General features: G+C 40.3%; 2 protein-coding genes, 2 long non-coding RNA genes and 1 other non-coding gene across 9 annotated transcripts in view; 1 reads left to right on the plus strand and 4 right to left on the minus strand.

The window, feature by feature from the left end:
- Positions 1-10306: 10306 nt before the first annotated feature.
- LOC148223974 (uncharacterized) lies at positions 10307-29347 on the minus strand. Its single transcript, XR_015803195.1, has 3 exons — positions 28703-29347; positions 11287-11388; positions 10307-10719 (listed from the first exon to the last, which is right to left on the minus strand). It is a non-coding gene; the product is annotated as an uncharacterized LOC148223974 (long non-coding RNA).
- A 28-nt stretch (positions 29348-29375) lies between these two features.
- On the plus strand, positions 29376-62572 carry MAP9 (microtubule associated protein 9). Of its 3 annotated transcripts, none has more exons than XM_088163679.1 (11): positions 29376-29530; positions 30931-31051; positions 32317-32712; positions 34498-34700; positions 35566-35624; positions 36086-36251; positions 37339-37428; positions 45102-45263; positions 45709-45854; positions 46582-46714; positions 49264-62572. In XM_088163679.1, the coding sequence occupies exons 1-11, from the start codon at positions 29495-29497 to the stop codon at positions 49294-49296; spliced, it is 1545 nt and encodes a 514-aa protein (XP_088019805.1). In that variant the 5' UTR covers positions 29376-29494; the 3' UTR covers positions 49297-62572. The 3 variants fall into 3 exon arrangements, with proteins under 3 accessions (XP_088019805.1, XP_088019804.1, XP_014748801.2); XM_088163678.1 differs by having other exon boundaries at positions 45102-45177; positions 45707-45854; positions 60892-62572; XM_014893315.2 differs by having other exon boundaries at positions 29377-29530; positions 60892-62572.
- Positions 62573-99192: 36620 nt separating this feature from the next.
- Positions 99193-131147, minus strand: LOC148223975 (uncharacterized). The gene is made up of 3 exons (XR_015803196.1): positions 130185-131147; positions 124158-124328; positions 99193-100380 (listed from the first exon to the last, which is right to left on the minus strand). It is a non-coding gene; the product is annotated as an uncharacterized LOC148223975 (long non-coding RNA).
- Positions 130867-130988, minus strand: LOC148223976 (U6atac minor spliceosomal RNA). Its single transcript, XR_015803598.1, has one exon. It is a non-coding gene; the product is annotated as a U6atac minor spliceosomal RNA (small nuclear RNA).
- A 13030-nt stretch (positions 131148-144177) lies between the features above and the next one.
- Positions 144178-144179, minus strand: part of NPY2R (neuropeptide Y receptor Y2) — a 5646-nt gene continuing 5644 nt past the window's right edge. For all 3 annotated transcript variants that reach the window (XR_015803197.1, XM_014893317.2, XM_088163680.1), the window contains one exon: positions 144178-144179. This exon is cut by the window's right edge. The gene's annotated coding sequence lies outside the window, so the exon portion shown is untranslated.

Below are 144179 nucleotides of genomic sequence, written 5' to 3' on the forward strand. Positions count from 1 at the left end.
CTACAGAGCAAATTCCAAATGGGAGGCAATATGAGTAATTCTTGGATGCTTTCTTAATGCCATCACTCTCAGCTTTACCATGGAAGCTAAACAACAAAAAAAATCAACCTTTCATCCTGGGCATTTAGAAACACCAAATGTAGGTGCTAAGAGTCAAATCAGTAGAATCCCTCATCCTGATCCCAGTTATAACATATTAATATAGGTTAACTCCATTGCTATGGATTTGCTCCATGGATTGTAAAGTTTTTCTCTATTAGCATAAGTGAGACAGCATCTTCACAAGAACTCTCTTTTTCTTCTCATATATTCATTTCCATTTCCATTCTTGGTCAGATGAAATGATAGCTCTGAAATCAGCCTGTCACTTATATAATTTGAAAACCTACTTACGATAGAGCTTCAAACCATACTCCTCCTACACTCACGTACTCCTAGTCGAATTAACCTTCAAGTCAATGAATATTTAATTTTTACATTATTTTCAGCATCTCATCTCTCCACAGTAAGTGTTTACTGGATAACCACATAGCTATAGGGTGCTAAATTATTTGAGGCACAAGAGATGAAGTAAAAAGGGCTACAGACAAACTAACTACTCCTGAACACAGAAAGCCCAAGTCAAAAGGTAAAAATACTTTGTCAGATGTTGAAATGTAGGCAAAAGGTAAGGACAGAGAAACTCAGGAAAGATATAAAACATTCTTTCCTACCTTGACAGCAGCCATAAAAGTGGGCTATTAAGGAAATGAAAGCACTGGAGGCCACTATGATACATTATAAACAGATCAATAGCCCACAATGCCACATGTATCTTTTTCCCAACATTTTCAGTAGCTAAACACTGTATCAAGAGGTACAGAGATGTGAGAAATAATCTGATTCACTTGGTCTAATGCTATAAACCTAAGAGCAACAAAAACAAAAGTCAAGGAAAGAGATATTACTTCGGTTTTAAATAAGCTAAAGACTTTCTTTAAAAACAGACAAACAAAACAAAGCAAAATCAAACTCAACCCAAACCAAACAAGAGAAAGCAATGAACCTAGAAAAAACTGTGTTAAAATTCCTGTTACGGCAATCTCAAAGCATTTTACAGAAATTAATTGCCCAAATAAAAAATTCACTTGTGCAGTGAAACCACTTCCAGGTTCAAATTTTGACAAGAGCATATTCTAGTCCTTAGACTAAGTTCATGTTCCTATGAACTTCTGTTAAGTTCCAATTATTTATTTGTGTCAGGCAGAGGAGTGGTTTGACGCTGTGTCATTTCTCTGCTAACTGCCCTACTCATCTCTTGGTTACGTGGCTTTCGGGCTCTCCCATCATCCTCCATGGTCTCCAAATGGAGTTGGCCCTAAAAAAAAAAAAAAAAAAAAAAAAAAAAAAAAAAAAAAAATTTCCATTATCAAATTGATATTTTCTAAATGATCCGACTGAAGCTTTAAGTTATAGCCTTGAATACCATGAGCAAACTCCTAGATTAAATATAAACTGGTGTTTCCACTAATTTGATGTAAAAATATTTAAGGGAGAATGAAACCAGCATAACTATAACAGGGAGCAACAGGATGTTCCTGCATTGCTAGGATTAGTTGTCATGTTAATTTCCCTATTGAAAGTATTCATTGTGTTTCTTTAAAAGATTATGAACTGCAGTATGCAAATAAGAAGAAAAAAACAAGTACCTCGGTTTCCATCCGATACCAACAGTTGATTTACAAACTCATGAATCCCTAAGAAATGCAAGTCTTGCAAATTACTGCTGTATTTAACGGATTTCTAAAAGGATTTAGAAAATAGATTTTGTTTGTATTTATTTTTATGTCTGCTTAGGGAGGAGAGTTATTTATATTTTTCTTTTGAATCTATTATTTATGTATTAGCTCTCCGTGACATAAATAGCATCTCAGGGAAGGGCTGATTCTGTGTCTAAAGAAGATATGCAAAGCTAAATATCCATGTGTGCAGAAATCTGATTGTTGGGATTTATAGTCATAGCATTTTCCTTACTAAATGTTTTTGGTGAGGCTGTAATTTCATGTTATTGCACAGGACAGCAATAGAAACCCTTTAAAGTACAGAAATCAACATAGAGCAACAGGGAAAAACAGCAGCAATTACACCAAAAATAGTGGTTGGATAAAGCCAGACTAATCTTCTGTGCCTTCACATGTAACCCAAGACTGAAATTCAGATCAATTATTTCTGGGTTTACAGAAACAAAGCAGAGAGTATGTGTTCTTAAAAAAGACTACAGTTTGATTTCTATTCAGTTATTTTTCTCCAGACATACACTGCCTACCCACAAGGCTATAGTATATGTTGGAGAGGGTATTTCCTGATATTACAGCTTACATAAAAGGAAAATGTTCTAGCCTTCCATTCTCCCTTTAGCTATCCAGGGCAGCCACATTTTGTATGGTACCAAGCATGAATACTGAAAGCATTATAAAAGCAGTTGCTTCTGACTTTCAAGAGAAAATTATTCCAGTCAGGAAAACCACCTCCCAGCACCACTCTAAAAGACTGTAGTAAGAAAGTGAGACTCAGCACGATCTTAAGACACAATATTTCCTTTCAGTAGGAAAATAAAAAGCTACCATTTTACATTTAATTCCCTAAATAACCTTGCTGACGGTATTTTTTCAGGATTTTGTCATTTGTTGGTTTTTTTTAAAGTGGGATTTCAGTTCTACATGCCAAAGGAGATGGGCTGCTGATTAAAGTTGTTTGATCCTACACCAGCAGACTGAAGGCCTCCCCTAATGCCTGCTTAAACTGCTCCCTCACTTTCTCAAATGCATGTCTTCATTATTTTGACTTCATCTGTAGCTTTGTGTAATAAAAAACAAAGTCATTTGTCTGGTATGTACTTATATCACTCTGATACCAGCTCTCTGTTTTCATAAATGGATTTTCAGTGTGTCATTTCCGTGTATGTTACCCTATTGCACATTCCCAAGTTACCCCAAAATAATTATGAGGACATGTTCATCCTAATATAGAGCTGAAACTGCATTCCTATCGTGGAGCTGCTTTTCAATATATTTTCTGCGGAACAAATTTCTTTGAAAACAGTAATACAACAAAGTATTTATCTGGTACTTTATTCATGCCATGTACAATGAAAAATTCATGTCAGAATAATTCACAAGAAAAATTCATGTCAGAATAATTAACAATACATGTCACAACTCATTAGAATCAGCACATGAAACTATTGCTGCTGGCAACACAAGTGACACACACAAGTCAGCTAGTGGCAAAGACATGCCACTTCTTCTAATCACAGGAGAGAGGGACATGATAACTCTTCCGATCAAAAAGTACTTTCTCCGTTTAAATTTAGTACTCATGTTGATTAAACAGTTTTGCACCTTAATCTATTTTAATCAGATAAAAAGACTTTGTGCCATGTACATGATGCCTCATGTACCTATAACTCACGGTAAGCTTAACAGAATACAGAATACAGGAGGAAATTGTGTTTGAAAACCAGAAAGCTTTATAATAAACCACATAATGAAATAGTATCATACATTTATCATAAATAATAAAAGCAGCATGAACATGTGATACTTTTTTATTAAAAGGTCAGTGTTACTGAAGACAGAGAAAAACTACTCCTTTCTTGAAGAGGAAAAGTAAGATAGAAATAAAAAGGTAAATGTAGCTTCCTCCAAAGATATCATACTATTATGAGCAAGAAAGCATGATTATAACTTTTCTAAGTAGATTATAGTTTCTGTACATGCATAGTTCTTGGGATTCTATGAACAGTCAGATCACATCTAACTGGTTATTTAGTCTCATATGCCTGTATGGTTGCAGGAGAGATTTTTGCATGCATAGTTCTCTTGCACAAATATTAGCCTGTGTTTCCTGCTGTAAAGGACTGAGGTCATGTCTACAACAGAAAGTTCGTCTGGCAGAAACTCTGACCTTATTACAACTCGTACACATTGCACTGGAAGGAGAGATGCATACTTGCTGAACTGCCTTTGCCAGTGCTAAATATCCTCTATTTAAAAGTCCATTTTGGCAAAAAATATGAGATATACACACTTTCTATTGACCCTAATCACTCTGCTGTGCTGAGCTCCTCAGGAACATCCTGAAGTGTGTTCTGACATGTCCACAAGGAGATCAGGTTCAAATTCTCGTAATTCCCTTTTTTCTAGCCCATCATGTTTTCCTATTCTTTGACATTCACATTTCTGTTGTAGATTTCCATGATACTCAGTTGCTCAACCAGAAACAGGGCCCCAGACACTGATAAACTGATAGCAGGGCCTGCTCTCATACGAAACCTTCCACAGGCTCTACTCCCAAGGTAGCCAGTGGAGCTGTGCTGGACACAAGGTGCAGGAGCTGACAATGGCCATTCATGAAAAGGGCATGAAAATGTCCTAGACATTTGATGCTCAGCACATGGCTCAAAAGAACAGCAGGAAGCTAGTGTTAAAGAATATGTCATGTTATACTGCCCTACAAACCCAGGAAAATCACCAGTGATCCCAAATTTCATGAAGGTTGAAATGCCCTCTGACACAGAGACACTGGTGACAGCAAACGGAGGTTGTTCATTTTGCAGCCCTCAGCCCAGATATTGATTCACTTGGGGCAAGAAAGGCCAGGAAGTGTACAGTGAATATAATCTTCCCACAGCACTGCTACACGGGCTCAATCTGCTCTGCTATAGCACAGTATCCTCACAGCCATATGGAGGCACAGCCTCCCTCTTTCATTTCTAAATTTTGGCTGTCTGTCCAAGACAGTTACCAAAGGCTGAGATTGGGGTGGATAAACCCAGCATGGGAACAGACTGTCAGGTGTGCCAGAACTATGGTAACAGGTACAAGAGAAACAAATTGAAATAATTTTGGAAGATGCAAAAGTAGCATAATCCAGCCCAGCTCATCACATTGTGCCTCTAAGCACACAGGGACAGAAGAACAGTTATGCTGGTCCAGACAAAAGGTCTAACTAGACTCATACTTTTCTGACGGTAGTCAGCAATAGGTGCTGAGAGAAGAGTACAAAAGGAGAGTGGTGGCACTTATCCTGAACATCCTCCCAGCCCCAGGACTTCCTAAGTCAGAGGCTTTCACATTATATTTCATTGTCTTTGATTAATTGCTTGTCCAGTAATTTGTGCTGTTGTTTTTTGAAACTCTGTAAAATTTTAGTATCCACAACAAGTTGTGATAAGAAGTTCTACAAATTTTTGAGAAGTTTCCAAGGAACTAAATTAATGAGTTTGCTTTGAAGAGTTAAATAATTCAATCTGATGCTCATTGTATTTTATACTGAAGGAAACAGCAAGAAATCGCACAGTATTTCTTGTTTCATGACCACCTGAGACCTCATTGTCTTAGAATCACAGAATCATAGAATAGTTTAGGTTGTAAATGATCTCTAAGATCATCAGGGCCAACCATTAATCCAGGACAATCATATTCACTTGTCCCCAAGTGCCCCATCCACAGGCCTTTTGAACACTTCCACATGATGATTCCACCACTTCCTTGCACAGTTGTTTGCAAAATTGATTTGGCTTTGCATTTTTCATAACTCTCAAACGCCTGTTATGAACAGAGTAGAGCTTGCAAATATGTATAAATAGGAATGTGATACTCATTAGGTCATTCATGATTTGAAAGTGAAGTTAAATTGTGATAAATAATGTGTAAGTAGCAGTACCCTTCAGAGCTCATGAACTTGAATATTAATACTTCAATTTAACACTAATAAGTGCGTGAAGTGTTTTTTGACAGCCTCTATTTTTTCCCACAGGCCAGTGTATGTTTCCTTCTAGTTATTTGTCTTATTCATGAAAGGCCTGTTACACACTTCAGAGACCTCCTACAGTTTTTGCCATTCTTCTAATACTTGTCTTGTAGTTTCTGCTTTTTTTCAGCCATGTTATGCATTAACCCTTTGTGCTTCTTCTTGGACTCAAGCACTCTCAGACATAATTTCATGCACCCCCACCTTCTATTAATTATACTTAAGAAGTACAGGGGCTGTAAGCTACCCTGCTGCTTCTGATTTTCTCATCAAGGTCTAGTAGTAGGGGACTCTGACTTTGAAAAAGGCAAATATGCACATTGAATAAAATATCAAGGGAGGAAAAATAAAATTATCTTTGTGAAAATTTGAAAAGGGTTATATTTGCTTTGGGGCTGTTCCACAATTGAGACATCACAAACATGAAGGCACTCATGAGAGTCTCTGGAAGAGGTGTTTGTGAGAAGGACTGTCAGAGCAACACCAAACTACTGAAAGGAAAGTAGGTGGAGAGGAGCACTGGCTGCTGACTGTTGTTAGCCTGTTCATGACATGAATGTGGATTCTTGCAATGGATTCTATGCACCAGCCCAGATATCTCTGATTTTAAGTCCTCTTGGTTATCTGAAAGGTCCCTTTTCCTCTCCTGCATGAATTCATCATTACTGGGTGCTGCCAGTGTCCTTCTTTCCAATATGAAATAGTGTCCTCTCACTTTTGGCAGTGGCAACCCAAACAAGCTTGGAACTTTTTTGGTAGCTAGAACAGATACGTTTTGGAGAGGAGCACTAGATTATCCTTTGTTTTTCTTAATTTAACATGAAAGTGTTGTTGTTCCTTGTCCTCATTGAATGAACAATTTTGTCATTTGCAGGGGCAGTTTTGCTTTGGAGACTGAAAGCTTGTTTAATCAACAAGAACTTTGGACAAAAACTTTACAGTGCAATCTAAGTTTGAGAAATTAGTATAAAAATTATGGAAAAAAAAATCGAAGTTCAAAAGTAAAAGCAGAAAAAGGAATTTTTACAGTGCTGCAGATGATTCTGACTGATCTTCTAATGCTGTGCTTTATATTGGAAAGACATTTTGTGTTATGAAGACATAACACAAAATAATTCAAGTGTTTATTTTTGAGAAAACTAGAAATAATAGTGTTGGGGTTGAATGCTTCCCTTTTCTTTCTGTGGAATTTCTCCCATTGTTATGCTAAGTAGTTGTGGCTACACCTTAAAACGACAGATAATGTTCTCTCCTAGGGGGGTAGGTGGAGGGGGAGGGGGGGGAACCAGAAAAGGAAAGGTGGGATGGGGGGTCTGGAGCGGGGCTCTCTCTCTCGCTTGGCTCGTGGAGTGGGAGGACAGCCCGGGCTCCGATCTGGCATCTCCCCTGCCATCCCAGCACTGAGATCCACGCTCCCTGCCGTTGGACATCGCCCTGCTGCTCTCCCATCTCACCCTACTATCTCCGGACACTCTGCTGAGCACCACGACCGACACCGTGATGGGGGAGTCACTTTCCCCATCCCTCTCACCCCTGGGCCGCTGCCGCCATCATCCAGCCCTCTTCAACTGCGCGGGACCTGCCCTGCCCCCACAGCACCGGTAACAGCACAGGGAGACGGCCTGCGGCCAGAAGGGACTGGAGCTGAGCTATACTGTTCTGTTCTGTTGTCAATTTTTATAGCTGTTGTTGTTTTCTGCCCTGTTAGATATCAGTAAAGAACTGTTATGCTTATCCCCACATCTCCTGCCTGAAGGCCTCTGATTTGGACCTAAAATAATTAAAAGGGAGGGGGGCCGCATTCTGCAGCTCAGGATGGGGGCTCTTGCCTTTCCTTAGACCATACCTGTCTTTCAAACCAATAGAAAAACAATCACACCTCACTGGTCTTCCATGCTTTAGAAACCATGCTGTAAATACTCAAAACAATTAAGAAAATATACAATTTATTTGTTTTATTTGTTAATGACCAGAACAAAATGTGTCACTTTCGGAATGTAATTCAGAAAGTCACTTGAGGGAGGAATGCTGCCAATGATAGCTGTACCAACAAACAGAAACAATAACACATATACTTGTACATAATTAGGATAATTCGCTTTGTTTCTTAAAACACTGATTAATTGTTACGGATTGACAGGGCAAACATCCATTAAATATAATTATTACTCGACCCTTATTAATCTGAATGTATCTTTGTCTTCACCAAGTATGTAAATGTCTACCACAACCTCATTGAAGGAGCTGCTAAATTGAGCCTTTGATAATTTCAAAATAATTTTATTTTCAGCTTCCCTTCTATATCTCATCCATTCATTTTTCTGGTGTACTCCATCACCATCCTCCCTCTCTGTAAAGCAACTGTCCTCTGCTTGGCCTTTTGCTTCTATTTTGCTTCCTGCTTGCTGCAGTGATTCACCACCCAGTCTAATCTCGGATTTACAACTGTGTTGATAGCTCACAGTCAAGGGGATGAGGCAGTGAAAAGGACTGCTAGGGGAAATTAAATAAATTTGGAATTTATCCATCTTCAGAAAGTGGTGCAAAGTCTCTTAATATCTATCACTCCAAAGAGTTTTTATGCTCATAGTTCCTCCTTCTATGTGCCTTCCTATCTCTCTTTGAAAAAAACTAAAAAAAAAAAAAAAAAAACAACCAACCAAACAACAACAAAAAAAAACCCCAAGCAAAATAATGAAGTCAATAAATTTACAAGATGAAGAAGAATACCCCCTGACATCAAGTAGAAATGGACACTCCAAGAAACAAGAGAAACTCAATAAACCCATTTTAGGACTTTTGCAATTAAGAAGTGATATGTCTTGGGTTGCAATACAGGATGTGACCAAAAGTATGTATTCTATCATCATATGTTGAAACCAAGTGGGGCAGTGATCCTTATCTCCGTGGGAGGTATCTTCTTCTAATGGACCATCTGTTAAAACCAGGTGGTGCAGTGTTCTTTATCTTTTCCACAATCTATCCTTCCTTGCGGAAGATATCTTCTGTTAATGGGCCATTGAGTCCCACTGCATGACTGATAAAATTACATCATTTCATTGGGAGATGCTCCACCGAGGGGAAGGAGCCAAGCACTTCCCATCTAAATAAAATCTGAGATTTGGAACACCAAGGCAGCCTTTTTCCACTAGATTCCAGAGGAAAACCAAATCCTTCCACATCATCACTAAACCATCAGAGGAAAACTGCATCCTTCTCCAGGACATTGCATCAACTGAACCACATCTCTCACTCCAGGGGGACTGCAGCCACCATTTAATCTGACTTCTACTAACACCCTTACTGACGCAGTGTCAGGTTGTATTCTGACTCTGTCAGTGTTTTGAGTTTGGGGTTTTCTGTATTACAGTATTTTTTTTAATTTTTCCTAGCAAAGAACTGTTGTTCCAAATTCCCAGATTTTTGCCTGAGAGCTCCTTAATTTCAAAATTTTATTAATTTGGAGGGAGGGGGTTTACATTGTCCATTTCAAGAGAGGCTTCTGCCTTCCTTAGCTAACACCTGTCTTTCAAACCAAGACATGGTATTACACAGAAGGTGCCCCCACAACATGATATTATGAGGTGCAAAGAAAGGAGTCGTAGAGAGGGAGATGCATATACATGAGCTTTTAACAGACCCAAGGCAACTGTCAGATAGGAGAAAAATTATCAAACCTTTCTGTAAATATTTTGGGCCTGCTAAAGGTATTAGTGCAAATCAGTCATATTCCCTTTAATTTAATGGCATATTACTGACAAAAGCTTAGTGTGAGCCCATCTTCCCCTTTTGCTGTAATTGGAGGGCTAAGAAAATGAGGGGTTGTTTACTCATAAAATTAAACAAGAGCTTTATTTTCTAGGAAAAGTTCTATGGGACAATGCACGTGTCATTTCCCTGTGAGCCCTGTGTCCAATCTTTATTCAGCCAGCAAATGGCATCTCAGTCTTTGCTTCTGCCAGTGCTTGATGAGATTTTACACACGAAAAAGAAAGGTAAATTAGTGTTCTTTTGAAATTTCTGGTATGCACATACATACAAGCCACTTCTGACAAAATGCTGTACAATCTGCTTCAGGAACATCTCTAGGCTTTGCTAATAAGAATATTGGGTCAGCTAATAAGGCTTTGACTTCAAAAATACCTGCACAGAATTTTCTTTCCTACCTATACTTTATTTTCACCTTGTTGTTAAGCTGTGTCAAGAAGGTACAGCATCCAAGAGAACTTTGTTTTGTTCCTTTTGCTTCCAAAATTTATATTTGGAACTTTATTAAGAAGAAGGACTTGGTTTTACTTGTTAGCTTTCTAATTTTGACTGACTGGGGTGACTTAATGTCACCTCAGCACCTGTGTGCATCTCCTATTATGCTTCAGCGCACTTCAGTGATACAAGTGCACATTAAAACTCAGTCATTTGGAGTTCCTGCGTCTTCTCTGAACAGGAAATACTACCTGTATTTATGCTTTACTCCCTCCCACAGAGAGATAAAGAGGCTTAATCTTCTCCTGGGCTCTGCATGATCTTCTTTTATCTCCTTAGCTATGTTCCATATAATGAAAGTGACATCACAGGGTGGCTTTCTGCCTCTTCCCAAATTACTTTCAAATTAATTAATGTCCTAAGTTTAGAATGTTTAGAAGGATTTTAATTTTTGCTTTACAATTTTACATTGCATACACACTTTTTAATCTTTTTCTTAGAATGTCTATTTTTACATCAGTGACCTTTTGGATGTATGATTCATGCTGTTTTAATTTTTTCCAGCTGGTCCATTTTCACTTAAGTTTATACAGATGTTCTGAAATAGATACTTTTGCCATTAAACCGGTGATTACTCACCTGTGCTCCCAATTTTTTCTTGAAAATATATCAATTTTCCTCTCCTCTAGTCTCAATTTTTTCCCCCAAAATGTCTGTAGGAACCTTTCAGGACAAAAACTCAATATAAAAAAAAGTCCAAGCACCTGTACACAAATACCACCTCCTCCATCAGGAGCAATTCCAAATCAGATAATGCTATTTAATTTATCATGTAACTTTTAAGAATCAATCACATAGTCTATTTATTAATGCAAGATTTATTAAGATTTATTTTTTTGTGCATACATCAGACCACAATGAGCTCCGCCAAAAATAATTTTATGTTTCCTTGGATTGTATTCTACACACATGGCTCTTAGATACACTCTCAAAAATACTAGCAAGCATATCCATCAGTAGCTGAGCATTCAAAAAGTAAATATCACAGCACTTGATTTGTCCATTGAGGTGCAGATCTGAGCTTTCCTTAGGTTTCTTTCATATGTAGAGTGTGGGAGCAAAGAGAATTTCCATGCTTTTGCTACTAAGCATGTATCCTTTCCATACTCTTATTTTGTCATGAGAAAAAAGTCCATCTCTAGTCCTGGTCCCCACCCTGAAATTCTCCTCTTCCTCTCCAAAACCTACAAAGGCACATAGATTCACTCACAGTTTGCGAATTTGACTCACCCTTTACCTTTGGAGGAGTGATTCCATGTTTCTTCTGTACCCAAAAAGTCACCTCTTTACTCTTGTATTTTCTCCATTAAAAGGAGAATCAAAATTAATACCCTGGAAAAGAAAAGAAATAAACTTGTAGTAGGGCTCTGAAAATAAAGGTCTTAGGAAAAATCATGTGGTTTCTCAGTTAAAGCACAAAGATAGCATCAAACTTCCCAATCATATTACATGCAAAATGTTAGGAGAAGAGAAAAGCAGCTGAGGAAGTTTTTAACCCTCAGTGCCTTCTTAGTGTAATCTGCAGCATGCAGCAAAATCTCTAAAGAAGATTCAAGTGAAATACCAGACATAAAAAGGCATGGATAATGTTGATATAAACAGATCTTGGAAACTGGCACTTAAATATGCTTTAAACATTTCTGTTTTCAATTCTATTAATAGTATTCTATGTACTAGATATTTTTTCTTTTATGATGTTCGCTCAAGTGAGTGCAATGTTGTTAAAGGTTTTGCTTTTCTCATAAACCGTTCGTGTCTGACATGCTTGTATTTGTCTGTTACTTATTCTATGTGAACCATAAACTCAACAAGAAGATTAAAGTACAGACACCCATTGCAGTCATGACATAAATTGTATATCTTTCTGGAGGACAATGGTATTAAAGACTTTTACTGCAAAGAGCTGCAGATGTTCAGCTTATGGAGCTGAGCCTAAATACACAAAGAAGTGTTGATAATATTTTCTTGAAAGTGCTTTTAAGAATGTCTAAAGAGGTGCTTAAATAGATCAAAAAGTAACCAGTAATCTCAGTATAGAGAAAATGGAGATACTTTCTTCTGGGGAGCAGAATCTGCCCCCTCTTATATGACTGACCACTCACATGCCATAAACCGTGAGCATTCAGTATGAATCTTTTGACCATCTACAATCTGACTTTTTCTGAGAAAAAAAATCAAATACTTTTAAATAATGGCCAGACATGCAGAAAACAGAGTTGGTTTGCACATACTTATCCACAAAGAAAAGAACTACAATTGCAAAAACCTGTCAGGACGCATGACCCTGTCATCCTTGTTCATGTCAGTGTTCATTTCTTCCACAGATCTTTGGCTCACAATCATGAGATAAGCTTCAAAGTGAACAGATCATAAAAATGGCCCTATTTTTTAGCAGAACAAAAGATTTAGTGGAGCAAAAGGTGTCATCTTTTGTTGTAGCAATAATACTTGCTTGTCTTCAACTTTGAGCTCAGACTACTCTTCATCACAAAAAGGCTTAATGCAATTAATGCTATCATATTCATGCAAAATCAAAATGGGTAGTATAAAGCAATAATTAAGATTAGAAGGGACTCCCAGAAGCTATATAGTCCATCAGCTGCTCAAAAAATGATCCAGCATCCAAGTTAGGCCAGGTTGATGTTAGATCAGATTGAAATAGAAAATAGATCATAAACATGATTGTCCTCTGATACTTTAAAATTATATCAATTACTAAACACTCTTCCAAATACTTTTTAAAACACACAAGAGAGTTTACTCGAATAATTCTAAGTTTTTCAGCTATCTTTTATCACCTTTGTTAAGATCAATTAACCATTGTCCCTTCTCATAGAGATCATATTTAATATTAGTCCCCAGTTGTTAGCACTTATAAACCCCCAAAGTCTGACTGCTGAATGTGGGGTTCAGTATGGACAAGGCCAAGCAGCTTAACAAAAACATTGAGTAATACACAACAAGGCTTAAAAGTTTTGTGCAAACACAAGAGCAATGTCTAAGACCCTTAGCACTGAGCTTTCAGGTTCCATGTTCTTGAAAAATCCTAGAGTCTTGGATTTTTGCCAGAATTTCAGGAGTAAAATTAGACTAAAATCTGGGAGTACAATGAAAATAAAAACAAATGGAGAGATTCCCTGTGGAAATTAGCATCATAACAGTAATAGCAGCCTGATACTGGTGTCAATTAGAGCCGTATTTTTTTGTATAGTTTATAAGAAAGATGGAAATTTCTTATTAAGGAATAGAAATTAGGGAATTACAGTGTAAGAGTCAGTCCTGAGTTTCCCTCATATGCCTCACGACTGTCGCAAGGATAGAGGCTATCGCAAGGACCCCCCACCCACTTCAGGACAGGAGTTCTGGCCTGGCCAAGGTGGATGCTGGCCAAATGACTGTTTGTTGCTGCACAGTACAGTGCCTTCGAACAGGTACTGCACCTACAGCTGCTTCTCGGAGCGCCACTGCATGTTCTGTCTTGGAGCACCTCACAATGGCCCATAAATCTCCCCACCTCTTGGCTGGATGCCAGTCACTTTGGAAAAGGCCTATAAGAAAGCGACCCTCTGGAGAAGCCTTTGAGATCTCCCCACAGAAGACACATCTATTGGCTGGGACCACGAGGGCACTGGAGTCTATTGGGCCAGACAACGAGGACATCCATCTCGTCTGTTGGTAGCTATTCCCCATTCCCCCCTTTCTCTCTCTCTCTCTCTCTCTCTCTTTATTTTGTTTCCTTTAACTCTCCCTCTATTGCAAAACGGAGTTATTGGCACTCAATAAAAGTGCATTTCTGCTTTAAGCAAATTGACTTGTCCCCTTGTTGTTGTCTTTCGCACCCATTGAGATCGAAATGAACCATCACGAGTCCCGTCTGTATTAACAGCAGATCGTGACATACAGTAAAAGACATCAGCTAATAAAGAAGTGGTGACAGCATTAGTATAAATGACCCAGGATGATTATTGGTGAAACAGCTAACATGAAAAACTTTCTAATACAACATTTTAAAGATAGTAATGCAGACACCGCTTTATATTTGCAGTGATAATACAGACAACACTTTATATTTGCAGTGATATTCACAGTTTACATGTATTTTATTAACTGAGAGAATTGATGCTTTGTGAATTGTAAGAGATTATTCTGATTTCATCAATCAGAATCTTTGTCATAAAATCTTAGCTGGAGAATGAATTCTGCTTTGCCAGATCACTACCAATTAATTAATCAGTAGCTCTACAATTAATGATTCTAATTAACAGATTAGGCCACAAAAGGATTCCTACCTTATCAGCCATTTATGCAATTGTTTGCTGCACATCGAGGAAAAGGCTCTGCAGGTTTGCTGCAGGCCCCCAGCACAGATGGACAGGAGGAGAAGACACAGTTTGAGACTGAGTGCAACACAGCATTTTCCTCCATGCAGTGCCTCTGAGGTAGAGCGATAACTCCTGGGAGAATTACAGCGCAGCAGGTGGCCTTTCCTGAAGCAGCTGGAAGGCAGGAATAGTCTTCCCTAGCTGCTCTCAGGCTGGAGAGCAGCAACACCTTACTGATTGCTAATTACTTAATTGCAAATTGATGAAAAGCAGTCTGGGTGACTGGTGTTTGTAAGCGATAGTATTTAGCTCTTGCAAGAGGACTTAGGGTAGGAAGACAAGCTTCTCCATCATTTGAAATTTCAAAGGTTGTTTCACCAATGGATGAGACAGCAAAGCTGAGTGATGCATCTTTAACTCCTTACCATTCAGAGCCAACAAACTGTTGGCATGTTTACAATGAGCAAAAATCCCACAAAGAAAAAAAAAAAACACAAAAAAACCAACCAAACCAACAAACAAAAAACCAAACCAAAACAAAAAACCCACAAAAAACCAAACCAACAAAAAAACAAAAACCAAGACAAACCAAAACAAACCGCACAACTAAAACTACAAGTTTCCAGTGGCCAAAAATAAAATATCAACATTTCTCACAAGTGTGGTTTAGTGATTTGCATCTGAGCAGGGATCAGGAATGCTCAGTAAGGATCTCATTGCCATTAGACCTTTGTCTCACTGCATTCCATGTGAGAAGGTTTAGATGCTATAATTCGTGGATTAAAGCAAAATGTGTAAGGACAGATCACAACAGAGGAAGATATATATGGAATTGTCTATATCTGGAGTAAGTAGAGGAATTTCTGTCTGGAAAAAAACTCATTTCTGTTTCTCATGCTCATATGGGTCTTCCATTTCAATTGTTTGTGATCACATTGAAATAAAAACCCTTTATAGGAAAAATTTCAAAAGTATTTGAAAAAGCAAGGTATTGATTTTTTGTCCTGAGTTTTCAGTCCTGTTTGGGATCTTTTCCTTCTGTTTGCAACTACTTTACTAGATAGCTGCTGAAATTCAACTATGTATTTTTAAAATTGAAACAGTAAAATGAACTTCTAGAGGTAGTACAGAATAAATGGGAAATGTGCTTAAATCACAGTGTATTTAATAATACTTTTAAGGGAAAACTTTCCCTAGTTCTCTGTGGGTATCAGCAAGAAATGCTTCTGTTCTTCTAAACTTTCACAATGACTTGCTCCCTTCCCAGTGAAAGTGCATTCGGTGTATACAGCAACATCCAAAAGATCAGTGTGGAGTCGCCCACCAAGAGTCACTCCACACACAGATCATTAGCACAAGAATACTGAGGGCTATTAAATACAAATAAATATAAATAAGCTGTTACTCATAACTCAGGAACTTGAGCAACACACAGCTATAGGATGAGAAAACTGTCTACGGAAATACCACTTACAGGCTTGCCATGTTCTTTTGGTGCTGACATGGGATGTTGAAGTAGACAAACCTCTGATATAGAAATGGATAATCATAAAATTTTATTACCTCAACTGTAGTAAATGACACGGACAGTAGTGAAAAGTGTTCAACTAGTGAAATATTAAAATTCACAGGAGTACCTGGATCACAACTTGTCCGAACTCCCTTGTTACCCACATAGGTCCACAATAAAGATGAAAATGGAAAATCAGACCAAGATCCAATATTAAGTTTTGCAAGTAGAAATAGAATGGAATTAAACAAAACTTTAGTTGTTAAAGAGATAGACTAAGTGGTTCCATTCCACACACTCTAAATCCAGAAATAGTTTTACTCTGAGGATGTTTTTAAAGAATGATGCATTCCTTCCTTCAAGTCTCTGTGTGTATTTCTTAAGAAGGCCATTCTGCAAAGAAATACTACTCATGAATATACTGCACAGCAATCTTGTGTAACAGGTGGAAAGAAAGTCAATTAACAAAAATCCAAAAGATTTGAGAAGTGTTATTGTATATGTGTGTGTGTTTCTTTAATGAAAGAGTTGTAAAGTGTGTTGAGGGACTTGATTTTTAAAACAAAATACAAGTTAAAAACTTGTCATGAATTTGGAAAGGCAGCAGCATATAATCAAATGTATCTGATTAATTCTACAAAGGCATGACTTCTTTAATGTCTCTGAAGTTTAGTTCCTGGAGGAAAAGCCAAGCTTAATAAGAAAAAAAGGAAGGACATTGCTGGGTGAAAGACCTAAAACCCTGCATGAAGGCAACAGTGGAAATGTCTGTCTGTTATGGCAAGGGATCTGTTCTTAGGTTCATAAGATCTCAGTAATACACTCTGACATGCTGTGGTGTAGGGGCAGATACCTAAATTTGCGAAAAGTCAGTAAGACCAGCAAATTTGGACTTTTTAGACTTCGCTGATTAGTAAAAACAGTGTTATTATTTACTACAGGTAAAGTTCTGGTTCATCAGCTGCATCTTGTCATGTGGTGGAAAATCAGTTCTGGTCCATCATTTCAGTTCAGAATAAAAGAAGCTGAAGCAATTATGACTTGCATATACTTGGTTTCTCTGTGGATCACAGCCAATTACCAGTAATGTGATAGTCAGCAGCGAAAATGTACTTGTCAGAATATTACCTTAATTACAGGTTATTTGAGAAATTGATTAAATAATGCCTCCATTTTGTTTTAAGTGCTAACCAGCTCCAAAATTTGCTTTTTTTTTTTAAAGAAAGCCTTTTCTAACTCTCTCAGAAAGTTTACTTAGAGGCTTCCTCTAGTAACTGGGATCTCTGCTTTTTGGAGACAACTTGGGAGACACTCTGTTGTCATGGTTAATGAAGAAATGAATGTTTGCTTAGATGCTGGGTATGTTTTTATAGCAATTGTGTAAACCTGAGTGGTCCCTTTCAGGTGCAAGACCAAGATTTTACAATCTAGTTCCTTTCTTAACCTGGTTACCATCTCTAAGCTAGAGAAATATTATATTTGTTCAAAGACTTCATCACAGATTCTGAAAGAATGTTTACTTAGGCATTTGCTAAAAAATTAAGGACAGCAGGGTCTACATAATTTATATTTGATTATCCTCAGCCTAAGACAGCACTGATACCTGCCAAAACCTGCAGCCTTTGAACTGCATGTATATTTCACCAGTCCTCCTTAATAGGCATCACCTCCATATAACTTTAAAGACTGTGGACATTACCAGAACTGTTAGCACACCATTCTCTCTTTTCTCACTCCATGAAAAGACAGGAGAAAGAATCTGGATATCTGAAACTTGGTTTCTAAGTACACGTATCTACCCTTCAAAAATATATTCTACCTTGGCAAATCTTTCTAAGTAAGTGAGAGATGCTAAGTAATATAGGGTTTAGGAGAAAAATTAAATTAAAAGAGACTTGAGTATTAAATCTGACACACTTGGATGATTCCCCATGGAACATGTTATTTTTTTTTTGTTCTATGTGAAAGGAAGACAAAATTAATTATAGAACATAGCACTGGGCAACCAAATAAATCAAGCTTTGCACTGCTGAATTCTCACATCTGCAAATTAACAGCTGTAGGTCTTTTTGTGTAGATTCTTCTGTTACAACAAAATAATATCAAATGTAAGAATTGTTGATCTTAGGATAAGAAGATGTAAATTTTTTTTAAAGTCCATTTCACAAAAATTCATAGCCATAGGACTAAATCACCACCCAAAGAAGTGTGTATTAGAATGAGAGCATTAGCTCAACACATAATACTGCAAAAGCCCATTCACTTATCTGTGCAAAACCAGTGTATACAGCATGATACAGCAGCATAGCAGTATTGCAAGTATAATTTCTGTTACAGAGGCTGGTGTATGTATTGTATCCTGTATCTTATATGTGTACTATAATGGGCATTTGGTAACCTATAGACACAGGAATCTTACAAAAAATAATATATATACACATGATTATGTATGTGTATATCAGAGAGAGAAACAAAGACAGAGGGAAAAATATGCAAATAATCTTTCAAAGAGAAACTTCTCCTGGAGGTAACACTAAAATTTCCAAGAACAGAAGCTATGACAAAAGCCTATACACCCAATGCACACAAAAGAACCTACAGCATAGAAGTGGTTCAGTCACTTCCATATGTGCAAGCAAGGCTGATTGAAGATTTACACGGAAAGATTAGTTTCAACAATTGCAATGATCACTAGCTTGTAGCATCCACTCGCAAAAATGGGTGTCACACCAGATTTTTTTTCTGTTGGCCAGTAGTAAGCATTTTCATGCAGAAATTAAACACTACAATAAAGAAACATCAGTCAGTGTGGATTGTATTTCTGAGGCTAAGTATTGTACTAGACAGTTTATAAATATTCATCACAGGATTCTGCTGCAAGTTTCATTTACCCTTATTTAAAAGCCAGGTGCTATTTGCTGCTACTTCACTTGGGGGTTTGTAAGAATCACTCATTAATGGCAACACTCTGAACAAGTGAAATTCCCTATAATGACACTAGTACTATTATTATGAGGCACCATCTGAAAATAAAATCAGGACCAACCAGCTTTTCTTTTCCCGCTTTGAAGATTGGGAACTCACATCTAATTGTCTATTTTGTTGTTTATCTTTGTTTCTCTCTATTTGGCTATTATTTCTCTGGAGTAAGTAGGGTGGCATCATAACTTTGAGGGAGGATTCTCATTACAAGGCATTCATTGCAGGATGTGTTGGTTTGAAAAGCAAAACTAGTGAGAGACTCCAAGTCAGTAATACAATTTAATAAGAAAAAAGAGAAAAAAGTAAAATACATGCAATAATACAAAAGAAAAACCACCGACAGAGTCAGAATACAACCTGACACCCTGTCAGTCAGGGTGTTGGTAGCAGTCCGTATAAATGGTGGCTGCAGTCCTCCTGGATGACAGATGTGGTTCAGTTGAAGCAGTGCTCCTGTAGAAGGTGCAGTTTTCCTCCGAAGGTTCAGCGATGATGTGGAAAAGGTCCAACTTCTCTCTGGGATCCAGTGGAAAGGACTGCCTTCACGTCCCAAACCCCAGTTTTTTATCTAGGTAGGAAAGGCTTGGCTCCTGCCCCTGGCTGGGGCATCTCCCAATGGGATGATGTAATCTTATCAGTCACACAATAGGACTTAATGGCCCATTAACAGAATATATCTTCTGGAGGAAGGATGGGTTGTGAAAAGATAAAGATGATCATCCCCCTGATCTTATCAGATGGCACATCAGCAGAGGATATCTCCCACAGAGATAAGGATCACCACCCCTCCCACATTTTAACAGATGGTGATAGAATACACATTTTTGCATTGTACCCCAGGACACAGGATTACCCCAGCTTTATTCAAACTAATGCATTTAGTCTCAGTCCAAAGGAACAAAACACAATCACTCCATTCTCCCACTTGCAATCATACTCAGGTGCTTTACTCCATTGATTTAGAGGTTTAAGTACCTTTCTGGATTTTTTTTCTACATGTTTAATTTGAAGGAAGCACAGAGTAGCTTCCTCTAGACAGCCAGCTACACATTTAGCAGAGGTCAGCAATGCATATACATTGCTATCAACAGGATTCGTACGATACACAGGGAAGTCTCTGAAGCCCAGAATCCATCAGTGTTTTTATCCGTATTAGGTAAGATTAAAGCCAGCTATGATAGCATGCAGAGGAGGAACTGAATTGTGCAAGGGCACCCTTTGACACCTTTATGGAGGCTCACTTAGCACCTTTCTGTGCTCACTTAACAGCTTTGCTGTGCTAAATCCAGACCTGGCTAAAGCCATTTATTACACAGCACTAAGACACAGATAAAAGACAGGAGCTCAATACCTGAAGAGTGTTCTCACTGAGATAATGCAGCAGTAAGGAATTAGAAAAACCATCAGCATTGCTCTTTCAAAGATCATTATAGTTCTGCTGCTAATACGAGTGGTGCAGAATTAGGCCACCACTGAACATCTGGAGTGAATATCACACTGTGAATACCCAGTGAATATCTGGAAAGCATGGATTAGCATATATTAAAGGCACTGCCTGCCATGGTACTGAATCCAGTTTGCTTAAGCATGTATAATGGACACTGTATTGCTGGAGACTTCTCTTTTTTTTTTTTTTTTTTTTTTTTTTTTTCCCTGCTCTTCAGTGACCTGAACATTGACTGGATGAAAAAAAAAAAAAATTAAAGAAAACCAGGACTTTTAAAAGGGCATTCTTCCAGGAGCAGGTCACACAAATTAGAACAAGAAGAATATAAGACTGGTTTTGGCAGATTCCCACTGATTCCCAAGGATCTCTTTGTGACTTTAACGAGAAAATGAGAAACAAAACTAAGTAGGTAATCCTAGAGAAAATCCCACTAGATCTATACCAGGCACTCCTGTGCAGTAAGCCATCAGCATCTGTCAGTGTGAAGTGAATTGTGCTAATTAGCAGTGGACGAGTTGCATGATGTTTCCCTAGATGATCAGGATATACAGTTGACTTATTTTACACAAATTATGAGGTAAATAGCCATGTGTTTGAAAAAAACCCCAACCAAACAGAAGAGAAAAGGAGGCAACAATAATGTCTAAGATAAGCACTGCGCAATCCATTTATCAATTTGCTGTAATGCAAATGGGTCTCACATCATTAGCAAAAAGAATTTTTATTAAACATTTAAACTGTGAAAAACTGTGTTATAGATGAGTAATGCAATGGTTGGCTCTTGCAATTAAGGGATGAATATTATGTGTATGTTAAGAGAAGTTTTCCTGATGTATAGTTATGTTACTGTGATTTGCTCTCCCCACAGTCCTCTTTCCTCTTCCCTTTGTATTGTTGCCACTGGACAGCCTTGGTAGTCAGGGCATTTGGGAGGAGGGTACGTTTGTTACTAGGAGGCAGTGCATGGCAACACCTGACCTCCAATCAAGTTGCAAGAAAGTAGTCTCCACCAATGGATGGTGAAGAAGAAGTTGACTGACAGACTTTGGGAGGGGCCAGGGTTGACTGATGCAATGCCAGGAGTATAAAAGTGCAAGCAGCCATTTTGCAGTTGCGCGTGTGGGTGCCAGTCATAAAAACTCCCAGTGCTGTAATTTTTCCTTATTCATTCTTCTGTTGTATTTTGTTAAGGTTTAATAAACCTTTGAAATTTTAAAAAGTGGGTGTCATTTCTCACAAAAGCATAAAAATATCAGCATGTGATCACTTTCTTATCTGCTTTCCATTATTCATCTACACATAAAAAATGTTTTGATACAAGACAAAATGCAGTTCCCAGCTGTATTTTGTCATGGAATAGCTTTCATAGCTCACAGCTCTATTAACAGGAAAAGATTCTCAGCAGCTGGGTAAATACATTTTGCTTTGTTTATGCTGACTGTTAATTTTGCATTCTAAAGCTTGCCAATGTTACAGGACTATAACTTCTGAAAATGGCATTGATGGAAGTGCAGTTGCTGTGCTATGGGTAATTCATAGGCAATAGATTAACAGGATCATGCTGGTTCCTCTCATGAAGTATTCCTGTTTTCAACACAGACAGTGACTAAGATGACAGGTGAGCACCTAATGTGCTCAAGTAGATTTTGTAGCATAAACATGCATGCACATATGTATGGGCTTCTTGTGAGGTTGTAAGTAACTTTTTAACACCTTGATTTAAATAATATGTTTTAACTTTAACAAAGGGTTGCCCAGAGAACTTGTGGAAACCCCATGTGCCAGAAGTGTTCAAGGCTGGGTTGGATGGGGCATTGAGTTGCCTGGTCTAGTAGGAGATGTCCTTGCCCAGAGACAAGGCATTAGAACGAGATGATCTTTCAGGACCCTTCTAATCCAAACCATTCTGGGATTCTGTGATTCGGCATCAGTCACTGTCCCTTTAAAGTTTCAAGCATTGAAACTAAGAAAAAGATTAAACAGGTGATGAAAGTCCATGCTACAATTGATCGTCCAGAACCGGTTTTTAAATAACATTTTCAAGTATTAATCTTTTTCTACAGTGCTTCAGTGTGTTAGGTTTGTACATAGAAATGTTTGCATGCCTCTAAATGTCTCAGATATTTAGAACATATCTCAATGGCATGAGGTTGATGGGGGTTGGCTTTTTCCCTTTTTCTTTCTGTAGAATTTTCCTCATTGTCATGCTAAGAATTTGTTGGTTACATCCTAGCACGGATGGCTAGTGACAGTTTCTCTTGCACGGGCCAGGGGCAAGGGGTAGGGGGAGAGGGAGAACATCACAAGATCGGGGGCAGAAAAAGAAGAGGTGGGGGCAGCTGCAATCTCTCTCTCTCTCGCTCACTTGTTTGGCTCAGAGAAGAATGGTCGCTGGAAAACCTCGCTCCCACCATCCCAATGCCAGGAGCTGCCTTTCCTCGGTTGTGGGACCCCACATCACCCTGCTCAGACGCTCTCCTGCATCTCCTGCCAACTCTAAGCATCCTGTTGGAGCATCGGGACTGACACTGTCCCAAGATCCGTAAGCAGCATCTCTCCTCCATCCCCTCCCATCTGGGCCCAGTCGCCATCGCTCCCAGCGCCCCTCCAGCCACGTGGGATCACCGCACCTCCTCCCCACTCACTGGGAGCTGGCCGGCGCTGCCTGACAGCTGGGACGGTGATTACACCACAGAGGAAGGGTGTCCACAACAGAAAGAAGTGTTGCTGGGTTCCTGCTCTGTTTGTTGTTACTTTCGTAGTTGTTGTTTTTGTTTGCCTTGTTTTTATATATATAAGTAAAGAACTGTTATTCAGTAATATCTTATTATCTTTGCCTGAGAGCCCCTTAATTTCAAAATTATAATAAATTGGAGAGAGGGGGGTTTCTTAGCAGATACCTGTCTTTCAAACCAAGAGGTATTGGTGGCAAGCGATACCAGCACTATAGCTGAGTTTAGTTCAGGAATGGAAACAGCACAGCTGTTTGCCTGATCCTACAGTCCTGAAGCTGAACAGCTCTCCTTCACACTTCCTTAAACAGCCTGGGAGGACCTATGTAACTGAAAACGCCATTTCACACTATGTGTGTACAAAATATACTTAGAGGAGGCACCATTCCTGGAGTACACAGTCAAAACTACTCTGACACAAAAGTTCAGTTATCCCTTTTCAACCCTCTGCAGTGTCTCCTCCTCACTATGTCCAGCCCAGCTGCTTTCTGCACTAGGATGATGCCTCTTTCTCTCTGACTCCCTCCTGCACTACACCCGCTTGAGAGAGTTTTGATACTCAGACCCTCTCCCACCTTTGACATGTTTTTGGCATGCCCATTAGTTTTTGTTCAGGCTTTTCCTCTGACAAAACAGGTTGAAGAGCCCTGGCACAGAGAACCAGTCATAGGGTAGCTTTAGATAATCCTCTAAACTGGCAACTAATCAATTCGAAAAGAAATAGGAAATGGAAAGAAAGATCACACAAAGCCCAGATTTGGGCTGATGACATTTGATGTTAAACTGAAGCCAAGTCATCTCAGCAGCTGCAAAATTTCAAATCAGTTGCAAGGGCTATAAACTAAGTCACAAGACGGAAGGAAGGAAACATGGAGAACAAGAAAAGATGAACTGTTAAGCTTCCTTTGCAAATACAGGGTCTGATTTAATGTTCCAGATAATAACTTGGATTATTTGTTTCCAAGTGCTGGGATTAATCAACGCTTTCCATTCACAATTCTGAATGAAATGTTCTTTCCATAGCCCTTGCAGAGATGACATAAGAGTACGCAGAGATGACATAAGAGTACACAGAAATACTAATAATGGGAAAGTCAATATAGTCCTTAATCCACAATAAAAATATCCAAATGGTCCCCATAGGAGCTCCACAAAATCTGGAGCTTGTGTTTTGCAGGTTTCTCTGGTGTTACCAGTGTCAAGCTAAACCTGCAGCCCTGGCCCTGAGCAGTGGACCTGTTGGATGGCCTAGAAAGGGGAAAAAGGTATGTAAGTGTGCTCCCTTAACACCATTCTCTTTAAAGGTGCAGCTGAGTACAGTACATCTGAAGCTATGGAAACCAGGGCTCCTATATACAACATAATAGTGACCTACCCATTTATGAGCCAAAGAAAAAATAGAAAATGCCCAGCTAGATGCTACACTTGTCTATATATTTGTTCAAGTGTTGGTCTGATGCTATAGCTTTTTCTGCTATGTTTTCTTAGAATCATGCCTTGTCTCTAGTGTAAGCTGAAAAGGAATTGCTCTCCAACAGTTCTTTTACTAAAAAAAGAGAACCACAAAGGGCAGCTGTTAGTAAATGCTTAAACCTTTTATGAAGCACTGAAGTACCACAGATGTTTTTGAGATTGTTCTGCTTCTTCTGCATCACTGCCTCTAATGGGTACAAGTTATCATGTGATGTCTGAATTTTCTTCACTGGTTAAGGGAATAAGTTAGTGCAAAACAGGCATGATAGAAATCCTCAGTTACACCACCATAGAATTTTTGCATGCTTTTGTGTCACTAGCACAGCTTCTGAGTCTTCTATCTACATATACAAAATGGGAATAGTAATTGTCTCAGCAGTCTGTCAGGGAAAGCTGATAACTTCCTTCAAGACTAGGAAGTGCTCAGATATGGAAGGTTCTTATAGGTGTACCAGATAGACAAATCAATCAAATTCAAAAGATATAAAAAATAGTATCTTATATGGTCAGCTGTAAATCTAAAAAGATGAAGTGATACATTCAGTGTGCTTCCAATGGGCCTTTGTTTTGTCACACTGGAGAAAGGTAATAATTCGTCTTTACTTGCTGCTGAAGCTACTTGCACTGTAAAGCTCTATCTTCATTAGGATAATGGTAGAAAAATCAGACTTGGCAGCTTTATTCTCCTTTAAATCTTCCTGCCATAGTGCAACTAGAATAGCTCCAAAAATTAAAAGGAGACAAGGGAGGAATATAGATGTAAAGAGCAGAAGAAGACATTTTTATTGACAATGAGAATTAGCCAGCCAATCTTTCTAACCACAAAGCAATTTAACTTGGCCTTTTACTGCATCCATTTTCTCTGATTAATTTTTATGATTTCAGACTTCTCATCCCTTGGGGCTGGAAGTTTGCAGGACATTATTCAAGTCTGTGGTCCTGTGTCTGTCTCTCTGGTGATCCTTCAGGTGCCAGCAGCTTGGAGATCTGACACTTCTCAAATGCACAGGTAATATCAGACAAACGTGGTTCCTCTCTGTGGAATGTGCCATAGCACTGAAGTGAGTTAATACTCAGCACTTAACAGCTGTTGGCTTCTTCTGACAGCATTAATACAACATTAGACCTAGAGATATTTCGAGAGTGAGAGATGTTTTTAAGCAATTGCAGGTCTGCGAGGTTTCTCTCAAAGGTGTTTATTTAACCGGAGCTCACAGTTGCAAGACTTACAAAGAATGTATCCATACACAAGCGACAATACTAGCTTGAGTCATTTGCACACAAAATGACTCCACATGAAAAGGTTTGCATTTTCTGACTCCCCTTACAGGAAGTCTAATCTGCTGCCATCAACACAAACAAGCTTTGTCTGTTTGAAAAGTTCATTGCCTTGTTACTATGACCAAGCACAACACTGAGACAGCTGTCTCATTCCTCTGTGTTCCAATGCTGTTCCTTAAAATTACATCAAGTACTATTTACAAAAAAAGACAGCTTACAAAAATAAAGCCTAAAATAACTTTTAAAAGTCAAGGATACTTTTTTTTTTTCTTTTGGGATATCTATGTCCATCTGCTACTTCTAAGTCTAATGCTCAGTAACAAATTAACCAGTCAAGAGCACATGTATTCATTAACTGCCACATAAGTGATGTAATTGTGAAGTTATACATCCTAGTTTCTTCTTTCTTTTGCTCCATTTTTGCAGTCTGTCCCTTCAGCATCTATAATTTTGTATGTATTAATTTTATCCAATTCAACTTTCCTTGGTTGAATGCCTGAGAACAACAGTCTACTAAGTCAAGGTTGAATACCCTCTTACCCTGACAGCATCTTCTCTAACTACTTACAAATCAGGTCAAGATGTAAAAGTGAGAGGCTGAACTTGATGACAATGGAGATTTCTATCTGATGCTCAAAGTTTATTATATTTCTGGTTTTATTTCAAGACAAACATAAGGAGAACAGTATATTGTGGCAGGACAGGTAAAACCCTGGAAAACATGGCACATTGTAATAGACTATTTCATATGAACTGGGAGGAAACTGTGAGAATAACAGTTTTTAATGTTTGTGTTTAAGAATGTCTGTGATGGTGATCTCTAGATAGAAGAGTTCTTTGTTGTCTAGAATTGAAGCTACTTGTTACTCTGCTAAACAAATACACGTGCAAGGTCAAAGAGCCAGATACACTTGTAGATGGAGTCTAATTCCCACTGATGTCAAGAACAGGACTAGTCATTTATGAGCCAAGACCCTGGCAATCAACACAAAAATCACTTTCTACAGGAATGTATACCAACTCAGAGATTTTGTCATGGCATTAAATATCCTTTCAAGTGTAACTTTTAACTTGGGGAAGAAAAAACAGGCAGAATATTTCCCTCCAGTAAGGGATTTTACATATTTTGACTTGAGATGACTTATTATATATGATTTTAGAATTTTTAATCTATGTGTCATGTGTTCAGAAGGAATCCCAAAACCTGTCTTACAAACTCTAGACACATTGATAAAATAAACCACTTATAGAAGTTGTTTATATGCATATAAGCTAGCCATCCAAAAATCTCATCATACTTGACTGCTTTCTGAATATAACATCATTCCTGCAGATGGTAATCACACTGCATCGTGATGCTTGTTTTAAAAAGTGCTTTTTCTAAGGCTCTGAGCATGGCAGACTCACACACATTTGGTCAGCAGATGTTACCTCTAAGTTTATTTTATCCAAATTAATATAATTTCCAGGATCATTTAGAGCTTTGTTCTTAATGCTCCATGTCTACTCAAAAGAAAAAGTTGTACAGTTTACACTTGTAATGTATTAGTCAGTTACTAATTTAAAAGCAGATGTTAATGCTCATTTTTATACCAAAAAATCTTCTGGATGATTGTCTTCAATAAACCTCCATGTTTGGGATTTTGGGGGTTTTTTGGTTGGTTGAGGCTTGTGTTTTGTTTGTTTGTGGGTTTTTATTGTTTTTGTTGTTGTGCATGGGGTTTTTTTAAGTAAGTCTCTTATACCTAGAGCACTAGATTCATGTTTAGCCTTAAGTCCCATCCACCTCAGTGGGTCTCAATGAGACTTTTGCCTCAGGTAAGACTAGAAGATGCAGACCTGATGTTCATGTGTTTTGACAAAAACATCTTCACACATTTTGAGTTCTTCAGTGCTGACAGCATTGATATTTTTTTCCTGCATCCAACCAACTCAATGCATTGAATATTTAATAATACAGGTGATATGAGGACCCGTTGTCTGACTCATGTAAATAACACAATAATTTAAACCAAACCTTCCTTCTCTACAATGTAAGGCTAAATGAATACAGTGTCTCTCAAAAAATCCTGTAAACGTTGGCGGTAATATAAAAGAAGCTAGAATAAAGTGGACATTTGGAAAAAGAATCAATTTTTCAATTTTAGAGTATTTTGCTGCCACCTCTTGGAATTTAATAAAATGTGCATTTCATTGGTTTGTAACAGAGACATAACTTAGCCCTCAACATCAATCACTAACATTATTAAAGAATATATGCATTTCTTCTTTCTTCCTTTTTGAATTCTTAACAAATATGTCAAGCTTCACTTTTCACCTTCACAGAGAGATGGAATAGCACAGATTCGAATTTAAGGCTTCATATGTGAAGAAAATACAGGAAAAAATTTGTTCATCAATCATAATTCTCAACAAATGCCATGATTAGTCAGCAGATCAAGCATTATTTGGCCATAAATAAATATAGGTAAACAAAGAAAGGAGTTGCTTACAGGTGATACCTAAATAACAATTAATTACAAATAATTGTTAGTTTAAATCTCCAAGGTTACTTGTTAGAGCTCAGGGCCTCTTTCTCTCCAGGTGTGTTGTGGCTTTTGCATAATTGCACTGGTTTTAAACTATAACTCTACATAAATAAACAAGAGGAAAACAAGTCCTAAGGCTCTGGGCTCTGTCCCACATATTCTCTCCCCGTTTTTGTTAGAGTGATTTTCTTCTTTGCAACTTACAAAAATGCAATGCATTTTAAGGAACATTAATATATATAAATATAACACAGTATAGAGAACATGTCAGAAGTTCTTGGTTATCACTAAGACAACTGGAGCACTAGTCTTATTTTAGAAAAGGAGCTATCAGAAACATTTAAACTGAGGAAGATTAGAAATGTCTGTACCTGTAAATGGTAGTGGATGGCGCTCCTTTGATGCACAGGATTGGTATTCCCAGAGCACTCTGGGATTCAGGTGCCTTCATCGTGACCCATATAGTAGACAGATGACTTCTAGGACACCAGCTCTGCAGGGACGTGCACTCCTTGGCAAAATGTCTGGCCACTGGGGGGCTGGTGCTTGCCAGGTGTGGATTGCACAACCACTCTTTGGGAAAATAAAAATTGTTGTATTAGGAGGTGCAAGCACCAGGTAATTAGCTTCTGTGCCACTGTAATTTCTCCATGTCTAAAGTCTGATTTAAACTAATACACAGGTGCTAGGAGAGCTGTATTCCAGAAAGCACTAAAATGAATATGTCTCTTACAAAAGTGCTCACATCCCAAGTAGAAAGGTTTTAGACAATTACCTAACTGCAAGAGTGGGGTCGACAAACATGTGTCAGCCCCGGTACGAGTGTCATGGATGTACGGATGCGCTCCTTGTGGGAACGGGTTATTTGCAGGACAGGGACATCGATAATAAATCCTGGCAGCGCGGCTTTGGCCCGGCTGAGGAAGTGGCGCTGCGGCGACACGAGGCCATTCCCGACTAATGAAGGCGATCGCCGGCGCGGTCGTTACCGCGCGACGGGCGGGATCGGGGAGTAGCACGGCCGGGCCCGGCCCGGGGCTCTTTCCCGCGTCTCCTTCCCGGGGCTCTTTTCCGGGGCTCTCCGCCGGGGATTTTTCCCGAGGCTCTTTGCCAGAGCTCTTGGAGGACTCGGCGGCGGCCGCGGGCACCGAGCCACCTCCGCCATGTCGGGGGGAGGCACCGCCGACTGCGGATTGCAGGTGAGCGGCGGCGGCCGGGGCAGGGTCGCTAGGGAACGGGGCCTGCGAGGAGGTTTCTGGCATTGGGAATACAATAATTCGCTGTTACAGGCAGCACACCCACAAAAATCCTCGTTGCTTTCGAAATGGAAGCCGGCAAGCAGGCTGCCTTTGGTGAGGCCACCAGGAGCTGTTCCCCGTCCCTTACAGCCGGGCTGAAGGAGCAGCCCGGCCACCAGCGGGTGCTTCGGGAGGCTCCTAAGGCCCGTGACGAGCCGCTGCTCCTCCTGGTTTGTGGGCCAGGGTCTGGAATCTGGAGATACTGGTGCATCTCTGCATGTGTTTACAATCCACAATTAAGGCCAGTGCCCTTCAGAATCACGTAAATATTATAGGTACATATTATATTAGTGACTTTTCGCAAATATTAAAATGAATGCTATATGTAGAATGTTGGAAAACTTTGCTGAATGAATACAGTTCCTTTTAGTTCTGCTATTAACAAAATTTAGAAATAGTAGTATGATAAATATCTTTTTCTCAGACTATAACATGGTGATGTAAAAAGCTTTTGTTCATGTAACTGACTCAGAGAATGGTAAAAAGATAATCAGAAAATTCTTCACATTCTTGGATTATCCTATGTGGATGAAGACGGGGTGACAAACACCAGAACTCCAGGGAAAGGATTTCTTGATCTCCATTATCAGGAGTGCACCGACAAGAAGGAGCCACAAGGAAAAAAAAAAAAGAAAAAGTAAAAATGTTGATTTACAGGTTGGAGGGGGTGCTTTTGAATTATGCATGAAGATCCACGAATATGCAACAGGTTGATGCATTTAACTAAGTGTTCTCTGAGTTAAGGTGTGCTCTTGGTGGAATGCCAAGCACCTGGCCATTGTAACCTTTTGCTTTATTGTCTCTTATTGTCTTTTATTAAAGTTTTTTAAATCTACCAGGAGATTGGACCTTGTTTTTCACAGAAATGTATTGTGTCCATGATATCCTGCTGGAGTCCAAAATATGTGAAGTTCGTCACTGCCACCTGCGTCAAGCACCTGTCCTGCAGCAGTGAAGAGCTCATTTGTGCTCACCTGCTCTCACATACCCCTCTTGTGCTCTTGCCAATCAAAACATACAAAAGTGTCACATGATGATACATCATAAGTGCCCAAAGAGGGAAAAGGGATTTGCAAGATACTTTTTTTTCTTATGCAGAAGAAATATAAATAAATACATGTAGATTTGGGGAGATTTTTTATGCAGATATGTTAGGGGAATGGAGATAGAATGGATGCCCTATGCTTCAGAATAATTGTCAATTAAATGGGCTTATCTGTGTTCCTCAGTTTTACTTACATATGTGTGGGAGGGGAGAATTTGTGCCGAACTTGAACAAGTGAATCTTCCCTTTTTTGTAGAAGTTATTTGTGAAGCCATTTCAGGATGAGCTGCAGGAAGCAATTTCTGATTATGCAACAAGGAAGGAAAGAGATGAATATTCAGATGATTTTGAAAGTGATGAAGATGGCATGTTAAATGGTAAAACAAAATTTAATAATTTTCCTTGTGTTCTTCCTTTCTTAGCTCATTACTAGATCCTAGACAATCTTTATGTGTTGATATGATTTAGTGTTCCAAGATTTCATATTTTAATGACTTCTAAAGCACTGAGTCCTCCTCTACCGTGTTAGCAGCAGAATTCCCAATGAAATCAGCAGAGGTGCCAGACTGCTAGACCACACACAGTCTATATTGGTTCCTACCACTGTGGTGCCCAGTTCTCCTCCTTAGCCGTCTTGGTTACTTGACACCTGGATGAGACAGTGATGCACAGTACTGTAAATGAAAGTGGTCATGGGCAGAGAGAAAAGCAATCTTTTTTTCTTACTGATTTCCCAGTCTGGACAATCAGTGAATAAGGGCTGCAGGACACACTTCCCTGGCAGAGTATGTAAACCAGAAATAAGTTTCATCTGGCTGTTTTTCTTGGAGCAGGGTGCATTTGATGTTTGCTGATGTTTATGCTTAGTCTAACAAGATTGGCCAAATGACTCTTCTTCCTGCTCGTATGGCACTAAATGTTAAGGAAAGTGGGAATGTTAACTATGATAATGTATTTTTAAAAGGACTTCCTCTGCGGCCTGTTTTTCATTCTCACCTGAAACATCTTTTAACAATTTGTGAGACACTCTGAGTTTCCTTTGCTGACAAGATTTAGGAAAAAAAGCTCTCCAGCAGTAAATGCATTACTCTACTATCATGACATTCTTTTGTCACCTTGCTCAAACATTTGAACTCTGAAATTAGGTCAATTAGCAATATCAGGCTAGAGGAAGAAAAATATTTGTGTTAAACATGTGAACCTTAGCATTGTAGAAGATACTTCCTTTGAAGTATCTTCTAGAATATCTTCTAGTAGACTTTAAATGGGGCAGAAATGAAGGAAGGATGGGTTCTAATACCAAATGTGCCCAGCTTTGTTGTTTGATGACTTGCTTCCACTTCCTATGACATTGAGACACTGTTTTTTAGAAAGGCTTTAAATTGCATGGCAGAAAATAATTAATGAGTGAATATTTTTCTTTGGATTGGGTCCATGAAAATAAATGACAGGAAAGTAAGTAGAATAAGGTTGTAGTTTGGTGGTTTTGCAGAGATCAGAGGCAGAGAAAGAGAAATGCTCAGAAATTAAAGTCAGGAGGGTGTTGCATGAAAAATAGTGTTAAGTTATAGAAGATAGAGATTCTGTGTTGCATTTTTTCCCCACTTGTATCAAATTCACGTTGGTAATGTACTCTTTGCAGATATTAGGAAAAAGCTTACTGAAAGTAATTCGGGTTCTGCAAGCTCTGAGAGATCCGTTGCTGGGAGTCCTCTCTTGAATGATGATGCTTTACAAGAAGCAGTAGATTTGGAAAATGAAGCTGCTGATGACTTGAATTTATCCTTTTATGAAAAGAAGCTTCATCAAATAATGGTTTTAGAAGGTGAAAGCATGCAGAATGACAGAAAAGATGGTGAAGAAGAATGTTTGGAAGGTCAAAATGAGGATAATGACAGAAAAAATAATGAAGAAGTACTGCATTATAGCGAAAGTGATTACTTGCCTATTGATGAACCAAATAAAAAAAGAAATCAAGAGGAAAACCAACAAAAAGGAAAGCCTCAGATGCACAAAAAAGTAAATGCTTCGTCATCAGGTGAAAAGAAAATTGTTGCTGTTTAGCCATGTTAGAGTGTTTAAAAGTGTTTTAATTTGGGTTATTTTCTGTGTTAACCATAATCTGCTTTGGCTTGCAGACAAAGCTTCAGAAGATACACAACCTCTGTATGCCAGGGGGTAAAATGAACTAGTGTGGGCCAAGAGCAGGAGGTTCCTGTTTGCCTTTTCCTTTTGGAAGATGAGAAACAGCTGTTTAGGTCCTTAAAGTCCAGCTCTCCATCGGTGCATGTACATGGAAGGCATGAGGGGGCTGCCAAGATGCCTTCTCAGTGTGTGCATGACACAGAAACCTGTATTCACATAGTGTCCACAGCATCCATGCACCCCTTAATGGAAAGATCGTGAAACTTCTTTTCTATGACCAGGTGAAGCTATAATGTATAACATCAGAAAACGAGCTGTACCAAAACATTTGTGAATGGTAGGCATCTCATTATTTCAAAGTTAAGACTTCAAATGATCTTTTACTTTGAAGATACTGAGACACTTTGGATGTATAGTCAAAGAGATAAACCCCCCCAAACTTGAATGTTTCAGTACAGGAATAGCTAATTTATTTTTAATATACAAAGCAGAGTTTGGAATTCTGCTAATTGACTATATGTGCCAAAAGGCTTCATATTTTTTATCTGATTCCCAATATGGGAGGAATTTGCCCTGTTTGATGTTGAGATAAGTTTATGACTAGTCATTACCTGTGACGGAAGATTACAACTTTGCAATTGGTGGAGCATGATTGAAGGTATCAGTTTCCTTTTTCCTTTCCACATGATGGCACCAAAATGCAGCTTTGAATGTGCAGACACCTCTCTTTCCTTACTGGTGTGTCTGTGTAGTTTGACTGGCAGAAAAGAAGTTGAACTACTTCTTTTCTTCGTGCGAATCAAAGTAGTGCAGTGACACACTGCAATATCAGTTAAAATTCAATAAATTCAAAATTTTTGTCACCTTGAACTTTTCTTTCATCACTGTAAATTCAGGGTAAAATTCTTAGATTATGGGCATTAATGTTCCTTTCTTCAGGTAATTTGTAATCCAAAAATACTATTTTTCTAAAGAATTCCATCGAAAATTTGTGGAAGACCTCTAATTTGGTTTTACTTTTGCATTTTTTGCCCTCTGTCTGAATTGTTTTACAAATTTAGATCTCTGCATTACTGGCAGTTGATACCTGATTTAAATTAATCTTACTAATAATTACTAGTCTTACTAATAATGTGTTTCATAAATAACAATTTCACCACTTAGGCACGCATTCAGATTGAGGTGATGTTTTCTTTAAATCCCCCACTGTGGAAGTTTTTCAGTTATTCACTTGTGTGTCCCACACCCCTGAAGAACACCACACAATGAAAGCGGTATTTGTTATGCATAGTGTTAACTTGCATACTTAATTAAAAGTTTACAAGATGTCAGAAGAGCTCTTGCTGTGACTGCAATGACTCTTGCTTTTGGTTTCTGCACTGGAGCCACTTCAGGCAGATGGAAAATTTTGCCTTTGTCTTGCTCTCACATTCTTTAACATTAGTTCAGCGTCAGTTGCTACTCTAGTCTTACATGGAAATAAAAGTGAATTCTGTTCTTATTAGTATATACTTCTTAGAAGGAGGCATACAGAAAACACATTATACTATATAAGATTTAATAACAACTTTCATAGATGGATGGTTTTTCTAGAAATACATTTTGTTCAGAAAAAACAGTACTCCAAAACAATGAAGTTCTTGTTAATGTGTCCTCTCAATCTTTTTTCTCCCTTTAGATCGAGATCAGAAGATTGTTAGCACCAGTGACTCGAAACTGGAGGGGAATGGGAATGGTAGGAAATCCCTTTCTGTTGACTGTTCAGATGGAATGATGGAAATAACAGAAGGGCAGATAATAACTGAAACAATGCAGGAGGTGGCAGTGAATGATCCATCTGAGCATGGGGAGTCAAAGAACACATCCGAGAACTCTGTCAAGGTATTGCTCATATACAGTTTACCATTGTTTGGAACAATGTCCTAGAAGCACAGTGGAGAGTTTTGTAAAGTTCCTGTTCATATCTTAAGTGTGTGGAACACTGTCTGGAAAGCTGATAATTTATATCTGGTTTCTAGAGCCAAGACTCTTAAAAATTCTGTATAGCTTTATGAAAGATGTAAGGAATACCTTTTCCACAAATTATTTAAGTCAGATAAAGGTATTGAAATGTGTTTTCCAGCCTTAAGAAAGTACCCTTTTCAAAGTGAAAATATCAAATCTCTTTTGTGAGGATACCTGAATAGCAGTGAGCATTGTGTGTTGGCAGAGGGTGGAATGTGTGACCTGAATAATGGAAAAGATACAAAGCACTCTATGCTTTATCCTAAAAAGAAAATGTAGATACAGGTAGTTATTAAAGCTAAGTATTCAAAAGACATAAAAGTGTTTGTAGAATAAACCAGCTGTGTTCTTTTTATTATTTCTAGACTATTGACTGTATTTTTGCATAATACAAATGAATATTCCTAGCTGCCATTCCAAAATGATACAGGCATTCTGAAAGTTGGTTGGTTGGTTGGTTGGTTGGTTGGTTGGTTGGTTGGTTGGTTGGTTGGTTTGGGGGCTTTCTTAGTTTTGGTTTTTTTTCTCCTTACTTTCTTACCTTCTATACCCTCTCTTTATTAAGGTGTCTTTCATGCCTGTTTTTATAACATCATGAGACCATGGAATATCTTAACTTGGAAAGGATTCATAAGGGCTGAGTCCAATTCTCAGTGTTCTTGTTAGCTTGTAAAAACTTGTTTCATCCTGATCTGTTGCTTAAGAGACTCTATGACTTTACTTTTCTCTCTGTGTTTCTTAGAAACTAAGTGAAACAAAGGAGAGAGTTCTACAAAACCCAAAGACTTCTTTATCTGACAGGTAAGAGAAGAATGGCAGGTATTGGTCTGAGCCATTTAAGATGCCTGTAAGTGCCCCATCAATGCTGCTCCCCTCTCATTTTCTGTCAGCATTGTCCTTGCTGATGACAACCTCTGACCGTCTGAGGAAAACAGTTTAGTGCATGTGGCAAGTTGTTACGACTGTTGTTCAGGTTTATGTCAGATCAGACTCCCAGATCTTTTGCCAGTGTCTGTGATGAGTGTATTACTGGAGTCTTTACAGGCTCTAAGCTATTTTTTAGAAGAAAGTGTAAGAGATTTGTAAACTTACAAGAGGTAAGTTCTTTCTCCTTTTCCTTTCCCCAGTCCCCATTCAAGTGTATGTAAAAAACAGAATCACAGTAATTTTTGGTATGCACTGAAATAAGAGGAATGCTATTTGGTATGAACTACAGTAAATTGAAAGATCATTAATTTGGTTTTGTCCTGGCATTTTCCTAGGTCTACATCTTTTGTGCGTTTAAAGAGAAAAGGGAAAGCTGTTCCATCAACTTCACCTGTTTCATCTCAGTATCTGGGATCATTAAAGGTGTTAGAGGATAAATGCATGCAGAAGAAAAGTCCAGAATTCAGCAAAGTAGATAACTTAAGGGCAGCTGTTTTTCAGGTAGATTTTAAAAATGAACAAGCCAACAAACAAAATTGTGCATATAAAGGTCCTGATACAGGGGTCAACACCTCATATTTTCTTGAAATCAGTATTTTTTATCATATTCATTTCATTGTCTTACAGGTATAGTAATCTTTTTAGTCTGTTGGCTGTGCTTTTTCCTCCTATTATGAACAAAAAGCTCAATTAAAGGGATGTAGTATTTTTATGTGGTTCATAATTTATCGTGTCAGACTATTTTCAGGTGCATATTTTCCATTATTTCTACTTCATCCTTAGCCTAAGTGTGTACTTACAGTTTGTTTTTTTCCTGATCTGTTCTATTCAAATGACATTCAGGAAAAGAGATAAAAAATCCTGTACTCTTTCCAGAAGAATAATCTATGTAAGTTCCTTGTAGAATTTCACAACAATTATTTTCACGGTTTCAACAGATTTTTGCTAATCTGTTTGAGAACAACTCTTATTAACAGGCACTATTCATATTGGTATGTGTTTTTAATACTAGTTATAGTCCTAAAACAAATTTTAGACCCTCAAATCCATATTTATATTGTCTCCACAGTTTTTGAAGGTAGAACAGTCTTTCTTCACTTAGGACACTTTTATCTTTGAGCTGCATATCACATATATAGTTAATTCTTGAAAATTTAAGCCTGATTCTGCAGTTGGCTCATAACCTTTTATGTCTGAAGTTTCACTTTTTCCCAGTAGGATTTTATTCTCTTTAATTATGGGTATTTTCAAGAGAGACAACAAATGTAAATAATATTCCTATATGCCAAGTGATAAGAATCTTTATTCCATTCTCCTATTTAATTTATTCTTACATTTTTGTTGGTGTTTCTAGGGAGATGTTTTTTAAAAGATCTTTAAACTTTTCTAGATTTTGTAGCTGTGATTTTAGAACCTTAGGGTTTTTTTTATCACAATGTTCTTGTAATGACAGCTTAGTTTTCCACATGGGATGCTTATTTAACTAGCACATGGAAGAACTAAGAGTCATTTTGGTGGTCATTATATTGGTGCTGCTCTTTACTTATACCTTAAAAAGAATTTTAAAATATTTTAATGATTCTTACAGAACTGGTTGGAAAAGAAAAAGCTCCTTCTACTGGAATTAAAGAGAAATGAAAAGGAGAAAGCTGAAATTCTAAGGAAGAATACTGAACAGGTTTGTTTACATTGTTGTTTAAAAAGAAGTTTACAAACTATGATTCTTTGAAGTGTGCTCTCTGCCTAAGTGCAGCCCCCTGCTGTTGTAAGGTATCTGGTTTTCTCCAAATAGCTCGAGGTGATGTGAAACAATAAATGGCATGTCCTGCTTGTTAAGGTTGTAGTAAACAGTGTCTGTCCAATGCTTCCTACACATTTACATAAAGTGTGTTAAAAATGTACTTCCTAGATTGATATTGTCAGGAAAATTAATCCACAAACACCAGAGGTTTATGTCCAAAAAGGAGACAGAGGAGTCCTTTTTGCTTTATTCGAATAAAGGGAGAGGCCATGGGACATTCCCCTGGGATCTCTCAAATTTTCGGAGGACGCAGCCTCCTTTTTATCCTATTTTCCCGGCCGCATTTCCCTCTCTCTTTCCCCATTGGCTTAGGTACTTGAGAGGCACAGACTTCCCGGAACGCCTGATACCTGAAATTCCCCTCTAATGTATAACCCTCCCTTTTAATTTTTAATTCTTATAGAATTCATAGTTTTCCCCCCGTTGCTTCTTTCATCTTTCGATATCCTATTTCATTTATCAGCAGCCCTACACTTTGTTTGTAAAGGCAAATATCTCTTTCCATTCATCAATCAGTGGAATCCATCCCATTGTTTCTTTTATCTCTCAGTGCTAGCCTTATCTATAGGCTGATCCACAATCATTTGTAAAGACAAATTTAACATTCCTCTCAATCCCTCCTCTTTTATTTGTTTAATAATTGTCTTTACAAACTTTAGCTATCATTGACTTAATTTCTTGTTTCTGAGTTCTTTTTGGTTTTGTAATTATTTGGAGTGACATCAATTTCTTTTGTAACGATCTCTGGATCAGTAGGCGTGGCTATTACCTGCATCCCTTTGATCACATGTTGAATAAGTTGTACTAAGCAAGGGATCATGCATGGTAAAAATATTAGAGTTGCTACAGCACATAAGAGGAAAAAAAGTAGTTGTTTAACCCATAGTCCACCAGGTAGCCAAGAAAACATGTCCCATTCCCATAAAGGTTTTTGCTACTTTTTCTCCTAAGGTCAAAACAATTATTTTCCCATTTTTGGCTCCAACCTAACTGATAATATAAAGGTAACATTATTAAGAGAAACATTCTGATTGTGTAATCTAATTTCCTAACTTAATTTTTACTTTCACGTTGTTTTTCACACCACTTGTGGCGAGTGAAGGCACAGAAACAGCTTAACATAAAGAAAACAATGACAGCAAGGGTTGGTCCCCAGTGACTGGAGATCTGAGAGGAGGGATGCCCACACAAACTATTTCAGCAGGCACTCTGTGGGTGGGCACACGAGGCTTCCCCCGATGTCGACGCACTGGCTGCTGCTCCAGTCCACTCCTGCCGAGTGTCAGTCGCGGCCTCCCGTCCTTCTCCTCCAGTTGAGATGTCTAAATCTCTGGGGCTGCAGAGACCTTGACCCGAGTGTGATGGGTCTACCCATGTTCAGCTGTCTTGACGGCTATTCCTGTGGTCAGTAACACCTGGAAAGGTCCACGCCACTTCGCCACCAGTGGTGCTTCTTCCCACTCCTTAACTAGGACCCAGTCTCCCGGTTGGATGTTGTGAACAGCAAAGTCCAAAGGCAGGGTCTGTGCCAACTGAGCTTCCTGTCAAAGAGATTTCACAAAAGACAGTATCCGAGCCATATATTGTTTTAAATACACATCACTTATCTTTATCCCCCCACTCGGCTGAGAATTACAAGGGTAAGGAATTCCAAAGATCAATTCAAAGGGAGATAATTGAATATCTTCCCTGGGTCTGGCTCTTATCCTTGCTAAAGCCGGGGGCAGGAGCCATACCTACGGCATCTTAGTTTCTATTACCAGCTTCAGGAGATGTTTCTTTATTTCTCCATTCATCCTCTCAACCTGGCCCGAACTTTGTGGGTGCCAGGGGGTATGGAGGTTCCACCGTATTCCTAAAGCAGTCATAACTCCTTGAAGAATTTTTCCTGTAAAATGAGTTTCCTTATCTGAATCTATCACTTCCACCATCTCTTATCTTGGAATTTTTTTGTTCCAAAAATATTTTAACAACTGATCCTGTAGTTGCTGACACAGTTGGAAATGCTTCTGGCTACCCGGTTAATTGACATACTATTACCAGAAGATATTTAAATCTTGCCACTCGAGGCATTTCAGTAAAATCCACCCGGCATCTCTGGAAGGGACGTACTGCCCAACGCCTCCCTCCCCTGGCCAGTTTCTTTGTAACTTTGTTGTTGGTTTTAGCACAAGTCAAACAGCCTTCAGTGGCTCGCTTTGCCAGGCTAAAGAGACCAACAGCAGTGTTCATTTTGAGGAAGGCTTCTGCCAGTCCTCGGGAGCCCCAATGACTCCCTTCATTAAGTTCTTTTAACAATTGTAAGGCTAGAGTTTTTGGTATCCACTGCTTACCATCCCTTGTAAACCAATTATTTTCTCTTTTCTCTGCCCCACTTTTTTTAATTATCTCAAGTTCCTCTGGTGGAAAAGAGAGTTTCTCTGGCAGCGGTGCAGTTACTGGGAGCAAAGGCAGGATCTTAGAGACTTCTGGCAACAATGCAGCTTTGAGAGCTTCTTCATCAGCCAGTCGGTTTCCTATTGCCTCCTCCGACCATCCTGCCTGATGCCCCTTAATGTGGATTATCGCCACCTTTTTTGGTAAATTCACTGCCTCCAATAGGCGAGAGATTAAGTTCTCGTGAGCTAATGTCTTTCCTTTGCAGCTTAATAAACCTCTTTCTTCCCATAGTTTTCTAAATGCATGTATTACCCCATATGCATATTTAGAATCAGTAAATATATTTACTGTCTTGTCCTGGTATAATTCACAGGCTCTCACAAGCGCGTACAGCTCTGCTGTCTGAGCTGATCAGGTGTGTGGTAACCTCCCCCCTTCCCTTAATTGCTTCCCATTCACGATAGAGTATCCTGTAAATCGTTTCCCTTCTACCACCTTGGAGGACCCATCAATGAACACATTCTCTCCCTCAGGCCAGGGAATATCCCGTAGATCTTCCCTAGCCCGTGTCTGGAGGTCTATAACCTGGATACAATCATGGATTTCTTTCTGGCCCCCCTTTTCTCCAGGGCTATTTAAATAAGAGGCTGGATTAAAAATTTCCCCACCTTTAAATTCTAAATCCTCCTGTTCCATTAAACAAGATCCATACTGTAATAATCGAGCACTCGTCATCCACTTAGAGGCTCTCTCAGTTAGCAAAGCTTTAATCTGATGTGGGACTTTAACAATGAGATACCTTCCCCTTGTCAGCTTTCGGGCCTCAGCCACCATCAGAGCTGTGGCTGCAAAGTACTGCAGACAATGGGGCCAGCCTCTGGCACCGGGTCTAACAACTTAGAAAAACAGGCAACAGGCCTCCGTGTTCCCCTATGCTCTTGCACCAAAATTCCTTTAGCATGACCCTGTTTGACATCCACATATAGCTGAAATTCTTTTTCTGCGTCTGAAAGAGCCAAGACTGGGGCCTTAACCAATTTGTCTTTTAATTTCTTAAAGCTTTTTTCTCCTTCTGGTGTCCATACCACAACATTAGGACTGTTTTGAGTTAAAAAGTTATATAAAGGTCTGGCCACCACAGAAAAATCCTAGATCCATGCTCTACAGTATCCCACCAACCCTAAAAACTGCCGTAACTCCTTTTTAGTCTGGGGTAATGGTACCTGTAAAATCCCTTGTATCCTTTCTGGATTAATACACCGTAACCCTTCGGACAGAATGTGTCCCAAATATTTGACCTTCTTTTCTACCAACTGTGCTTTCTTTTTGGATACTCTAAGTCCCTTTTTTGCAAGAAAATTAAGCAGCTTTACAGTAGCCTCTTCAACCACCTTTTCCTGTTCCCCTGATAAGAGCAAATCATCTACATACTGCAACAACTTGACTCCTAAGGGTGGAGTAAACTCTCTTAATATTTTTTGCAAAGCTTGCCCAAACAGAACTGGTGACTCTGTATATCCTTGAGGGAGTACTGTCCATGTTAATTGTTGTTTTATCATTTTCCCTCCTTCCTCCTGTTCCCACTCAAAAGCAAAATACTGTTTACTATCTTCTGTGATTGGACACCCCCAGAAAGCATCCTTCAAATCCAGTACAGAATAATACTGATGTGAAGAAGGGATTTGATTTAGGATTGTGTATGGATCTGGAACTGTGGGATGCCTTGGTTTGACAATCTCATTTATTATTCTTAAATCCTGCACCATTCTGTAAGTTCCATCCGGTTTCTTAACCGGCAGGATAGGGGTGTTATAGGGAGACATACACGGGTTTAAAAGACCTGCTTTTAGCAGGGACTCAATAACAGGCTGTAACCCCTTCTTTCCCTCCCTTGAAAGAGGGTATTGCTTTTTAGACACCACTTGTCCTGGTTGCTTCAAAGTAATTTGGAGAGGCTCTATGTCCAGTTTCCCATATTTCCCTGGAGCTGCTCATACTTCGGATTTATTTTAGCATAAGCCTTTTCAGACATTTTACACAAAGATATCACAGTTTCGGACTCCGTGTCACTTCGTACAATACTAATTTGCATTCCCATTCTAGCCATCAAATCTCTTCCCAGTAAATTACAATCACAATTAGGAACAAACAAGAATTAATGAAGTTCAAATCTGTCCCCCACATCTATTAACAGCGGTTGAATAAAATGCAGTCGCTTATCCTTCCCGCTTACTCCTTGAATAACCAAGGATCTTTTTGACAATTTCCCCCCCTTAGGTATAAAATTTAAGGTGGACCGAGAGGCCCCCGTGTCTACCAAAAAACACACCTCCTCTCGATCCGGACCCACCTTAAAAGTTATTAAGGGCTCTTGAGTGGTGGGTCTTTGGTATAATAGGAGCCCCTGACACCCCTAATAATCCATTTCCATTATCCTCTGGACTTCCTCCTCCTGAGGGTCCAGTTGTTTTTGCGGACACTCGTTTTTCCAATGCCCTTCTGCCCTGCAGACAGCACACTGGTTCTTCCCCAGCCGCTGTTTGGGTCGGCTGTCCCCTGCCGAGGAGGGAATCCTTCTGCCACTTCCTTGTGGCCGACCCCGTCCCCTCTGTCCCTGGGGACCCCTTGGACCCTGCGGTTTATTCCTCTGGGGCTGCAAAAACTCTGCCATCATCTTTGCTTTAGCTTCTGCCTTTTCCTCATCCCTTCTTACACATATCTGCTGCGGTTTTCTAACCAATTCCTTTAGAGGCTTATTTTGCCACTTTTTATCTTTTTGTACCCCTTCCGTATATCAGGCCAGGCTTTAGTAACAAATTGTACTTTAAGCAATGTGTTGAAGGCTGGCCCTTCAGGATCCATCCCCCCGTGCTTCCTCAAGGCATCCCTAATCCTCTCCAACCAATGAGGGCTTTCCTGTTTCTCCTGTTCTAACGACATAGCCTTAGCTATGTTGTTAGTTCTGGGAGCCGCAGACTTGATTGCCCTGATCAAATAAGCACGGCAATCACGGTGAGCCAGACTGGCCTGGTTATTTGGGTCCCACTGGGGGTCTGCCTGGGGGATGGCATCACCCACCGTAGGTGCATTGGGTCCAGCCCCCCCTGCTGCTTGTGGATGTTCATCCTCCCACAGCTGCCGAGCTTTCAGCAAAATCATTCGTTTCTCTGATGACTCAAACAAAATTCCCAAAAGAAAATCCCAATCCTTCCATGTATAATCCGCATTTCCCAAATATTCCTCTATCTTTTCCCCCACCCCTATGGGATCATCCAAATATGGAGGTAATTCTTTTTTTCAACCCTCTTATATCCTGGGTAGTGAGTGGTACAATTACAAACCCAAATCCTCCCCCTTGACCCCCCCAAAGGAACTTGACAGAGTGGCATCTGGTGTACCCCTGTCTCTTGGGGGGCTTCTGATGCCCTAAACTGAGTTCCTCTTCTAGTTCTGGGGGGTGATACAACATGCTGCTCCCCTCCCCCTACACCATTATCCTTTTCAGGTGGGGCTGTAGGAATAACATTTCCCTGATCCCCTTGCTCTGAAAGTTGAGGATACAGACGACCTGCAGCTGGCTCTGGGTCAGCTAGCAACACTGGAGGACAAGACGGGGGAAGGTACTGAAAAACATTCCAATCCTCACCACTTTCCTCTAAATACCTTCACAAAATTCGACACAAATGAATTTTATCTGTTCCATAAGTAGCCATATAAGTCCCCTTGCCAACTTATACTCTGGCCACACAAAATAACAATATTTTACCATAATTTCCATAGTTACTTCTGGGTGAATATACAATCTTTCCCAAGACTTCAGCATTCACCCCAAGGGACTCTCCGGGGGTATTATGGGATCGTCATCCCATTTGCCGGGGCCCCTTCGCGGCTTTACCTTTCCAACCCTCTCTGGGTGCCCCGTTTTACCTGTGCTACCCTCCATGGGTGCCCTCCCAGGTTTACCTGTGCTACCCTCCATGGGTGCCCTCCCAGGTTTGCTCCCCGAAGATCCCATTTTACTCACCGGTGAGATTTTCAGTAGTCCTTCCCTGCGGACTCTTCACGGACCCCCCTGGTCCGCCACTCGTCTGTCTCCTGGACAGTCTCGGGAACCCAATCAATCGCCCGGTGCCGGCCGGCACCAAGGGGAGCTGATCACCGAAACTGGGTGAGGCGCGCCTTCAGCTCCGCTCGCCGCCCGCCGCCCCGGACGGTGGAAAGATCCCGGACGAGCCCCCAAATTGTCAGGAAAATTAATCCACAAACACCAGAGGTTTATGTCCAAAAAGGAGACAGAGGAGTCCTTTTTGCTTTATTCGAATAAAGGGAGAGGCCATGGGACATTCCCCTGGGATCTCTCAAATTTTCGGAGGACGCAGCCTCCTTTTTATCCTATTTTCCCGGCCGCATTTCCCTCTCTCTTTCCCCATTGGCTTAGGTACTTGAGAGGCACAGACTTCCCGGAACGCCTGATACCTGAAATTCCCCTCTAATGTATAACCCTCCCTTTTAATTTTTAATTCTTATAGAATTCATAGTTTTCCCCCCGTTGCTTCTTTCATCTTTTGATATCCAATTTCATTTATCAGCAGCCCTACACTTTGTTTGTAAAGGCAAATATCTCTTTCCATTCATCAATCAGTGGAATCCATCCCATTGTTTCTTTTATCTCTCAGTGCTAGCCTTATCTATAGGCTGATCCACAATCATTTGTAAAGACAAATTTAACATTCCTCTCAATATTCAAGTTAGTTTACAAAGACCTTGGGATGCTTAACTCTTAAGTTGCTAAGTTTTGTTTTGTGCATGGGAACATGAGGCATTCACTCCCTGCTTATCTAGAGGACTCTATCTTGGATAGTATCATGCACATTCTTTGATTTGGCTTTTAAGTATTTAATATATTTCACTTCTAAGCACTTAACATGCATTTCATATCCTTCTACACATATTTTGTGGGAGCAGTTAGTCTCATTCAATTAAATTTAAAATGGGCATAGAAAAAAGCCCCCTATATATGCTTAAAATTTAATTGTAATACCTGCAATGTTGTCAGCAAATCAATGTCTGTTTCTTTATTGCTCTGTTTAGAAATAAGTTTAAAGCATACTATTTCACTTAGAATTTTATACTGAAATTGTTTTAAATGTAGACTTTTATTTCCAATCTAGAAAGAAGCACTTAAAAGAGAAGAATCAATTGCATGTTATGAAGCCTGGAAAAAAAAGAAAGAGAAGGAAGCAAAGAAGTTAAGTGAAAAAAAAAAGCTTGAGGCACTTGAGGAAAACAAGCCAGCAGAACAGAATAAGGAAAAAGCAGAAGCTGCACAAGCGGTGATGTGAAATATGTACATAAATGTGTATTTGAATGTGGTTCTGGAGATGATAAAAAATAATTTTGAGTAATCCAGAAAGAGATGGAAATGAACTAGAATCTTAAATCTAAATATGCTTAGTTTTTGAAGAAAGCTTGTGTTAGGTTTGGTTCTGTCAGAAATATATAATGTTTACACTTGCAGACAAACAGGCGCTTATATTTGGAGTCTATTAACTGAGTATAAAATAAACTTCATACAAATACTTTAGCAATTAACTATTACCTACTGGAAAAATAAGATTCTTTTTAGGTATAGTGATACCCACTTTTGAGCAATTCTACAAGCAAATATGCTAAAATTAGAATGTGTAGAAATTACAAAAAATAATGCAGAATAGACTAGTGGAGTATTGACAGAAAGGTGAGAGGTAAGATTTCTCATGTATCTGTGGTTGTCTTTAGGCATTCAAAAAATGGAAAGAAAGAAAAGTGGAATATTTAAGAGAGCAAAGCAAGAAGGAAAAACAGTCTGAAAGATTGAGGAAGAAGATAGAAGAGGACCTGGTTGCAGAGAAGAGGAGAGTCAGTGTATCAGCAGTTGAAAAATGGTACTTCTCCACTGTGTTTGCTATATCATAGATTCCAAAATCCTTGCTTATAAATGTAATAGGTCTTCTGTGAATGCTTGATGTGCTTGTATTTGGAAGACAATGGAATACTTGCGATAGACTTCATTCCCAATGCAGACTAAGTCTAACAGTGAAAACAAGCTGTGAAGCTCCCTTCAGTTTATTAATTTAGTTGCTTTCCTCCCCAAGAGGATATTAACTGAGCCCAGGCAGAGATACTGCAAATGAGAAAATTCATTAAGTAGTATTGTGTCTTACATAGTTATTTTCATGCTTCATTACTAAGCCATAGGAAGGAAGGTAAATCTTTAAAGTTTTGTGGAATACAATGTAGGAATACAGATGTAGGAAGAAGGAAATGAGATGTATCTGCTGGAGATATTCTATACTAGTTTTACAAGCCAAGAGTTTTCACAGACAATGCACAACTTAGTTACCTACAGAAGTTCAGATTTTATTTTTTGTTTTTATTATACTAAATAAGGGAGAACAAAGTACAGAAAAAGTTATGTCATAATAGATGGAGTAGTAAATTATTTATACCTTGGTGATGTATAAAAATAGGCATGGAAGATTTTAAATACATATTTTCAATCTTTTATTAAAGATATAAAATACATATTTTGACTCAATTTACTTAATTGGTCACAGATGCAGCTTTTAGTCTGTACCTGATGACCTCTTGCTCTTCCGTCTCACTATGCAGGAATGAAAAGAAGGAAGAATATATAAAGAAGAAGAGAATAGACAAATTCATAGAGAAAAGAAAGCGAGAAATGCAACAGGCAAAGAAGGAAGAAAGAAGTGAAAAGGCTATGGAGGAATATGAAAGATGGCTGGTATGTTTGGTTGAGTTTTTTTGGGTTTTTTTGCATTTTATCAAAACCAAAACTTTTGATGTAGTAATGAATGTGAGCACTTAAGTATTGTAACACTTGTGGGGTGAGAGAGAGGCCAGACGGTGGCAACATTACATTACTTGTCCCCCAGAATTTGTGAGCAAAATGCATGGTGCATTTGATATCTGACGTACATGGAAGATATAGTCTCCCTACCTGCATATCGTAATTTTCAATTTCCGTTAGTCTTCATTTTTTGCTGTTCTATATCAGGAGCAACCACCTCTGAAGGGCCAGTTATCCAGAGCACAAAACCTGCAAATCCCAACAGCGTCACCAGCTGCAAGGGTCAGTGCTTGTACATTCAAGGAAGCACTGAAAATGGAGACTTGGATACCTCACAGCTGCTAAAAGGACTTTTAATGAGGTTCAAGATGATTTCCATTTGCAAGAATGGGTGGAACTCTGATGCTCCCAATTACATTCTTCTCACAGCAGTGTCTCAGTTGTAAAGCAGTAAATTAATCCAGTGCTCTAGTCCCAATAATAAAGTAGGGTTTTTTTCCTTGCTGCAGAAAGACAAACTAGAAAAGAGATCACTAATATTCTTAGCATATTGTTTTCTTAAAGGTATGTGACTTGCCAGTTAAAGAAGAACCTGTTTTAATTCCCCAACCTGTGACACAGTCTTTCTTCATGCTGATTGTCAAGGTTATTAGTTAGAAAGTGTTTCTTCTGTTGTGTCTTTCATGTGATTTCTGCCACATCTTGTACATGTGGTCTCTGTTGCCATTTTTAAGAATGGAATATTGCAACCCAGCTGGATTAAGGTCCTTACAGTATTTCCTCTTTACTGTCAATAGCTTATTTATTTTTTACATTTTTTTTTCAGGAGGGAGAGTCAGAGTCAGGCAGCTATACTGGTGTGGGACAGGTTTAGAGAGCAGTTGCACAAAACAGCAGGAGCCTACATGTTTTCCCTTCTCTCTGTTTCCAAACTTCTTTAGTCTTTGGTTTAGATCTTTTAAGATGTTTGACCTGGTCCCTGGTTGAAATAGCTGTCATTTCTGTAATCACTGATAAGAAGTTTTTTTTCTGGTCCCCATTGTCAAGACATTTTCAACTCAGTTTAGCAGATGATTAATGTCTGATCTTAGGTTATTTCTTACTTGGTCAATATTCACAATTGCCATAGTAAGGAGTACTATGCTTTGAGCAGTAACTGATGCATTGCCCTGGTATGCTCTGCTTACTGAGTGTCCTAATTAGCTTAGTTGTACCAAAGCAAGAATGTTACTTCTCATTGTACATTTGACTTCTATGTTGGTTTGAAAGTAAAACCAGTGCGAGACTCCAAGTCAGTAATACAATTTAATAGGAGAAAAGAGAAAAAATAAAATACATGCAATAATATAAAAGAAACAACCACCAACACAGTCAGAAATACAACCTGACACCCTGTCAGTCCGGGTGTTGGTAGCAGTCCGTATAAATGGTGGCTGCAGTCCTCCTGGATGACAGATGTGGTTCAGTTGAAGCAGTGCTCCCGTAGAAGGTGCAGTTTTCCTCCGAAGATCCAGCGATGATGTGGAAAAGGTCCGACTTTCCTCTGGGATCCAGTGGAAAGGTCTGCCTTTGCGTCCCAATCCCCAGTTTTTTATCTAGGTAGGAAAGGCTTGGCTCCTGCCCCTGGCTGGGGTGTTACCTCTCGTGAGGCAAGGCGACCCGGCTCGAGAAGGACACGACGACTCAATTACAGGTCGTTCGGGCCAATCACTCACAAACACCAATATGGTAGATGGTGAAATGGCGTTTATTTCCTCTTCGCGTGCTCTTATATAACTACGGTCTGCTGACATCATCACTAATCTCTTATTGGTTAACCCAACTGGAGGGGCGGGGCCCTATCTTCCCGTACATCGCGATGATCTTCCGACTGAACCTTTCTGTCTAACCACGTTTCCCCCCGCCTCCATGATTAAACAGAACTATAGAATATATCAGAACAATACAAACATTAATTCTTAACCATGTTAATTACAAAAAAATACAAAAACAAAGGTTGTAGCAAATACGTTGCAATATTTCAAACAAGTGGTTAACAGAATTCTTGAAACTACTTAAGATAACTGTTTCTGTTCTAACAGCATAATATCAATTTTACTTAAGCGGGCCTTAACAAATTGTACTAGTTTGTTGAGAATACAAGGGCCAAAAAGCAACACAAGTAAAATCATTATAACTGGTCCTGCTAAAGTGGATATTATAGTGGCAGCCCAAGGAAAATGGTCAAAAAGCGATTCAAACCAGCTTTGTTTAGTGTCTCTGTCTCTCTTTCTTTGCGCTAGCCTTTCCCAGAGTTCTGTCATTGACTCTTTAATTATACCTGAATGATTGGCATAGAAACAACACTGTTCCTTCAGGGCAGCACATAAGCCTCCTTGGTGCATGAGTAAAAGGTCTAGTCCGCGTCTCTTTTGTAATACCACTTCAGAAAGTGAAGAGAGAGACTCTTCTAAGAAGGAAATGGACTTTTCAATTCTTTGTAGGTCCTCATCGATGGTCATTTGGAGCTGTGTTAGGCCTTGTCCTTGGGACACCAGGGCTGAAACGCCTGTTGCGGTGCCTGTTGCCCCTAAGCCAAGGAGTATCGCAAGCGTGACGCCTGTTAGTAGTTCTCTCTTTTGTCGCTGGGCGTATCTTTCCAGGTAACGACCTACCTCATCATCTGTGTGGTATAGGACTTTAGGGAAAATAACAACTTGAACACAAAAGTCATTACTGACATCAAAGTCTTTGACTGATATGCAAGGGCTGACACCTGTGTTATTGCAGGCCCACACTCCTGAGGCCGAGGGAACAACCCAGGAGTATGTTATATTAATGGCAGTAAAAGTTTTGCAAATATGTCTGTTCTGTTGAATTAACCGTTGACTGCCGATACAAATTCCTTGGCCAGTAATTAAAGATAATGTAACCCCTTTCCGGGGGGTATTCCATCGGCATTGAGTCGGGTTGGAATCCTTAGAATAGGTAAACGGGATATCAAGGGCTACACCCTCATAAAATGGAGGGTAGGTGTCATAACAAAGCCAACAAGAGTTAGTAAGATTTGGCTCAGATGCATTCAGTGGCTGAAAGACAGCATCCAACATGCGGTAAAATAAATCATAGGGGGCTGCCTCATGTGTATTGTGGGGGTATGTCAAGTTGGTAAACAAAAGGCTTTGCAAGGTGGGCTTGGGAGTAACATTAGCAGGGCCTATTGTTTGGGGGTTAGCTATAACTTCTTTTTTTAATTTCGTCTGGCCTAAAATTTTGTTGGGTCCAATGGCAGTGTATGATTTCGGGAGGACCCTGATAATTTGGACAACTGTACTCCAGTCTGTGCCCCAGCTATGGATAAATACTGACCACATTCTGCCTAAAGACCAACTCTTATCTTGTGGTCGCAGGACTATTACTTCTAGATGGGTGCAGGTTCCACCTGCCTTTACCATACCATCTAGTTCAAAAGTGGGTGTCTTACAGTTGCCTGGCCAATATTTTACTTCCAAAAATTCATCCTTTTTGACTGGTTTCCATCTATTGCTGGTTACAATGGTCTCGCAACCCCAGTATCCACAAAATCAGTATCCTGGATAGGTGCAATAACTTTTTCCTGGGTTTGAACTGGGGCACTAATAGGTTCCCCAATGTACTTGTTGACCAGTGCCTTGTGGGTGAAATATGTCTTTAAGGTTGACAATGAAATTGGGGGCATTGGCTACAGTCTTTTTTACTATTATTCTACCATCCGTAGGATTGCGGAAAATCCATGTATATGGCCGATAAGGATGGTACTCTGAGTTTGCCTGCCCTGGAGGAAGCAATAACATGAACAGGAAAGTACAAAAACACAGGCATTGTTTAGGGTTTACCATCGCCGGCTTCTTAGGCACCATGGGAGTGCTTCTCATCTTGTTTTCACTTTTCGTCATTGGAACGTAGAGATGGTAGGGAGAGTCACAACTCCAGACCTGTTAAGAGAAACTCAGAATTTTCATTAGTTTTGTTACGCAAGACCGGTTTTATTGATTTTAGTGGACACCATTTGATGTTGTTATCCCTTTTTACTGCTGCGTAACCTTGGCCTGCCAAAACTAATTTCCACCCTGATTCCCACTCTCCCAGTTCATTTTTGATACTAACTGGTGGGCCTTCTTCTAGCACCTGAGTGGACCAGTGCCTTTTAATGGGACAATGTGTTGCATCTCCCCTGGGGAATTGGTTTAATGCCAACAGAGCGGTGGCGAGCAGGCGTGGTTGTTCCTTTGGGGGAATGTTTTTAGTGAGTCCTTCTGCCTGGGCTAGAGTCTCCAATTTAGATTTCAGGGTCTGGTTTGCTCTTTCGACGATGGCTTGCCCTGTGCTGTTGTATGGAATGCCGTGTGTCAGAGAGATGTTCCACTTGGTAGCAAACAATTGAATCGACTTGGAAGTAAAGTTTGGTCCATTGTCTGTCTTAATTTGTTTTGGGATGCCACGCCATGCCATGGCCGTTAACCAATGCTGAACAGTTGCCTTAGAATTTATTTTTGCATGTTGGGTTGCTACAATCATGCCACTTACGTGTCCACTGTTACTGCAAGCCAGGCTCTGGGCTTTAATATTTGACAGAGAGTAAGGTCTGTTTGCCAGATTTCTGAGGCCTTAAGGCCTCTAGGATTAACTCCACCGGACCACAAGGGTGTTTTCTGGCAATGAGGGCAGGTGGCAACTATATGTCTGGCGTCTGTGATTGGAATGCTGCACCTTTTTGCAAGTGCCTTGGCTCCAATGTGGAGTGATTCATGTAACTGTCGTGTATCCTGTAGGGTCCAAAGTCCTTTTGCCGCAGCATCCACTTTGTCATTGCCAATCTGGAAAAATCCTTTGATAGGACTATGACTATTGATATGGATGACCAATGTGGTACCTTGCCGTGAGGAGACTGCTTCTTCGATCATAACGGCTGCAGATGTCAAAACACCTGGTCTGGACATTGCTTGGCACAGCTTCGCAGCGAACATAGAGTCTGTCACAATGTTAAGGTGCTTGGATTGAAACAGTCCACACTCTAATACTATAGCAGATGCTTCCAACAGTTGAACTGATAGTGACTTGTCGGTCATCTTGACGCACTGCCATTGTTCTCCAGTTTGCCACACCACGGCGGCGGTAGAGGTAATTGAGGATGCATCTGTAAAGACAGTTTGTCCCTGCAAAGGTCGGTCCATGACTTTCTGTGGAAGGTCAAGGTCTACCATTGCCAATAGCTGAGTCCACGGTGGTTTTGTGGCGTAGCATAGCTCTCCTGCAAATCCGAAGAGGGCCAGAGCCAGATGCTCTGAGATTGCTACAGATGAGGCTGAAATCTGTTTACGAAAGGGTAAGTATATCTTGGCGGGCTCGAAGCCCAAGTGACTCAAGGCGAGCTTCCTGCCTTTCATGATAAGATTTCCAAGGCATTCAACTCCCGGGGTGGAAGCACGTGATGCTTTCCCAAGGACCACCCATTGTATTGTTTTTGCCATGTCAGGGGGCCCTTGCGCCAATGCCCCTACTCCCCCCTCTTTGGTAAAATGCACGTACAAGTCCAACGGTAAGCTTGGGTTCCATCTAGAGAGGACACCGGTAGACATTTGATGTTCTATAAGGTCAAGTGAATGTGCAGCTTCTTCAGTGAGAATCCTTTGCTCCCATGGGTGTTTCCCTTTGAGGAGCTCATACAATGGGGACATGGTTTCTGGTGGGATTAGGACAACATTGCGCAGCCATTGCAAGGATCCTACTAATTGTTGTGCGTCATGGGGTGTTTCGATATCACAACGGATTTTTGCTACTGGAGGTGACACATAAGAGTTGGGAATTTTTACACCCAAAAATGTGACTGAGGATCCTTTCTTTATTTTTGCATCCGCTATTTCAAAGCCATTGATTTTCAGGATCTTTGATATTGTTGACACAAGATGGTCTACTTGATCTGGTGTTGGTGCAGCAACAAGGATATCGTCCATGTATTGTATTAAGGTGGCATTTGGGTTCGCAGATTGGATTGGCGCTAATGCTTGGGCCACAGTAACTTGGCAAATAGTGGGAGAATTGACCATTCCCTGGGGAAGGACTTTCCATTGAAATTGTAGGCTTGGTTGCTGGCCGTTGGGGAACACCACGGAAAAGGCGAATCGCTCTTTATCTTGTTCGTGCAGAGGTATGGAGAAGAAGCAGTCTTTGATATCAAGCACTGCACATGGTTGATTTTCTGGGATCATGGAATTAGCAGGTAACACTGTCTGCACAGGACCTAACGGTTGAATCTTTTTATTTATGGCACGCAAGTCATGGAGGAGACGAAAGCCTTTGCTGCCACGTTTTGGTATGACAAAGACTGGTGTGTTCCATGGGCTGGTGGATGGTTCAATATGTCCCTTTTTTAGTTCTCGCTCAAGCAACTGAAGAAGAGCTGACATTCGAGGCTCAGGGATGGGCCACTGCTCGACCCACACTGGGTCAGACGACTTCCGGGTCAATTTGATTGGAGATGGTGGGTACGCCACAGTGGCCCTTAGGGTAAATTTGTCACCCTACATCTTAACTGAGATAAAGCATCTCGCCCTAGTAAGGGCGGGACATTTGATAAAACGTAAACATAAAGGTCAACAGTCTTTTCAGGCCCTTTTTCTGAGTACAAGGTTATTGCTATTAATTCTAGACTCTTTTTGGCAACTGACACTCCTCCAACTCCTCCTACAGTTGGAGCTTCCTCTAATTTCCAATTTGGAGGCCAATACGTTTGTGGGATGACAGTTACGTCAGCGCCTGTGTCTATTAAGAAAGGGACGCTGATAGTGATGCCGTCTGGTTGTGGACGGTGCAAGGAGTTTTTCCAGGGGCCTATGGTGGAATTGTAAATATACTGTCGGCAGATTCCCCATACTACTGGGGGTTTGTTGCATTCCACTGCCAGGGCCACCCAAGGGTTTCGTTCCCCACTTTGTCTTGTTGCGTTATGGGCACGGTTGATTCTTGCGGGGGCATTGGCTGGGCCATAAAGTTGGTTACTTCCCGGGGGGGGCAACGGGTTCGGGAGTTGTTCGTCCCATTTGGGGTGCGCATACGTGGGCCGCCGGATATCCCAACTGGGAGGGGGCCGCATGCGGCCCGTCTGCCCCCTCCCTTGCCCGTTTCCCTGCTTCTTTGATCTGCATTCTCGGGCAATGTGTCCTTTTTTACCACAAGCCCAACATGGCCCTCTGGGACGACTTTGAGATGGAAAAGCAGATGGTACTGGGTCATTTATGTTGGGACGCTTTTGCACAGCCATTACATTGGCAATAGCAGTGCAGACTGCAGGTTGGATTGGGGTTAAGTGTTCTTCCCTTGTAACATTTTTAATCATTGCTGCGATGCTGGAACCAGGTGGCAAAGAATGCAGGATTTCTTTGGTGGCGAGATTGCACTGTTGGCGCAAGCACTCGGTAACAACTGGGCCCTTGGCCTCTGCTGGCAAGTTTGAGGAATCTACTGCTGCCTGGAGGTGGTCCACAAACTGGGTGAAACTTTCACTCTCACTTTGCTTTATGGTGGACCATGGGGCTGGTTTAGCGACCACTCTGCATACCATACGAATGGCTTCCCTGGCTGCATGGGTGGTAGCAGCAACTTCGGGGGCTCTTAAATTTTGAGCTTGCGCCTGAGGGGTAATCATTGTCGGGTCTGTGCCCATCAGTCGTTGCAAACTGGATCCCTGTAAAGGGTGGTTTTCTCCCGCACCCTGGGCCAGTGTCTTTACACAATTATCCTACCATTCCTGTTTAAAAACTATCGTCCCTGCGCCATCAAAAATCATCCTGCATGTTTGTTTAATATCAAAGGGGAGCATATCATCATTCCCGAAAACGCTATCAATTAAGGTGGAAACCATGGCGGAGTTAATTCCTTTGTCGGCAATTGCTTTGACAATTGCCTGTACGTCTTTTGGATTTCTGGGAGAGTAACCTTTTTGTCCGTTCACTTCCCGAACTGGGAATGCTAACACTGTGGGTGGAACCCAATCGGCACACTCAATTTGAATCTTTTTCCAGTCCATGAGGGGTATATCCTTTTCTTGACCTTTCTCAGCCGCGCGTGGAGGGGCTCGGCTTTTGATAGTACTAAGACTTGCCCTCACGTCTTCATCCTCCGAATCGGAGTTTGAGTCAGCCACGGCCCAGCCGCATGACGGAACATGCCAGCTGTGATCCGAGTCAGAGGCGGAAGTCGACTGGTGGGACGACTCTGGACTACGGTATCTTTTTGTTGGGCTCTGCCCTCTCCCTCTCCTTTTTCTATAGGCAGGTTTCTCCCTCCCCTTTCTGTCGCCCCACCTTCTGGCTGGGGAGGTTCTTTCCTTATATGGAAATGTTATGGGGTGCGCTCCCTGATTGGGTCTTATGTCTTTGGGCGTGCCCTCCTCCCCTTTTCTTTCCCGCCCGCGTGAATTTGCAGCTGGCCAAGACTCTACATCCCACCCTTCTTCATTCCGACTGGCGCCATTTTGTGGAGCATAGGGTGGGGGTCTGCCCAAGGCCTCCCCAGGGTCTAGCCTGCCAGCAGAGTTCCCAGTCTTACTAATAATCTCGCCATTTAGCCACTGCCCTTGTTTTGCGGATAAATCGCGGGCAGGACTGGGGGACCGCGAAGAGAAAGGGGGCTACTCTTTATCTTCGCATGGTGGATCAGAAGGCTCAACGGAACGACCATCAGACATGGTCTGTGTGGTCGCTCCGACTCCCAACTTAGGAGTGACACGTAGGCAATTCTGAGCCGCCTTCCAGGTTTCTTGTTCTTGCAGTGCCTTTTGCAGTGCCTGCGTCACCCTCCCCCATGATTTGAGGCTTTTGCCAGAGCCTGAACACATAACATCATCCACGAGGGCCTTGGTGCATTTTTCCCAGCACTCTGGGTGGAGAATCTCCACCGGGCAATCAATGGCACCTATCTGTAATAGCCACATAACCGCACACTCAAAGTCTTTAGACTTGCAGTCAATGCCCCACTGCTTATGCAGTTGTAACAGTACCTTGACGAGGGCTTCCATCTCGTCGGTACGGGAGCGTCCTCCCCGCCAAAGTCGGTCTCGCCGTTCCGGCCGTCCTTCACTTGTCCAGCGAGACTCCCGATCTCCCGGCCGCACCTTCCCGTGTGTCGGGGGGTGGTTCCCGGGTTTCAGCACCACTTGTTACCTCTCGTGAGGCAAGGCGACCCAGCTCGAGAAGGACACGACGACTCAATTACAGGTCGTTCGGGCCAATCACTCACAAACACCAATATGGTAGATGGTGAAATGGCGTTTATTTCCTCTTCGCGTGCTCTTATATAACTACGGTCTGCTGACATCATCACTAATCTCTTATTGGTTAACCCAACTGGAGGGGCGGGGCCCTATCTTCCCGTACATCGCGATGATCTTCCGACTGAACCTTTCTGTCTAACCACACTGGGGCATCTCCCAATGGGATGATGTAATCTTATCAGTCACACAATAGGACTTAATGGCCCATTAACGGAATATATCTTCTGGAGGAAGGATGGGTTGTGAAAAGATAAAGATGATCATCCCCTGATCTTATCAGATGGCACATCAGCAGAGGATATCTCCCACAGAGATAAGGATCACCACCCCTCCCACATTTTAACAGATGGTGATAGAATACACATTTTTGCATTGTACCCCAGGACAACTTCCTTGCTGTCCTGGACTCTGTATGAAGGTAAAAAAATTACCCCTTTTCTTCGGGAGTGGAAGATGCTGCCTAGGACAGGCTCCCCCATTCAAATTGTCTGTAAATTCCTGAGGTCATCACTTCAGTGGAATTGCTAGTAAAAATTTTAGTGATTGGAGGAATAACCAGATCTAACTGGATATACATGTGCCTACATGAGAAATAAGCAAGTGTAGGATGGGATAAGTACTGAACTGGTTGGCAGAGTTACCTCTAAAATGATTCCATTTTCAGTGTCTGTGTGCAAGTGTTAACTAACGTATCTCATGCCCAGTCCACATTTTTACTTGCAGAATTTGTGCTTTTTGCAGCTTACACACCTTTATTTGAGAAAGCATATTGGGAAATGGCTCTGTCATAATTTTTGTATTTAACACAGAATATTGTCTCACTTTGTACAGTTACAGAAAAAATACAGAGTATTAGTGAACTGCAGGAGAGAAACACTGTTGTCATTGTATTACCAAGGAAACTAGATGACATCTGCCTGCAGGTAGATAGGCATCAGATCTGAGGGCAGTATTTGGAAGCCTTTTAAGAGTATTCTTTCAACTAAGAGGATTTTTTAAGGGAGATAAAATAGTAGTGATATAGTGGGAAGTATTCTCATATGTTTTCATTAGCATTCAACAGAAATAAATGTGTAAATTCATCCTCAGCTTTCCTAAAACAGGTGTTGACCATAATGCATGGATAAAACAGACACAAAAATCTCATTGTAGTTCTTCTATAATAGAAGAACCATTCTACTTTTATTTTAATGGAAATTCTGTTACTTCTGCTTTTAGAGGTCATTGTGTGAATGTTTGATAGCATAAGTACATAGAGAAGATTACTCTTTAAGCCTGGAAATAAATGCCCTGGAAAAGGCTATTAACGCTTGTAAAATACATAAAAAGGATAATCTTGAGGTGAGATGCTTTACTATTGCTTGGAAATTCAAGCTTCTGATTATTTTATTTCTTTCCTGTCATTTGCTTCTTGCTACTCACCAAGAACTCTTCAAGCCAATCTAGCTTGATAAATGATCATTTTTTACTTGCTGCATAATATCGGTGTCTTGACAGTTGTCATTGACATGCACCTATTCTGAAGAGTAGAATGTGGACAATAATCACATAGAAAGTTTATAATGACAGATCAGTTTAGTTTCCATTATTTCTGAGATACTAATGTAGATACTTCTTTACTGTGGATAGAAGCATCATCTCTAGGTAAGTTATGTTGCCCATTTTCTGTGATAAACATCAAATACCATGAGTTGCTGAAAAGTAAGGCTGATCTCAAGTAGTTCTTGAAGACCAGGATAGTAATGTTGAAAGCCTTAGAAGAAGTCTGACATTTTACCTTGAATTTGAGCATGTGCCATGTCTATTTTTTTTGGCATTGTAAAGCTGTTTAAAAACATCAAGAAAGGATGTACTGGACAAGTCCCATGGATTTGTTGCTTTTCTGGGTTAGAAATAGCTGAAGTGGGTTCTTAATTTCATGTAGGTTGTCTCTGAAAATACTTTCTATATCGCAATTTTCATGGCCTGTCATTGCAATAGGTTAGAAATTGGGCTGCTCTTGTTACTCATCTTAAGTGTTGTCAGTCTTCTGTAATATCTAAAATTAAATTTCTGTGTGGCAGCCATACTGCTGAAGAATGTGCTCTTCCCAGAATTTGATAAGTGAAAAATGTATTCATCTTACTAGGCTGTTAAGTAGGAAACTTCCACAGAAATGAAGCCATACAGTTGAGTTGATCTAGTGTAAGACAAGCTACAGCTACTGGTTTAATCTTTCACGGTTTCTGTTACTCGTCTTCAATTAGTATTGTTTATTACTCTATGGAATATTTATATCAGTTATATTTTGAGAATTTGCCCTGTAGTTACAATAAAAACATAAAAACTTTGTGTATGTTGAAGACAGGGAGGAGGCCAGTAGATCTTCACTTTGAATTTAATCTTTTAATAAACAGTTAAATTAACTCAAGACTCTTTCCTTGCCACTGGGATTAATTAATGAAAATTGGATCTTTGAACCTAAACATTCAAAACTGAAGCACAGTTAAAAAATTCAAAGCAACTTCTGGTCCTTCCAGGATGGGTGTATGCTTTATTTTTGGTTGTGGTTTTTCATACTTGGGTCTGTTGTGCAAAATGTATTCAGGAGAGAGTGCTTGATAAGCATAAAATATGCACATTCCTTTGTAGCATGCAGTTTCTCTAATGCTTGCAATACTGCTGCAATAAGTCTTGTTTTTAATGAGTTTTCACTTACCTGTCTTGGTATACATATCCTTGTACAAGATAATTCTATGATTGTAGATACAGGGGCATGTATCATATATGTATTCCATTAGAATATATTCTGCCCAAGCAGAATATACAGCATCTGTACTGCTTGACATATCTTGGTGTCTCTTTTGAAAAATAACACTGATAATGCAGACTACTTTTCTCTTAGGGTACTAAACAGTTCCCTTCAAGAATTTTAGAGTATCTTGAATTTGTTCTAAAGACCCAAAGCCACTAGTTGTGTTCATCTGACGAAATCTCTATGGAAGGAGAAAGAAGGCAAAAGTGATGGATGAGAAGAGTCAGAATGTAACGGTGCTGCAAGCCTAGTTTGCCTCAATTACTCTACATGATCCAGAAAGATACAGTTTGTACAGAAAGATAATATTTTTATTAGACTGTGATGAACTTTTGTATTGCTTATTTTAGCAAAGGGCATTCCTTTTCCATGCAAACCCTGCCTTGCTTTTAATCAGCCTTACTAGTAATGGCATGAAATTATGTTTAGCCAGACCAGATGTTCCTAACTGAATTGAATCTTCAGATTTATGTTGACAAAGAGCTGAAGGGCACAGATTAAAATCATAATGATAGGGTTGATATTTCAGTGTGTTGCTTTACTTTTTAAATTTTTTGGACACATTAGTAGTTTGACTGCTACGTATGTGTAAAACAGGAGAAAGCTTCACTCAGTCTCCCTTTTTTGCAGTAATGCTTCCACATTCATTTTCTACTCTTCCCTCAGCCAGTTACCTATTTCCCTGCTCACATATGAGTAACAGGCAAACAGTGCCAGCATCTTGGGAATTTGTGGATAGATATATGGTGTCCTTCTGAGGACTAGGATCATGGGTTACATGAGAGTACCGTCTGTCTTACAGCTGTCCTCAAGGAGCAGTACTTTCACTGCAGCACAGTTCATGCATGTGAAAATATGAAACTTCTTTGGGTGCTCCAAAATACTGGCTGATGGGCTGCAAACTATAAAAGAACAAAGGTTGGATGTGGCACAGCTGATGATGTTTTTAAGTGGGCATATCCACATTGCATCTTTACTACTATATGTTTGCCAGTTGTTGATCTTAGGAATGAATGTACTGTTCGTGTGTGAGAATGCCAGCTGCTTAAGGACCTCTTACCCACCCGTCACAGAGGGCACTGTAAATTGTGCTCTGGTCTATATGGTCAACCTTGGTTCCACCAAGAGAAAAACTGCTTTTAAATCAGTAAGAAATATGCACCTGTATGCACCACAAACCTGCAAGGAAAACTTGCACCCATAGAGGGTTCACCAATGTGCTAAACTGCTAATGTAGATACACCTTTAGATGCTGGTCCTCTTGGGGGTGAAAAGGCAGTCATCTTTGCAAAGAAGAATGTTTTATGTGGAATAGAACTGATTAGAAATGCAAAAATAATCATAAATAATTGCAACTTAATTTCTGAATGACAGGTCTCTTGAAAACTCATTAGTTAATGAGACACAAAAAGTGTTGCAAGTATTATGCTTATCCCTCATCATCCTAATTGTCCCATTGCTGTTTGAAACAATGGGAAATAGAATTAGAACCTTATGTGCTTGTAAGTTAGATAGAACTTTGTTTAAAATGAAATTGTTTAATTACCAGTTTGTTCTAGTACATGGAAAATGTGATTTAATAAGTACAGAAAGTTATAATGATGCATTAATGCTCTCATTATATGAGAACAACATATTTTGCATTATGATTTAGGTATCCTCTTAAAGAAGTAATTAGTATGAGACTAATTACATACAAGACCAATACAGTTCATAATCCAGTAGGCCTTCTGTTGGGTTTTTTGTTTAGACAGTGGACAAACCCAGCCCATCCTTGAGACAGTCACTGTAATTGCAAATGGCACCCAATGTGCAGCCTCTTGTGTTGCATTTTGCAGTGTCTGGGACTGAATCTCTAAAAGGGATGTGCCGAGCTCCAAAAGGCAAATTTCCATTGCATGTTTACTTCTCATTTGACACAAGAAAGGCGTAACAATAATTGTAACTTTTCTGTTAGTAGAATTGTGGTTGGGGGGCAGGGGGGTGGTTTTGGTTTGTGCTTTTTTTCACACATATTTTTATTCTCAGGAAAACAAAATTAGGAGAAAACAGCTTGAGAAGAAACAAAAGAAGTTGCAAGCTGTCCATGGGAATGAAATGAGCCCTCCCTGGAGGCCACCTGGCAAAGTCACATATTCTAATAGTTACTGAGTAGTTAATTGCCTTCCAGAAGAACAGATAGTCTAAAAAGTTCTGTCAATAGCCAGTAACTCATATTATCAACTGATTTTCACTGAAGCCATTTTATGTGTTACATTCTTTATAGTTTATTTGATCTCTGCAGTTTTAATAAACTTGTTACTCATTTGCTTTGCTTTAGAAAATGTAATAATTATTCAAATTCCATATTTAAATTAATTTTGCTAATTTTCACGTTATGTCCTGCCTTTCTGGCGAAAATTTATATCCATGATACATAAAGATGGACTCTGGGGTTTTTTTTTCACCCAGTAATTAGCAGAATTGTTATTTTTAAGTTATTAGACCACACTCCTGAGGAGTTAATTCTTGAAGAAATGATATGAGGAGGCTGTAGGGTAAGGATAATGGGCAAGGACATGTTGGCTGTCTTGTGGTGGTAGATGTCAAAACGTAAAGGAGCATGGAAGCAGAATGTCATGTTCATTCATTAATATACAAGATACAGAGAAAATATATATATTGCAGATAGGTGAATACAGGGCTTTCATAAGCCCCGGGTCTGGCTTTGGCTGTTCCTCATGGCAGGCCAGGCATTTTTTCCAGCAGTAGTGGAGAAAAGAGAAAGAATCTACTGCCAGCAGAAACTTTCAAGAAGCTGAAAAGATGCCCAGCCGGAGCAGCTTCAGTGGCCCACCTAAGAGGTAGAGTAAAATTACAGACAGCAGCAGGAGAGATGAGGGACTGCAGTCGTGGTAGAATGCAACAGAATTGCCAATTCAAAAGTGGCCCATCCGGATTTTATGAGAAAATACTAAATTACTTCAGGCCTTCAGATTGGGGTGGTGGTGTGCATCATTGGTGCTCTGGGCTTTTAGCATTTGGAGCCTTAAATTTGGTTTTAGTCTGTTAAGAAACTCCAACTATAGTATCACAGGAGGATGAAATTCGTAGCTGGCACCAGAGTTTATTGTACAACAGACCTGGAGAGTCTGAGACAAGGCAGCCTGTGAGAAAGGTATTGTCTGGATCTTTATTTTAGCGGTGTCCAGCTAGAGGAAGCAAGGAAGGTCCCCATGCTGAGAAGTTGTACTTGAGGGATGGAAATGAAAAGTGTAGTGGAATTAGTGGCAGAAATCCAAAAGAGTTTGTCAGGTGTTTTCCTGAACTGAATGCTGCATCCTTACTGACTAAGCCTTTCTATAGCTGGGTAGAAGGTTTTGACAGAAGACAGGAGAAGATGTTGGTGATATCTTTCAGAGGAATGTGGAGTAGCTCACAAATTCACAACTTCTCAATTAGGAAAAGATGCTGAAGTCTGTAAACAAGGGAAAACAGCTGATATATTTAACTTTTAGAATAAAATCTGGGGAGCTTTATTTAATGTTATATTGTAAAAATTAGGACATGTTACAGCATAACACAAATGTCATAGAAGAATTAGAACAATATAAACATATGTACATTAATGTATAAGAATATACATATATCTCTGTAGATCCTATCTATATGTTTATTGATGACAGAGGGAAAATATTTCGTATTTAATAAAGTATATTTTAGTACAATAGCCTCAATGTTTTCATTGGATTTTGGGATACAAATCTTTATTTAAAACTTTAATACATGGAAATTAACATACTGTAATACATTGAGCACCCATTCCCATACGCTGATTTCTAACCAAACAATGAAGGAAAAACAACAGGAAAAAAATATAGAGAAAGGGAAAATATTTTAGCTGTCCTCTATGTCACTTTCTTGGAGAAGCAGCTGGAGAATCATTGCAAATAAATGATACTTCGGGAAAAAACTTTCTTAGCTACTCTGAATTCCTCTGTGCTTCTTAGCACTTGTAATACTGAAGTATAATGAGATATGCAGAGGTGATTTAGCACTGAGCCTAACTGCTGGACTATATTCTTGGTTGAAATGGGAGCTGGAAAGATTTATATTGAAAAAGATCAGCAAGCAAAACGAATAGCAGTTAGAAAATAAAAGCAAATGGTACTGTCATTATTGTTGAAACATTAGTGGTTATGAATGTGATGCTGGATGCTGCACAAGCAAATTGTAAAGATGACTTGCCACAGAAGGCTCCCCATCCCAGAAAACATGCAAAGAAATTTAGTCAAAAGCACAAGGAGAATGAGGAAGGCAGCATCACTTGCTAAACAGCAGCTATGGTACAAGTGTATCAACAGCTCCTGGCAGTTTGGTTTCACAGTTCACCAGCTACCATCCTTGCTTGGTCTCTTGCCTTCAGCAGGAAAGCCAATGTGCTAATTTTCCCCTTGACTCTTCTGCTGACTATGTGGTTAAGCCTCCTCTCTCTGGCTTTCTTTCTTCTCATGTACCAAATTTTTTGTCTTTCCTGCTTAAGAGACCAAATAATCTGTCCATTCTTGCTGTCATACAGCACCTCCAAAAGAGATCAGTCTGCTCAAAGGATGAATCTGCTGTCCATATTGCTGTACAATTTAAAGAATTATTATGGCATTAAACCCTAACATCAGCTTGATTCTTATTTTCCCTTAAACAGATGGTAGCGCATTGAGCTGTTAAATTTCACTGCAACAAAATTGACATTCTGTTTAAAGTTTCTATTCCTCATGTGAATCAATAAAATACAGAAATGCTGTGCTGGAGGATTATTCTTTGCAAATGGCTATGCATTTGTAACCTATCCAAAGCAAGGGCTCTTGATAATGACCCCTAATTTTCAAGGGTTTGGATCATGAACTATCACTAGACAGAGAGGTTATGTGCAAATAAATCAGGACAATTACAGGAGGAAACAAACAGGATTAATGGCTGAAGACTCAGCATAGTAAGTGCACATTAAGTGTTTCACAAAGACTTTCTACTGATTTGCAACTCAAATATCCTTTACATTCTTCTCTTTGTGATTGACTTTCACAGTTTCTTGTACAGATATTTTTTAAAATAATCCTGTGCACCAGTTAGAGCACTCATAAGAGAAAGAGTGGAGAGAGTTTTTTATCTATATAAAATTCTTGCTCCCAGTCAGAGATAGATGTAGAAGTACAATTAAGAAATAGGAATGGATGCAAAACATAAGTTGCTTATGCAATAAAATTGAACTAGCAAGACTGTAGCACTCAAAAGTACTGCCACGAGGGAAGGAAGTGAAATCCTGCAGTCCAGTCTCAGAGCCTCTGCACTGGATGCCACCAGACTTTGTTCCCAGCTGCCATTTTAGGCACATCTTTGCCATCAGATTTGTGCCAAAAATCCATCAGGTTTGTGGGGCCATGCCTTAGGGCTGCATGACATCCCAAGTTCTTGCACTGTCTTACCACTGATGGGTAAAACAGAGCAAGGACAAGACCGGCCAGTGAGGTTTTGTACAGATTTCAGTCTTTCACAGAGGCTGAATGTCCCTGCTCTGACCTGACAATGTTTGGGAAAATGTCCTGACCAACCTTCTGCCCACACATGCCAGAGCAGGATTTACTATAAGCAGGATGTATTATAGTCATGGCTGGAAATGCTCTGTTTTCATCAGTTTAAATATATAATTCCTTTTAAAAATGAATTAACTGTTGCCACAATAAAATACTCAATGGCCAATAAGTGAATCTTACTCATCTTTAGCAAAATTGGCAGCTAAGAATAAGCACACACATATTTGTGGCTTTTGTATGAGGCTTAGATTGCACTGGAAAACAAAGGATATTCAGGGCTGCTGTTTTGGCCTCACTTAAAATCTTAGTAGCTGAAGGACAGATCTATTTTGCCACATAAATCCTGAACTCTACCTCTTTAAAACAAATTAGATTTTCAGGTGCTAAGCATCTGAACTTCCCAGAGATTTCACTTATGTTCGGGTCCAGCCATACCTGGAATAAATTAGAGCACACAGCTAGTGTGGCAGAGTAATCATTAAAGAGATGCTCCCAGTGTCTCGTGGGAAAAGGTATTACTTGATACTCCGTGTTAGACAAATGTGGCTTCTCAACCCCTACTCACGACCAAATCAGGGGCCAGAAAACACACATTCTTAACTCCCGGATCTGTATTGTCTCCTGCAGATGTTGCTGCTTTTCTTATGAAGTTTTAGCTGTGCAAAGATCCTCATAAAGGCTTCAGCTTCTGCTGCATTAGACTGTGTCACTCCCCCACTCCATCCATCACACATACTCCTTGGTTGTTGAGGATAATGGGAACTTTTATATTAGATAATTATTGTGCAATACATTGAAGAGCTACATATAGGCATTAAACAAAGCTCAGCAACCATCCCAGTGTGCCTTGAAAGATGCTCTAAGCCCCAAATTCCAGTAGTGTTGCCAGTAGCCTCTATCACCCAGGTTTAGGAGAAAATTCAGTGCCTGAACATTAGCACTTACTGTGTTGCAGAATCACCAGGGTAGATGAAGGTGACATAGTGTCATTCTCTACTGTGGTTCACAACACCAGCTCATAGGAGTTTTCATGGAAAAGAAGTTAGAGACAAACTTCAAACAGAGCAAGTACAACAACCCCAAAATTGTTCATTCCAATGGACTGTTGCCAATGTGACTGGCTAGACAGACACACACTGAGACTTGAGGGAAAAGTTGAGAAATAGAAAGTACCTGGACATGAGTAGAGGAGACTGTTGACCCATCTGACTCTGTGTTTGAGTAAAGTATGTATTAAAGTGTTTTAGGGGAAAAGGCAACAAGCTATAGCCATGAAGTCGTAGCCTGAAGTTCCTCCACCTAATCACATGAGAACACATCACCTTTTACAGACAGTGATTCAGCCAACAAGCACAATCCCTTACCACAATTGTAGGATTGACATCAAGGTGCCTCCTGTGATCAGCACATGACCTGTCCCCAGTGCTGCACATGAGAAAAAGCTTTAGCAGAAAATATTACCTTTTCACCTTTTCTATAGCCTTTAAGTTCCAGGTAGAGTAGGAACTTTCATCTGCCTGCTTTTGGAGTTCAAGCTGTTGGATGCCCTGCCACAGCTGTGTTCCAGCTGTGGTCCTGCCTGGCCCTGCTCCCTACATCTCCCTGCTCCTACTCTCTATAGCCATTTGGTCTCTCCCATAACCTACCAGCCACATAAGATCACAGCATGGACTCAGAAATTGCACACCTGCTGGAGACCCTTAAAAGCATTCATTACATATTTATATATATGTATATACCTGCTGCAGCTGCTGGTGTGGCTGTACTTCTGGGATGGATGGGGATAGGGCAAACAATATTGCAGTAGGGAGAGGTGGCACAGGGCTTAGTGGAGCCTGCTGCCAGCAGACAGGCTTTCAGCTGATAAGCATTACTTCTGCTCAGTTACTTTTTTTAATGACTCCCATCAGACATGTTCAAGTATTTCTTGTGGCCCCAGACCCCAACAAACTAGGTTTTTTTGTCTGACTCCAAATTTTTTGAATGCAATTGAAAAAAAAAGCCCCAACAAACTACACTACATGTTATTTCACTTCTGGTATGGAATTCAGGCCTTCAGTCCCTCCTGGGAGCCAAGCCTCTTGTAAATATGATGATGATAAATATTTCAGGTGTATGGCATGCTGTCCATTACACAAAACCTTGCGTGACCAGGGACCAGGGCTGACAGGGCAGATAGGGCCGGCAGCTCTCCCAGGCGACTGCTCAAAGAAGACTAAGTGCTGCTGCCAGCTGGTGCTCAGACAGTGAGGAACAAAGCACTTTGGGCAGCTCAGTAAACCCAAATCCCATATTAAACTCTCAGAATAGCTTAATTTATTTTTCTAAGTGAGAAAGTTTTGTAAATGTGTTATTTTTGCTGCCTTACAACCTGGGATAAATGCTGCTGGGAAGCTGATTTTCAGCCAAGATTCACTTTGCCAGCTAATGAAGGAGGCTGCATTAAATGGCAGTAGTAACAACAGGACACAGATGGTGCATTACCACACCCAAGGGAGAGCAGCCAGGAGGGATCCCACTCAGCTTCATCTGCACCTGGGGAGCAGAGAATTGCTCTTTGCCCTGAGGGTCTCCTTTTACCAGCATGATCCCGCAGGGACACCCTGGTCACTTTTATTCATCTCTCTTTCTTGACAGCAGTAACACACAGAGAAGTTGGCATGAATGTTTTACCAAAGGAGCTTTGCTATGGTTAGACCTTGGAAACCTAATCTCTCGAGTGCAAGTGCACACATATATTTGTCACTGAGTTTGTGTAGAGCATCAGGAACTGCTAATTTTTCTTCATTCATGCTTTATATTGATTTGTTGAAAAAGTAGGTATTGCTGTAGTCTTACAGGAAAGAAACTTGCTGAAAACAGTAGGGAAACTAGAGATAGATCTTTTATTACTGCACTGAAAATATTCTAGATATATGTCCAAAGCGCTGACTCCTGCAAACTGACAGGCTTATGGTGTAGTATCACTCATCTCTTGTATTACTGTGCCCTGTATCCTTGCTAAAATGCTAAAATACTAGCAAGCATCAAGCTGGTTGAAAGTGCTTCTCTAAGTGGAGAGAGGAGTTACCCAAGCCCGTATGTGATTTACAGATCAGCACTTGAGAGGTCTGGAGCTGCCTTCAGTGTGCTGCTGAGAAGGCCTGGTGAGCCAGCTGGCACTGATGCTCAGTATCACCCCAGAAAATCCCTCAGGCCAGGCCCACCTGTGCTCTGCCAGCTGCCTTTCCCATGGAACCCTCACTGCCTGGCAACAGCACAAACAGGGGAGATCACCCAGATGTGCTTTATGGGGTCATGTGCACTCAACTGTAGCTGGAGGATTCACATATGTAAAGGAGAAGCAGGAACTTGGGAAGGAGGGTGTTGCTAGAAAGAAAATTCATAAGATGGGGAACCTGTGGTAGCTTCCTGACCAGTATCCCAGCTGTGAGGAATAATGGGAGCTTTTCAACTGGATTTTCAGGTGCACTCTAACCCTGAGTTCCACTCTTCATGCTTGGAGTTCTGTGGTGCAGATCCTGACCTCTCCTGAGTTGCCTCTGGGATGTTGCCTGATCTGGGAGGAACTGGGAGAGGAGGAAATCTGAATGGACAATGCCCAGGGAAGCATGGGTGATGTTGGTGCTGCACACAGGGAATGAGAATGGAGGCTAACAGGAGAGGCTGCTAAGGAGTGGATAGGCAGCATCAGTGAAGAGTGGAGTGGCGCAAGTCCTTTCTATCCACTCCCATCTGTATTCTTTTCTTCTGGACACTTTTGCCAGCATTAAGGCTGTGTGTTTGGCCATTGTAATTTGCAAGAGCCTTGTATTTCTACATAGATTTCCCTGATGGGAAGTGATTATTTATATATTATTGCAGAAAGGCAATGAGACTCGGATTCCCCCCTGAATAAATATAATCATTATTATTACTGTTGTTGTTGTTATTATTTATTATCTATGCAGTGCAATTTCAGTGTAATTCCTATATTGCAAAAAAAAGGAAGCACACAGATGGGAAAGGGGCAGACAATCCGCTGCAAATACCTGGCAAGTGCTAGAAAAGAAATGTGGTGCAGTAACGCTTGTGGTAAGCCTTGCCAGAGGGAGCACTTGCCATGAAAATACAAAAGTTAAAAACAAATATGTAGAAACAAAGGAAGATTTAATTAAATATAAATACAGAGCAAGTAAGATAAAAGCTGAATTCTGGCACCCAAACAAAAGCATGAAGAAAAGTTTAAGATAAAAACATTACTGTAATTAAAAGGTGACAGAAAAGGGACTAAACACAGCTAAGAAAAGGTTGGTTGGAGTTCTCCACTCAAGAACAAAAAGTCTTGGGGAAAATTTGGCTTGCTTATGCTTGCTGGAGGAGCTGTAGATAGTGGTTCTGAATGTTTATGTCTGCTCTCCAGAAATAGTATTATTATAAGATTATTTTGCTAATGGCATGACATTCCATAATCTGTTTTTGCTAGACATGGTACAGCAACTATGATGATATCAATCATGATTTGATTGTGATGTTTAAATGTTCTCAAAACCATGGCTCTTCAACTGTGCAACAGCAAACTCAGAGCATTTGGTGAAACAGTTTTGTGGAAAATGCAGTTCAAACTGCTAAAAGTATACTTTAAAATTCAAACTAGTTCTTGGCACTGTTAAATTACAACATAGCAGAAACCTACAACCTAGAAACTAGCTCTGCCACTTGAAAATAGATTCTCACTCACTGAAGTATTTTTTTAATGGAAATCTTTAATATCAGAAAGGTTAAAAAATTTTCGCAGTCAGGGGAAGTTATTTGCATCCATGTAAATTATTTTGTAAAACATGGCCCAAGAGACAGTCCTCTTTTGAAGTAATTTTATTTTTACCCCAGTCGGTACCTTACAAAACAGGGATATACTGTGAGGAAATGAGAAGCCTCAAGATCTACACTGGAGATGGTCTTCAGTTCTAAAATGGACCTTCATATTGAGGGGTAAGTTCTGGCTACATCAGGCCTGAGCAGAGCCCTGTAGAAACAAGCATCTTTGCTCTCCTTTTTCCTTCAGCTCTTCAAAGCAATTTGGAAGCTGCACAGTGATCTTAAAAGTGTAATTAAGTCAGTCATAATTGTATGGACATCTTCCGCTGTGTGGCTCCTGCATGTAAATACACTTTGGTGTGGGAACAAGATTAGAAATTATCCTGTGTAGGCATGGGGATCCAAACTGAGAATCTGCACTTTTCGAGGTACCCCTCTCCCTCCTGTCCCATATATTATTGGAGTTACTCAGTGGCAAAAAATTGAGCAGGCTGGTTTTCAGGTGAAATCGCTAAGGCACAATGCACCTTAGCACAGTCCTTTCTGGTGTTTAAGGTATTGATTTAAGTAATGCTTTTAATTTAGAGCAGTTCAAGTAAATTTTCTGACAGTCTCTGCCAGCATCTTCAGTCAGCTATATTAATGTTGTTCTTGACCTTGTTATCTTCTCTGCCCATCACCCTCCCGCTGAGCACAGTTACAGGCTGGTGAGGTCACTGGTCCCATGCTTAGCATGAAATAACATGTACCTTTTTGAATATTGCTGCATAATAACTTCTTGGTGCTTGCATTTTCTATGTTAAAGCAGCAGGAAACTAAATTAATACAAGTCAAAATTCTCAGTGCAGCACAGATGGATGTGGTCACCCTGTTAGAGACGTAGGAAAATTACAGCCAGGAAAATCATTTCCAGGCTGGAGTTTCTCCTGGTTTTGTCACAGATCTGTTCCCAAGCTGATAGCTTTTTCAGTGCCAGTTAGGGAGACTTTCTCCCAGGATGATAATTTGGTCAAAATAGAATGGAATTAATAACATTAGATTAACATCTGGTGCCGACTGTGGGACTCATCCTGAAGTACTGTCCCAGAGGCGTTTTCTCAATTATCCAATGAGCTACTGTCTTGTCTTAGCTCTGCGGAAGACTCTATACGTACGAATCGTGCTCTCAATAAAATTGTCTCTTTCCTATCTTGAGAGGGACCGTGTAGCTGTGTCTTATTTCCGCCTCTCCAAAGGGTTAAATCCCTAACCCATAGCTACAGATGGATGCATGATGTCACCCTCCAAGGGCACCAAGGTATGTTCCTCACACCTTCCTACCTGTTACGCTGCTTGTTTGATATTAAAGGCATTGGGATGTGCAAGTAAAATACTAGAAGTATTTTCAATCTAGGTTTACTGGAGGCAATGCCAAGGAATGCCCCATCCCTGGAAATGTTCAAGATCAGGTTGGATGGGACTCTGAGCAACCTGATCTAGTGGTTGGTGTCCCAGGTAAGGGGGTAGGGGATGGAACTAGATGATCTTATTTAAGGTCCCTTCGAGTTTTCTCATAGAAAATACATTGCCCAAGTATTTGTATACAGTGTGGCCTAATAATTGTATTCCTGGGTCAATTTAATGATTAAATGATCCAGAACAGGAATTTTGTCCAAACATGTCTCTTCCCCTCAGTTCTCTTTTAGGGAGGCTTAGATGACTGGCTATGTGGAAGTTATTTATAAACCAGCAGGTTCATATTTGGGAGTTTGAGAGTAACTTGCCTTCTGTCAGCTGAAGAAGAAAAGTATTTCCTTTGTAGCTCATGCTCTATTTGTTTCTAATCAGTCAAAAAAAAAAAAAAGACACGATTAAAGGCTGGGAGTACAGTCATTACTTTTATGGAAATCTATTCAAACTGCAGTAGTAGAAATTATAAAGAATTTGAGTCTAGAGAAGGAGTAAGAATATGAAAAAATGGGAAAGCCCTTTCTACAAGGCAACTTTAATTTTTTTTACCCTTGAAAATAGTATCTATATTATTAGGGTGATTTGAAGAAGAGACGAATAAATCAGAAACTGAGATGCTAGAATCTAGCTGCTTAAGTGTGTTTCATTCAAATGCAAATGCCATTGTACCACAAAGCTGTCTATTTCTGCAGGGTGTTTAAGGCTACCCAGGATCCTCTGACTGATAGAAGGTTACAGTCAGCTTGTGCTTACTGCAAGGAATATTCCCTAATTCCTCTAGCTTGATGTTTCTTACTAGTGAATGTTTAAAGCTGGAGAGATTCTTGAATCCCCTTTTAAGTCAGCAGGGAATTGGGGTCTTTAAATTTATCTGCTTATTGGAGCCCATTGCTCTTAGGTTCAGGTCATTTACTATCCCTGGCACCTGCAGACAGGCACTCAGCAATACTGATCAGCACTGACAAGCAATCCATAGAGCAGGCTGCTTCTTGGAGCTTTCAAAGGCTTTTCACACGGCACAGAATTATGGAACTATGCAGATATTTAGGCTGCCCTCACAGTTGTTAGTGCTGTAGTTGGGAAGAGCCACAATGGCTTCTGTCCTCGTTTTGGTGCTCTCATTTCAATTTTTATTCATGTTCACTGTCTCTTTTCAAAATACTTTTTTATTGTCAGGAGTTCGTATTTCCCCCCCCCCCCCCCCCTTTTTTTTTTTCAGTTATCAGCCACTGAAATGCCAGGAATCTGAATAGTTAATGCTCACATTCATGTTTAGCTTAGGTTTCAGAATTATTTTTTTTTAACTAAACAAGGAAGATTTTAACCACAGTCCTTTTTCAATCTATTTGTAGGATATATATTTGTAGAGATATACCAAGTTATACCCTATCTATATCTATAATTCTGACTTTGGAAAGGCTTGCATTTTCACTAGTGTGCATTAAGCAGGCCATAAATGTTTCCTGAGAGATGGGTCGATTTAAAATATGTTCCAAGCCAAAGACTCTTTTTCTGTAACAGCATTTTAGAACACCACAGGTCTGAATTTGGCTGCTGAATGGACTGCAATCATTATTATTGCATCTTTTAGTTATAGAGAGACACAGTAAGTGAGTCATGACATTAAGATCAATGCCTACCAGTCATACAAAGGAAGCCTTTGGGGAGACCTTGCCTCTGTAAGGTGTAAGCTGTAGCAGAGTCTAATTTTCTCCCGCAGACCATGTTGGAGCAGCCACAGCTCCTACCTCTCCCCCTCTTCCTTCTCTGTCTGGCAAGGACCTTCGTGTGTCCCCCAAGGCTTTGCAGAATGGTAGCAGAGAAGTGGGAGGAGAAGGAGGAGGTCGTAGAGGGACAGGTTTTCAAGGGTGTTCCTGTGGCTGCAGTGCTGCTCCTCATCTGCCTTTACTGTAGTGACAATGGGCTCCAAGTCATGTAGCTGCTCCCCAGCACACCGTGTAAGAACATGGCTTTCTTTCCTGTGTGGCATACCTGGATGGAGAGGCAAGGCAAAGAGATCTACCTCACTTTTCTCCTTCATAAGGAAACATTTCTATCCCTGTAAATAGAACCATTCTAAATTTTCTGTAGTAAAATGCTGAAAATTAGATTCTCTTTATGTTTAGGGTAATTGTGTGATACTTTATGAGTGTCCAAAATTTAATGTGGCTTATTTTTCTTTCTTGCGTTTAGGGGGAAGCACATTATGTACATTGCAATAAAATGTAGTTATACAAAAACAATCTAATTCTGAGTATCAGGATACGTAAAAAAATATTCACAGTTGTAGGATGATTGCATAAAATGATGCTTGGTACTAAATTAAATATGAAAGAGAATACTAGATCACAAATCCTTTAAATGAGAATTTATTCTTTCTGTGGAGAAAAAAAACATTATCAGAAAAATAATAAAACCTGATGCAAGTCTGAAAATTACTATGTATTCCTTTCCTGTATGTAAAAGTGACAGAGGAGCAATTTCTAAGCCTCTGATGAATGGTCCTTTCTGACTTTCTGTGCTGGTTTCACCTGGGGAGAACAGACTCAGAGAGAAGTTTTCTCTATGAGAACTTTCTCTGTGAGTTGATGGGACCAGTTGAAGGCTGGTTTGGTTATTGACAGCTTGAAGAACCAATTGGAGAAAGTTAGTTAGCTCCGTGAACACACATTTTGAAGGAAATAACCCAGAAAAGAGCTCTCATTCTTTTCCAGCAGCAGTGCAAGTAACTGAGCCCAGGCCTGGCTCCACCGCAGGCCTGTGGGGCTGGCAAGGGAGCAGAGCTGGGCCCCTGTGGGGAGCTGGAATGGCCCAGCAGGGAGGAGGGGTGGCCATGGGCAGGACTGGGCCCCTGTGTGGGGAGCTGGAATGGCCCGGCAGGGAGGAGGGGTGGCCATCCACAGTAAGTACCAGCTGAGCCCATGGAGGCTGATAGAGATCCCAGCTGCTTTTCCAGTGTGGCCTGAGTTCCGAGATTTTGGCACAACACCAGCATTGCAGCCTTACTTTCCCTGTGTAAAATCTTAACTCTTTCAATGCTCACATAAGACTTGCAGACTTTTCAATCCTCCCCAGAGTGAGAAGGAAGAATGAAAGAGCTGAGTTTCTTTAAATAGAAAAAAATTTAAGAGATGCTGTAAAAATGGCTGGAAATTCTTTTGTAAGATTATAAGGATAAACTGATATTACATTGAACATTCCCATAAACCATGAAAAAAAGCCATAGGAGGATGAAGTGTTCCATTTGATAAATCATTTGACCAAAGGCACCTGTGCTAAAAGTTTTTACTCCAAGAAAAGAAGAAAATCTCAGCTTTCTGAGGATGAAGCATGAACAAAGAAAAAAAAAAATTAAAATTTGCTTTGGAACAGTTCATTCTTAAAAGTAATACCCCATAAGTTTAATATTGCCCATAAGCACAGCTTTGGGAAAGCTGTGAAGATAGAAGGAGCTTCACGACTTTGCAAGTTTTTTTCCCGCACGGATACAAACCGTGAAAGTGAAACCACGAGAAAACTGGGTTTTTTTCCCCTCTTTGTGGAGAAGTCCCTATGGCCTGACAAGAAAAAAACTTCTCTCTCAGAAGTAAACTGAATAAGATTATTTAGGAAGAGAACTGACTGAAGTGTCTTTGTATGTTGTTGTTAAGAAGGAATGAGAAAAAGAAAGAGCAAATGGTGTGAAAAATCTTATTCTGAATTTCTTTCTTTCTTTCTTTGTGTAGTTAATAAATTTCTTATTGTACTCCTTTTAAGTTTTAAACCTGCCTTGCTCTTTTGCTCCTGGATCTGTCTCACAACAAAAAATGAGTATATTTAAATTGGCAAATCAAAACTGTAGCACCTTCTGAAATGTTTCTCTTCTGAATAAACATTAGAAACTGTAGATAGTTTATAAGAATTAGGATATGTTACCCAAGGTGCACTCATGAGTGATTAAATGATCTCTAAACTGATTTGCCATGCACCTGACTTGTGTGTGGAAGTAAGTAAATGGCTCAATGCACTGATAGTGGAACTACATTTTTATTACAAATTCTGTTGAATTGAAACAGGCTGCATTCAGCCAGATACCAAGGTACTTTAAACTGTGGACACACACATTTAGAGAGCTAGGGAATTACAGCTTGGAAATTCTTTTCAGGCCTGGATTTCTCCTGACTCTCAGGTCCATTCCCAGGCTGACAAGCTGACTGCAGCTTCAGTTAGAGAGGAAGTCTCCCAGGGTGATAATATGGTGAAAAACCGAGTGGAATTCACAATAAAGATTAACACCTGGTGTCTTTCCCGTGGGATACATCCTGAGGTACTGTCCCAAGGATGTTTTTCCCAATCGTCCAATGAACTACTGTCCTGTCCTAGCTGCACGTAACACACTTTAAATACGGGCTGTCCGTACAATAAAGTTGGCATTTTTCCCTAGAGGTCCGTGTGTGTTGCTGTCCTTTCTCTCTCTTTGCAGCGCAGTGACCACATTAAACAAATTCCAGACAGAAACCAGGTCTTACCCTAGTACGTGTCCTAACTACCAAGCATCAACATTTTTCTATTATGCTGCCTAAAACTTACTTTTTAGTTAATGAGCCTTTTGGTTCCTTTGGGTAGTTAAATTCTAAAGGCAGGCAGTTCCAGAAGGACCTCACAGGTACAAGTGAGGGGGGAAAAAACAGGCACACAGTCATCAATATCGATTACTCTGTTAAAGTGAAGTGCCTCTAAGGAAGAAATAATCTATGCTTGTGGGATGCTGAGCTCAAAACTGGCAGTTGCAACTCCAGGAGTTGATGACAAAGTTGCTGGTTCTGTGGAACCATAGGCAGGGATGTGCCCTCAGAGTATTGGCACTTCAGTGGGAGTAGGCTGAATACTGGCCAGGTTTTCCCTATCAGCATCGCATACTTCAGCTGTGTTTACTTACTGTTAAACAAGCAGACACAACCTTTCAGCACTGTTGTTGAACATTAGGATATGCTAGAGTGGTTGTAAAATCTGTATTTCCTACAACCTGTTGATTTCCTTGTATCCAGATGACAATTTGCTCAGCATGATGTCTGTATAAAATCTCTGAGTGAGACACCAGCTTGCCATTGAGTATCATGTGTTGACCTCATCTTCTAAAACAGCTTGCAAACCCCACTGAATTAATTGTGAGCCTAAACATTATATGTTATAGTGACTAACTCCTAGGTGCCCATATTCTTTCTGGCTATATTTCTTTATATTGGTAACATTTAGTGGTATATGCATGGTCTGTTTTGTTTTCCTCAGTCTTGTATCTTGCAGGGTGGTTTCCAGATGCTTATTGGGATTTTTATTGCGATGGCTGGATGGTTTTATTATGTATTTGGTTAAGGGCTGAAACCCTGACTGTGCACTGAGACTGAACTTTTCCCGTCCAGACAAATTATCTTCTGTACTACCATAGCTGGACATGAGTTACTAAAATTCTGTGTTCACATAAAACTTAATGCTTCGGGGGTATGGATTGGGGTGAAGAAGAAAAGTGATTTTTAAATATATACTCCTGTGCATTTTCTGTAGCAATGAGAACAATTAATTTGTCATATGCTATGTTTTTCATATCTCACAGTTACAAATATAGAAAGATTGAAATATCCATTAATAAAAAAACAATTCTTTGAAGTTTTTAAATAGAAATCTGAAAAGATAACATTTATTCCCAAGAAATTAGGATTGAAAATATATGCATAATTTAAAGCTACAGTCAAGTGATTTCTTGCTTAATTGGCTGCAAAACATTAACTGAGTGTTCTACATTCAGCCTTCAGTAACAAAGCAGAACATGCATTGTTGCGTTCCCTAGATACATTGTAAATGGTACATTCTGTGACCCCTGCTGTACCCTGTATCTTGGTCCCTCTCTCCTCCTGGCCACACAGAGCTGGCTGGGATCCAATTTCTCCCCGCCCCCCCTTTCCAGACCCTAGAAAAGGTCAGGACCCGCTGACCTCGCTCTCTTTTCCTGCATCTCTTTTTTCCCCCCAGATCTCTTATCCCGCTCTTTCTTTTTTCCCCCCCTTTTTCTCTTCCCCCATTCTCTTTTCCCCCCCCACGCTTTTACCCTGTCCTTCCCCCTCTTTTCTCTCTCTTCCCTCGCTCTTTTCCCTTCCCTTTTCACTCACTACCTACGAGAAATAAACCTGTAACTTTATCAGGGGAAAGAGCCTCTTTTGATATCTTATCTACGTCTCTGTGGCTAAGGCCCAGGGGAATCTCACCCTAACACCTGAGCTAGACCGGAGGAGGGTGAAAGACTCTGTTTAGGCCGAGGAAAAAGCCGTTACAGTTGGCGCTCCACGTGTGTGGTTTCTTTAAAGCACCCACGTTTCGCTGTGATTCCTATTTTCGGGATTTGACCAGCATAGGAGCTGATCAACTAGCTAAAATTTCTTTAAGCTGCATTTTGTGCAGTTCGAAGACTTTTCAGCACGAACCGGCAGCCTGTCAGTCCCAGACAGGTCGATTCAGGACGTGGATCCACTACCGTGTACACAGACGTCTCTGCCTGCAAGAGAAAAGGTGAGTTAAGCGTCCCTTTCCGGCGGGGGGTTCCCGGAGCTCCACGGGGGGGTCTCACCGGTGGCGTTTTGCCGGCCCGGTGCTGTTCTCGGGAGGAGAGGCAGCGCGGGCGTGTTTGCAGCGTGCGTGGCTCAGCAGCTCGTGGCCACGTGGTGCGGCGCTGGGGCTGGGGGGAGGGCTGGACGCGGCCACCCCAGGCGCGGCACGGCAGGCAGGCAGCTTTGATCGGTTTCAAAGCTGCGGCACAGGGAGGTTTTTTTTGCGTTTTTGCAGTTTTTACGGGTGTTTGCGGTGCGGGGGTGGTCCCTACAGCGGCGCGGGCGCCACACGTAGGTTTTGCTGACAAAAAACGGCGAAATTAACATCGGTTCCGCATCTAGTAAAGCCTGAAAACCGTGGTGTACGTCTTAACAACTAACTCCTTTCCTGTGTTTTAACTGTAGTGGGGTAGATATAGTGCAAATTGCTAACACTATGGGGATACAGCAATCTGCTTTACAAAAGAGTATAACAAAACAACTCAAAGAAATACTAAGTTCAGGAAATGTTTTAATATCTAATAAAAACCTAGCCCGTTTTGCCAGCTGGCTGTCTGTTGAAAAATCTGACCTTGAATTGCAAAATATCAATTCGATTTCATTTTGGGATGAAATAGGGAATTTATTAACTTTAAAAGTAGAAAATGGAGATAAAACTGCCTCTGTATTCCTTCCGATATTCTTACAAATTCGGAAAGTTTTAATTCAGACAGAAAACAACAGACAGCAGCAGCAAAATGATTCAAGCTCACTTTCCCTTTCCAAAAATCCCTATAACCATAACCTGGAAAGCACCCTAGGGTCTCCCTTGGAAATGCAGCATGCTCAGCACGGCTGTAACTGTGCTAAAACCCCAAATCCTCCCCAGTATCCCGGTTCTGACGATTTTTCTAAAATTATCAGCTCTCCTTCCTTGTTCCCTTCCCCCCCGGGCCACGAACACGTGGCCGTATCTGGACAGGTCAGGATCGGGGTCCCAGATAGCATTGGACATGCGGTCCAGGGAGAGGGGGGGGCCGATATGGTGGCAGCCACGTGTCTCCTCCTTCATCCCGCAACCCCCTTTACCCTCTGGTCCCAGCCCCTAAGCCTGTCCCCTCCCATAACTCCTCCCTGCCCTCGGCTCCACCGCCCCCTCCCCCCTCCAAGACCCTGTCCTGCACTGTACCTGGCGACCCCGCCCACAGGTGTTGCAACCCTGGATTCCACCACCCCTCCCCCTCTCCGGTTTCACATTCCTTCCCTCCAAGCTGCTGCGGGGTGGGGGAGGGCGATGGAGCCCCTGCTGGGTTCAGTGCCGGTGGGGGTGGGGGTGGGGAGGGATCAGCTCACAGCCCCTGGGGGATGGATGGTGCTCCCGTGGTGGGGGGGGGGGGGTGGGCAGCCTCCTGGGCCCGGTGGGGGGGATGCCCAAACCTGAAAGTCAGCACCAGGAGAAAGAGTATGTACCATCAGTTGCTCCTGTAGTTTATCTTGGTAAGAGAAATGGAAAAAGAAGTTATCAACCTTTGTCCTACCAAGATAAAAAAGAAATTTGTAAAGTACAAAGAGAATTTGGTAGGAATAGTGAAATCTTTAAAGGCATAATGAGAGCCACTTTTAATTCAAACGAACTGGTTCCATATGATATCAAAGAGCTTTTCCAGTGTCTGTTAACTCCTTCCGAATATGATCTATGGGAAAACCTATGGAAAAGATCTTTAAAAGTGCTTTTACAAGAGCTTTTAAAAAGCTCAGATAATGCAAAAGATGCTGATAATAATGATATCACATATGAACACCTATGTGGGGAGAAAGATTGGCATTGCCCTGAAAATCAAACCAGAGTACTATCTAAGTCTGTCCTAGATAAGATATGCAATGCTGCAGAAAAAGCCTTTAATCAATTACCAATAGTAGATACTAAAGGCAGTTATATTAACATTAAACAGTTTACTTCTGAGAGTTTCTTACAGTTTGTGGACCGCCTTCGTATGCAAGTAGAAACACAAGTGTCTGATCCAGTATTACAAGCTGAATTAATTAAAGAAATGGCTCAGAGGAATGCTAATGAAACCTGCCGTAGGGTTATCCTTGGCCTTTCCCTGGAGCCAGCACCTAGCTTAGCACAGATGATTGAAGCCTGCGCCAGAAAAGCAGAACTGTTCAGTGGACACGAAAGAAATCCAGGACTGGCACACCCAAGAACCGTGGCAGCTGTGACACCAGAAGCCAAGAAGCAACCAGTGTCACCAGAGCAACTGCAGCACATCATCTGCTTCCAGTGCAAGCAGCCAGGACACTTAGCCAGGGACTGTCCACACAACCAGAAACAGAAGAAAACCAACAAACAAAAAAACTAACCTTACAGCGCGTACCCGCCATTAACATCATAGCACGCTCAGCTATAAATACTGCGGGCTCCACACTCGCAAAAGACTCTCTCTTCATAAACAAAAAGGGGGAGGATGGGATAGAGGGTGTGGGGATGTATGTCAATGAAAATATCAAATGTTCAGTTAACAAGGTTTGGAAGCCACTAGGCCATTTTAGGCTTGTGACTACCAGAGGTTTTCATTTCAGGTCACCTGATTGGACAGTCATAACAGTGGACTTACCTAACAGTACACAGGACGTGACGTTAAACCACATGAAACTGGACAGTGAGTACTTTGTTGTCGGTGACACAGCACACACACCCCTAGAGATTGAGGTGGTTCCCATGACCATCAAGGGAAGCATAACCAGCCTCATTCTCTTAGCACGATGTCCTCTACCACCATATTACCTGGCTGAGGGACAAATCCTTGCCCAGGCCATTCCTGTTCCACAGGAGGTCCCAGTAGATGGAAAATCACCTGAAGTCTACTGGGCAGAAGTGGTGGGTGAGGACAAGCCCTCTCTGGCGTGTAACCTAACCGGTGGATCAGATCACCTCCATGTGGAGGGGGTATTGGACACGGGTGCTGATGTGACTATCATGCCTGAAAGGATGTGGCCGTCACATTGGGAACTTCAGCCTGTGGCAGGCAGAATCCAGGGTGTAGGAGGAGTCAAATTGGCAAAAATATCAAAAAGCATCGTACAAATTGAGGGGCCGGATGGAAAATTGGCTAGCATCCGCCCATTTGTTACAGATTATAAATGCCCTCTATGGGGGAGAGACACCATGTCACAGTGGGGGGTAAAATTAATTATTCCTAAAACTCCTCGGGATTTTTAGAAGCGGCCACTGTGGGGCGCCCTACCCAAAAGCTGAAATGGCTAGATGATACCCCAAAGTGGGTAGCACAGTGGCCGATGAGTAAGGAGAAGCTCAGGGCGCTTGAGGAGCTTGTGGAGGAACAATTGGCTAAAGGCCACATAGAAGAGACCACAAGTGCATGGAATTTCCCGATTTTTGTGGTAAAGAAACCAGGGAAAGACAAGTGGAGGCTGCTCCACGACCTCCGGGAAATAAACAAAGTAATTGAAGACACGGGGTCTCTCCAACCTGGAATGCCTTCTCCAACAATGCTTCCCAGAGATTGGCAATTGGCTGTTCTAGACATCAAGGATTGTTTCTTTCATATCCCCTTACACCCAGAGGATGCCCCAAGGTTTGCCTTCTCGGTTCCTACCATCAATCGAGAGGCCCCAATGAAGCGCTACCACTGGAGAGTACTACCCCAGGGATTAAAATGTAGTCCCTCCATCTGCCAGTGGCATGTGGCCTCATTGCTGTCCCAGGTGCGTGCCCAGAGAGGGGAGGCCATCATCCTTCATTACATGGATGATGTGCTAGTGTGTGCACCCGATAACTCTCTACTCCAGGACACACTTGACCTAGTGGTTAAAGTTTTAACCTCTGCTGGATTTGAATTGCAGGAGGACAAAGTCCAAAGGATGCCACCTTGGAAGTACCTGGGCCTGGAAATTACTGCACAGACCATTGTTCCGCAGAAATTGGAAATTAATTGTAATCCAAAAACCTTAGCAGATCTCCATTCCCTGTGTGGGTCATTGAATTGGGTTAGGCCCTGGCTAGGCCTCACTAATGAGGACCTAGAACCTCTCTTCAATTTATTGAAAGGGGAGAGAGAGCTGCTTTCTCCCAGGGAACTGACCCCAGAGGCAAAGACTGCAATTGAAAAGGTACAAAAGACCTTAGGAGAGAGGCAAGCTCACCGTTACCAGCCCGAGCTGCCCTTCAAATTCATTATCCTAGGAAAACTGCCACACTTACACAGGTTAATATTCCAATGGATCAAGGAGCAGAGAGAGTCACTCTTAATCATAGAGTGGGTCTTCCTCTCCCACCAGAGATCCAAAACTATCATTAAGCCACAAGAGTTAATAGCACAACTGATTCGGAAAGCAAGGATCAGACTGTATGAACTAGCTGGCTGTGACTTCACATGTATTCACCTCCCTGTTAAACTGTCTGAGGAGGGAAAGAACTCTCCTGAAAAATTGACTAAAGAGATGTTTGAGCATTTGCTCCAGAGCAATGCCAGTCTCCAATTAGCCCTGGACAGCTACAGAGGACAAATATCAGTCCATGCCCCGTCTCACAAGCTGTTTAATGAGGAATTCCACCTCATTCCTCGTGAGAAGAGGAGTCGGAGACCACTCAAAGCTCTCACAGTGTTCACAGATGCGTCTGGGGCATCCCACAAGTCGGTGATGACTTGGAGAGATCCTCAGACTCAGCATTGGGAAGCTGATGTTGAGTTTGTGGAAGGGTCACCCCAGGTAGCTGAACTGGCAGCAGTCGTGAGAGCCTTTGAAAAGTTCTCAGAGCCAATAAACTTGGTGACAGACTCAGCCTATGTAGCGGGGATAGTGTCCAGGGCGGAGCAGGCAGTGCTCAGAAACATCGAAAATGAGCAGCTTTTCAGGTTGCTTTCCAAACTAATTTATTTGATTTCTCATAGAGAACACCCGTTCTATGTGATGCATGTGAGATCACACACAGATTTGCCAGGCGAAATTGCAGAAGGGAACCGTCAGGCAGACTCCCTTGCAACCCCAGCAGAACAAGCAACCCCAGCAGAACCAGCACGCCTTCCTGACATCTTCCAACAGGCAAAGCTGAGCCACCAGCAGTATCACCAGAATACACCAGGTCTAATGCGTCAGTTCCAGCTAACACGGAGTCAGGCTCGAGCCATTGTGGCCACCTGTCCCAACTGTCAGCTGCACACCATGCCCTCAATAGGCATGGGGGTTAACCCCCGAGGTCTTGGCAGTTGTGAGGTATGGCAAACAGACATCACACACATTCCTAGTTTTGGTCGCCTCAAATATGTTCATGTAAGCATTGACACATATTCAGGCGCAGTCTATGCCTCTGCCCATGCAGGAGAAAGGGCTATGCATGCCAAACAACACCTAGTGCAAGCCTTTTCAGTGTTGGGGATCCCTAAGGAAATCAAAACTGATCAGGGCGCAGCGTATAAGTCCAAGGAGTTCCTGGAATTCGTCCAGCAGTGGGGAGTGGAACATAAAACTGGCACCTCCCACTCCCCCACAGGCCAAGGTATAGTGGAGCGAGCCAATCAGACACTCAAAGAGGTTTTGGCTAAACAGAGCAGTTCAACTGTGTGGATGTCTCCACAGCAGAAGCTCTGCAAAGCCATGTTTACTATCAATTTCCTAAATTGTTCATTTGAAAACATGAGTCCACCTGTGGTACGTCACTTTAACAGTAGTAAACAATTCAAGTTATCCCAACATCCTTCAGTTTTGATTAGGGACCCAGAAACCTGGGAAATCAAAGGTCCCTATGAACTTGTTACCTATGCATGTGTATCCACTCCCTCAGGCCCTCGGTGGATTCCCCAAAAGTGGGTGAAACCGTTTGTTCCCAGACATCCTGCTCCCACTGAGGAGAACGAGGAGCAGGTAGCAGTGGCTTCAAAAAGAAGACGCCGCAGAAAAAAAGGAAAAGAAATCCTCATAGAAGGTGGCATTCCGGCAAATAGAGACTTTTAATAGGTTTTATAATGTTTGTTTTTCCTTCTAGAGAAAACCTTCTCTTCTCTCAGTCCCGTGATGAACCCCATCCAAGCTGTCTTCCTGCTAACACTGAACAGTCTAGCAGCTGCATGGATCGTCCCTCAGCCACGTCAGAACGTCTGGGTGACCCTGGCACAGACGCTCCAACAAGAAAACATATGTCTGTCCACAGCAGCAACAGCAAACCCTATGTCCACCTGCCTGGTAGGAATCCCATTGACGGCTGGAGAATATTCAGCCAGTTTTGAAACACACTTGCCCAATGAAATTCCTGAGTCACACACCATTTCATCACACAAAAATCATAGGCAGCAAGCTGGAGTAAATAAAAACCCCATAGAAGAGCTGCTGCCAAGTTTGCCCAAAACAGCTCAAGAACCCCAAGAATTAGAACTGCTAGGTTCCTACCCAGCACAATATTGCATTCACTTTAGAATCTTCCCAAAACCTTCTAGCATAAAGGAATTCCACAACATAATGCAACATCGTGGGGAATTCACTGCCAAAAGGTGGTGCAATACTATAAGCCATATTGCAACTGATACCCCAACTTATTCAAGCCCCAAAAGCCTCCCAAAGGGATTGTTCTTAATTTGTGGAGACCGGGCATGGGCAGGAATTCCTTCTCGGCTCTTAGGAGGGCCATGCACCTTCGGGCGCTTGTCCCTGTTGGCACCCAACGAAACCTTAATTAGCGATTGGACTCACAAAAACAAATCAGGTAATAAAATCCAAAAACGAAGTGCAGACAATATGGACCCAAATTGTAATTCTGAAATTTTCCATTGGGCCAAGTCCAAAAGAATTGCTGCATCCCTGTTTCTTCCGTGGGTTGCAGCAGCTAAAGCTCTAGGCGAATTGGGCCACCTAGAGTGTTGGGTTGTCAAACAGGCAAACTTAACATCCACCGCAATCAGCTCCCTCCTAGAAGACGAGAAAATCACCAGGCAGGCCGCACTCCAAAATCGTGCTGCTATAGATTTTCTCTTGCTACTACATGGACATGAGTGCCAGGAATTTGAAGGACTTTGCTGTATGGACCTGACCTCGAGAGCTCCTAACATCCATGCTGCCCTCCGAAACATGAACAACTTAATCGGACAAGTGAAGCAAGAATCTGAAGATTGGTTCAATGGACTGTTCAAAGGCTGGGGACTCACAGGGTGGTGGACATCTATAGTCAAAACAATTGTGTTAATTTTTGTTATTCTTTTCCTTGTAATAATGGCATTCGGGATCCTACGTCACTTGGTTTTCAAGGCTATTCATAGTCTAATTCCCTCTACCTCAGTAGTCAATCACATAGAAATGAAAGACTTGAAACAATCTAACCCTCCCGCCAGCTACAAGTGGTGGGCAAAATCGTAATTTGAATGATACCAATATCCTTCTTTCAACTTTGTTAAACAAAAAACGGGGAGATGTTGTGTTCCCTAGATACATTGTAAATGGTACATTCCGTGACCCCTGCTGTACCCTGTATCTTGGTCTCTCTCTCCTCCTGGCCACACAGAGCTGGCTGGGATCCAATTTCTCCCCGCCCCCCCCTTTCCAGACCCTAGAAAAGGTCAGGACCCGCTGACCTCGCTCTCTTTTCCCGCATCTCTTTTTTTCCCCCAGATCTCTTATCCCGCTCTTTCTTTTTTCCCCCCCTTTTTCTCTTCCCCCATTCTCTTTTCCCCCCCCACTCTTTTACCCTGTCCTTCCCCCTCTTTTCTCTCTCTTCCCTCGCTCTTTTCCCTTCCCTTTTCACTCACTACCTACGAGAAATAAACCTGTAACTTTATCAGGGGAAAGAGCCTCTTTTGATATCTTATCTACGTCTCTGTGGCTAAGGCCCAGGGGAATCTCACCCTAACACCTGAGCTAGACCGGAGGAGGGTGAAAGACTCTGTTTAGGCCGAGGAAAAAGCCGTTACAATGCATATTCTATATTAGGCATGATATGTAATAAATAGTTATGTATGATCTATATTATGCATAACCCATTTTGCATAATATGTATAATCTTTGTTAAGACAATCCTTTATAAATGCATATCCAGATTATAGACACATCTTATTTCATTCAATAGAAAACAGTTTTGTATAGTTAACCTAATTTTCTTATTTCAGCAACAGGGCAACACATTTCCTAGGTTTACAGGAGGATATAAAAATATCAGCATGTCTAAATCTGTGTATATTTCATATCAGTTCTAAGAAATATCTATCCTCATTTATCCAGATATATACAGAGATCTGCAGAGCATTAGGTACTTAGGCAACACTCCCATTCTGGTTAGAACTTTATCTGATTGTACTGGTTTGAAAGCAAAAACAATGAAAAACTCCAAGTCAGTAATACAATTTAATAGGAAAAAAAGAGAAAAAAATAAAATTCATGCAATAATACAAGAGAAAACCACCGACAGAGTCAGAATACAACCTGACACCCTGTCAGTCAGGGTGTTGGTAGCAGTCTGTATAAATGGTGGCTGCAGTCCTCCTGGATGACAGATGTGGTTCAGTTGAAGCAGTGCTCCTGTAGAAGGTGCAGTTTTCCTCTGAAGGTTCAGCGATGATGTGGAAAAGATCCAACTTTCCTCTGGGATCCAGTGGAAAAAGGCTGCCTTGGTGTTCCAAATCTCAGTTTTTATCTAGGTAGGAAAGGCTTGGCTCCTGCCCCTGGCTGGGGCATCTCCCAATGGGGTGATGTAATCTTATCAGTCACACAATAGGACTTAATAGCCCATTAACAGAAGATATCTTCTGGAGGAAGGATGGGTTGTGAAAAGATAAAGATGACCGTCCCTCTGATTTTATCAGATGGCACATCAGCAGAGGATATCTTCCACAGAGATAAGGATCACCACCCCTCCCCATTTCAACAGATGGTGATAGAATACACATTTTTGCATTGTACCCCAGGACACTGATGAATCATAGAATTATGGAATATCCTGAGTCAGAAGGGACCCACAAAGATCATTAAGTCCATCTTTTGTCCTTGTATAGGACAGCCTCAAGAATCACACTGCGTGCAGATTTTTACCAATGACTGCTGTCTTCCAGGTGTTTTTCAATACCTCCCAGAATAATCTTCTCTATGATTTTACAAGACACTGAAGTGAGACTGACAGGCCTGCAGTTACCAGCCCACCTTTCTTGCCCCTCTTGAAGATTGTGACAATATTTGCCAGCTTCCAGTCAACAGGGACCTTTCCATATTCCCAAAACCTTTCGGAAATCATTGAGAGAGGTCTTGGAATGACTCAGACAGGTCTTTGAGTATCCTGGGATGAATCCAGTCAGGCCCTATAAACTCTCAGAGATCCAGCTGGAGCAGCAAATCCCTTAAATTCAGTGTTGACTAGCTGTTTATCATTCTTGCAGTCATGGTCCTGTTGCTTGAGGACCCCCTGAGCCTGTCATCAGTGCTGATGACTGAGGTAAATAAAGAATTTGATATCTCTGCTCTGTGTCCTTGTTTGTGTGATGACCATCCAGTAAAAAGCCAGTGCTTTTTCTGGTCTGCCCTTTGCCATTAATATATTTTAAAAACACTAAGTTAGATATCTGACCTCTTAAACTCTTCTTTTTCCTTGCCTTCTTTTTGTTCACCACCTGGCCTGAAGTTTCATAATTTAACCTCCTGTGATTTTTAACTCTTAACTCCAGAAACAGTGATAAAAAAGGCTTTAGGAAATATTATGCTATTTGACATAAGTAGACATAACCACGTTCTTTCAAGACAGAAAACAGAGCTTGCTTATGCTTTGATACCTAATAGCTAATAAACACGTAATCACCTTAATGTGAAGGAAAATATTCTCCTTCAGATGTTTCAGTTGGCACCCAACCATCAATCCATGTTTTGTTTACACTAATTCTTTATATTTGCCTGACACCTCTGTTTCATTTAAATATGAATCTAGCACCACACTTCCTAAATGCAGGAAGATGATGCAGGGGAGGCATCACTAGCTGTTGATAAGCATATGTTCTGTGACAAGAATGCAGTTGTATTATTTGGTTGCTCAGATCTGTTTTGAGGGATAATCCTAAACAAAGGATCTTTCATGGTACATTGAGTCTAAGAACCTGTATTACATTTGCACTAGTGGCTAGTACCTGATGTGACAGAGAAAGATGAAAGGGGGCAGATTATGGCAGCTAAATGAAGTGTGCCCTACAAATTATTTGCTTGATTTGTAATAGCATTCAGGATTATTGCAGCCTGAATCATGATCTGAAAAAAGATCTAGAGGGGTCTTACTAGAAAGAAATTTTAATATTAAATAGAACACAAATCTACTGTCAGATGTAGCTTTTTCACCTTTTAAAAAAAGCTAATCAGAACTGTTTAGAGAACTACAAATTGCATTTTTGTCATGTGTCCTTTTTTTCTGACCCTATGCGGAGCTGCGCTCTGTGTTGCTTTAATATCCAACATATGTAGCAAGTTGAATCATTAACATTTATCACTGCTGAGTTCTAACATGGTAGAGTGTTTTCATTGCTTGAGAAGTTATTATGGTGGTATCATATCACACAGCTGTGTGATCATAGGAGGTATTAAATTAAATAGGATGTATTCCCTAATTTCTCCAGCAGAGTTTTTAAAGCTTTGATGGAGCAGATGACATAATGTTGTCTTTTGATGCCTGGAATAACATTTAAAATTCTAGTTTTACATTTATTGCTAGAGACATAGAGTGACTGTTGCTCCATCAAACGGAGGTTCAGCATAATTTTCAGATGCTTGGAACAGTCTGGATTTGTTGACACTCAACCACAGTTAGGAAAGTAAGTCAGAGAATATATACATTTCTGCCTCATTCCGTACAACACACTAATAAAAATGCAAATATCATGACAAGATGTCTGCAGTCAAGAAGTAAGATCAAAATTTGTGTGAATTAAGATATTGGTTTTGAGACCAGTTGCTTCAAGCAAGAGAATAACAACAAGATTTTTGTTGCAAATTATAAAGTGAAGACTTTGCAGACTTGGAAAGACTGCAGGGTGTTATGTAATTTGGATTTGGAGTTTTGAAAGACTTGCTAAAGAAATAACAAACTTGGAAGAGTCAGTGAAAGACTTTTGTTACTTGTAAAGTTTGTCTGTGCATCTGTGATAGAATCTTCTGCTGCAGCATCTCTCCAAGCTAAATTCTTACATTTTTCTTCTGCAAGCAAAATGTAGGTAAATCAGTTGTTGAAAACATTAATAAATATGAATGTGGTAAATGTGGCTTCTAGGAAGGCAATAGTAAAATGTGTCTAAGAGGAAGTTTATAGTTACCTTCATACTAATTACTTTTTTACCACAGAAATTTATCTGTCTCAGAGAAAGGTGAAATAGAGAATTGATTATTTTCTTCAGATCTATTCTTTAATCACACCTTAATTGTGGCAATGCTGAATTCTATAAGTCTGAGAACCTTTATGTTGGCTCTCATGAAGGGGGATGAAATATGAACAGTTCTGCTCTCAAGACCAGGACTAGCATCCATCAGGATCACCAGTTCTGTAGGTGAACTTTGTCTGAGCTGTGCTGTGCCTCACTGCATCTAGTCCTTGGCTCCTTTCCCTCACCTCTCCCAAGAGCCTCTCCCCTCTGCCCCATTTTGGAGGCACCATTCGCTCACACACCAACATGCCCTGTGGCCATCATCACTTCCAGCTTGGGCCTGTGGGGACTCAGGGAGTCCAGTGCAGTTGTGGCCAGCACTTCTGTGGTGATACTTGTGCTAAGGCAGCAAAAAATAACAGCCAAAGAATTATGCAGATGTCATTGCAACTTAGAGCCTGAAAAACATACCAAAATATACTCAAAAAAGCAATTTGTAGGTGCCTGGAAAATGATAAGGAGATGAGTAACAATCAGCATGGATGTACCAGGAACAAGTCATGTCAAACTGATTTAATTTTCTTCTCTGACAGAGTGAATAAGGGAGAAACAACAGAAGTAAAATAATTTTATTTTTACAGATTTTTATGCTCCTTCACTGTATCTAAGAACTAGGGAAATATGTGTAGGTGAGACTATCAGGAAATGCAGAATTGGCAAGAAAAATCTACTCTAGAAGAGAAAATTAGTGCTTTAATATCAAATCAAATGGCAAAAAAAGTATATCAAACGTGATTCGAAGACCTTTCTTGAGTCTAGCACAATTTGTTACTTTCATCAGTGATTTCAGTGAAGAAAGGAAATAAATTAAATACCGATGCAGAAGGTATTTATTCAAAAGGCTGTAAACACATTGGAAGACATGATCAGTTTATCAGATTCTTGAGGAATTACCTAACAGTTTATTTGAAATGAACGCCAAATTTAGAGGAGCAAGACTGCCTGGACTGCAGAATTACAGGAAAGGATTTAAGCATTATAGAGGATTGCAAACTAAATATGACTCAATGTATCATGCTGCCGGAGTGACACACAGCAGAGTGGATGTATCATCAAAAACAGAGTCTTGAAATAGGAGTATCCAACCTTTTTTAGCACAGAATTCTGCAGATCAGGAGGGATGTACATCAAATGTCAGGATCCAGAGTGCAAGGGAATAGCAACTTCAAATTTAGTGATGAGAATACTGAGGACATCAAAGTCTTTAGTTACATCAAACAGTGTAATAAACAGAATTACATTCCCTGCCACATGCTGCAGTTAGGGCAAGTAGTAATGGACTTAAATGACAGCTAGCAGACATTAGCAAGTCATTAGAAAAAGTAAGAAAAGTACTCTAACACTGATATTGGATGGGCAATGGTGAGATTAGGGCATTTCAACGTGGAAGTTTGTTTAAAAACAGACTCAAGGAATGCTCACATAGTGTGATTCTTGGGGCTTTCCTGTGCAGGGCCAGGACTTGGACTTTGATGAGCTATGGGTCCCTTCCAACTCAGAATATTCTGTGATTCTATGACTAATTTTAGGGACAACAATTCTCCCTCTGGGCCAGAAGATAGGTTAACTAATATTATGGTGTCCATTTCTGCCATTACAATTTCTATGAGGCTTTTTCCATGGTAAAATATGTAGAAATGTTATCTAATTATGTGGACAAGTTTTGTTCTAGGTCCACTAATTTATTCCCTAGGAACATGGAAACAAACCGGAAGCAATTTGAAAACAATGGACCTAAATATAGGTAAAATAATTTAAGAACCAAGTACAGAAAGGGAGCTAGTGCTGGAAAGGGATATAATTGTGACACCTTATTTCTGACATTGCCTGCTTAAAAGCTTAAATCCCAACTGTTATACATGAATCACTTTGAATATTTAAGCAAACTTCTTCTCCTTTCAAAATATACGTGTATTGTATCAAGATCAAACACTTTGCTTAAGGTGATTGTGTTGCTCAGTCCTCATTAACACTAAATCTGTCTGCTCTACTTTTGCAGAAAAACTGGGTCATTATGAAAAACGAAAGAAATCTCTATAGGTTTCTAAATACATTCTCATCCACAGGTGCCACATTCCTGCATCCTACCCTGTGTCCAATGACTAATGCAGTGAAGTAATAGCTCACTCTTTAAGTAATAAATAGTTTTTCAAAACATAGAGGTCTGCTGTTTTGGATAGAGAGGGTCAGGGAGTTGGTGACTTACTAACATTTTCTGTGCAGTTATCATTGTCTGTATCTAATACTAAGCCTTTCATTCTAAGGGGTGCAAGGAAGGCCTGAATCAGGCAGCCCAAAACGGTAGAAAGATTTCTACTGAGTGAGGAGTAGCACCAGTAATATAATGTCATACAATCAAGTGCTATAGCATATATTCACTCAATAACTGACTTGTGTCAAAGGGTGTTAATAAAGTAACTTGTTCAGTAGAATATTAGGACTATTATCTCTAAATCTAAACTATGTTAATATCACAAGTTGTTTAAATTGCTCTTTCCCTTAACATAATGTGAGGAATAGAAAGAAACATCGCTGCTCTGATTTATCTGATTAAGTATTTTGATGTATATATTTATTAAGTGTACTATTTTTTATCTATTGTTGGGGGTTGAATGCTTCGCTTTTCTTTCTGTGGAATTTCTCCCATTGTTATGCTAAGTAATTGTGGCTACACCTTAAAACGACAGATAATGTTCTCTCGTAGGGGGGTGGCTGGAGGGGGAGGGGGGGGGAACCGGAAAAGGAAAGGTGGGATAGGGGGGTCTGGAGCGGGGGACGCTCTCTCGCTTGGCTCCTGGAGTGGGAAGACAACCTGGGCTCTGCTCTGGCATCTTCCCCTGCCATCCCAGCGCTGAGATCCACGCTCCCTGCCTTTGGACATCGCTCTGCTGCTCTCCCAGCTCACCCTACTACCTCCGGACACTCTGCTGAGCACCACGACCGACACCGTGATGGGGGAGTCACTTTCCCATCCCTCTCTCCCCTGGGCCGCGGCCGCCATCACCCAGCCCTCTTCAACTGCGCGGGGCCTGCCCTGCCCCCACAGCACCGGTAACAGCACAGGGAGACGGCCTGCGGCCAGAAGGGACTGGAGCGGAGCTAGACTGTTTCTGTAGCCAATTTTTATAGCTGTTGTTGTTTTTTTCTGCTTTGTTAGATACCAGTAAAGAACTGTTATTCTTATCCCCATATCTCCTGCCTGAAGGTGTCTGAATTGGACCTAAAATAATTAAAAGGGAGGGGGGTTGCACTCTGCATCGCAGAAAAGGGGCTCCTGCCTTTCCTTAGACCATACCTGTCTTTCAAACCAAGACACCTATGAACACAGAAAATTGTTTTATGTAAATTTGCATTTAAAAAAAGCAGTAGCCATAAAGGCCAAGGCAAAGTGCTAAGTCAGGAAACAAAGCAATCATCCTAGCCTGAGTTTTCCATATGTGAGTGACTAGAACAAAACTGTGAGGAATGTCTTTTCCAGCAGTCTACAGTGTACTTGTTCCCAGGTAGTCAAGGAGTAACCACCAGTTTAAGGGGCATACACAGTAAAGTATGTGCAGCTATTTTAGCCTTTTGATGTGTTGATGACTCTCTTTGTATTTTTACTGTATTTATGTGGGCACTAAGAGTCAGTGGTCTATCTGATCCTGCTCTTTGAATGCTGAGTTTTGGCTACCCAGTGCAGTTCGTCAGCCTTTGCCATGTATTTGTATTGAATTCCTCCCATAAAAGAACAGAAGGCAAACCTTGGTTTTGTCATGAGCAAGTTCAGATAGAAATGAGGCTTCCATACAGAATGTTCATGAAAATATTTTCAGCAATGTACCAAAATAGTAGATAGAATGGGAAAACTATTTCTGAGCAATTTGCTTTCTTGATGAAATCATCAGCAGTGAGGGATAGCAGAACTCCTATTGCAAAGCCAGCACAGGCTCATTGGATTCCTTTCCTTTTTAAGACTAACAAATACCAAATCTTGACCTTTAATGAAGGCCAAATCATTTGATGATTGAAGGCCCAATCATAGCATAAGAATTCTAACTAGAAGTGTAGGTATTGACTAGAGCTAGTTAGATTCCCAGCTGATGTAACTAAGTGCAACACCGTGCTGGACTTCAGCTGAACAGGTTTGAAACCTGAGTACCTTCCTAGAAAATCCAAGCTCCAAATCTTAAGCTCTTGCACATATATAGACACTTCCAGTATCTACCAGTGATTCAAACATTTTTAATAGTACCAAAGCTGGAAAATTTGGCCACAGACTGTTTTTAGTATATGTTATAGAATTACAGAATCAAAATGCATGGGCAGTTGAAATATCGGCAATGTGGCAGGCGAGCAGTTGTTTAAATAACTGTGGGATCACTGTGCTATCTTCCAGAGCCACTAAGTGTGTGAGTAGCTGCTCTGAATTTAAATATCTTCATGGATTGCATTAGAGTTGACAGGCTTATTGATAGTACTTTGTAAATTAACAGAAGAATTTTTTTGCTTCCCAATAGAGGTGTAACTTTTAAAATGCCTAGATATCTGGTCATACTAATGAGTTACCCTATGTCTCCTCTCAGTATTTCTAATATTAGTAAAACAAATAATCACAAACACTATTGCAACCTCTGAAGCTTTCGAAGGGGAAAGTTACATAGCTTTCTCCTGTCCTCTTCTACCAAGTTTAACAAGAGCAATTAGAAGTGCCAAAAGTGAAGCTTTTTTTTCCTAGCAGGGTAATGAATATTTCTAGTTGTTTTTTGGGGAGTTATTAACAATGTTGTTCTTAAATGTTCTCTGGAAAATGTCTTAGAGATTATGAAGCAACTGAGTCAGTGTTCTATCATAATCACATTATTTTTCCATGCTTCATTTCTAAGTTCATGTGGGGTAAAGTATCTTACTCAGACATTTACTCAAGTATTTCAGGTAGTGACTTCTGTGATTTTCATTATTCCTTCTCCAGTCCGGATTTATGTTTGAGAAGAGAAACCAGGGTCACCTACTATTAGGTATTGCAGTAATTAATTACTTGAAACTAATATAAATCCTGTCTCTTTGAAGAGAGTAACTGGTCAAAACTTGGGATTAATGACTCAAGAAAGTGAATTGTGCTTTTTCTCCCTTGAGAGAATATAATGTCTAATGTTGCATGTATGGATATAAATAGGTGAAAAAGATGCATGAATACAACAGAAGCAGATTAGTAAAATAAGTTTCTTAAAATGGATGTGATTTAGGCCTTTTGACTATTGGAACACATTTTCATAAATGAAAAGTAGCATTAGTGAATTCACATATAATAATTTATTTTATTTTTCTTAAAAAACAGACTGAAGGCTGGGAGATTCAAAATGGCAACTTCTTATGGGTCTTATCCTCCATGAGGTCATGTTATAGAAATACCTCTAGTACTTTTTAGATTTTAGTTAAAAACTCAAGAACTTCTTCTCCTTGCCCCTTTTAAAGGTAATTATTTGAATTCTGTATTTTTTCCTTCCTATGGTTCTAAATCTTAATATTTTGATTTAAATGGAAAATATTCAGACCCTTTATTGCAGATAAATCTGCTTAGAGCTACTGATAATTTAACTTGTCAGAGCTGACAGTTAATGGGATTTTTATTAGATGTGGGTTGCTGTGTTACTGAGAAAAAGCTTGTAGTTTCGAACAACAGCTACTTGACTGTCTTTACTCCCACAGGTATTGGGCATCTCTCCTGGTATATCGTCAAGGAACAAAGTGGCACAATACAGATTTCAAGGGAAATTAATATGAAATGGGAACAGTTTTCACGTAAATTATTTGTGAGGTGAATTTAGGCTGGATAGGTGCACCAACAGATCCTTGTTACCAGAAAGCTACTTTTTAAACCCATGAGCTAAGTGTAGCAAATCAAAGTGGGCAAGCAAGGTGGCAGATGTGAGTGGAGCAAGAGGGCTCTGGGTCTGAAGTCAGAGCAGGTTGCTTTGTGGCACTTGTATGCAGAGAGTGGAGCTAGAAATGAAGGCAGTGGCAGAGCACAGAGGGGCTTCTGGCCACCCAAAAGGGAATGAGGCAGCCTGTAAAAAGCCATTGGTCTGACTGGTCACAGCAGGAGAACTCCCAAAGTGAGAGCAATGTGTTCTGCCCAGAGACGTGTGATTTCTGTGTGGTAAGTACTTCTAGAGTAATTTGTGTGACGAGGTGAAGTTGGGCTTTTTTCTTGAGGGTTTTCGGGTTGTCCAAAGGCTCTTACAGGCAAGCTTTTGGCTTGAGGAGCCCTATTCAGCCATGAGTTTAAAGTGGAGTGAAATTGCTTAATGGACATCTAGTGAGTAACAACTGTCATGTTTTAACCTTGCCCATGTAGCAAATTTGCATGAATTCCACCAGTTCAGAGTTCAGGACTAGACAAGTTAATGTGACTATAGACTACTTGGTATCATGTCCTTAAATGGGGTTGGAGGCAAATAAAAAGAGAGCAGGAGATACACACAGAACCTAAGCTGTGTTGGCCGAAACTTTATCATAATGATTGTGCATCTGTACAAGCTCATCTTTTCCAGCATGAAGAATCTTACAGTACAGAAAGTATTGTCAAGTGTACTGAGTAAATAATCTGAAAAAAGAACCACTTTCTGTGATCCCTTTCCCTCTCAGTAATCTTGGATTTCATTTGTAACAATAGCAGATAAAGCTCTTACAGTTTTATATCTTACAGTCTTATATCATGCTTTAAATAATACAAAACCTGCATCAACTCTATTAACAGCACAGACTGGGTCAAACATGTTTGGCACCCTGTTTATAATACTTGAATGAGTATGTATTTATTTCTATCACCAGGGCAAATGTTTAGCAAATGTTTATTATTATGGTAATATTTCAGAAGCACGTAATCTTTACTTAGTTTTTAAATTTTTTGTTCTAATAGGCAAGAGAGCAGGAAACTATTTGTGTCGGAATGGCAGACAACAGAGGGTGACTCTTGATCTTCAGTGAGATGCTTTTAATCTTTCAAAAAAATGTCTTGTATTGAGACTAAAATCAGACACTGTAGCAATGCTGAAGCAGTGTTTTCTGCTCAGCACACGTGCATAGCTGAATTGCTGTGTGCTCTACTTCTGTCTAGATAGACACACAATTTGCACAAAAGTGGGTCCAGTGCTGCTGCTAGAGCTCTATCAGTACAGTCTGCTTTGTACTTTCAGGCAAAGTCAGTGGCACAATGGTCTCAGGCACAAATTTGTAACTAGAATGACAAGGTACTTACTATGAGCTAACCCAACTGGGGCTGTTTGAGAATAAATTTGCTGAGTTATAGTAGCTCGTGTACACCCATGCACATCTTTTGAGGAATGTGAACTTTTACTTAGTGTTAACAGCTGTCTCTGGTATCTTGTTCTGCCCAAGACTACTGACGGGCTGTAGATGGTAATGAATTTTACTTTGGCCTTTATCAAGGCAAGTCAAAGAAATAATCCTAAAAATGTTAAAGTCAGGGAAGGTGAGATCAATCATTGAAGTGAGTCTAGAAAGTAAAAATGAAATGCATTGTTTCAGTTACTCACAGATACTTAATAGTACCAACAGACTCATTGGAGTGCTTACAGATCACATGTTCTGTGGAAGAAATGTGCTACAAATTACTTCCAAGGAAACATGAAGATAAAGGTCTTGCTACATAGCAAGACACCTACAATCTAAATCATTGCACCCAGGTTTCAGTCAGAGCCACAGTTTTCATGCTGCTTCCTCTGATGTAGGTTTCCATTTTAAAAATATAAAGGAAACTAACATTTCAGGGTCTTGACAATAAATTGAAGTGAAAAAAAGCCATATGCCTCCTTTTCAACTGTTTAAAATACAGGTATGGTATGTGATGGCTTATTTCTGCCTATTGATTTGAAAGGGACACAGGAAGAAGTCTGAAATAATCCATAGTCCTATGGATATAAAATTATTCCTCCTGCACACACTGGTGTGGAATTGGCGAGGCTGTTGGCATCCTCAGGGATACATCCTGTGCATCATGGTCACATTGTCAGTGCAAGGCTCCAGTGACAACAGGGAGCAGGGACATGAGAATGTGCCAATGTGTGCATTTATTCCCTGAGCACATATTACTCTGCACACCGGTGATCTGTTTTTCACATCTGAAGATATATTCCTTTATAACTAAAAAATAAATGTTTTCTTCTGCACGGTAAGTACTGAAGATATAATCAATTTAGTGCTTAAAGTCAGTCAGACTGCAAGTATCTTTAAATGGGATTTAACTGCATATTTATACAGGAAGACCATTTTTTTGTTATACAGACATTCTGCTCTCTTCTATGGCTTGACATTTTATTTAGTGAGAAGAAGTTGTTCCAGCTTGTTACCTCCAGATGGTTTTTGGTTTTATAAAATAGTTCTTGTTGTCTGGAAGAGTTTTCCTGCATGTCTCAGCATGTGTGGTAGTTTCAGCTCAACTGGGCGGAAACACCAATTTCATGTAGTGGTTTTGATTCACCAGTTTGAGATTTCCCACCCAACGCACCAATTGATGTGGTGGGTTTAGTGCTGGCTAAATCGTTAGAGCACCCACTAGAATTATTTACTCATTTTCTGCTGTGAGATAGGATTAGGAGGAGGAGCAAAGTAGGCTCAAACTTCGAAGGGTGTAAAGAACTTTATTAACAGAAACTAAAAGAAAAAATAATAAGAATCAGAATAAAGCCTCCAGAACACTTCTCCCCCCACATCCTCTTTTCCTTCACACTGACAATGTACAGAAACAAATCAGTCAATTTACTATCTCTAAAATAGTCATTCTCCAATTTACTTAGGGAAAGGAGCCTCTCTTTTTAGTCTATGGAGACTTCACGAGAAAACAGTTCTCTCATGGCTTCAATGCCACAGTGAATCAGCTGCCCGGGAGAATGATGACTGTGTAAAAATTCCTTTCCTCGACCAACAGTTTTCCCCATAGCTGTTATCGAGGACCATGTCAATTTATGGGGTTTTATTTTAAGGATGAGCAGTTCAGAGTGAAGTTCTCTTCATCTAACTCTGAAATAATTTTTAACTCTGGGAACAGAGATTTCCTCTTCATCCCTGGAGGAAAAGGGCATCACACTCTTCTCTCTCTCTGTTCAAACTTCTCATTGGATCACAGTTACTTCAACATCTGCTTACACAAATGGCTTTGCTCATGTTTACAATGTGAACACTCCACCACCCCATAGGCATTCTACGAGTTACAGGGAAAAAAAGTCTGATTTATCAATTATATCTTCTCCATAACTTACAAGAGAATTTCAGTCCAGGACATATTCTCATCCTGTCTCTCAACTGGGACCTGACTGACCTCGATGGTCATGGTGCTTCTGTGCGTGTCTTCATTTCCGTCCTTTTCTTTCACTCAAGAGAGATGATGCAAGGTGTGCAAGTCTCATCTGTGCAGTGAAAGAGTTAATATCTTGCCTGGGCCTGCAGTTGGTCATGCGATCCCTGTTGGGTCATGGCAAGGAGCTGATTATGGTGGAAAGCTTTTTGGCAGCCGTGCTGGAGGCTGAGCCAGCATAGCCAGGGCCCAGCCAAGAATGGTGATAGTTGCTCTGGCTGCATTCCATTCCAGGGGGGCCTGGCTCAGCCTGTGCCGGACTGCAGGGGCCAAGGCAGGGTGGGCTGCCCGGAGCTGCTCCCAGAGCCCCGTGGTTCCTGGTGTGACTCAGCAGCAGCAGAATTCCAGCGAGCCTTGGGCCCGCCTAGCCACACCGGGGTTGGGGAATAACCTGGATCGACCCCCTTCCTCATGGGCTGCGCGGGCCTGGGCCGGCCCTCCCGCCCGGCCGGCCTTGTTACCCCTACTCGGGTGGAAGAAAGAAAGCGCTCCCCAGAGTTTGTTCATCTTTACATGCGTGTTCACAAGGGCACATTAACTTTTGCATTGGTGTAAGAATGTGTCAATATTAAAAGTCAGACACTGATTAGTTTTGTCAGGTCTAAAGGAAGCTGCCAAGGTCCTTACAGGAAATTAATTCCATAACTAGTTCCTTTCCTTTCTTACCAAAAGAAATAAATTCATACAAACTACCATAGCACGGCTTAAAAAATCTGGCTCATTCTGTTCTTTATTTTCCCAGGAGAAATGTAGCTAAGAAATTTGCAGAGTTTTGGGTGATGAGAAGAGATGTAGGTCACTGAAGTTGAGATGAAAATGAAATTATTCTGATTTTTAAAATAGATCATGAAACTGAAAATCTGCATTCCTCTATAGACACTTCAGAGGTGTCTAAACTTTTACTGAATAGCACTTAATCTATGCTTTTTCAGAGCAGGGAGACACTCCACTGCTGTCAGCATGTCAGCTGACCTAGTGCTAGGGAACACAGTGTCATGGGAGAGAGACAAAGTTTATTAGAGAAGCCCTCCCTCTGAGTCACAAGGTGCAAAAAGGACCCCCTCACTTTCTAAACTCCTCTTCATAGAGGAGCCTAGGAGGGGCTGGATCAAATCTTAAATTCAGAATGTCAACAGTTCAAGTCTAAGAAATTATAGATTGTGATTGAACCTTTGTACAACTTCTGAATTAATGTTGGCAGAATAGATATATTTACATAAAATGAATGATTTATTATGGTAAATGATTATACAAAAAGATCTCAATCGGAACTATTTACTAGACAGTAGAGAAGCTAAAACTATTAGTAAAGTATGACAGGATAGTGGACATTATCAAAGCAATTATATTAAAGCAATTGTAAAACAGCTAGCAAAAAGAAACAATTATTAAAGTACGGATTTATGTAACTCACCCATGCCAATGTCTGGGGCCAGCAAAAGACATCTCTTTTGCTCAGCCTTGAGGAGAAATTCTGAGGGGTATACCCACCCAAAGGAAGAATCTTCATACACACTCCAGGAAGGCATATGTTAGAAGAACATAACCACATGAAAGAGGACTGGACTTCTACAGTGTAATTGACTGCCAGTCATATGTCTCCAGATCAGTTTAGCAGCTTATCTGCCAGATCTTTGCCTCACTATCAGGATGTTGATTTGGGGTTGATGTGTCAGACTGGTTTTAGCATAATTCAACACTGGAACCAGCATGATGCCCCTGTCAGTCCACCTCTGATAACCTTGTAAATAGAACATTGTCCAACTTGCTTGCCCATGATCCAGGGCAGAGCATCCTGCTACACGTAGCTGACAATAAGAGTCCTCTAATAAATTAGGATTATCGCTGAAATGTTCCTAATATTGGCTTTCATCTAAATTCATTTAAATAAAGGAGCTAGTAGCCTCAAAAATGTATAACTTGTTGTCTTGGTTTGAAAGACAGGTATTTGTTAAGGAAAGGCAAGAGCCCCTTTTTTGAGATGCAGAGTGCAACCTCCTCCCTTCTAATTATTATAGTTTTAAATCAGAGGTTTTCAGGCAGAAGATATGGAGATAGGAATAACAGTTCTTAACTGATATCTAACAAGGCAAACAAAAGAAATAACAACAGCTATAAAAACTGACAACAAAACAGAACAGTATAGCTCAGTTCCAGTCCCTTTTTGGCCACTGGCTCCCTCTCCCTGTGCTCAGTTCCCGGTGCTGCGGGCAGGGCAGGTCCCGCGCAGTTGAAGAGGGCTGGGTGATGGTGGCAGCGGCCCAGGGGTGAGAGGGATGGAGGAGCGACTTCCCCCTCACGGTGTCGGTCGTGGTGCTCAGCAGAGTGCCCGGAGGTAGTAGAATGAAGTGGGAGAGCAGCAGAGCATTGTCCGACGGCAGGGAACGTGGCTCCCAGCGCTGGGGTGCGGGGAGAACGCTAGATAAGAGCCTCAGCCGTCTTCCTTCCACTCTACAAGCGAGCGAGAGTGAAAGCCCAAGACCCCAGGCCCCTGTCCCACCTTTCCTTTCCTCCCCTCCCCCTATCCCCCACCGCCCTGCGAGAGAAAACTATTGCTACTAAGGTGTAGCCACAATTACTTAGCATAACAATGGGAAAAATTCCACAGAAAGAAAAGGGAACAATTCAACCCCCAATGCTGCCCGATGCCCCAAACAGAACACAAACTAACAGAGTGTCAGTTTATGCGGTGCTTTATTCAGGGCCCGGGGAACCTGCGGACTAGCGTCCAAAGTCAGGGTCCCACAGTTCCCTTTCTCGTCAAGTTTTTTATACCTTTTTACAAAGTAGTCCACGTGCAGAGGTACACATTCTTCAAGACAATACAGATACATAAATCTTGTAGATATCATTCCTAAAAGTTATAAATTTTGCATGCTTGTCTATTCAAAACTATAGGCTACCCCCCTTTAATTCCCCCTTGCATGTTTTCCCATTACCAGAACCCTTTATTTATTATTATACTTTAGCCTTATCCTGAAAGTTTCTAGATGTTCTTATATGCTCCACTAAATTCTTTAATTATCTTTAATTATTGTTTCCACAGTCCCCAGCTCATTCCCAGGGCTGGTTCCCAGGGCCTGTCCGAGAACTGCAGTTTTCTAAGCCTTAGCATGACTACTACTATATCTACATTAGTCCTTTTTCTCATTATTTCGGTATCAACTCCCCCCTTTTGAGCATTCTTCAGATTTTCTGCAAGGATGCTCAATTCTTCAAGTTATGGTTTCTAAGTAGGATGGTGAGTCTTCTTTTCGAGTTGGCAGGATTACTTCTTTCCGGGTCAGTGCTCTCATAACACGTCGAGTATGAGTTCCTTCTCTGGCAATCATTCCTAAAAGACATCTGTACATAATCATGCATACTACAATAATCAATACAATCATTATTACATATTGTACAATTGATGATATCCAACCAGAGACTTGGATTCCTAGGGAGCTAAACAGTGCTCCTACCCAGTTATGTTCAGCTTCCTCCTGGACTTCATGCACTTTTGTTTCAATTTGTTCTAATTGACTTATGTCTTTTTCTACTTCTTCTGTGACATTTGGGATATGTACGCAGCAATGGTCAACCTTTCCTTGGAGGTACCCACAGACTCCATGTTCTTTTAATAAAAGCAAATCTAATGCCATTCTATTTTGAATTGTCATTCTTGTCGTTGCCTGCAACTGTAAGTTTAGATCCCTAAATCCTTTCTTTGTAACTGCGGCTAGCCTCTCAGTTTGTCCTACTAATTTGTACAGCATCTCCCGGTTTCTATATGTAGAAATTGGTGCAAACAAGGACTCCAATACCCATCTAAATTTAACTTCTGATGAGGGTTCATGCCATTCATCTTCATTTCCCAATCCTAGTTCTCCTGCCGCTTCATTTGTTTCTCTCTTTGTTCGTGACTGCATCTCTTTTTGCGTTAATTTAGACTGTTTCCAAAAAGGGCAAAGTGTAGGAACTCCTAAAGTAATCTGTGTGACCGGGCCATTAATAGGCATATGAGTAGTCCACTGTCCGTGCCCCATTACCCACACTGAATGCCCTGGACTCCTGATGGTAGTCGTCTGACAGTCTTTTCATGCCCCTTTTATTTCACCCGTTATTGTATGATTATACCTTTGACATTCACAGACCCATTTTAATAGTATCCGTACTGGCACTAAACCAATTTGGGATTCAGGGGTATCACAGGTGATGATTTTGCTACAATTCCAGCTAGGTGTGAGGGTCACTCGATCCCGTCTTACTGTTTCAGTTCCTAAAACTCCTAGATGTCCTTGCTTTCTCTGGCCCGACCATTCGCACACCAATGTACTGGTCCTATGTAACTGTAAGGTTCTAACAAACTAGGACCCCAAATCGTTTTCCAATGTTCCCATTCTTCCTTCCCTTCTTGACATACTATCTCATAAGAAAATTCTGTGACTGGTTTTTTGTCTTTTTTGTCTTATGTCATAAGTACACCATCCTACATTCTTGAACCGTCCAATTCTTGTAAAAACTGGATTTAGTAATTTTAGGCACTCACTCTTTTGTCCCGGTGTTGACCATTTCCCTCGAACTGTATAGGTTTCCTCTATCATCTTAGTATGATTCCGTACTTCTTTATTACATCTTTTTGTCCCATTTATAGTTACTGGAGGCATTTCCCCAACGGGAATGATGCCCCATGGTATTGGATCTCCCGCAGCTTTAGGTAAAGGTAAACATGCAGTGATGGACGTAGTATTTTGTACTTGTCCAAAATCCCTAACTAATCCCACTATTAAATTTTCTTGTCCCAATTCTTGTTGTGTTTTTCCAGCTTCTGTCACCTGCCATGTTCTCCCATTCTCTTTTAGAATACCTACATTTATGTTCCCATAATCAAAACTTTCTCTAATCCGCACAATGCATGAGAATTGTCCTACCTGATCAGCTTGCATATGAGATATTGTCAATGTGGTGTTACCTCTTTGCTGTTCCATATCCCAAAGTGTCACAATTCCTTCTGTAAATACCTCGTCTGTGGTGATTTGTCTCCAGGCTGCATGTACTTCTTTTAATCCAGTTCTCTGGTTGTCAGAAAACAAACAGGTTAAATTTACTCCCGCACCCTCAGGCACCATTACATCTGGCTCCGGAACTGTAATTTTAACAAACGTTTCTCCCACCTGCATTATACAGACTAATGTTAAAAGAACTAAGGCCTTGCCCTGAACACCAGCTTTGTTGCTGACAGAGGCTGTACTTCCCATCTTGACGGGACCTTCTTGATTCGAGTGTAGTGAATCCAGTTTTCGATCCCTTGGACTTTCACTGCCGTGTAGGTAGTCATGATCACCTGGTGAGGACCGTCCCATACTCCTTTCAAGGGTTCCGTATTCCAGTTTTTCACATATACTTGATCTCCTGGCTGTATGTCATGGACAGGATTCTCCAAGGGCAGAGGCCGGTTCCACTGCAATGCTCCTCGCAGCGCTGTAAGGACTTTATTTAAAGACAAAATGTAACTCAACAATACTTGATCTCCTACTAAGTGAGGGTCCCCTTTGTAGGTTGTAGCATGATATGGTTTGCCATACAAAATTTCGTATGGACTTACTCCTATCCTTTCTCTGGGTTTAATCCTGATTCTTAGCAAGGCTAGAGGTAGTGCCTGAGGCCACTGTATCTTCGCTTCCTGACAAATTTTCTTAATTTGCCCTTTTAATGTCTGATTCATCCGTTCCACTTGGCCACTAGATTGTGGTCTCCAGGGCGTATGGAGATTCCAAACTATCCCTAACACTCTGGCTACCTCTTGGACTACTCTAGCTACAAAGTGAGGTCCTCTATCTGAGGACATTCCTAATGGGATTCCAAATCTAGGGATGATTTCCCGTAGTAAAGTTTTAATTACTTCCTTTGCTTGGTTAGTCCTGCATGGGAAGGCTTCTGGCCACCCTGAAAAGGTACACACATACACCAGTAAATAACGGTACCCTTGTGCTTTTGGTAGCTCTGAGAAATCTATTTGCCAATAGTCTCCTGGTTGCGGCCCCACTTGTAACTTTCCTAGTTGTATCTGCCTTCGTGTCACTGGGTTATTTTTAATACAGACTGGACACATGGCGTTAATCCGTTTTGCCATTGTTAACATCCGATTGGAAATTATCTCACGTTTTAAAAACTGTACCAATGCGTCTGCTCCCCAATGGCACTTGTTATGTTCGATTTCTAAAATTGTTTTCATTACTTTTGTTGGCAATACAACCTGACCTTCAGCTGTGACATACCATCCTTTTTCATTCTTCTGGGCCTGAACAAATCGAGCAAGCTTCTCATTTTCATGTGTATACCATGGTTTCTGCTCAAGAAAAGAAGTGGCAGGGTTAATTCGCACTGGCAATAAAGCTAATTGTGTCCATACCTCTCGAGCAACCTGTTTGGCAACTCTGTCAGCCAGCTGGTTTCCTTGGAACGCTTTTCCCTCTTCCTTTTGATGTCCTTTTACATGCATCACTGCTACTGCCTGAGGTTTATGCACTGCTTCCAATAGTGCTAATATTTGTTCTTTGTGCTTAATTTCTGATCCTTGAGAATTCAACAGTCCTCTTTCTTTCCACAGTGCTCCATGTACATGTATTACTCCAAAGGCATATTTTGAATCAGTCCAAATGTTTACTCTTTTCCCCTGACTCAATTCTAAGGCTCTACCAGAGCTTGTATCTCGGCTTTCTGGGCTGAAGTTCCCGAGGTTAAAGCTCGAGCTTCTATTATTTGTGTCAAAGTCACTACTGCGTATCCCGCATACCTGATTCCGTTTTCCACAAAGCTGGATCCATCTGTAAACAGTTCCCATTCCGGATTTTCCAAAGGCTCATCTTTCAGGTCCTTCCGGCTGGCGTATACCTGTTCAATGATTTCTACGCAATCATGTGTCAATTCGCCTCCTTCTTCCTGGCTGCTGCTCCTAAGAAATTCTGCTGGATTAAGATGATTGGTTATTTTTAATTCAATGTCATCCTGTTCTCGGAGGAGTGCCTGATATTGTAACATGCGACTCGACGAGAGCCAATGCCCCCCTTTTTGTTCCAAAACTGCAATGACCATATGGGGAACAAATACTTCCATCCTTTTTCCCAAAGTCAATTTTCTGGCTTCTCGAATTAGGAGCACTGTTGCTGCCACAGCCCTAAGACAACTGGGCCATCCGGCACTTACAGAGTCTAGCTGCTTTGAGAAGTACCCCACCGGGCGTTTCCATGAGCCCAATTTTTGGGTGAGAACCCCTATTGCCAGTCTCTGTCTTTCATTTACGTATAGTTGAAAAGGTTTTGTGAGATCTGGCAATCCTAGTGCTGGGGCTTCCTTTAAAGCTTGTTTCAGACTCTGAAATGCCTTTTCTTGCGTTTGTCCCCACTGAAACACAGGGCTTTTGGCTGCTTCATACAAGGGTTTTGCTTTCAGTCCAAATTCCGGAATCCACAAGCGGCACCACCCTATCATGCCCAAAAAGGATCTTAACTCTTGTGGATTTCGTGGTGTGGGTATGGTGCAAATTGCTTGTACTCGATTGATTCCCAACTTTCGCACCCCTTGTGAAATTTCGCAGCCTAAGTAAATCACTTGGGTTCTTACCAGCTGAGCTTTTTCTCTCGATACTCGGTATCCAGCTTGTCCCAGCATATTAAGTAATTCAATGGTGAGTCTAAGGCAAACATCCTTTTCTGCGGAGGCTATAAAGATATCATCAACATATTGTAGGAGAACATATAAAAAAGGTGATTCTTTTACCTGAGTCATCTTCCATTCTTCTAACTCTCGAGCCAATTGATTTCCAAAAATAGTTGGTGAGTTTTTGAATCCTTGTGGTAGACGCGTCCAGGTGAGCTGCTTCTTGCGTCCCGTGTCTGGGTTCTCCCACTCAAAAGCAAAGTATTTCCTACTTTCAAGTGCCAAGGGGATACAGAAAAATGCATCTTTCAAATCAATCACTGTGAACCACTTAAACTTTTCCGACACAGCTGTCAACAATGTATACGGATTAGCTACTACTGGGTGTATATCTTTAGTGATATTATTAATTGCTCTTAAATCTTGAACTAATCTATACTTACCATTTGGCTTTCTAACTGGGAATATCGGAGTATTGAATTCTGACTCACATTCCTGTAAAATTCCTAAGCTAAGAAATTGTTCAATCATAGGTGCTATTCCTATTCGTGCTTCCAATTTCAAAGGATATTGTTTTACCCTTACTGGGGAGGCTCCTTCTTTTAGTTCTATTACAACTGGTTGTGCCGCTTTTGATTTTCCAGGTACTCCTGTTTCCCATACCCATGGTACTACAGCTTGCTCTATTTCTTGTGGTATTTCTACTGCTTCTACTTCTTTCACTACAAACAGCTTAGCAATATTCTCCTCGGGAAATTCCAATCTTACTCTACCTTTTTCAAATATTATCTTTGCTTCTAACATTGACAATAAATCCCTCCCAAATAGTGATTCTGGGCTATTTGGCATATATAAAAATCGATGGTCAAATTCCTTCCCCCCAAATTTTATATCTAATGGCCGCAAAAATGTTCGTTCCTCAACTTGTCCCGTAACTCCCACTACTTGAATAGTAGAATCACTCAAAGGTCCTATCTTAGTGTTGACAGCTGAAAATGATGCCCCAGTATCTACTCTAAATTCTAACGGTTCCCCATCTACTTCCATTATTACCTTTAAATCCTGGTCTAGTCAGCTCTGATTCTGGTAATTCCCCATCATAAAGGCCTGGGCGGCACCTTGTGGATTTCCCGGGAAAGCACCTGTATTATTCATCAGTCCCTGATTTCCATCCCCACTGGTTATAATTCCTCCCCCAAAACCCATTCCTTGGTTGAGAGGACACTCATTTTTCCAATGTCCTCTATTTTTACATAGAGCACATTGATCTATCCCCAGCTGCATTCTTCCTCTTCCCATATTCAATTGTCCCATGAGTCCTCCCACCCCCATTGGCATTTCCCCCTTTGCTATTCCTCTTCCCCTTCCTCGTCCACGTCCACGACTCCCTCCTCTCATATTATTTCCAGCCACTTGCTGTAACACCGCTAACATAGTAGCCTGTTGTTTCCTGGCCGTTTCTTTTTCCCTGTTATTATATACCTTCCACGCAACTTCCAATAGTTTATCTAAATTCCGAGTATCTTCTCCCTCCAATTTTTGTAATTTCTTTCTAATATCTTCCTGGGACTGCCCCATAAAAATTAATGCTAGCTGTAATTTTCCCGATTCTCCCTCAACTTCTAAATTAGTGTATCTACGAGCTGTCTCCTTAAGCCGCTCTAAAAAGGTTGATGGAGACTCATTCTTTTCCTGTCTGACCGAATATAACTTAGACCAATTCAAAGTTTTTGGTATTCCATTCCGTATTCCTTCTGTTAACAAATCCTGATAAGCTTTAAGTCTCCGAGACCCGCCCGTCGAGTTGGGATCCCACTCCGGATCTTCCCTAGGCACTAAGTCATTTACTGTACCATCCGCAAGCCGCAACCTAATCATTTCCCGTGCTTTCTCTGTCATGGCTTTAAACACCATTTCCTTTTCAGTAGAATCCATTATTGTGTCTAACAGAACTTGTAAATCATTCCAATCTGGGTTCTGAGTCTTAATTACCATTTTTACCACCCGCGCAGTTCGTTCAGGATCCTCCCGATACGCCCCCGCTGATTGTTTCCAAATTAGCAAATCATTCGGAGAAAAGGGAACTTTCACTATGACCCGTTCCCCTTGCGGCCCGACTGCTTCACGAAGCAGAACCATTAAATGAGCATTCCTTCTCTTTCTGCCACCCCTTACATCCTTCACAAAGGTTTAATGTTTTCAAAACCATGATCCCACACTCCTTTTGCCACTCTGGTTTATCTTTCAAATAATAAAAGAGGTCTAGGTACGGTATTTCATCCCATTTTTCATTACTTTGCAGGAAATGCATCAAAGGTGTAATAATGTCAGGATTCAGTGTACCGTTCCTAGGCCATTGCATACCATCGGGTTCATATAAAGGCCATACATGATTACAGAAATCAATCAATTTCCTTTTACTTAATTCTTGACCAAAGTTTCCTGCATTCCAGTGTTGTAATAAACAGCCCAATGGTGAATCGTCCGGGATTTCCATCCCGGAACTTGCTAGAGTCTTAAACGTTTTTAAAGGCATCATTACACTTTTTCTTTTTTTTTTTTTTTTTTTTTTTTTTTTTTTTTTTTTTTTTCTTTTTTTCTTTTTTTTTTCTCCCTTTTTTTTTTTTTTTTTTTTTTTTTTTTAACACAATACACACCACACACAACACTCACACCCTTTCCAATACACACCACACACAACACTCACACCCTTTACACTCACACCCTTTCCACAAATCTTGCCTTTCTCGTCTCTGCGAGTGGCAAGTGCTGAACCTGCGCAGTCACTGCTGCGTCTGACGGTCAGCGCCTAGGCTTTTTCCACAACCTTAAAGACGTCTGTGACCCCCGTGCGGAAACGCCGTTCCGACTTAATCGGCAGGCCCCCCTTTCCCTCGATAAAAGGAATAAAGCACCTTCGGGCTTACCTCCTGGTCGTCCGTCAGGCGCGGGGTCGGGCACGGGTTGATGTCCTCCCCAGAAATCACCTGGTGCCGGCGTGGAGTGGATCAGCTCGCGAACCGCCCCTGCCGCCTCCAGAGTCCCATCTGGGTCGCCAGAAAACTGCTGCCCGATGCCCCAAACAGAACACAAACTAACAGAGTGTCAGTTTATGCGGTGCTTTATTCAGGGCCCGGGGAACCTGCGGACTAGCGTCCAAAGTCAGGGTCCCACAGTTCCCTTTCTCGTCAAGTTTTTTATACCTTTTTACAAAGTAGTCCACGTGCAGAGGTACACATTCTTCAAGACAATACAGATACATAAATCTTGTAGATATCATTCCTAAAAGTTATAAATTTTGCATGCTTGTCTATTCAAAACTATAGGCTACCCCCCTTTAATTCCCCCTTGCATGTTTTCCCATTACCAGAACCCTTTATTTATTATTATACTTTAGCCTTATCCTGAAAGTTTCTAGATGTTCTTATATGCTCCACTAAATTCTTTAATTATCTTTAATTATTGTTTCCACAGTCCCCAGCTCATTCCCAGGGCTGGTTCCCAGGGCCTGTCCGAGAACTGCAGTTTTCTAAGCCTTAGCATGACTACTACTATATCTATATTAGTCCTTTTTCTCATTATTTCGGTATCACCAACACTTGTGAATATCAATTGATTGTTCACGTTTGGAAATCCTATCTGTTTGTAGCATTTCCATGGACATGAGCACAGTACTGTGAAAATCTAAATCTGAGTGTCCTTTTTCAGGGTTTTTAATTCAATATAAACCCCTAACAATATGCACCTATTTTTAATAGCCTGTTCTTTGGAAGGACCTTCCAAGTTAAAGATGAGAACTGTGTGTGGAATTTCAAATGTCTTCCTGTGCAATGAAATGCTGTATTTCTGTTTCACATTATTTGTTGTTACTTGGTCAGGCTGTTCTGAAATATTTTCTAACTAGGGAGTGAATAACAATTGACTTCATCTGGTGCAGCAGAATGCTCGGTAAGATTATAACCCCCTATTGTATACAGTCCTAGAGTTTTGGAAGTAGACCTCCTTACCTTCTGATCCTGCCTCAGGAACTGAAAGAATCTTTCTGGACTGTTTCAAGCAAGTTTTGAACTTGAGAGTTTTGAACTTGCAAGTTTCTGGACTGGCTGCAAGGTTTGCTGTAAGCATTTATTATGTGAAACTTAAAACAACAGTTTTGTATTCATGCTAACACCGCTTCTCCAGGAGATATTCTGCATTTCATATAGTAATCCATTTTTCTCAACTGTAAGTTTAATTCAGAAACAGCTTTTAAAGTTTGCAGGTCTCATGGTGATTTGACAGGAAAGAATTTGTTTGGTTCTCCATGCAGGATTTGAAGTAGTGTCCAACACAGAGATCTACTACTTTTTTTCTTTCTATTTTGTGCTGGAAGATGACAACTTTCTAAACACAACAGTTTTGATGAGAGCTCTATTATGAGAGACATTCACCAGATTCACTAGGTTACTTTTCTTTCCAACTGCTCTTAAAACTGTTCAGGAGCAAAGAGAAAATACAAGAACAATGAACAGTTGTAAGTATTTATATTACATTAGTATCTCCCAAAACATACTACAGGTAAATTGCACATTCTTTGTGCAATTTCTTCACTTGAATGTGTTTTTTAAAATTTCTGATCCAGTCTCCGACATAAACTCAGAGCATGAACTTTGAATTTTTCTGACCAAAATTGTCTACTAAGGAAAGTAACTATTTCCTTATTTAAAGCATCTGATGAATATACTTATTTCATATACTTAATTAAGTATATTTCATATACTTAATTTATACTTAATTCATACTTATCAATAGGAGCAACACAAAAAGAAAAATGTAGCAATGGACACCTTGGTAGAAGGGAAAATTCAGTAGGGCTGGGGGGGTTGTTTAGATGAAATCATGCAGCCTATATATCTGACCAGAACTGAGTGTGTGTAGAAGTGCAATTGAGCAGCAGGTAAAGGCAGAAATGGAAACACACAGGTCATCCATTTCAGCTGAGACATGGTAGCAAAGACCAAGTGAAGCGGAGAGAAACTTTGAGGGACTGTTCAAGCAAGTGAGCAAGTCATTTTTTGATCCACTAATCCTCTATAAAAGCTCTCAACATACCATCTGAAATGACATTAACAAAAAATACCCTGTGCTGGCTGTTAATTCTGAGTAAGTACCCAATGTTGACCATTTCTGCTAAAAAATGGTGTCTTTTTCATCAGGAATAAATCTCAGTCACTACTCTTAGACCCCAGATATTCTGCTGAACTATTTTCTTGCTCTGATGTTGCCCATCTCCTCTTTATCTGCTCTGGATAAGTAAACATGCTTACAGGAATGAGTGAATACTGAAACTTCTGTAGCTTCCCATTGAGATCTTACAGAGACAACATTTCTCTAGGTATAGTACAACAAAGATGCTTGCTTCCCTTGGCAGATCTTAACAAAAGTTATTTGTTGATCTGAGATTCATTAAAGGGTTTAGTTCTTGATCAGCACAGCAGTAGTGTTATCTTCACTTAATGCTTCACCGCATTCACAGACAGTTTCACAATATGGCAAGTTTTGGACACATTTAATCTCATTATCACTAGAAAATGTTGGTAAAACTTAGTCTGTGCTTATGTACCACGGTTGTCCTCATTCAAAAAGGAAAAAAGAAATTAAAAGCATGAGATAGTTGCAACTACCTAACTGATAATGGAAGTTAGGATGAATAAATGCTCTACACTTCACTAAGAAGTTGGCTTATAAAAGTCATCCTTATGTCAGCATTTGCAGGTATAGAAGGAATTGCTATTCCTGCAGTTGTTCTAATCTGTTTACAGATAAAATCCACAAATGTCACATGGGAAACTTAACCTCCATTATTAGAAAAGCTGCTGTTTGGAGCCTAGACACTGAAGAAAATCCTTGTAAAAATGAGATAGTCCTAATTTGTGCTTTTCTCTGATGCCTCAGTCAATCTTTGTCATTGGCAGGTAAAACACCTGGTCTGTGTGTATAAGCATATAACAAATCAGGGGAAGGAAGGGAAGAAGCAGCTCATAAAGCTTTTTTCTCACTCTCTAAGGTCTGCTATGCAGTCCTCTTGACAGATGCTATAATTAAACCAGTAACCCAGCCTGGCATCTGGTGATAAGAAGGAAAGAGTTTCATTTTGTATACTGTAGTAATAATTACAATTAATATAACTTTCCCAAAGGTCCTCAGCTGATGTCAGTTCTTCCCACACTGCTGCAAGTGACTGGAAGTTGATATACAATCAAGATGACCAAGACAGCTGAAAGGTCATAGCAGCATTGCAAATATGCTCCTTTTCATGCTGCTGCTGTCAAATGTGGCCAAGCTTAAAGATTCAAAGGTGTGATCTGCATTTTTAATACATGATCAGTCCTTGTTCTTAATGCCCCGCTACATAAATACCTTTTTTTCCTCAAAGATTGAGGGGATGACCTACAGAATTTTTCTTTGATTTTTTTTTATTATTCTGGAAATATCTGTAACATCAAGCTTTGTCTTTAAGGAAGAGCTATCTCAAAGCTGTAGTCCACATTGATGTTTGAATGCTTTTTTTTTGTAAGCTGATGTCTTACTCCTTGGGCACACGTCAGCCTCAGCTGCAATGCTGAATTGGTTCTAACTGCTGTATCTAAAGACAGGACATCTATTGACTGAATTGAGCCCATTTTTACTGTATTAAACTGAATCCTAGCTCTGACTGAGTAATCATTGAATTATGTTGATGATATTCTCAATCTTCTTTAACACCTCATTTCTGCTAGTTCTTTTTCTATCGAATACACTTCTTCCATTTTTAGTGTATTAAGACACATGTGATCCTTTTAATAATTACATTATCTTTAATCTAATATCAGAAGTGCTACAGACACCTGTTTGCAAGGTAGAGTGTACCTTGCCTTGGTGACATAAATTTAGATTCCTTGGGTGCCAGGATCTGAAAATGCTGCAACATTCCAACTCTCAGTATTTTTTCCAGGAAGACTTGCATTTAAAATAATATGCAAATTATCTTCTTAAAGGAAAAATATGCCAATGGCATCTGATGGTCTTTAGTGGTCTTTTATTTAAAAAAAAGTCCAAACATGCACTGGATAATTGGTAAAACGGCTTAAGATTTGAATTGATGGCTAAGATCATTGAAGGAATAATGGTGTCCTGGAGTACAATGCAAAAATGTGTATTCTATCACCATCTGTTGAAATGTGGGAGGGGTGGTGATCCTTATCTCTGTGGGAGATATCCTCTGCTGATGTGCCATCTGATAAGATCAGGGGGATGATCATCTTTATCTTTTCACAACCCATCCTTCCTCCAGAAGATATATTCTGTTAATGGGCCATTAAGTCTTATTGTGTGACTGATAAGATTTCATCATCCCATTGGGAGATACTCCAGCCAGGGGCAGGAGCCAAGCCTTTCCTACCTAGATAAAAAACTGGGGATTGGGATGCGAAGGCAGACCTTTCCACTGGATCCCAGAGGAAAGTCGGACCTTTTCCACATCATCGCTGGACTTTCGGAAGAAAACTGCACCTTCTACAGGAAGACTGCAGCCACCATTTATACGGACTGCTACCAACACCCTGACTGACAGTGTCAGGTTGTATTCTGATTCTGTCGGTGGTTTTCCTTTTATATTATTGCATGTATTTTATTTTTTTCTCTTTTCTCCTATTAAATTGTATTACTGACTCGGAGTCTCTCACTGGTTTTGCTTTCAAACCAACACAAATGGAAACCAATGTGATTCACCCTTAAGTTGGATGTCAGGATTTAGGTCTGAAGTCTTGGAGAATTAACGAACTGTTTTCAGGAGGATCCAGGAATGAATGGGACTTGTCAGTAGCAACCTTCAGGGTGAGAGGAATGTTAAATTTGTCTTTACAAATGAGCTGTGGATCTGCTTGTAGATAAGGCTAGCACTGAGAGATAAAAGAAACAATGGGATGGATTCCATTGATTGTTGAATGGAAAAAGATATTTGCCTTTACAAACAAACTGTAAGGATGCTGATAAATGAAATTGGATATCGAAAGATGAAAGAAGCAACGGGGGGAAAACTATGAATTCGATAAGAATTAAAAATTAAAAGGGAGGGTTATACATTAGAGTGGAATTTCAGGTATCAGGCGTTCCAGGAAGTCTGTGCCTCTCAAGTACTTCAGCCAATGGGGAAAGAGAGAGGGAAATGCGGCCAGGAAAAGAGGATAAAAAGGAGGCTGCGTCCTCCAAAAATTTGAGACATCCCAGTGGAATGTCCCATGGCCTCTCCCTTTATTCGAATAAAGCAAAAAGGACTCCTCTGTCTCCTTTTTGGACATAAACCTCTGGTGTTTGTGGATTAATTTTCCTGACAAGGGAACTATTTTACACCTGATGCTAATCATTCATAGGTGCAGAACTGACTGCAGAACAAGCAGGAGGATAAAAGACAAGATTTATTGATCTATTTTCCCAGTCCTATTGAAGTGAATTATAAAGTCACCCAGTTGTTAATCCCTCTAAATTAACTAGTAGGGAACTTCTTTATAGTTGGACTTTGAGATAGAGGTGAAAGCATTAGAGCAGTTCTTTAGCCTTTGAGGAGACACTTGAATTTGGTTGCCTGGATTCATTTACGGATTAATCTCTTGTTCAGTTTCCTGTTTCAGTGGTGTCTAGGAAGGCAACTCACAGTTCAGCAACACTGACAAGTGTCAGTGATATAGAGCATTGAACTGCAATGCTATGAATTTTTTAGAGTTCTATGGAATGAATACAATAAATGTATCCATATGAAGCAAATCTAGTCTTACATTCTTCAGGAATTGTTGGATGTATGTTATGGGTCCCGTAATTCAAGCATAGTTGGTTTTTCAGTTTGAAGAGACTGATGTGAAGTGTGAATTGTCCCTTCAACAAAAGACAAAAAACCTTGAGACAATGACTTCAGAAGGCATTAAAATCGCATATGAATTACAATGCCAGCAGACTTCAGTTATTTGTGTTAATCAAAGGCAAATTTATTTAACTGCAGTATAAAGGCAGAGTTCAAGCAATGTATTTCCCTTAAGAGTTGGAGACCTGCTAATTTAAGATAAGGTTTTAATGGTCTATGTCAAAACAGTTATAAGGTAAATATTGCCTATCTATAATTTTGAGTCCATATAAATGATACGATTTGAGCAGAGACTAAACATATATGGACAAGCTAAGTCTGCTTTGATCAGTAACTGATTGACATTGATTGACACTGATCTACAATGTCATGAATTCTCCTGATCTTATGCTGTCTAATGCATTAATCAAACACAACAACCCCAGAATACTCCCTTTTTCTGTTCCAGTCACCTTAATGGTGTCTTTTACAGGCACATTTTTATGATATCCCTATAAACTTTCATAGAGCGTGCAATAGGTGCACTTGCACTCTACTTTTTGTTTCTGTTTCTTCTCAGATTTCTCAGAGATCTGAGGGGAAAAAAAAAAGGAAAGCAGATGAGCATGCTACCTAACACTTTGATTTTATTCAAATCATCACTGATGGGCTTATCGAGGTTATCTGTTCCCATACCGTTTGTTGCAAACAACTGACTGAGCAGCACTGTCACTTGGCCACCAGCGATGCCATCTCATACCTGCAGTGGATCAACAGTTCTCCATAAAAATGGCTTATATCTTGGGGAACATATGGAGAGGAAATAGCCATGGCCAAAATGAAAGAAATCAGTATTTATCACTACAGCTTCTGTAAGTGCAGACACTGTCTCTTTATGTAATGGGCACTAATCCCAAGCATTCATTTTTCTGGTGGCTGTGGCATCCAGTGAGGTGAGCTTGAATAGACATGCCATTTAGTACTGCCTCCCACACACCCCAAGGACCAGGTCTGTTTTCCTGCAGGCAGTTCTGGTCTGCTGCCCTTGGCTGGCTGTGTCCCACACAGAGCTGTTGTTGCTGACAGACCCAGGGAAGCTGCTGCCATGATAGCTTGTTCTGGGATGAAATTTCTTCTCCATCCGGAGCCTGCACATTGATGAGCCTGCTGCGGATGTTTCTTACTGCTTATTGTTGTCCTAACATTTCCAGTGGGATTCTCCTCTTTCAGTGACATTTGAGTTTCCTTCTGAAGTGGCTTTGTAGTGTAGAGATACCTAGCTGGGTTGCAGTAGTCCCTCAACTAACCTCTGCCAAAACAAGACAAATGCATGAGGAATGTAAGTAGATTTCTGCCCAGAAAATGAGTCTCATAGCTGGAATCACCTCTGCAGGCTCATGAGAAAAGGCTGCCTTGTAAGCAGTCTTCCACCTTCTCCATGCACACATTTGCCACCTTGCTTTGCTCACATCCTTCACTTACTTTGCCCTCTCAAAAATTGTCTCTGTTTTCAGTAATTACAATTAATGTTGTCTTCCTTCACTCGCCTTCCTTTTTCCTCATGGTCCAAAGGGTTTTTTTTCCTATGCTCTGCAATCTCCTCTAACATTGTTCCCTGAGCAGTGCTGTGTATAGATACAGGGGCAATCTCAATATCTGTTTGTCATGAAAATACTAAATACCAATCTCTTTCTGTGATAGCATTATGTGTTGAGAGAGTAAATTTGTGAACCTTACTTTTCCACCATAGACAGTATATTATTTTTACCTTGCACTCTATTTGCTGAATACCTCACTGCACTGATTTTTCCAAAGCTAATTAGATGCTTGAATGGAAAAGCTTTCATAACTTTTCTGAGAAAATGATTTAGTGGCTCCTTCCTGTTTCTGGCCAGCAAGACACTGAAAGAAGTTTGCAAGGAGAAGATGTAGTAGACCTTCTGTGCTTCACAGCATCGTTTACTAATACATGGGATTTAAGATACACTGTAGCTTTGTTTTGGGTTAGACTATTTTGTTTCTCTGAGGGAAAGAAAATCAATGCATTCCTAGTGCCTAGTTCTAGACATGGGTTTTCCAAAGCTGCGTAGAACTGCTGAGTGTTCTGAGTGTTCTCTCCCATCAGCCACTGAGTTCCTGTCAAAGCTGCCTTAAAAATGCTGTGTGTTCAGCCTGTCTGCACTTAACAAATTAGCCCGAAGTGCCTCCCTTTCCCCTGGAGTTTAGAACAGACCAAAAAGAGTTTCTAAACAAGTTGATCTCACTAATTACTACACTAGTACTCTGGAGCAGATGACAACAAGGTGCTTCTGAGAGAGTTGCTTTTGATTTTGGAAAAATTTTGAGGCAGATAAATTTATCCCAGCTTGAAGTGCCTTTTGACATGCTTGACTTCAGGCATTTGATATATTTACAATGAGTACTAAAACATATTGTGGAGCCATGGTATTCAAAAGAACGCCTTTCCTGAGGAGCAGTGCCTTCCTTATTTGTTTTGTAGAAAAATGAAATGTCCCCTTACTTGTGAGAGATCATTGATTTTTCAGTGAGGAAATTCAAAGTGATTGTAGTTCATCTAAGGTCACTTTGTGAAAAAAATACTGATAATGACTGAGAAGAAAAATCTTTGAACAAGGATTGTTGGCTAATGGTTTCAAATGAAGTCTTGCTTCTGTACCTGCTCACGTGAGGCTTCCCACTCTCAAGTGTGAGACAACTATTCTGCATGACAATCACTTAGTAGCTACTTAAGTACCTGCTCTGTTCTTTCACTTGTAACCTTCCTGTTAGTGAAATAGGCATTGAGAAAGGAAGGGACATACATGAATAAGTAAATAGCAGGCCAAACCAAAGCTTTGTGCACATTTGCTGAGTGTAAATGTAGCTGGGACCATCACAAGTGTCCTGCAAGTACATTATTTATTTGCATTTGAGTTTGCATTCTGGCTTTCTTGCCTCCCAGAATCTGCAGGCTGGTTTGATAAGTGTGCAGAGCTGTGAATGCAGCTGGTTGAAATCCCATTTTTCTTGCACTTCTTATTTAAGTAAGGAAATAACATGATATTTTGTTTTGCCCAGAATTGCAGAATCTCCCTGCCTTGAAGGAGGTTTGCTAGGCTGTTACTTGCATGGAGTGATTAGATAAACATGGAGTGATTAGATAAACAATGGTATCATCCTGCTTTGATACTTCTTTGGTTCCAGAATAAACCTACTCTCTCTTTGGGCAGAATCTACCAGCAAAATTTTGGTAGGTACTGAGCCTCATTTTGTCTTCATTGAAGCGTGCAGTTACACCCATGCATACCTAAGCATGCCCAAGAGTCTACAGTGGTAGGATTCAGGGACCAGTTGTTGGCTTGTAGGATATCCTATTTCTGCAGGATCAAGCAGTATGAAAGTAGAGCAAGAAAACTTAATGGTGCCTCTTTTAAGTAGCTAGGAGAATAATGTAATGCACTTACTTTAGTGACACTAATTTTGCAAAGCCTTTGAGTAACAGTATGAAACAAAATTGTTTTAAAAGAGAGACTGGTTTGAACAGAGCATGGAAGCAGAACGATGGCTGGGAATCTAAGCATATTACCTGAGAATAAATATATTCATCCGAATAAGATTTTATTACTGTTAAAAGGTACTTGCCATTTGAAAAAAAACCAAACCAATCCAATCAAAATTATGTCTTTGTTGAATCAAGGTTGAACTTGGTGTTGTTCTTGTTTCCCTCTGGAAAGGAAAATCTGTGAAATTATTTTCATCAATTTTCTGAAGAGACTAGAGGTACTCTTTAGAATAATCGGATACTATTGAGATAATCTTCATTACAGTAGCTGATGTGGGAAATCATTGGCCTGGATGTTATGGTCACATCTGTCAATGTTTTTGAGACCATTTACGGGTTTCTTCTGTTCAGGAAACTTCAATGATAGCTAAACGCAGCTTCTCACCTTTTCCCTCTGACCTCTGCCACACAACAACCAAACTCTAGTGAGAAGGCCCAATGGAAATTAATATTAAATTGTTTGACTGAATCTTTTGAACTACTTTAATTCAGACGTGGAGTTTGTGTAGTTTTAAAATGAATAGCTTTTTTGTTGAAAACAAATTTTCGCTTGCAACTGTTTCATTCAAGTATAAAAAGAGTTGACTCTAGATTTGATCTTCTGAGTAATAGTACTTGAAAAGCTACTGAAGCCTTTTTTTCCCCCCGTTTTTCTTCTCTGTGCTTAGAGACCAAAGTAAATTGACGTAAATTTCTTTACTGATATTTTTTGTTCAGAGACCATTTGCAACTGAATACTATTCTTTCATTTTTGTAAAATTATAGATGTTTTCAAGTGCTAGAAAAGTCTGTATAACTTTCTTCTTACCCATTATTTATCCCTAAGACCTTGGCATATGTACACATATATATGATCCAAAGACTTCAAAATAATTGTGCTTTCAGATAGTTTTAGTGAAGTGGATATTTTCATAAATGCATTTTAACATTGACCTGGCTCTAATCCAGATGCTAACACATTGTTAACACTAACAAGCCATAAGAAAAATGGTCATTTCAGAATACTTAGGCATTAATGCCATAAAATATATTAATAGGCTTGGAAGCATTTTTATGTTCTATACAGTAAAAGCCAAGCATTCACTATATTCTTAGACCACTGAATTTTAAGTTTTATATTTAAGAGTAATCAATCTCAGCAATTTATGTTAACCACTTAGGGGTTTAGAATTCTATATTTTTCCCCTTTTTAAGAATAACAGCTTTCAATAACTACTGAAACACAGCTTAAGGAGTGAAGAGAATATGGTAATTTCCTTAGATATGTCATACAAGTTGTGATGAGTCCTATTTATTCTTCAAATTTGCTTTAAATTAGTAAGTGATATTCTCAATATATGGTATGAGGCATGTAAGAAAAATAGATTTATTTCTTTAGTGGGTGGCCCACACAGAAGAAGTCTGCTTCTAGTATCATTCTTTACTTACTATGTGAGTTTAAGCATCCTATGGGGATAGTTCCTCTTGCATTAACACCTGACTTACAAATAACCTGGATGCCCATTTCCACAGGGAGCCAGACCTGTGAGCTCCAAGAGCAGGAGACCATTTCTTTCTCAGTCATGGCAGGGCTTGGCTTTCATTTGACTCTGAGAAGATGCATTTTTCAGCAGACTTAGAGTTCACAGTTCTACCTGATAAAAATAGCTCTCAAGCCCAGCATTTCTCAAACATTCAAAATTTAAAGGATGCCTTATCATTGCTGAAACAATCAACAGACTGTATATCAAATACTGCTGCAGCAGCTTCTTTTAGTCAACTCCTGCAATCTTTGGCTACATTCGGGTGCTTTTCTGAATCACGGAATGTGGCAAAACCCCTAATTTTGAAGCCATCAGGATCACAGAAACTGTTCTTTTTGTCATTCCTTCATACATTAGTTTATCTCTATTAATATTTTTGGAAAATCACATTGTTTCTGAACTTCAGGATCCAGCTGTTCCTGGACTCTTTAATAAGCTTTCTAAATAATAATTTGCTATTAGTATTGCTAAGAGCACTGAAAAAATGGTTTGTTTTGCTCCTTCAGCACCACTGTGAACTTTTAATGTGTACTATCTATCTAGACAATGTTGCCTTCAGTAAGAAAAATTAATGGTGAGGTTTTAACTTGGTTGCATTTCCATATTATGAAGTTGAAATGGGAATTAAAGCATATTACAGGAGACTACAGAATAAAAGCACTCCTGGAATAAGGAGCCCCCATTATAAGCACACCAAAGGCTACATGAATTTGAACCCTTACTTAGCACTTCCCTGATGTGAGGATACCCATCACTTGGTTGTCTTGCAACCCTTATGAAGAACAGAGGACTTGCATTAGGAACAGCATTGCCAACGGAACAAGGGAGATGATCCTGCTCCTCAGCCCTACAACCATTACTTTAAGGCATGTTTATAGGAAGCATAAAGCTAGTTATGCTTTGTCTTTTGCATATAAAATAACCCAAGAAGGACAGGTCAAGTAAGGTTTCTATATTATTTCTAATTTTACGGAACAGCTTTTGGCAAGACTAAAAAAGAATCACTTCAGATGAGCATATTTTTCATGATCAAAACAAGACAATAAAGTGACTGGGCTAAATACATGATTGTCTCTCATCAATAAGTAAAATGAAAGTGGTGCGAACATCTGTGACCACAGAAGAATTTAGATAATAGAAAATTTAACACATTTTATTTTTGAAGGCCTGTACTGCATCTAAAGAGATGGATCTTACTCTTCCAGTTGTCCTTTCCGTACTCATTTTAATATGAAAAATATATTGGATACTGCTTTTCTGTAGACAAGATGGTTATTATTGTGCTGAATGTTAGAATAATTTAGCCTCTAAACCAGCTAGATTATGCATCTGTCCTGGGGTACAATGCAAAAATGTGTATTCTATCACCATCTGTTAAAATGTGGGAGGGGTGGTGATCCTTATCTCTGTGGGAGATATCCTCTGCTGATGTGCCATCTGATAAGATCAGGGGGATGATCATCGTTATCTTTTCACAACCCATCCTTCCTCCAGAAGATATATTCTGTTAATGGGCCATTAAGTCCTATTGCGTGACTGATAAGATTACATCATCCCATTGGGAGATGCCCCAACCAGGGGCAGGAGCCAAGCCTTTCCTACCTAGATAAAAACTGAGATTTGGAACACCAAGGCAGCCTTTTTCCACTGAATCCCAGAGGAAAGTTGGACCTTTTCCACATCATCACTGGATCTTCGGAGGAAAACTGCACCTTCTACAGGAGCACTGCTTCAACTGAACCACATCCATCATCCAGGAGGACTGCAGCCACCATTTATACGGACTGCTACCAACACCCTGACTGACAGGGTGTCAGGTTGTATTTCTGACTGTGTTGATGGTTGTTTCTTTTATATTATTGCATGTATTTTATTTTTTCTCTTTTCTCCTATTAAATTGTATTACTGACTTGGAGTCTCGCACTGGTTTTACTTTCAAACCAACACAGCATCTTGTCACAAATATTGTATCTGAAAACAGGCAGTAGAAAAGCATCAATTATGAAATATTTCACACTTGCTTCAGGTTTAAACTTCAGATTAAAAAAAGGCCTACTTAGCAAAACAAGACATAAGTAAACTCTACTATTAAAATATAGCTTAGCAGAGCTTTGTCATCCCAGCTTTGAAAAGGACATTTCCATAGCAACCTAATTGCTGGAAAGAAAAGGTGAAGGTGTGTGTTTAAGTATATTTTGGTCATCACAAATATGAGGGGACTTTGAAAATCTGCTTTTGATATGGGGGTGCAGTGTTATGCTTATACCATAATAATTTTTGTCCTGAATATTCCTATTACTTACTAGCATTTTGAGTCAATAGCAGATTCCAAGCCACCAGATTCAAATGTGAAGTAAAAGACTGGATTTTATAGCTTTTACACATCCCACTATGTTGTGTGTTCCTTTATTCTTAGAGTAATGCTGTAATGATTCTGTTGGGAACCTCCATCAGATAGTTCTAAAATTTATTTTAGCTGCCTAAATGTTTGTTTAGACAGTGCTTGTCCTACTGAAACTGTAGCTACAGTGGAGAATTTTTGCTTCATTTTAAGACAGATTGTTTCATTCCCTATTACTGATCAACCAAACCAAGGCTGAATGTAAAAAATATCAATACTTTATAACAGACTTCACAACGACTGGAAAATGGGTTAAAACCATAAAATTTTATCAATTTAAATATATGAATTAAAGTGATTAGATACAGTTAACTGGTAAGCTCCTGAATCTAACTTGTTTTATCTTCGCACTGCATTAGTAGCATAAAGTAATTATTGCCTAAAGCTGAAAGAAAATTGTGATCCACTTAATGATTTAAAAATGTAATGTACTTTAAAAAAATCCCAGTCTGTTTCTCACAGAGAGTTTCTGTAGGATCAACAAATGAGATAATCTTTAGGGGAGAGGATATTTGAGTTACGAGTGGAAAGTTGAATTTTGTTATCGAGAATATATTTTTAATATATATATATATACCCTACAAGGATGATGGTGTGCAGTGTGCCATCTGCTCATTTCTACTCTTTCCATATTTATCACCAGGAGACATTGAAGTTTTTCATTTTCCTCAGTGCTCTGAGTTTCTTACATATTTAAATTTTTTCCCCTAAGACTTAGAAAAAAACCCCACAGACAAAATGGAGTGGTCAGCAAATCCACATACTGAAGGGAACAAAGTAGACCAAGTATAACATTGGTTACTGCTTTTATCCACCTGAAAAATCTGTCCAGAGGAAATGGCTGAGGATCCATATAAACTTATGTAAAAGAAAGTGCTTCTTTGCATTAAGGTAAACCTTGTAAACCTATTTTCTGGAGAGTATGTGTATCACAGTTACATCCTTAACTTCTACAACTCAATACAATTTTTGATTCATTGTTTCAACAAAGAAATCTTCTTATGAACAGTGTTTGGGGTTTTAAGGACAAAATAAATTTTAAAATACTGCTATTTTATTCTCCCGATTTTATTTTTGCTGAATGTCCCAGAGATCTCTGATACAATTTTTTTCTATGAATCCCTTGAGTGCTCCTGTGCAAGCAGCACAAAGCATTTGTCACCAGTTACATTTTTTAGCAATGTCCTCGTTTTACTGTGCTCCTGTGTCAATACCCGAGCCAGTCCCCTAATTGTACTCAGCCCTGAGTTTCTTACGTTGTCTTTATAGCGTTTCCTGGTCAAACTGTATGTATGTCTTATTCCAGAGCTCTGCTACTGGACTAACCTGATCCAAAGAAGAAAAGCAGGTTTGGAGATTTTGAGGTAGTTGGGCTTGGTTGGTGGAGTTTTTTGGGTTTGTTTGGTCGGTTGTTTTTTCAAATTTGCAGACTGATTCATATTCTCCTGGGCACCACTGCATGGACTTCAGTAATTAAGGATGGGCCATTTCTTCACTTTTCTGTAATCTATGAAAAGCCTTTACTTAGGTCTGTGGCCATTCTCAGGCTGCATGAATACATTAACTTTCACAGCAGTTAGGTTCTTAGTTCCAATTCAACTTACAGTGAGCCATCTCTGGGGATGAGCTGTTGCCTGCATTTCAAGTTTGTCCTACAAAACTTCTTCACTTTGAATTAATTATTTTTTAAAATATAAAAATAACAATTGTTATGATCAAGAAAAATTTTAAAATTTCACTAGAGTTAAAAAAAAACCCTTGTTTTCTCATTTGCAATCAGAGATGAAATTCTAGTAACTCTGAGTGATTGTATGTCAAAATTAGCTTTGAAAGTATGCAAACTATGCACTTTCATTTTTCATTAATAGAGGACAATTAAAATTTAATTGTTTGTATCTTAGTTGAAAGTTAGCAGAAATAAAAAGCTGCCAGTTTGGATTTTAATATAAACTGAAAAATAAATTTAGTCAACACTGCATCTTTATAGTGCTATAACTTAGGCTGGTCCCAAGATAATACTTGAATATTTTACAAGATTTCCTGTTTCTAGAAGTCACTAGTAAGGATCCAGGGCATATGCTGAACACAGCATAACCTTCCTGGACAGCAAAAATATTATACACCATGCTGCCAGGAACAAAACTGGGGAAAACGACAAAGGTTGAATAAAGAAACCAGCTCTGGTGTGGGGGATTACTCACCCCAGGTGGATTCCTCTTGTCTGGCAGCCCTAGAGCATGGAACTGGGAACAAGGCACCCAAGGGGCCACAGCTGGAGTCGCAATGAGTGTGTGCTGCTCATCATGTTGAATCATGGCTGGAGGCACCAGGGAAAGAGAAAGGAGGCTAAATGATGAGCATCCTGTAATTGGCTATGGAAGGAGAAAGGAAAACACTGGTAAAGATCTCTGGTGAATTACCTTTTTCCTTCCAGAAACTGGAAGTCTCATTTGCCTCATACTGCACAATGTTTTATGTGTGTGCCACCTCACATCAGCCCTTGCTGGAGCCTAAATACACTACAGAGCTGCTTTCTTTTTTCTTCTTGGTGCACAAGCCTGATGTAGAGATGTCCTTTTGCTTTGCGTTCTCCTATACACATCTCATTCTTATCTCACTGAATTCTATGGATAATGTAGAATTAACTCCATACCACAAGATGCAAAATGATAATAATGCAACACAGTACCTAAAAACCACTTGAAGACAGACAATCAGCTACCATCACCAAATTGTCCTGAATTGCAGTTTAAATTTAGTCTAAATGTCAGAGAATATTGGTTCTTTAAAGACTGAGGGGAAGCTACAGCTTTGCCATTTGTTTCAGTCTGAGTATTACCCTGGAGCAAGTCGGGAAACAGGCTGTAATTGGAGCCATTGTTCTTTCATTGATTACTTTCTCTAAGTGCATACTGCAGAGGGGAAGTTAAGAAGAACAAATGGAATATATTGGTTTTTCACAAAAACTAGGGCTAGATTGGTCTATCCTTAGTGCACATCTCACATGTTGGATGGACCAGCTCCTCTCCATCTGACATCTCTTGTTGGAGCACCTCAGCAGCAGTGACTTCTTCCCTTCGCTACTCGAGGAGGAGTGAATGGCATGTTAGAAAAACAGTACATAAAGATGAGGGAAGGGGATTGCTACTTCTCCAAGGCTAGTGTATAGATCATTTAGATTGGAAAAGACCTTTAAGGTCATCAAGTCCAATAATCTGTAATACGTCTGAAGGTTACACCTCTGTGCCATTTCACATGGACTCGGTGTAAGCTTACTCCGTACCAGCATCACTCTCTGTACCCTGGCCAAAAAGCCCAAGGGGATCCAGACCAGCAGACACTTTTGTTTCCTACTCATCTGCTTAGACACCACAGGCTATATCTGATCTACCTGTGATGAAAGGGAAACAGAGGCTTGCATACCTTTTGTCCAATGAACAATTAAGAGCTGAGCAACAAGTTAGCTTCAGACAAATAAAGGAAAGAAATAATCTCTTGCATGTGTCCAGACTGACCATCTGGCTGACCTACTGCTGTCAGCATGTCACTCCCCAGGCAGCCTGCTGACATCCCAGCACATATCAGCCTCATTTTCTGAGTGATTCTTTTTTGTTAGAAAAAGGAAAACAGCTTTTGAAGCCTCCTTTTTGAGCTGACAGCTGGATTTCGGAACCAGACAAGAAGTTACCTGGGGCTGACATGGCAGTCTTTGACATGGCCTCACTTATTTGGACAGCTCCCAGACAGCAACATAAGGAAGAAACAGCAATATTCCCATGGTGCCGTACTTCTGGCTACTCTTGAGATGTGTATCCTCAGTCTGACACAGGATAGGGATAAAACACGAGCCCTGTAGTCTACCCTGGAGCTGACCCGTGCCTTCACTAGGAAATGTTCTTGAGGAAAATAAAGATTGGGACCAAAATAAAGAAATATGAATGAAGCAATGACTATATGGAGTAATAATGAATAAATCCATGTTTGTATTCACAGGGATTAATCCACAGGAAGCAGTTACAATAATGTAATTATTTGAAGCAAGTGATGACTATTCTTACTAAAAATGTTTATATTCTCTCTCCAATAAGACATGTTCAACAACATGTCTCAACAATAAGATATGTTATTTGAATTACCTTTCTTATCATTATGGTAGAGGAGTTTCCTCTTTTAAAGTTAATTTCCTTTTCTACCCCTCGTTTCCCTTCATAAGAGAAGTAAAAACCTTCCTGAAATCTGACAGCTCTGCTGTTCTGGACTGGAGCAGACAGCCAGTTTTGTTTCCTTTCCAGTTAGTGATTTTCTTATGCTGACAGATGTGTGAGACAGTGATAGATCAGATTAATTCTAATTTCTGAAGTGAGCTGATATTTGAACCCAGCTAATTTAAAATGTTCTTTCTGTGTTTAGTCTGCTCAGGCAATTTAACTGCAAATCTTTCTCTCAGTGCTGTCCTTTCAGCTTGTATGGTTGGGTACGTGGAGCCAGAGCTAACTGGTCACTTATTAGAGCAAACAGATGTAAGCAAATCAGAAGCTCACATGCATGCAATCCCCTGCCTTAATTACCTGTTTTGCTTTACCACAGCTTTGTAGAACAACTCAGCTTGCCCCTCGCTAGGGCATGGCTCCTCCTCAGCTGGTCACCCAGCAGCCTGAGGGACAGCACTTTGGGAAGGGCAGTGGAGGGTATGAGCTTTAGCCATCTTTCAATACAGTTCTCTGTTTAATCCTATTATTTTCTCGCTTTCCATGACTCACCAGCCTCACAATGTAATTTGAATCAGCCTAGCATAAATATTTTTTTAAAACACTCATTTGTCTTTGTTTCCACAGATGTCCTTTACAGAGCTGCTTTCATTTCTCTCAATTCCTGTCTTTGCTATTTCATCATTAATACACTTGGAAGCCTCTTTCTAGGATATCCAAAGGTACCTGCATCAGAAAATGTCTCTTTTTCTGAAGAGACTCCACAATTTTCATTGTAAATAATGAAAGCCCAAGATTGCTTTCAGTGTAATTTTGATATTTTCTTTTAATAGAAAACTACCTCAGCCTATAAAAATTGCTTTAATTAAAATCTCAATGTGTCACTGAAAATGTAATGATGTAACATATTTGAAAAGTAAACATAGGCAGGAAGAGAATATTTTTTCTTTTGACACTGGTTTACCATTTATAGCCTCTTGAAGTTCTTTAAACTCTAAATTTGCACAATGTGAAATTATTGTCAATTATGCTAATCTTTTTAATCCACATTCTTAATGTTGATAATACGGTAATCTTTCTGAGTGAAAACTCAATTGTTTTCACATTTTATCTTCCTTCCAGCTTGATAAGCAATTAATCTTTTTCCACACTTTCTTTACTTTTGGTCTTTCCCCTATAAAGCGTGTAATGTTAACAAAATTTTATCCTAGTTCTGCCTCTGTCTAATAAATGCATTTCTACTGTAGCCAGCTCTTGTCATCATTTTGCTTTACTCTCATCTGATTCTCGGAGGAAAATGGAAAGTCTTACAGGTTTTCAAAGCAAAACTGGACAACTTTTCCAGTTATTCCATATTCTGGTAGAATTCCATATTTCTGGTATTGAAATAATATTACATATTACTGGGAAAATGAAAAACAAAAATGCCCCAGAAATATAGTTATTAATTTTTAATTTAAAAAAGTAATTTTAGATGTTTTGGAAAAATTTTAGAAGTTTTGTAAAAGGAACTTTTTTCAACTTTCTCAGAAGTTTTCTCAGTGGCACTTTCTGCTCAGCTACAGCCCTGGCACTGCCAGCCTGGCTGTTTGCATTGTTGCCTTCCCTGATGTTTCTATGGACGTTTGTGCCTGTCATAGGCTGTATCCATGCCCTTTAGTCTTTCTGCAGCTGCAGTAACAGCTCTGTGCAAGGAATTCACCTTTCAATGGATTTACAATTTGCCGTTTTAATCAGTTCTTCCTAAATGTTATATGCCTTTAATCAAGTTTCATTTATAGCTACTGGTAACTTTGATATTTTAATCAAATTCTTTTTCCATTGTATTGTGATTTTATTATCTGAGACTGAAGAGTACTGTTATCTCTGTTAATAGTGGATTTCTTCAACACCACTTTGGGAAATTTTAGCAGCTCCTGGGACAGAATTTTGAGACTATGTGGTCTTATATATTAGATTATAAATAAGTAAAATTAAATCTTGCCAAACATTCTAATTAAAAATAAGTGTAAATGAATACAGCTTTGTTTCTAAAGACACACCATTAAAATGAGTGTTTTTCCTATTAAAAGCATATAGCATATTGTTTATTACTTTGGAAAAATGGTACCAGTATGTGACAGGTAATAAACAGAAACATTTACCTTGATAGCAAAATCTTTTTTGCATAAGTTGCAAAAGTTTATTTGTAAGTTGCGTATGTTTATTTTTCTCTTTTGTCAGGACACCCTATTATATTTAGCCTTTGTCAAGCTTTGAAGAGAATGTGTCTAATTTCTGTCTCACAGTACTTCCTAGCTCACTGTAAATACAGTGTCATTCTTGAGCAGCAGTGTATACTGAATCTGTAATGTCTTAAAAGGGAATTGTTTCAACTTAGTGAATAAATGAAAACCACTTGGGATTCATTCCAGATCTGATTTTTTTTCATCGTTTAACTTGCTCAGTGTCCTGATTTTTCCTCCCTTTTCCATATACAGATATTTAATTATTTACTCCACAGAACCTTAAAAAAAAAGGAAGGAAAGCTCTCCATCACATTGGATCAAACATTTGTAAACATTGAATAAGTGGATAATAAAGCATTCTAGATGAGACCATGATCATGTGATGTGACAGTACTGTTTAATAGGTCCTGTCAAGACGTGTTTGCTTCATTGTCTTTGATTGTTGTTGCTGACTGGTTACTTCAGGTTTCTTACTGTTTCTGAGAACAGAAAGTCCATGGGGAGCCACTCTGCCTTCTGTATAATTTGAATTGATTTTTCCTATTGTGCCACTGCAGAAGATGGTGACTGTTTTCATTTTTCTACAGAAAAATTTTGCTAAGCATTTTTAACAGAAGGAAAACAACTCTAATGCACTTCATGGGGTTTTTTACTCCTTACAGGAAGGACTGCAGGTAGGTAGGGAGCCCTGTACGACTTCCAAGCTAACAGTGCTGGGGACTTTATCACAGGTAACAGATCTTCCAGACACTGGGCAGAGAAGTCAGAAATTCAATATGAACTATGCCCATAACACCAACCTAGACCAACCCCATACTTATTAAGGTATATGTCAGTGCACTTTATTGAGTTCTTAGGAAAGGGCAGCTCTCTCCTCCCACACTGTTGTCTTCTTCTGCCCTTTCTTGCTCAGAATATATGTGGCACTGGAATATTTCAGATAATTTTCCTAGTCTGCTTAAATACACACTGTCAAAGAAGGATTGGAGCGCCTGAGGTACAAACTGTGTTTCAGTGTACTTTTGAAATAGTTTGGCTGTGCTCTACTCTTGAATCATGATAAACTGTAAAACGTCAGGTCAGTATTAGTGTATGGGAGTATTAAATATTAGTGAATGGGAGAACAGGTGTTGTATGCAGGAGTGACAGAGGCTCCTGATGAAATATGAGGACGGAGATTGTTCATCTGTGCTGTATATTGTGCTACTTGTTTGCAGGTTTATATACATTAAAAAAACCAACCCAGATTTCTGAGAACAGAGAGTCAGCTTTAGAAAAACTGATGACTGAAGCAGAGAGGGCATTAGCTCTCTCATTAAATGCTAGTTACTGATAACACTTGACTGACCTATATACCTCTTAAACAAGAAAAAGGTATGTATATAATGCCTGGGGAAATTAGCTGTGGCTAAATTTTCTTTAGATTTCAGAAATTATGTTAATCATTTTATTCCTACAAGTTTCATAATGCCTTGAGCTAGGCAGCTGTTGCTTATGCTGCTGGTCTCATACAATGCAGCAGAGTTGTTGCCTGAATGACAGCTTCAGGATCCAGCCACAGTGTAGCAGAATATTAATAAGCTAGCATGCTGTTAGCTCATGGAAAGGGAATAGACCCCCAAAAAGATTTTAAATATTGAAAGGGCCCATACTGTGGTACAGAGCCCAGCACGGAGGGGGAGGGAACCTTAATCTAGATGGCCTTCCCACTGCTGCTACACACCAAACTCCCATGTGCACTCCATAGGGAGACTTCAGAAGTGATGGATGGATGCAGGGCTTCTGTACTCACCAGAACCCCTTTTGGCACCTTCACTCCTGCTCTTTGAGCCCAACTCTGGCCAGGAGAACCTGCTGCTTTCCTTCCCAGGGCATGGACTCAGAGCCAGGTAGGGGAGTGCAGGGCAATGGGGCAGAACTCTGTTTTTTGTTGTGGGAAAGAAGGTAAGACCTGCAAGAAGAAGGCAGAAAGGAATTTTTCCACATCACATCTGAAACCTGAATTTTACCTGTATTGTGAAGAAACACTGAGTCAGTTCTGGCTGCACACTTGACAGCAGCATTTAGAAGTTCCCTGTAACCTACAATAAGGGATTCTCTGTATTTGTGTCTACACATCAAGTGCTCGAATAGTCATGTTTATGCAATTCATTAGTCTGAAATATTTTTGAACAACCACCAGTGAATTTGGACAGGCAGCAACTTTAAATACTAGCCTTTTACCTTGTCACAGAATCACAGAGTATTCTGAGATGGAAGAGACCCACAGAGATAATGGATTCCAACTCCTGGCCCTGCACAGGACACCCGAAGAGTCACACCCTGTGCCTGAGGGCATAGTCCAAAAGCTTATTGAACTCTGCCAGGTTTGGAGCTGTGACCACTTCCCTGGGGGGCCTATTCCAGCACCCAATCACCCTGTAGGTGAAGAATCTTTCCCAACTTCCTCTGACACAACTTCATGCTGTTCCTTGGATTAAACATGCTTAGATGCCACAAAGTAGGTGGCAGTGCCTTATGCATTTTGTATAGCCCACAAGGGCCTCTTCCATCCTTTTCAAGGGGAGTGCTGATCTTCTCTCCTTTCATACAACACTCAAAACGGGTCATAATTCAGAATGACCAAACATCCATAATTTGTAAGACCAGACATCCAAATGAATAAACCTTATCCTGCTTCAACCACCTTCTTCAAGCCTGCCATATTACTCCTTGAGGTTTGAGTGGATGTGCACACATCCTACGCCTTCACTTCTGCAAACAGGAATCCTACTGAAAAACACAGAGAAGCCTGGATTATGAAAAATGGCAGGTAATTGGTAGCATGTAGCATCAGTCTGACTGACATATGGCTACTGGCACAGCTCTTCCTGATCCTGGATGATCCCCTGATTCTGGGGATGCAGAAGTTCTGTTTTCAGCTATCTCATGATGTCAGCCCAACACCCTTCAAAAGCACCACAAGCATATTCACAGCAACATTATTAAATACAGACAGCAGAGGAAAGATTTGGAAGCAACATTATTTCTCTGTTAGATTTTTGTGTCCCAAATAAAGAGATGCATGATGTCTGCCTCTTGCTGATAGCTGGGCTCCTGCTTGCTTTTATAGGAAATGATTTGCTAATGAAAAGCCAATCAGCAAAATGCTGAATGTATTACTAAGTAATTTCATGTGAAAAGAGGTAAAACCAGCCTGTATCCTTGGATAATAATTAAATATTGATTTTCTAGTAGTTATTTTATCTTTGTCCAAATCATCATTCATCAATGGAGACAGTTCAGCTTCTGGTTGAAATAGGATTTGCTGAAGTTTAAGTCCCTATATGTCTTACAGTGCAGTTTTATGTAAGCACATGCTTGGTAGATCTTTTCATCAGTGGGCACAAGGCAAAGGTATGCCTTATGGTGAAGCTCGTGAGCTTCATTTTCTGAGGGAGACAGCCAAAAATAATAACAATGATTGAGATGCAAAGAAACCCCAGAAACATTAGTCCTTCAGGAAACATATATTTAAATCTTGAAATCCTTGGCCATGGAGTATTAAGTGTTTGAATAACCATAAAGAGCAAGACAGGTTTGCTTGGAAAAGTTCGCATTGAAATATAAAAAATTTGTAGCATTCGAGGATTTATCTAATATAGATTATCCATGTGCAGTGTGTGTCAGTCTCCAGAAAACAAGATGGGAGGAGTCATGATATGTCCCTCCAGTCCCTCCAGTACTGGGAGGAGTTGTCATGGTATGCCTGCTCTGTCACTATTTTCTCCCCATCAATTATTCACTTCTTCTGCCCTTCTGGGGTTAGACAGACCTTTCATTCAATCTTGTCTATTCATTCTGATGATACACAAAATAAACTCTTACATTCAGTAAGTCATTTTCAGTTTGACCTTCTATATACAAAAGGTACAACCTGTGATATAGGAAAGACAATTGATTGAAGAAAGAGCTTGTCTTGTTATCTTGCCTGTGTCCCAGCTTGTGAATAAAAATAAGTTACATTGAGTCCAGATTCAGAATTCACATTTCTTAGTCAGCTATGAAGGAAACTGAATGAATTGGTGTATAAGGCACTAGGAAGAAAAGAACAGTAAAGCAGAGAATGTTGGTTCATCTATTTCCTACAAATCCATCAATCAATCAATCAAGCAATCAATCAAGTAAATTTGATTTTTTAACTTAACTGGTTCAAACTGAAATTGCAGATTTTTGTCTACCAGATTTTAAGGAGAGACACGATGCATTATTATTTCACTTTTTATAACATGTAAAATTGCTGCCTTTCCTGGCAAGGAAGAAAATGATGAAAGAAAATTAAGTGCTCTTGTTAGCAAATACACTTAAAGTAAAATCCAAAAATGTTCATTACTAATGAAAACCATCAAGAAAACCCTCCTAGCTACATTAAAATGTAAACATTTTATTGGAAATAGGTATTTCTCATAAGAACAGACAGGAAGGTTTGTTTTTCTGTAGCCATTTTATTATCTTGACAGTCACGAACTCAGTTAACTCTCTCATCTGCTGCAATAGAAGTACTTTGGGGCTGCCAAGGCTTGAAGACCATAGAAATTAGTGTCTGCATATATAAGATTCTAAATTATCATGAAAAGTCAACAAAAATATTGTGAAATCATGTCACAATATGGAAACTAGCTCCTAAAATCATGCTTTTCATTATGGAAACTTTGGTATCCATAAAGATGGATACCTTCCCGGCTTGTTCCCAAATCTGTCTGGAGAATGGCTTTAAATGGATGTCCAGCTGATCATGTAATGTCTCATTAAGAGAACCAAAAAATGTTAACCTTTGGGCATGATGGATGTTTGTGATGATTCTGTGACTATGACTATGAAATATGTCTCTCTGGAAGATCACAGGTTGCAGAATGAGTAAGGTTGGACGGGACCACAGTGGGTCACCATCTCTGTGCTCAAGCAGGGTCATCCTAGAGCACATGGCACAGGATTGTGTTAGGTTTTCACAGGGGGTTCTTGAATATCTCCAGTCAGGAGACTCCACAACCTCTCTGGGCAACCTGTTACAGTGCATGGTCACCTGCACAGTAAAGAAGTTCTCCCTCATGTTTAGGTATAACTTCCTGTGCATCAGGTTCTGTCCATTGCTTCTTGTCCTATTGTTCAGCACCACTGAGAAGAGGCTGGATCTATCATCTGACACCCTCCCTTCAGATACTGATAGACAAGGATGAGATCCTCTCTCAGTCTTCTCTTCTCAACATTGAACAGGCCCAGCTCCCTCAGCCCTTCCTCACAAGAGAGATGCTACAATCCCTTCATCATCTTTGTTCCCCTCTTTGGACCCACTCCAGGATTTCATTGTCTCTCTTGAACTGGACACAGTGCTCCAGATGTGCCTCACTAGGGCCAAGCAGAGGGGCAGGATCACCTCCTTTGCTGTGCAGGCTATGCTTTTCCTAATGCACCCCAGGATACCACTGGCCTTCTTGCCCCCAAAGGCACATTGCTGGTCCATTGTCCCCAGGGCTGCTTTCCAGCAGTTTGGCCCCCAAACTGTGCTGGTTATTCTTGCCCAGGTGCAGGACCTTGCCCAGGTGAAGGACCCTGCATGTGTCCAGGTTGAACTTCAGATGGTTCTTCTCTTCCCATTTCTCCACATTGTCAAGGTCCTTCTGAAGGGCTGCACAGCACTCACAGTAGTGATGAAATCCACCAATTTTGACACAGAAGGGATGCCATCCTGGAAGAGATACTTTCTTCTCCTTTTTGACACATTTAAATGCCAAGTCTTATTTTTATTTGTCTTATTTTTGCAGGGTGGTGTAAAACACACTCATTGGGCTAACTGCTGCTTCTCTGCACCACTGCAGAACCAGAATAATTTCAGGAGAATTAAGTGAAAGCACCATATTGCCCAAAAGATGTGCGAGCACAAATCAATGAGGCTGTAGTTTTACAGAAAATGGTTACAACAAAAGGATAAGTTAAATTTCAGCAAATGTTTTGATCATGTCTGCACATGGAATAACAAAAGAAACAAAAAAAACCCGTCAGCTCCTTTCTAGAGTCAATGAGTACTATTAAATAACAAAGAGAAGAATTCACACCTACAGGTATTATTTTCATGCTTTTCTGTTTATTTTTTCATCTGGTAAACTCTCGCTGATCTTGTACTGCTGTTGACTCATAGTCTGTCATTGTCTAAAAAAATATCTCAATGTCTCTATCTCAGTTGAGCCTGTATCTCTTGTAGTTTCCACAGAATGTTACGGTTCTGTAGCTGGCTGTCTTCCGCCAGTGCCAATGATAAAGAGCCCCAGGCCACGGAAAACAAGCAGCACTTCAAGAACATCTTTGCTCCTGTCCTTTCTTTCAGAAAAAGAAGGGAAAAAAGCAAGGAAAAAAAAGCTTTACCTAAGTTTGACTATTTTCTCTCTGTCTCTATGGGAACAGGAACAGATGAAGGAGCAACTGCCAGCCATCAGCTGGATTGCTGAAACTCAAGCCAAGGTAACTGGCTGCTGATGAAGAGCTTCAGGCTTCATTCGGGCTGTCCACTGGGTTGCTAAATTTGAAAAGGTTTCTCTTGTACTGGGAAGAATTAGGTTTAAAACCAGTGAAAATAGTTTTTCCCTGGGATCTCTTCAAATCTTGTGACTTCAAGGACAAACTCAGAATAAAATATTTGTTTTTACTAAAAGAAAGAATACAAAGACTAGTAAACTTTCTTGCTCAATTGATTAAATGTCACTGATTTTTTTTTAAATTTTCATAACAATACTTGCTAAGTATATCAGTAGGTAACACTGTTATCATAGATTGCCGACTCAAACACTTGGATAAATGTAAAGGGTACCTAACAGATATGGGGTTAAGAGGCATGAGAAAAGGCTCTTTTTATTACCCATCCCTGACCATAGCTCTAATCCCTGACTCTGTTACCATTTCACACAGCTTTTCTTTTATAAAATCTAACCTCCTGTCTCTAAGACCTCAACTCCTCCTTTCTATCCCTATACCGTGTAATTTTGAGCTCTCTTGAAATAAAATCCCCATCTTCTTCTTATCCCATTTTCAGGCATCTCCATTTGGATCTCCTACCCAAGGGCTTCCAACCACCAGTTACTCACCAGCCTTTCTTCCCCTGTGCCCATTGCTGCTGGCAATAGCTGTGACCACAGCCCTGGCTGCTCTGACTTGTAGAGCCCCTTTCTCCTGTGTTCTCCCTCCTGTCTCAAAAGGGGTTTCAGATGGAGGACACAAGTTACATTTACCAATAATCCATCTAAACAAAGCTCCAAAGAGATAAAAGCAGAGCATATGAAAAGTTTGTCATAGTGCTAACATAGTGCATTTCTTTTTATTGCCTCCATCTGAAATTGAGCATGTGAAAGGGAGAGCTCTTCAAGTTGGTGCCACAATGGGATGTAAATGGTCTGAGTATTACTATGTGCAGTGGAGCTACACTGACCTAATTTATGGGAGCTGAGAATGTGGTCACCAGCTTACATGCCTACTGTTCTATTTTTGCTTTGCTTTGGAAACACTGAATGGAAGTGTTTAGCTACAGTTTGTGATTGCAAAAAAAAGTGTGTAATACAAATTTCTGCAAGAAAAACATTTTTCCTTCTTTTACCATGGTTCACTTCAACATTTCCAGATATATTTGCCAGCATCTGACTTTTTCTCTCTTTTCTTAGATACTGTTCCACTCAAATCAAGCATCACTCAGGGAAAATAGAAGAAGAAAAAGGATAGATAAGTCTCAGTGTTAGGCAACTAATAACTTTGTATTAAACATAGCAAAAAACTGAGGGTAAAATAAGATATCAGGCTTGTCTTTATTTTTTTCCAAGAAAAAGAATATTTTAGTCTGGTATAATTTTACAGAGTTCAGACGAGCTCCTAATTATGGATTTACTAACCAATTGTGACCTCAAGTGGCACACTGTTCATCAGAATAAAATACCTTACAGAGGATACTAGGATTGAAGTACTCCTGAGTTGCTAGGTGCCACAGTGTTCAGATCCAGCAGGGTCTGCATTAAGTGTTTCCAAGATTATAAACAAAATGGGAATACATCTGTGCCTTAATAGCCTACATCTCCCATTTAGCCAGTCCTGCAGTCACATTATAAAAATATACTAGGAATACTGCCTAGGACCATACTTTTGTCATGAACTGTTTTAAAAATCAATTAAGCTGTGTGTGTTAATAGAAAATGAAAATCCAATTGATTGTTGAACTCTAATAGGCAATTCTCACTGTGTAGATTTTGTCCTTCTCTGAAGCTGGATGCAGAAACTAGACTGGTTTTTTTGTGTTCAGGGTTGGCTTTCACCTCTTTCCATCAGAAAAGTGTTAGCAAGGAAACTGAAATCTGCATCAGGCAGAGGTTCTTAGCAGCCTCTGAGAGGATAAGAGTCTAAATGCAGCTGTATATGACTTTCAGACATAAAAAAACCTCATAAACTCCAATTTCAAATGCTGAGGTAGATAGGAAGGAAGGATGAGAGTGGTCTTGGTTACACACTCAAGCCACCAAAATTATTTCTGAATATTAAAGCCTGACCTCTTGACAGCCAGGAAGGAAGTATCCAGTAGTGATCAGTGAAGTGCCCCAGGAAATGGGGCAGACCAAAAAAACTGGCTACATGAGGGGCCTTCCCACCTTTTCAGGAGGGTTATTGTAGTTAGATTCTGAACAGGGGCCATAGACAAATACATGGTCTCTAAAACACCCATGTAAAGAAAGCAACACCCATTTTTTCCAAGTAACACTGGCAAAAGCCACTCTACATTGACATCCTAAAGTGTAGGCTCCAATATAAGGAAAGAAGTGTGACAAGATATGCAAAGTACATGCTTTCCATTGGCTTTGCTAGATGTTAGCCTTAGGGAGACCTGCAGATGGACAGAGCTCTCCAGGGCCCGATCATTCACACTTTGTGCTTATCCTCGTGGATGAACCAGGACTTTACCAAGGATAGTAGATTGTCTACAAGCTTTCCATCCTGAGAGTGTTCTAGCCTTTATCTGAGAGAATGTATGCTTAATTAGGGCTGCAAATTGTCCAGGTAAAATGAAGGCCTGCTACTTAACCACCTTCAGCCAGAGTGGTAGGACAGGTACGGTGCAATTTCAGTCAGGTACTGCCAAGCCTCACATGCAGTTATATGAGCTAAGTTTATCTAAAGGCATGAAATGGTTTATGGGGAGATTTTCAAAGCAATAAAATGGAGTTGGAAGCATGAATTCAAAAGCATCTGTCATTTAAATTTGCTTTTCTCTATCTTTTAGCTCCTTTTGTTACAGAAAGTTCAGCAGTAAGCACATCAGCTGGCAGGAGCTCAGCTATAGACTCCAACACCAAGAATCACAAAGATTAGAAGTGCACTTCAGTCTGTCTATGCTGGAAAAAGCAATCCTAATACTTTACCTCTTTAATCTGTTTTTCATCTCAGCAATATTAAACTGGTTAGATGTAACTTCTGTACAAAAACATTCTTGCAGTTTCTAATCTGAAATCATGAGCACAGGAACAAAAGAAGTAATCAGTGCTCTGACCTTCTGCATATCATCTGTTCTTTGACGAGTCAGCATTTCATTTGTTTCAAACAGGATGGCTTGCTGTGATCGAGTTGTAGTCCTGTTTGCACTCTTGGCTCTTTCCCACTGTTTAAATGTCACTTGTTTATGATTTCTGAAGACATAAGATTGTAAACAGACCATGAAAGATTGTCACTTGTAGATCCCAAGAGGAAAATCTCTTTTGTAGCAAACTGGATAGGAAGATGGGCAACCAAAATGTGAAAGGGGAGGTATTCAAGGACACCATATAATTCTGCCAGCATCACACACAAAGGCCTGTATATTTTGTTCACCAGGATCTGACTTTTTCATCAGCAGAGCACACACTATGAGCACCTGTTTCCAGCAGAAGGGACAAGCAACTTCCTTTGTAACAGGACAAAATAGGAAAGCAAAATGCCTTCATGAGCCAAAGTTCAGTATTTTTCAAGTCACACGACTGCCTCATCCTGCCATCTTGTCCTGTAGGACAAGAGAGACCCATGCAGGACTTTCTGCTGTTTTATTAATGTTAAATTACTGGGGTTTGCATAGGCATTTGAAGTAGTTTGAGATTATATGGAGAAATCAATATTTAAGCATTATGCAGTCAAATACTCTAATTTTCTTCATACTAGTACCATATATATACAATCTCACAGAGAGAAAGAAAAATTGTCTGCTATCACCCATATTGTGTCTCAGAGAAGTAGCAAACTGAGCAATAGAAATTATGAACTGGATTTTAAATTTTTTTAATGGACTGGAACGGCTATATGCTACCATAGGAAAGCCAGAGAAGCTAGAAATTAGCTGTAGCATACATATGCAACAGATGCGTATGACATTACAAAGTGTTCCAGGAGTTTGTCAGGAGCAGCTAAATAATAAAGAAAAAGTAAGGTTAGAGGAAGTTGCTACTTGCTCTTACAGCCCAAGATAGGAGAAGAGATCAGAAGACATCCTATATAGTAGTTTATCAAGAATAAGACAACACATCATTGGGATTTCCAGCTAACTTAAGAGTCAGAAAGGCAGCTTCTTCTGAGGTTTAAAATCAGAATTCATAACACATGCACAAGTACTAAGAGGGAAAGGATGATGAATGGGATAGATAAATCAGAAAGCATACTTTCAGGGAATATTGCAAGCTTAGGCTTTTGAATAGCATTATGAAGAGCATGATTTTTCATTTCAATTTATGTCCTGGTAATCAAGTATACACTGAGTTGGATATAAACCCTTTTGCAGCCCCATTAAAAGAAAACAAGCAAATAAAATAAGGATTCTGAATGCAATGAGTTCTGTTCCTCTCTTTTCTCTACCTTTGATTCCAGTTATCCGAGATAACTGTGAAATTTTAACTTTGAAGAAAGCCAACTTGCTATGCACAGTGAGACTCATTTTATTATAGCTTAACCCTTTCATAATTTTTAGTTCTACTTGTCCTCGCAATCATTCCTCTGGCTTAATATGACTCGTGAGAAATCTCAACACTGAAAACCATAGTGTATCCCTTATGCTAAATTTTCACCTGTCACCTACAGAAACAGGAATTAATGTAAACTGGAAGAGATTTCTTGATTCCTGCACATCATACTGGCCTGAACAAGCATGTGCCTCATGCTATGGTGACAGAGAGGTTTACTGCTTCACATACCCATCCCACCCTGTCTGCATCCAGTTCCGTCTTAAAGTATTTATATTTTGAAAAAACACCCATCAGCCAGTGTTCTTGTCAGTACAAGAGCATTAACACTTCTTATCTGTAAAACATTTTTCCCCATGGATCTCCCTGCCAGTTCAGTTCTAGTATAAGTAGTGCAGCAGATGGAGGTACAGAGAAGAAATGCACAGCCAAAGCGCCAGTCTGCCACCACTCGCTTCACATATTAATGTGAAATGGCCATCAGCTTTTGGTGCCTCAGGCCACATCAGTGCTCAAGAGAGTGGGAGGTATGAGGACAAGTTTTAATTTGGATTAAGGATGAGCTCCCTTAGGGGAAGTGCCACAGCCATCCTATCATCACTCACTGCCCTCAGTCTCTCTGTGACAGTACGCATCTTCCACATACACAGTCCAAGGGTGCCTGTGAAACACTTTCTGTCAGCTCTATTGAGAGCTTCTCTGAAGGCTGGGCTACACTGAACTGGAGAGGCAGCAGACATGGCACTTGCACTCTTACACTCTGTGGAGTCATCTACTTTAGAGTGCAACCGGGATGAGGCACCATCAAATGTAATGTGTGTTGTCCTCACAGAGGCATAAACCAAGATTCAAAGCACTGAAAACTGGAAAACATTTTCCCAGTTTGGCTCCTGGTAGCAATCCTAAAATCCACTGGGAAAGGGTGTCTCGGCCTCAGCTCCAACCCTCAGGTTTGGTTTGGTGTAGCCATGCTCTTCTGACATGGGCTTGCTCAAACCATAGTGCAATGAAGCAAGGCTAGCTGTTTCACCAGCTTGGCTACATTAAATAAATTAATAAGTCACAGTACTGCCAACAAACTTTAAAATCCAGTTGGCTACAAATAACTGATTTTGAAGGCTGCTAATAAATAGGAGAATTGTCCTAAACTTCTCTTTTTCTATGCAAACTTGAAAGGATATAAATAGTTTGACCCTATAAATGTATACGCAGGGATTCTGCTGTTAAAGATATCATGTATAGCAGGGTTAGTAGATTATGAGGGTTGTGAAGTATGCAAATAAAAGTCTGTTTCATATAAACTCCAGTTGGGCAAATTCAGCTGCAGGTCCAAGAGACAAACTACAGACTTTTCCTCCTATGCAGATCATCAAAACAAAAATTGTAATCAGTTTTCAAGCTAAACTGTGCCTCCACCCATCAGATATGTAATTCCACCGTCTTGAAGTTTTAGAGTTTGAAGCTCTCTTCCTTCCACAGGAGCTCAGTGAGGTCTGAGAGGGAAAGATTTTAATGCAAGCACCAAATTTTTCATACATCCCATCTGAAATGAGATTATGAGGAGCTTGTATGCATTATTCATCCCATATCCTGGCTAGAATTACTAACACATCCATTGCTTCTGATACCTTATCAGTACAGAGCTGTTCAGCTGTATTGCATTTAGGTGAAGTAATGTACACATCCAGGTTTAGTTGCCTGAGAACATGATGTGAGTTTTAAGGCTCAAACAATCATGGGAATTTCTTCTAGAAGTTCCTCAGTTTCTCTGGGCAACACTGTCCCTTGTACATCTTCATTTGGCCTGGTTTAATTTCTACACGTTTCCCTTGCTGCCCAGACTAAAGGAAGAACGAAAGTCTATAAATCAATGACATCTTCACTAGCCTCTACTTCTTGCTTGCTTTCTTCTTGAAGCAGCAGCTCATCCTGTGACTTTCTTACTTCTCCAGCTTCACCAGCTTCAGAGTTCTTCACTACATTTGTACTAATTTCCTTTTCCAATTGAAAATATTAAAATCACTACTGATTGCATAAATAAGCATTTGTACTGCAGTACACAGGTCTTTAGCAAAACCAATCTTGCAGGGATTTACATACAACTCATAGCTTTTCAGGGCAAAGAACCTGTAATTTGGCATAAAGTAGTTCCCCTATTGTGGAGTGGCATTTATAATGACAGTACTAGGTAAATAATTCAGGCATCCAAAGACAAAATACATTCCTTAAGGTCATGATCTGGATTAAAGTAAGAAAATCCTGGAGAGAGTTTAGAAACTATGAAGCAAGGAAATGGATTATACTAATCAGTGAATTCAGTGGGTTTTTGGGGAGTCTGACAGATAAAATGCATGTAATATTTTCCATTCTATTATTACTCTTAGTGTTATCTAACTTATTAGTATGTTGACAAGGTATGTATGTCAATTACACACTGTTCAGAAGGCAGGGTTATGCGGACAGACAACTATTTTCCACACACTTATTCTACAGAAAAACTTTTCACAGCTCTGACGTACAATTTATATATAAATAGATATGTCTATTAAACCCATTTGCTGTCAGGGATTAGTTCTTTTATTTTAACTGCTTATGACCTCAAATCTATTTTTTTCCTCAGATGAACAGTGATGTACTTTCTGTTCAGTCATAGGCAGCAGGTCTACATGGAGATCATGACTCTGAGTGAAGGCTATTTACTCACAGGATGAGTGAGAGGGCTCAGCACTGTCTCCACATACCAAAACCCCATCTTTACTGGCTTACCATAAAACCCTAGCAAGCTCTCTCAGGATTGCTTCTCCACTTGTAGCCTCTGGCTGTACCCTTGAGCTGCCTGGTGCCCTGCCAGTGCTGGGAGAGCACAGAGCTGCAGCTGTACCTATGTAATTATGGACCGTTCAGGACTGTGCTGCTACCAAAGACTGGAGATGCATTTCTGCCAGTAAAATTTGCAAGGCATCAAAACATGTTCTTCCATGGAGGCCAAGAGCAAATTGCTGACCAGCTAGGATCCTAGATCACATCTAATGGCATCTATGTGGTGGACAGATTTCATTTCTATAACCCCAAATAAGAGTCCAAAGCAAGACCCACTCAGAGATCAGCACGGCACTAGTCCCAGTGAGCTCATCTTGCCTGTATTGCAGTATCTTTACAGTAGATGTACTCATGCAGAATGAGGGAGAAGGCCTAACCTAAATTGTCTGTATCTGTTCTGATATCCTTCTCCCTGAACTCAAGTGCCATGCAAAGATCCTGCCCAAAAACCCATGATATTCAATGTTTGATTGAATAATAGACTAGCTCTAAAAATGCATACTTGGCTGCAGAGGAGAGGCTGCAGCATGCTGGCTAGATCACACTGATGAGAACTGAGGTACGTTAGCTCAAATTCTTGCCCTGAACCAGTGATGACATTTCCTTTTGGATGCCCCGCTGCCTACTAGCAAATTATTCAATGCTGGTTCCCTTTGGCTTCATATAAAACTTGTATCTAAGCAATAGGAAAAGAATATAATGCCTTAAAAATATAATAAAAGCACTAATAAGTGAATGGGGAGACCTGGATCCTGGTTACTATTTCAGGCAAAACAGAAGGTCCCCTGCAGACTCCTCAGTCCAATGTCAAATATTGCTTACAGGTTCAGTTTCCCTTACAGGCAAATGGGGATGAACCCTGAGTTTCCAGATCCTTCTGATAGCTGGGATTTGGGGCAACCCCAACGGATATTGCTACATCATTGTTTTTGATGATAAAATGCTGTGTTTTCCTACAAACATGAGGGGTACTGAAGTGTGTAGCTGTGCTTGTGCAGGAGCCAAGTCTCAGGAGTGACTAAGCCATGCAAGAGGCAGTTGTCAGTGCTGGCTGTTCCACATCCCCTCTTCAAATGCCCATAGGAAAATCCACACCTTTCAGTGGGAGACTGTGCACACGTTTGTTACCTTAAAGCAGGCACTGACCAAGGCACCACCTCCACAAGGCAGAGAGGAAAACAATGCAATAAATTAGTGCACTAGTTCTGGCTCAGCATGGTGGCTTCAGAGGAAGATCAGGAAGCCATAAAATAAAGATACTATGAAATAAACGGAAAGATGACTTGTAATTAATTGCTTTTATACAGGATGATGTTAAGCAGACTTAAAATTACAGAGAATTAGTCTGGCAATTGTAGATCTTGCACACACTGTCATGGTTACTTCAAAACTGTCTATATACCACACTCTAACAGGCTTAAAGGAGTTGAAACAACTTTAAAATAATTTGTGTTTTAAATAAAGGAGGCTATTTGTAGTAATAATACTTTTGATGAAGGGTTCAGAGTCAAGTGATACATGTGATTGATGTCCATAATAATTGCACACTTCTATAATCCTTCCTCACCCGTAAGAGTTTTGAGCTTACATTTTGGATATTATTAATATTCAGACAAAAAAAAACTTGTGGGCAGTATCATGTCCTGAACATGGTGGAGAATTAATCTATTTTTGTAAAACTGATTAAGAATGATGGATACTTTTTCCTGCTCAAGTAAACACCAGTTAATTCTCTAGACCTCCTTTTTCTGTTCATGAAAATCCAAGTCCAAACGATTTCATGGATATTTAAAGGATGGTGCCAAATACTGAATACAAGAAGATTAATTTCTCAATTTGATAAGGACCTGATACTATTCATTACATTGCAAACATTTCAGAAACGGAGTTTTCTTGGGTTTTAATTTGTAAGACAGAACACAATGAATTTAGGAACAACAGAAAATGTAAAGAAAAAATGAGGCTGCTGAAACATAGCTGTC

This window comes from Sturnus vulgaris, chromosome 4, assembly GCF_052056855.1.
Source record: "Sturnus vulgaris isolate bStuVul1 chromosome 4, bStuVul1.hap1, whole genome shotgun sequence".
Classification (NCBI taxonomy): Eukaryota; Metazoa; Chordata; class Aves; order Passeriformes; family Sturnidae; genus Sturnus; species Sturnus vulgaris.

What these genes read in the sequence shown, in the direction of transcription:
- MAP9 (XM_014893315.2), top strand. Translation starts at nt 29,495, where the DNA reads ATGTCGGGGGGAGGCACCGCCGACTGCGGATTGCAG. An exon ending in AAGCAGAAGCTGCACAAGCG is followed by an intron (nt 45,264 to 45,708) that starts GTGATGTGAAAT and finishes GGTTGTCTTTAG; the next exon opens with GCATTCAAAAAATGGAAAGA. An exon ending in AGGAATATGAAAGATGGCTG is followed by an intron (nt 46,715 to 60,891) that starts GTATGTTTGGTT and finishes TTTTATTCTCAG; the next exon opens with GAAAACAAAATTAGGAGAAA.